Here is a 126,756-nt window from a genome sequence, read left to right on the forward strand (position 1 = left end):
GTCCATGTCCCGCTCCGAGGGGAGGGAATAGCTCAGACCCCCCCCCGGAAGGGTCCATGTCCCCGCTCCGAGGGGAGGGAATAGCTCAGACCCCCCCCCCCCGGAAGGGTCCATGTCCCCGCTCCGAGGGGAGGGAATAGCTCAGACCCCCCCCCCCCCCCCCGGAAGGGTCCATGTCCCCGCTCCGAGGGGAGGGAATAGCTCAGACCCCGCCCCCCCGGAAGGGTCCATGACCCCGGTTCCCGAGCGCGCACCTGCCCTCAGCAGCCCCTCGGCCCCGCCCACACGCCGCCTCAGCTTCCCTAACGCGTCTGCGCCAGGCAGCCGGCGGCGGCGGCACGTGAGCGTGTTGTGGGCACGTGACCCGCGCCACCGGAGGCCCCGCCCCCCGTGCGCGAGCAGGCTCTGAGCGGCCTCGCCTTGGCGCTCGGTGCTCGGCGTTTCGCCCGCTCCCCCCCGCAGCGCCCGCCGCCCGCCCCCCCCCGGCCATGGGGCCTGCCCGCCGTCGGCGCCCGAGCGCGGCCCTGTGGCGCGGCCACTGAGCAGCGCCCCCGCCGGGCGGGGACCCCTTCGCTCCGCTCCCCGCTTGCAGCCGCCGCCATGTTGGGCCGGGAGCCGCAGCGGGGCCGCCACTGAGCCCCGGAGCCAGGGACGAGGAGGAGCCGGGGCCTGGCCCGCGCCGCGCAGCTCGGCCGCCCGCCCGCCGCAGCCATGGCGGAGCAGACCTACTCCTGGTGAGCGGCGGGGCGGGCGGTGTCCTTGGGGCCGGGGCCGCGCGGCATCGCTCGGGGCGGGCCCAGCCCCTCCCCGCAGGCAGCGGGGTCTGCCGAGAGCTGTCACCGCCGGGCCGCGCGCTCCGCCCGCCGCGGGGGGGGTGGTGGCCGCGGGACCCCCCACCCCTCGATCGGCGGCACAGGTCTCTGCAGGTACCGAGTGCTGCTCCGGACCCCTTTCCGTAGCGGCCGGGGGCCCTCGTACCTCACCTGGGCACGTCCCTGCCTTGCCCACGAATCGCCTCCCAGACCTAAAGTCAGGAGCGAAATGGGGTTCCTGTCGTGCCTGTTAATCCTCCCTCACCTGAGCTCCAAACCCAGCTCCGGATCAGAATAACTCCCTTGATAAGAGAGGGGCAGTGTTTTGTTCTTTCTGTCTGTCTGTCTTTCCACCTACTGATCCTGCTGTATAAAGGAAATTAATAAAAAGAAAAGAAAACAGGATGAAGAGGCCAGTTCCTGTGTGAAGTGGTATGAGAGAGCCTATGAGAATGGGGGCAATCTTCTGTATGCCCTCCTCCGCTGTCAGGCTTAGCTGGCGTTCAGGATTCTACACTTGACACAGTCTGCTTTTGATTATTTCGAGGATTAACAAAGAAAATAGCGCAGAGAATGTAGTTGTGTGAAGATGCCAAAGGAACAGCTGAATTGCCAGAAAGAACGGCCTGGCGCTTCGCTCTTCTACATTTTAAGCTATTTTGTTGTTGTAGAGCTGAGAGTGGTTCTCATTTTTTCTGAAAGTTTTCTGAGGTTATTATTAAGAGACACATTAATCTGAGGTCTATAAAATCATGAGTGGTGTGGAAAAAGTGAAAAAGGAAAGGTTATTCACTTATTCCCACAATATAAGAACTAGGGGTCACCACATTAAATTAATAGGCATTAGGTTTAAAACACACAAAAGCAAGTTTTTCTTCACTCAGCACACAATCTGTGGAACTCTTTGCCAGAGGATGTGATGAAGGCTAGGACTTTAACAGGGTTCCGAAAACAACTAGATAGATTCATGGTGGTTAGGTTCATCAATGGCTGTTAGCCAGGATGGGTAGGAATGGTGTCCCTATCCTCTGTTTTTTTCTAGAGGTGAATGACAGGGGAGGAATTACTTGAGGATTACCTGTTGTGTTCCTTCCCTCTGGGGCATCTGGTTTTTGCCACTGTCGGCAAACAAGGATACCATTGGTCTAACCCAGTATGGCTGCTGTTATGTTCTTAAGGGGGAAAAACTTGAGCTTTTGACCTTAGAATGTACTATATGAAGAGGAGGCATTGCATTTATTCATTGAGCAAATGAATAACCTTTAAAGTGCTACATAGTTCTGTTTTTTGTTTCACTTAGACCAGACTAACACGGCTGCATCTCTGTCACGTTTCTATTAAGTGCTTCTGAGTATCTTTATCAGTGCCTTTGGTTCCCTTTCAGATAGGTTCAGTTGATATTTATATGTTCTATTTTTAGAATAATATTAAAGATAATCATCAAAATAACTTCAGTATTTAATCTGACGGAAATTAATTTTTCTATAGCCAAAGTACATTAAGCAAGTGAAGCTGAAGATGGGAGCGAGCTGGGATTTTAACCACATGCTAGATGAATAGAGCTATGGCTCCCTGTGCTATAGCAGAAAAACACACAAGTCTCTCAGCAGATTGAGTAATTTGGTTTTAACCTCTATCCATTAATATCCACAGTATCACGGTTTGCTTTCAGTTGATATTTGTGGCTTTTGTCAACATAATGTGAGAAGAATGACAGATGTGGTTTGGAATTGAACACTTGTATTTTATAGCTATTGTCACTTCTTTTCTTGCAAAGCAACTAATTACTGATCACTTCAATAAAAAAATCTCTGGATTTCTTTATTTTTGTATGGTAATATAGTTCTGTTCACAATTTTCTAACAGTATCAGAAGTATCTGTGGTGTTAAGTAGAAAACTAGTGTGTCTTTGGAAAGCCATTAAATAGGAGGTGCTGCTGTGCTCTTTCACAGTTGGTGGTTCATTTCCTCTCCATTTGCTGGATCTAAACTTCTTTTTGTGCTTTAATAGGCAACTTTATCCAGGCGAATGAATTTTCTGTCCCATAGGATAACATAATTTCTCTGACACGTTGGATATCTGCCTTTGACAGCAGCCAACATGATGCTTTATGGGATTTTTGGTCCCATTTTCCCATGTACCCTACTGGACAATTGTAGGTGTAAGGTGGGAGGTATGTGGCTTTTTTTTTTTAACACCAATGGATCTTATTTCCTGTCCTGAAGCATAATATTTGATCACCTCATCTTACCATGTCTAACTATCAATGTTGTTAATTATAGTCACTTAACTTTGTAAATCCAGATAATTCAGATTCCGTTCACACAGTCAGTTTCTAGATTTCAATGTGTTTATATGAAGTATATTTTAAAATCATGATTACAAAACTTGGTTACAGGCCACAAACATTGTCTAAAATGATTTATACGGAATGAGATAATATAATATAGCTCTAAGATTTCAGTTGGTAGAACAGTTAATTTGTAAGTGGTGGGAAAATTGTAATTTTGATACTTGAGTATTTTATTCCATTGTTATTAGATATAAAGCTGAAATTTTATTACAAGTTTTCTTTAATTTGTTTTAATTTTACCTGCATTTATGTTTTGCTGTGATTCCTTTTCTTAAAATTAGGGTCAATATGAAAAGGAAGGTTGACCCGCTTTTTATCATGCCTTTTAAATACAACAAGTGCTCTCTGATTTTTCTTCTTTAAACAAAGATTTTATAAAAATAGTCTCAATTCTACACAGAACAGTAACCAACTCTTATTTTTCTTAGAGCCTTTTCAGTCTGCTGAATTGTTTCTAAATGGCCAAATAGATGTTAGTATTTCAAAAGTGGTGTACGATTCTCAGGATGAGTAACAAGAATTTGTTTTCTGGTGTGACTATAAATAGTTTTTTCCTGATATGCAGTATTGAGCCAGTGGCAGAAGGAAATATTATTTTAAAAAGTGTTGTATGAAAATGCTTGCTAATGGTGAGTGGGGAGACTTTCTCTGCCAAGTGATTGCAAGAGTTGAATGTAGCTCACAGGGGATGTAGTTTGTTCCTGTGCTACTGCTTAAAAATTCTGAAAGGCATTGAAATTGAATTGATGCAATTTATCATTGAATTACTGTGGAAATTCATGAATGTCAGAATTATAAGTTTAATCCTGCTATGGTGAAGGTGACAGCAAAAGTATTTCATGGGAGTGAGTAGAAACAGAGTGGCAATTTCTCCAAACTGTCTTCCAAGCCAGGAAGTCGGTGTGTTTTCAGACTGTCTCATCAATCAGAAAGGAGTTTTACCTCTTTGAGAGCACCAGGGAAAAGGGAAAGCGGCTGTTCATCATAGTAACAGCTGGGGTGTCTGAGACAGACATTAATAGTTGAAGAAAATTCTAACTTCAGACATACATATAGTCAGTGTCAATGTAGAAGAAGGGAATGAAGGCAGCAGAATCTGTGGATGGTAACTTTGTGAAAATGTCCAGGCCTGCCTTGTTTCCCAGCAATTTGTGTTGTAAGGGGCACGCTGTTCTCTCTCTCCAGGGTACCTCCATTAGAGATGTTGACAGGCAGGTATTTAATTAATTGAGTAATCAATAAAAATTCTATTGGCTATTTGATTAGTCTATGGGCAGCTTGGTTCAGTCCCAGCTCGTGCCAGGTGCGGTACCAAACCTTCTGTGACTCTGCAATTTAAAACATAGTACAGGCTGGGGGACAGGTTGCTTGGCTCCAAATGCCTTTTAAATTGCAGAGCTATGGCAGGGTTTGATCCTGCACCCAGCATGAGCTGGGACTTGAGCTGGGCTGCTTGCCCAGCCAGCAGCAGTCCCTGTGAGCAGTGGTCCAAGCGGGGAGTTGGGACTCCTGCAGTCGGGCTGCTGCCGCAAAGCAGCCCCTGTCTGCAGGGGTCCCAACTCCCTGCTGGGACCCCCTTTGGACAGAGGCTGTTTTGTGGCAGCAGTGTCTCAAGGCTGCAAGGGGAGGGATATGTGAGTGGTCAACTACTCCCGTACATACCTAGTCTCCATTGGATCCTTCTTAGGAGGGAAAGTAGCATGCATTTCTTATTTATCTCTAGTAGAGGTATGAATGGTTAACCTGTGGGCAGGGACTGCTCCAGCCCTGCTGTGCTCGCTGTAGTGTTGGTGGGGAGTGTTTCCAGTCAGGTGGGAGCAGCCCCTGTCTGCAATGTGCCTTGCCTAGCCAGAGCAGTTCCTGTCTGTGATGGGGAGGCAGCACCAAACCTGCCACAGCAACCCCCTACTCTCCCTGTTTAACCTGTTAACTGGTTAAACATAATGTTTAACTGGTTAACTGAATAACTAGGATTTTAATCCCTAATCTCTAGTTGGTAGGTCTTTTAATTTTCAAGTCCTGATGTAATTTCCCCCTTTTCCTTACTCACTCTGGAAATAGTCAGTTTTATTTCTTTCTCTTTGAGACTGTAAAAGGTTCTCCTACATTTGGTTTATATGGAAGACGAGGAGCATAAGGGACCAAAAATGGTCTTTCACCATTAGCCTGATTAAAAACAGAAGTATATTTCCTATAACTTTAGCCTCGTCCTCTCCCAGTACTATGGCTAAGTGTAATATAGAGCATTCTAAAAAGTCTCAAATGAATAGCCTTGTTAGTTTGTAACTTTAAAAATGAGTAGTCCTGTGGCACTTAGAGACTAACAAAAATATGTAGATCATGAGCTTTTGAGAGTAAAATCCACTTCATCAGATGAGTTGGAGTTGAAATAGCAGAATCCAGGTTTTTTCTTTCGCTCACACTCACAGCAAAAACAGTTACCTGTCAATTGTAGGACCTGTGTTAATGAAGCTAATTAAGTGGGCTAGATGTGTCACATTCATAGCTTTAGATGTGAAAATGTGAATGTCAAAGGCAGGGGAAATTGGCTTTGTAATATGTTAACCTATTAATGTCTTTATTCAAGTCCAGGTTAACAGTGTCAGATTCGTAAAGGAATTCCAGTTCAGCAGTCTCTTTCTGTTATTGGGTAGTGAAATTCCTTTGTAGAAAAACGGTAACTTTTAAATTCATGATTGTTAGTTCAGATAGGTTAAAACAGTGGTTCCCAATCTTTATTATGCCTAGGACTAGCAAACGCATTCAGAAATCTTTGGCAGGCTGGCAGCATTTTTATTTGCATATTTATTATGCTCATAATGACTCTGCAAATACTGTGTTGCATGACCACCTAGCCTCAACCCAGCCCTTTGCTTCCCTTTGAGTCCCACCCCTACACCTCATGCCCTTTAATTGTTTAAAAAAATCTAATCTTCATTTAAAAATAGCAATGGAGAATCTATCAAAATGCCAGATATGTTGTTTTAGTAGTTAATTACTCTCACTGTTAAAAATTGATCTTATTTCCTGTCTGAATTCAACTTCCAGACTTTGAACTGTTATGTATTATAATCTCTGTGCTTTGGGTGTCCCTAATTCGGGCACACCTGTGGTACAGATACTAGCAGGCAGAGGTGGAACGGCTGTGTGTGCTACTGCTCAACCGCACCCACACCCTGCAGCTGTGGGAACTGACAGTGAAGTGACACACTTTGCTGGAGGCTGTGGAGCAGTGGAGGATGTAGAGTGCCAGGTAAGCACTCCATCCCCCTCACTCGCTCCTTGGCCTGGCAAAATCTTTAATCCGTCAAACCCTGTTTTCCAGGGTTGCTGGATTAAAAGAGGTTGAAGTATACTTTACTAGATTAAAAAGACTAGACTGCTGCCTCTGATACAGAGGTAGAGGTAGGGGACAGGTTGGAGCCAGTGCTGGTGGGGACCCGGCTTGTAATTGCTGAATTTTTCAAGTGGTTATACATATACTCAGTGCTTTTTTTGTGTTTACCAAAAAAAAAAAAAAGGTGCTGGTACTCCAGGGGAAAAGTTGAGCCTTGACTGGAGGTTCCAGTACTGAGTACCAGGCCCTATCGTGACAAAAAAATAGCATTGCATATACTTAAATGCTTTTAAACATTCCTAGTATCTGCTAGTCACAGGTCAGAAAAATCCTGTCAAACTTCAAAAGTGGAAAACGGCATCTGACCAAGCACACGCATCTCCAACACAAGTGATACCTTTGATTAGTTACTGAATTTTTACCTATAATAGTCATAGCCCTTATACTTTTATTCTGAATCCAGATATAGGAAACTGCTGCATTGTGTTTTCAAACTTCTTCAGGCCAATTAAAATTAATCTTCAGGTTTTGCTGACGCTTATGATAGCAAACTTTTTTAGATGTGAATACTCTGCATGAATTGGTTTCATATTGAGTAAGGCTTTGGGCTTGATTGTTAAGATTTGTATCATGAACAGCCTTTCTTTTCCTTTCACAATGAGGAAGCAGAAGCCTTTTGGCACTGTAGTTGACTAGCCTAAGATGAAGCTTGAGATCAAGACTTAACATGTTCTCTGAAAAAAGCTGAATAGTGTTCCATCTAATTTTTTCCACCCACATGCTGAATACATTTTATGTGTACCGAGGCATGTACTGATGTGCACCACTAGTGAACACATGCTGCCGGCTGTGGGCACTCTGCTGATCATCTGGATAGTACCTGAATCTCTCCTGGGTGGCTTTCCAAGCACACAGCTTACAGCAGGGTTAGGCAATAATTTTTGATGGGGGCCATTACAAGATTTTGGAAAGTGGTCAAGGGCCACACACTTCCATGATATTAATGAGGAGATCTGGGGTTTGAGATGGAGGTTGGGTGCAGAAGGGAGTTGGAGGCAAGGGTTTGAGGTGCAGGAGGGAGACTGGAGTCTGAGAGGGTGTTTGAGTGAAGGAGGCAGTTGTGACCTACAGCAGGGGACTGGAGTGCAGGACTGTGGGATGTGACCTAGGGTAAAAAGGGATTGTGATCTGGGTCAGGAGATTGAGGTGCCAGATCTGGGAGCGAGTATGGGTGAAAGAGGAGGGCAGAGGGTTGAGTATGTTGATTGGAGGGGCAGTGGTTTGGAGATGGGAGAGGCTTGGGTGCCAGAGATAGGCTCTGGCCAAGAGATTTACCAGCTAGCAGCCAAACCTGCCTGCCTTCCTGTAGAGCTAAGGCTTATAGAGGTTAAAATGTTTCACAGCCTGCCAGCCTGGTCATGTGCTTGTGTGAATAACTAAGCTGAAGAGAGGGGGCATAATTCTTCTTGGCTGCCTGTTATTTAAATAGGCAGCTCCTGTTGGCCCGTTTCTGGCCAGAATCCATCCTATGGGATTATGTTGGGGTTGGGGACAGTTCCTGAAGCTTTCCCCTTCCCCTCCAGTTTTGAAACAGAAATGGGGCCTGGCAGCTGCATTTGAGTGGGGTGCAGGGCTGCAGGGCAAGCAGGGGAACCTGCCTTGAGGCTTCCCACTGCCTCTGTAGGCCGGATCCGGCCTGCAGGCTGTATTTTGCCCAGGCCTGGGTTACAGGGAACACTGATGCTGAACTTGGGAACAAAGAAGCGGAGAAGATAATAATGAGCAGAACAAAACAAAACTGTCTTCAAATATGTCTCAAAGACTAGACATTACTTTTTATCTTTCCTGCAATAACTTGTGAGAAAGTATTTAACTTTCTAAAATGGTAAACTAGACTTCCAAGAACCTGGAAGAAGGACAGGTCAGATTCTGATGTCATTGGTGTGAAACTAAATTACTTTTTTAGTGCTTAAGTTGTATTTGATAGATAACTGAGAGAATAATATCTTTGCTATGATGTTTAATTGGCCAACCAAACTTTTATTTCTAGTCATCTCTCATTTGCTTTTGGTGCCTATTATTGAAATACCCCATGAAAACCTAATTGATGATTATGGTGGAGTCTCATCTGTTTGAGGTCAGATCAATACAGGAACAAATAATAATTACATATGGGTACGGTGACCATATTTTCTGAACCAAAATTAGGGACATGTTAGCTCCAGCTGTGCTCCATGTGGTTCCTGCTGGTGCTCCAAGGCAGCCCGGAGGTGGAGGAGGTGGTGCCACCAGACCAGGATCCTGTGTGGCAGAGGTAGTCCTGTGGGGAGAGAGTAATAGGGAGGGGCTGTAAGCCACTGGAAATTGGCCCAGCCGGCCACAGGCAAAGCTCAAACGGAGCTGCCTACGCACCCCTGCTGCGGGCAGGGGGAAGAGGCAGGGAGAAGAGGAGGAGGTTGCTGTGCTGTGCGAGGAGCAATGGCATGTTTCGGCACCATTTCTTGGTTGCTTCTTCCCACAACTGGTATCCCCATCAAGTAGTGAAATGTCCAACAGGGCTTTCTGGGACATTTCACTACTTGATGGGGCACTGGGACTGAGTATTTAAATTTGAGCCTGTCCTAGAAAAATCAGGACGTATGGTCAGCATACATATGGGACAGACAAGGTTGTCCATCACCACTGCAAGCTGTTAGTCTTGCTTTGAGCTGTTTGTATTTGCCACATAAAGTGTTAATGTGCCCTGCTTCAAAGTAATTACTAACTTGTCAAATCTGCTGATCTGTTGTTCTGTGCTCAGCTGTTGCTTCTCAGTTGCTAGGATCCACCTGAAGATCTTTTATATTTGACTTCATTGTAATCGAGTGAGCCAAGGGGTTGCATCCCTGGCCGTATTGGCAAATTACTATTGATGGACCTATCCTCCATGAACATATATAATTATTTTTTAAACCCAATTGTACTTTGAGCCATCACAATGTCTCCCAGCAATGAGTTCACCATGTTGATTTGTGCATCGTGTGCAGGACTTATTTGTTTTAAACTTTCTGCATGTTAATTTCATGGTGTGACCTTTGGTTTTTGTATTAGGGAAGAGTTGTTAACCCCTTCACATGTTCCTCTTGCCATTTTCCACTACTCTGGCTATCATGAATGTACCAAAGGACAGAAATACACTTTTCAGGATGAATAAAAGTGTCTAGTCCCTCATGACTTAGTCAAAAGCTTTAGTGAAGTTAACAAACACTATATATAAAGACCAAGTTTAGTATCTAATACTGTTCCTGAAGTATACAGACAGTGAAGAGCATGTATACAGTGCTCTACCCTGACCAAAATCCACATAGAAACTTTCCGCAAGATAGGGGGTAGATATTTAAATGTGACCTGTGCAAGAGCTTTCCCAGCAACAGAGTAAGGAAATGTCCTGTGATTATCACGTGTTGTACTTCACCCATATGTTTATGGAGTATGGATGTTAAATTGTAGTTATCTGACTAATTGTGTAGTCGATACAATTTGTATCGATTATACAATTAGTTGATAGGACCATTTTGCAGAGCCACAGTTGGGGGTAGCTCCAGGAACCGGTTTGAGCTGGGACTGAGTAGTCTGGGCTTGTGCTGACTATAGGAGCCACTTGCACTCGGGCTCTGCATTTTAAATGTAGTAAGAACTGCTGGGCTCTTACTACATTTGAATGTAGAGGCACAGAGCCCCGGACCAGTGCGAGCTGGGACTGCTCAACCCAGCACCTAATGAGTCCAGCAGCCCTTGTTCTCAGTGACCAGCCCCTGCTTGGCAGCTGCTACCCCTGTCCATGGGGGTGGGGCCAGCTCCCTGCTGGGACTCCTGTGGACAGGGATTACTGCCAGAGCAGCCTCTGTCCACAATGAGCCTTGGCCCACTGTGGCCAGAGGATGCTTCGCAACAGTCTCCCCTAATTCCCTCCCCCAGGAAAGGTCACAATGAAGCCAGTGCTGGGGGAATGGCTTTTAAGCTGGTTCGTCCCAGCACCAGCTCCTGTTCCTGCTGTGGGGGCGGAGTGAGTAGTTGATACTCCAGTTAACTACTCGATAGCATCGCTATTATGAAGATGGACCATGTTGGCATCCTTGAAAAGCTGTAGCACTTCATTTTTGCTGTTAAATAATGTTGAAGAGCATTTGTATTGCACTGCAGAGTTGTAGCAACCTTGCTTAGATCTCTCCTGGAATGCCATCTTATCCAGGTGTGTTCCCTTGTGGTAGCTACTTTATTGCTGTTACAGTCTCTCATAAGGTATGGGCTAGTGCTAATTCTTTTTATTGAGCAATGTGAAAGGGTATTAACTGCTTCCTTGGAAATGTTGGAAGGGTGATTTGCAAAACAAACTGAAATGTTCCATCAATTGATCAAGTATTTTTGAGGTCTGTTTGAGTTGTTTGCCATCCATTGTACGTAAGGGGGTTGCACCTGGGGTCATATACACCATAAAGCAGAGAAAAAAAATCTTTGCTCTCAGTTGTTACTGTGCCACTTTCTTTTCTCGTCACTGGTTTTTAATTTTGTCTGTTCTAAAGAGTGTTTTACTCTGTTAAACAGCATTCCTAACTGCTGAATTTTTGTCTACTGTATAGGCTTGATGGGAAGCATGTAATGATTTAAGGAGCTTACATACTTTTGGGATCATTCTCATCAAACATGTTCTGATGTTTTCACTGAACAAATAATACAAGAACTTCAGCATCCATTTTATGTCCCAAAATATTTCTAGATTGTCAGAACATTTGAGACTTCTGTAATTCAGAGAGTTCTGACTGCCACATTTTTGCAGGCTTGAAATACTGATTTTCCTTCACTGGCAGAGTTGCTGCCTCTTCCTTGAGACCATTGACACTTGACTTTTGAATGAATATCTGTCGTCTTGTAAGTGAGCCTGACATTGTAAAGATCTCTTCAGTGTACAGGGGCGGCCCATGAGCCTAGTCAAATAGGCAGTTGCCTAGGGCACCGCCAGCCCGGGCACTCGATGATGACGTCACAGGACGCCGGGGTGCCCCATGATGACGGCATGGCCATGCAGGCGGGGGTGCCGATCACGCCTTCCGCCTAGGGTGTCAGCTGCTGCAGCCGGCCTCAGGCCGCTCCTGTCAGTATACAATAATATAAACAATCCTGAGCTACTGTTTTGAATGAGGATGCCTCCAGATTGTCTTATAAATGTTGGCTTGTTCACATACTCTGTTTATGAAGACTAGGTCATACGTGAAACATTTGGAAAGCCATTAGAGTTTGTGTTACTGGCACCATGACAACCTATCATATAGTCACAAGCAACATTGGCTTTGAAATTTATTAAAATAATCAGCTTATTACATGGGACCAACTTGATACTCAGGATGTAGAAGTCCTCCTATTCTCTGGATAGATCATGAGAATATAATTTCAACAATTTTTTCCTACTACAGTAAAACTCCAGTAGTCTGGCATCCAATTGTAGGGCACTTCCAATAGTCCAGCATCAAAATGGCAAGAGCCTAGTATGTGAGCTTCAGCAAAAAACGAGTCACAAGTCATCAGTGCATCAACTGAACCGAGCAAAACAGGACGGGACCGAGTCAGTCTGCCACAAGCATTGTCTGATGCTGGTCAGTGCGTGTGCTACAATAAAAAGGGTTAAAAACACTTTATATACAGTATATACTGTATGTGTGTGTATAATATATAAAAAACCAGCTTATAGTACCTCCTGATAGTCTGGCATATCCAATAATCCAGCACTACCTAGGTCCCAAAGGTTCCGAATTATTGGAAGCCTACTGTATATTGTAAGGAAATTACCATTTTCCTGTAGACCAAACTAAAATCTAAAGGAAAATCAGTGACAAAATGTGTTTTGGCAGCAGTTATATTGTGCTTGTACATAACTGATTAACAATAAAAATTTTGAAACAAATTAGTCATTTATGTGGGTAGGGAGAAACAGTGTGGAACTCAAAATAGTATAATGAACAAAAGTTGGGTCAGGGCTATGTAATGTACTTTGAAAAGATCAATTTTAATAGTTTTAATAAGATTAATGAAACATAAATACTGCAACACTCCTTTTATTCTGCCAGTGATGCTAGCATTGATGATCCTTTTCTTCCACAACTTCTCATGAAGCCTTTATGTGTGGAATGCTCTTCCTGTGCTGGTGGTGTGCTGAGCTGCTACACTCTTCATTCATATTTCTTCAGGAACTCTGTGTACCCTGTGAAACAGGAATTGGTCTTTCTGTCCAATGGAACCACCATGATGTGTACATTCCTAAACAGACTAACTCTGTAATTGTAGTATTGTAATTATGTTCTGTGGTTGGTCATCCTCACTCAGTCATGTTTAAAATTTGTAAGCTCCTTAGAAGGAAACGTGCTTCTGTTATGGCAATTAGAAAAAAAATCATCATCGTTTTAAAAATCAAAGTAATATTTTATGAACCATAACAAAATGAAATAGTCCTCCAATGCCATGCCACCACAAACATTCAAAACAGACAAATATAGCAAGAAAAGTACAAAGAAAGTCTCTTTTTTGGGTATGGGCTGAGGGTGGAGTGGCTTTTTAAAAGGACATATTTAACTTTGGAATATTACAGGAACCATTATCCTGTGACTTTAAAAAAAAAATCACAACTTTATTTTTCTGTAAGGGCAAACGTTAACAAAACAATTCCTTGATGTGCAGTCTCATAAATAAAATGTATCCTTAATGCCCAGTTTACCTATGCAGACATCATGTGCAATATTATGTGCACACCTATTTTATGGCATAGAAATACTACCAGTACATAATCTAACATTATAATAGAAACTAAAAGAGGGATATGATTTTTTGGAGCATTATTGACCTCTCCATCTTTTGTTGTATTAAGTTATTTTCATTTCTAGATCTCTGTCTGGGCTCAGTGAGCTTCCTTTGCTCTCTGGCTGGTTTGGAGACTCTTGTTTCTAGAAGATGATTTCCTGTATGTCAACTGTTGCAGTTGGTTGTAAACAACAAGAATAGCTCCTCTCAGGCCCCCCTATCCCAATGTTATTTAAATACATGTTGGATCTCCTTCATGCAACATCCTCAGCACGACAGGTACCAAATGAGGGGTTTTGCTAGACCAGGGGAGGTCCTTCCCCTCCTGACCTGTGCTAAACCACTGCCCCCTTCCCCCGGCTTGGGGCTGCAGTGCACCCCATTGATGCTTGGCCAGCCATCGCTCCTTGGGTTGGAGGTCCCCAGCTCCCGTGGGCCCCACTGCTGCTGGGGCTGGAGTTCTATGGCTGGGGCTGGAGCTCCCTGTCTGCCACTGGAACTGGAGCTCCACAGCTGGGGCAGAGTTTCCTGGCTGCCATAGGGCAGGAGCTCTGTGGCCAGTGCTTCCTGGCTGCTATAGGGCTGGAGCTCTGTGGCCACGGCTGGTGCTGTGCAGCTGGGGCCAGAGCTGTGTAGATGCTGCTGGCCTCCTGCTGCTATCCAGCTCCTGAGGCCAAATCTCCCCACTGCACCGCCCATTGTCTCCCGTACCACATGGGCTCCCAGCTGAGTCGCCACTCCTGCCCTGCGGCCTGGATTCGGAGTTCAGTGAAGATAAACCCTTACAGGTAAAGTGAGTACAGGTTGTACCTCCCTTAACCAGGACCATAGATGTTGCCCAACCAGAGTCCTGGTTAAGGGAGGTACAATGTGTACTCACTTTACCTGAAAGGGTTTATCATCACTAAAATTTAGTCCAGACTATCCTAGTACTGATGTCCCCATCTGAGGTCTGAATAACTGCCCTCTACAATGATGCTGTACTGACCCATGTGGTGGGTTGGATTTTTGATGGATGAATTTTCTATGGTTCTCAGTAGTACACTAAATTAGACTGCTCTACAAATTCCTTTGTGGAGTGCTCTCTTCCACCTAATATGAAGCTGATGTCTAGGGTGGTGACATGGGAAGAATATTTCATTTGAACAGTTTGTAAATGGAGTTATCGTTTGTTAATGCAGTCAGTTCTGAAAGTAAAAGCAAACAGCTTTTGGTAGTGAGAACTTTTAAGGAGAATGCCATTAAGGAATTCAGTGGGCAAATCAGTGATTTGTACTGCACCCAGTTGACCTTTCTGCCTGTTTATGCAGCAGAAATGGCTCAGTCAAATATGGAGTTAAAATGCTCAACCAGTGCAGGTAACTTGAATATAGAAGAAGGGAGGAAGTAGACAAGTGGGGAATTGTGGGATAGTATTGAGGTCTAATAGCACCCAGACTCGATTTGCCAAGTAACCTCGTCGCTAGCTTGGGGTGAAACAAAATCGGAACTCCTGCCTGCTAGGTTCAGTTGTGTGGACAGAAGGTGTATGAGGAGAAACATTCAAAGTTATACTTCATAGAATTAGTACACTCGAATTACCTTGCTTCAACTAGTCTAGCTAGCTACACAGAATGATTGAATTAGCAGTTACTTAATGGATATAACTCAAGATGCTCATTGCATTACTAGTTGAAATGTCAGCAGCATATCAGCATCAACTCTTCTCCCCCCCCCCCCCACTTAGACTAGCTAGCTTGAGTCCAAAACTCCACTTAACTCCAGCTAGAGACTTTTGTGAACATACAGGAGTCTGATTAGGGACAAAATTTGAGTTACACCTCAAGCTAACAATGCAGTGAATGCAGCTAATTAATTTCTTCACGCTCTCTGGGCTCAGGAGCCAAAATCTCTCTTCATACTGGGTCACTCTTGAAGCCTGCAAAGATGCAGTTCAGTCTCTTTCATCTGAAGAGTGAAAAAGTGTATCTCTAACTGGCACCAACAATATGTTTCTAATATTTTAGAGTTTTAGGCAGCATTTAAACAGCTTCTGAACTTGTCTACTCTTGCTGAACTTTCTGTTCAATTCCTTCAGTTTTTATGTGTGTATTGTTTGGTCTAGTAGACTAAATAAAACATTATTTTCAAGGCTGTTAGGACATACTGCAGTTGGCTCTGAGCATGTGATATATTTTCCATACTTGCGTTTGGTTAGCAGGGACAAAAATCAAACTTTTCACAGTAATAGAGATGTAGCTGTGTTAGTCTAGTGTAGCTGAAACAAAAAACAGGACTATGTAGCACTTTAAAGACTGACAGGACTACATCTTGTTAATCTTTAAAGTGCTACATAGTCCTGTTTTTGGTTCAAACTTTTCACAGTGAATGACACCAGATTTTATTCTAATTTTACTCCAGCTATAGCACTCATCAGCTTCAAACATCAGAGAGCTGGCCTACGGTAGAAGGATAGGTCAGCTTAATTACACAGCTCAGGACGGTGAAAAATTTGACACCCTGTGTGATGTGCTTAAGCCAATTTAAGCCATGCTGTAGACATTGCACATTTTATTGGTCAGGGTCAACCAAAATAAATGTGGTGGCTCCACCATGGCAATGGGGAACACAGGCCACTAGCCTCATTGATGTGGGAGGTCACTTTGCAGTCTTCCCTTTCCCTGGGACATGGTGGTGAGGCTGAACCTCATCGTGTAAGGTCTAAGGTTGCCCCAGAAATACCCTGGGGCCCTGCTTTTCCTCACCAGGCACAATAGGGGTGGGCAGGAAGGTTCAGCCCTACAGGATATACATGTGGAGGAGCTTAGTATGTGTGGGGGATAATGATGTGGGGTAAAGAGGTTTTTTGTGGAACCATCTGGCTATGGGTGGCTTGGTGGGGGGAGTAGGGGACGAGAGTCCAGATGCGGTAGGTTTCTGGATGTACAGTGGCTTATTGGGGATGCCAGATAAGGGATGTAAAATCCTGTTAAATTGGGACTGCTTTGGCCGGCTGGAGTTGCCCTGCCTGCAATGGGCTGGGAGCTGCTTCAACACCGCCCTTCCACCAATGGCTAATCCATTAAGAGAGAGTCTTATGGGTTAACCATTCATATCCCTAATCCAGATGAGATTAGGGAGAGTGAGATTCTGCAAAGGGATCCAGGTGAAGGGGATAGGTGCTCATTGAGAGAGTGCCTGGGTGTAGGGGAATGAGGCTTTTCTAAAATTTGACAACATCTGGGTAACAAAGCCAGAACTTAGCTACCTCGTTGTTTAGCAGTGCCATCACAGGGTGACAATGAGACCACCCTTCACAGAGTACTTTGGAGCCTATAGCAAAGTGCTCTGGATTGGGAGCCAGCATACCTTGGGTTGTATCTTGATTTTTAACAGAGCTGATTCTACATCTCTATTATGTCAGTACAAAGTCGTCTTCATTTAACCATATTGAAACTAGGCCAAATCTAGGATTAAGGATGTTAAAATGCGGTTAATTGACTATTTGACTAGTCAAAAGACTATATTTCATAGAGGCAGCAAGAGGGTGCGGATATTGACTAGTCAAAAGACTGCCCTACAAGCTAATGCTTATCAGGTAGTCGACTAGTCTTTAACATCCCTATCTAGGTTGTTTTTTAAAAAGTGTGTGTGGGGGGGTGGAGGAACATGCCCACAGAGAGATGTGGAAAATTAGTTTGTTTTTTCCTAAAACAAGGACCTCTGCATGTGTTTTGATTTTCTCTGGTGAGGATGTGTTATTGGGGATCCAGGAGTAAATCAGTAACAATGTGGTGTTTCTAGGGAGCAAGGACCCTCCAGGGAAGAGAGAGGCCCACAGTGAGGGCAAACAGTCTGGGTGTCTAATAAATACCACATTCCACAGCCACAGCAAAAAAAGCTCTTCAAGAAGACCTGCAAAATTTTAACTAACGTGGCATTTTAGACATCAGATCTTGGGGGGAAGAATGCTGTCAGGAAATTCTTAAGTATTTGGAAAAATTACAGACATTAATTTTACATCATAGTAAAGCTTGTGAATTGTATCAAATGCCTATTAGTCAAGCATGGTGCAGGACACATGAATATATTCGTAAATAGCAAAAATGGTGAAACCTAGCCCCTCATTGCTGGAATGGAGGAACAGGCTGGGCCTTGCTGTGGAATTTCATTAACCTTGTACTTTTAAACTTGAACACTCTTCCTAACTGTTGCAGGAGTAGGAGACTTACGATAGAATCTTCCTTATTTCCATCTCTTTCCTGTGGCTGTGAAGGACTGGATCATACCCTTCCTCTAGCCATCTTTTTGGATTTACACATTACCTAACTGCTACTGGTCTAGCTTTCCTAAACAATAGGAGCATATCTCCATTTTCATCACTTTTTCTGTTATAATAGGGGTACTGAATAAGTGAACATGAAAAGTCTTATCAGTTTTCCTAGCAGTGAAATCTCTGAACAGCAGCAAAAGGCGGTGAAGTGATTTTTAGATTTCTGAGGAAAATATTGCATACATTTACATTAGCTTCATTTTCACTAGGTAGATTTTGCAACCATATGTCTACAAACATTTTAAAATAAAATTAAAATTTTGTGGGGAAATTGTGTAGATTGCATGTTCTCCCTCCATCCCCTGGTTGCCCAGACACTAGTTCCTACTTGCCAGTGAGTATTTTAGGCTTTTCTGTAGTGCTTGTTGACAAAATACTCAAGCACTTCACAGATAAACTAAATCTTTATACTCATGTTCCAAATGCCTGTCTGACCTCTCAGATCTAAGTAGATGTCTTGCAGCATACTCAGAAATCAGATTTTGGCTCTGCCTAATCTTCTCTAGCAGTTTTTCCATAAAAGAGCCACGAGAACAGAACTCATATTTCTTGTCTAATTCTGGGCTTTGTTAGCCACATTGTTCCAGAAGGCTTCAGCAGTCTTGGGTTATGGAGAAGTGATCAGTGATGCAGCTAGATTCAGATAGGTTGATAGCAATGAAGATCAGGATCAGGCTGTGGAACTGGTACTGGGAGCCAGAGCAGGGGGTATAGAGCAATGTTTCCCAATTTTATTTGGCCGTAGAACCCATTTAAACTCGAAAGAATTTTGTGGAAACCCTAATAACAGTCTTATATATGGAGCTGAAAAAGCAGACCACAAACAAGTATTATTGTTATGTACTGTAGATATGTAGATTAATCTGTCATAGTCAATTTATATTTGTCACAGTTACATTTTTAAATACAAGAAATCACATGACTATACTGAAGTAAAGTATTCACGAGAGCACTGCCTGCACACTCCCATACAAGCAATTGTTTTGACAGCTGAAGCTTCGACTTTGTCCGATGTGGCACAAGTGTATTCATATTTAGTCACCCACGTGATCCACGCTCCCTGAGCATTAGTACAGGGATTTACAGTGGTATATAACAGGCAATCGCACCACTGACTGACTGTGCACGCAGCGCTGAGTAGTGACTCTCTGGCTAAGCTGGCATTGCACAGAAACACTTATTGTGGCAAACACAAATGAAAATTGTTTTCAGTAAAATTCATAAATGCTTAAATATTATTTTTTTAATCATAAAATGTTATTGTAATGGAATTTTCTCACGGATCCCTTGTTTTCTCTTCGCGGAACCCCAGGGTTCCTCAGAACACCATTTGGGAAACACTGGTATAGAGCATTGCCATTGTGCTTTTAGGTGTTGTCTTGACCAGGATATGAAAGTATGTTGGAGTGTCAGCTGAGGCACTGAAAGATTAAATTGCTTGACCAAAGTTGTTATGATAGATGTGGAAATAGAACTCAGTCTTAACTAGCTGAGACTTAGGTTCTGTTTCTAGCTCTGCCACTGGTTAAATCACATACCAGTAAGAGAACTGAAGTATTGAGAATTTATTTATAAAATAGAAATACTGTCTCTCCTGGTGCTTTAGAAATCCAAGGATACAAAATGCATTACATGCTAAGTATTAATTTGTATTAGTTCTATGATAGTTATATATAGGAAAATAATTGAACTAATGAAGTTCTTATTTTTCAAGCTTGGTTCCACCATTGTGTTATGTTTTGACTTGTCAGTAGTCCCATTCCATACAATATTTAGGGCTCAGTGCAAAAAAGATGAATCATTGGAGTTTTCAGATTCATAACTAATAGATTGTCATGTAATATTACAAACTCAGAATTTCTCTAAGGTTCTGTATCTACTGATTGTGCAGCATTCAGTATCAGTATGTTTTCAGAGTGTAAAATCATATGATCATATAATGTAGGAATGGAAGGACTTCTAACAGTCATCTAGTTGTGTCATTCCCCACCCTCCCCCCTGTGGTGAGACAGAACGAAGTTTACCTTTTTAAGCACAAGATGACTTTTTGAATTTGTCAATCCAGGATCTACCTCAAACCCCAAAATCATTGCCCTGCCTCTTTCCCTGTGGCTCTGCACCTACACCATCCCTTCTCCGAGGCCCCATCCTGCTCGCTCACTCTGTGGAGATGGGAGACATGGAAAGTGGGGGGACACCCTGACATCAGCAACCCCTCCTTCCACTTCTTCCACCCTGCACAGTAAGCAAGGAGGTTCCTGGGGGCAGCTCCAAGACATGGCAGGAGCAGCACAGCAGTGGGTGGAGAGGCAGTTGAAGGCAGCCTCCCAGCCAGATCAGTCAAGATCACCTGTCAGAAGCTCCAGGATCTATCAGTAGATCCTGATCTACTGGTTGGTGACCACTGGTGTAAGGGCTTTTCTATATGGTTATTTAGTTCAAGGAAAGCTGCTGGGTTGTAAATCTAATTTGTGCTAGTGTGCTGCATGCTTAGAATGTGATTACACTTGCACTATTAGTTCTCTGGTGTTCTTGTTGAAAGCAGAGTTGACAAACCCTAACTTTTTCTTAAACTTCCAATGATAGGATTCCACAGTTTCCCTCAATAACCTATCTCCGTGTTAATTATCCTTATGTTTAGAAAGGTTTTTTTTTTCTGATATCTATGATCTAAAGCTTCCTTTCTTCAGGTAAAAGTTATTACTATTTACAGGTGGATTTGGAAAACAATTGATTAACATCCTTTTTTAACAGCCGTTAAGAAATGTGAAGACTGTTATCAAGTCACCCTTTAGCAGGGTGAACTGATTTAAATCTGAGCGATTTAAGTTTCCAAAAGAAAGGGCAAATCAGAGTTATGCAGTGCTGCTGTTTACCAGGATGATCTCCTTTCTGCTGATGCAGGAATGGAAGGAAACAATATTGATAGGGGCTGCCTTAGGAGAGCTGAATTGCCTTTCAGTATGTGTTGCCAAAATAGAGCAGTCTTTCTCTTGAGTTCTTGTCTTTGATACCCATGGATCATCATAAAACACATTATAAAATGCATATAATTCTGCAGAATTTTTTTGAACCCAAAGTAAAGCTATGAATGCCTTATAATGGTCTGAGAGCCACTTGACTGTCTGCATAGCCTGATTTGGGCAGTTTACTGTGTAAAACTCAAGTTTGCTAAAAACGGGGTATTAATGACTGTGTCAAAGTATTTTTTCCTACTACCATTTTTTTTCAGTATCTCTTTCAACAGTAAACATGCCTATCATGCAGTGTTTATTTTTCTTTAAATCCTTCAGGTGCAAAATATCTTGAGCAGGGGTACATTGGACTGGGAAAGGGCAAGAAAGGAGGGAGAGTGAGTAGTAAGCTTGGGACATGGCACAAGGGATTGCCAGTACCCAGAGAACAGTCGCTTAAATCCCCTTATGAAGGTGTATTGTAGTACAGTGCATAATACTTCATGACACAGCTCCACTCTGTAGTATTTTGTGGGTGGCTATCTGTATAGCAATCCACATGGGTTTCTTGTGCAATCTCTGAATCTTCCATGTTGTACAGTTCTTGGCTACCCATGAGGATCTCCTGGTCAGATCCCTTGGTAAATATGGTGTCAAGGCAAGGGCAAGTTCTTACTTTTGTGTAGAGTGTTTTGTTGAGAGCTGTCCATCCCATCTTAGGCGTGGTGATGGCATAGTTTATTATCAGTGCTGTCCAGTTCCTCATAGTATGGGCAGGTGTTTGGAACATTACTGGAAGTCCTTTTCTTGTCCCTTGCATTCCAATACTTTTACTGGAGCTCCTGTGCATTCACTTGACACTGGAATGCCTTTTTTTCTTCTTCATTTTCTCTAATGTCTTGTATATGACTATATTCTGACAACACTTTTCCAGATGGGATTGGACATGCAGGTCTCCAAAGAGAAGAATCAAATCCAGGAGCTCTCTAACATTGCTATTGTAATTGATATGCAGTTTTGGGGGTGTGCACACCTCACTACCTAGATTCAGTGGAGCACAATCTGGCTCAGGTCCAGCATTTAATTGGAGGGATGATGGAGTCAAGATGATTGAGGCAGTGGAGGGAAAACAGGTACACATAGTCTGAGCCATATGTGAGGCAGTGCAGTGGGAGGGCTGCCAGAAGCAGAGTTTCTAAAAATATGGCCATGTGAACCTTAAAGTAAGTAAGCTCACTGTACAGTGGAGCTATTTATGTTACAAGGAGGATTGATTACTGTGCTCAGAAACGTCACATGATGAATTTGAAAAATGTTGAGAGCGTGCAAGACATTTTAAGGTGAACAAATTAAAGTTAATCCAGTGTAACATGTTTGGGGTACTCAAGACTCTTTTGAGGTCAGCTCCTATTATTGGAAGTAGTATAATTAACTATTAACATTTCTGTCTCAGTGTGATGGGAGGGGAGAAACAAGTACTTTAGGCTAGTGTAGGGGGGATTTATGAGGCAGATTAACAAATAGGAAACAGTCCTGGAAGTGACAGCTCAGTTTCTTCTTCCTAGTCTCTCTATATGGCTTTACACCTTAAGCAAGTTAGTTGCTGAGTAAATATTTCAGAATTTTCTGTATATTGTAAATCTTCTTAATATCCATATGTTTAAAAGTGGTGTGACATTTGGGGATTTAACTAATTTTGGAGGATTTCAGTCAAAATGTTCTCAGATTAAACTCATATAGTTGCTGAGTATTTTGATTCTGTGAGAATATTCTTCAGGCTAGCTAGGTTGGTGCAAAGGGAGTCCAAATTTCTTATTCAAGGAGTGTGAGCTCTCCAAGTCTCTCCCCTGTGTTTACACTTAATCAGAAATTTGCTTTTTCCAGAGTGGGGATTCATAGTGCTTAAATTGCAATTCCGTCTGCTTTTTCAACAGCAAAAGTCATTTTATGTCTCTCTTCTGTTCACTGTTTTACTATACCTATCACCATGGTTCCAGAATGCCTTCCACAGTTAAAAATAAGCAGGGACTAACCTCTGTTAAGTGGGGATTTTGTCTTCTTCCCTAAGGGAAAGATTGCCTGATCATGGATTATAAAATCTTTAATTTTGTGTACTAGGTGGTGGTGTTGGGATGGAGAGGGATGAGTTTTGTGGTTCATAGTCCCTGTGTGATTGAGTTCTAATGTCTTGGGTCAGCCCCAGAAAAACTTAACTCCTACACATGCAGATTTCACTTTTGTAATAGGAGGAGATTTACTGATGGCAATGGAAGCCTGAGTGTCATGAGTCCAGTTGATTTAGTGCTATGAGACTTCATACATTTTGTTGACTGTTGCCCACTGATAGAGTTGCCAGATTCTGCTGGTTTCCCTCTGCATAGATTTTCCCCTCCTCAGTATTACTAAATGACACCCATGTAAGGCAAGGGCACATGAAGTAAGGTGCATGACAATGACTGTAAGAGTCATAAACTTAAAAAACAACAAATGGTCTGGTAGGACTTTATAGACTAACAAAACATGTAGATGGGATCATGAGCTTTCGTGGGCACAGCCCACTTCTTGTTTGTTTGTTTAGTTTTTAAAGTCCTACCAGACCATTGGTTGTTTAAGTTTATCCTGTACAGACCAACTTGGCTACCCCCTGAAGCTTCTGTAAGAGTCAAATGTTCCTTCTGCACTCAATGAAAGCCGTGCTGCAGTTCAGTTGGCACACGCTGCAAATTCTAGATAAGCAACCAGTTAGTTACCTTATCCTGTGAGATCATCTTGGTTATGCCGTCAGACAGTTCGGAGCAACTGCTCAGGCACTTTGGAAGGGCTGCGTGGGGGGGCCCATAGTGGCCTGGTGCTAAGCATGTTAAATTTAGATTAATCAACCAATCGAATAGTGGATGCAGTTTGCATCAACTATTGGATTAATCCAGCTTTTCTCAAACTGTGGGTCACTACCCCTACAGGGGTCGTGAGCAACTTACAGGGGGGTTGCAGCTGGATCCGGTATTTTTTATGCAAAAATTTCTTTCTCCCTGGCATCTCAGTTGCCAGGTGTCCGGTTTTCACCCAGACTCCTGCTGTGTCGGGCGGGGGAGTGAGGAGCGCCACAGTGTCTAGTGAAGGGGGGGCATGAGGATGCAGTTGCGAGGCGCCGGGCTGGGTGGGAGCGGAGCATGCACTGTTCTGGCCCATGAGACTGGCAGCTGGCCATGTGGTGCTTCTCCTATGAGCTGCGGCAGCTGGGCCAGGCAGCAGGAGCTGCCACTTTACAAGTAAGATTGTTCCTCCGTGCCTGGCTTTGCGGGGGGGGGGGGGGGGGGGGATTTGATTGGAGCAGGGCTCCCGACACTGAGGATGCCTGCCTCGGGGAAGAAGGGAGTACACTGGGATGGGGGGAGCGCCATGGGGGCCTGGGTCTGAGGCAGGGGGGAGTGCATTTTTTTTTTTTTTTTTGCTTAACAACTTTGTAGCAGTGAGGGTGGGGAGTCCACAAGTTCATTTAGCATTTTAGGGGGTTGCAGTATCACAAAGTTTGAGAACCCCTGGATTAATCGATAAGGGCACCTCTGCCTTTGAAATGTAGCAAGAGCTCTGAAGTGCTGCAGTGAGTACGGAGCTAGTGTGGGGACCCAAGAAGTCCCCATGCTCCTTGTGAGTGCTTTGTGCTCCCTGGGCTCCTGTACATTTCAAAAGCAGAGAGCACGGGGTTCTTGTACATTTCAGAAGTAGGGAGTGCAGGACCAGCAGGGGATTGCTTGAGTCTCCCACTCGCCCCCTGCCCCCACAGCGATTCTGCTTTTGAAATGGAGCAAGAACTCTGCTCTTGCTACGTTTCAGAGTTGGAAGGGCCACTAGTTGCCCGCTGCATCCCTTCCCCCACCCTCAGAGATGGTGCTGAGGGGAGCCGGCTTTTAAGCTGTCTTTCCCCAGCACTGGCTCCTGCTCCCCATCACTTGCTGTCTCTGTCTGACAGAGGCAGCAAAGGGGGAAGAGCGACTTGTCAAGTGGACTATCTGATCAATGCCCTCTGCAGTACAAACAACCCCCAACTTCCAACAACCTTACTTGCGACCTCCTGCATTTATGGCTACCCTGCTTCAGGAGCCGCGGGGCTACCTACCTCCTGATCTAGCCCTGGATGGCCGATTCATAGTGCAGTTTGTGCCATGAGGCCGCCAACTGCTGGGCCCAGCCCCCAGCTGGCCAGTTCATGGCACCGTTTGCGTCACTCCGCAGGGCTGCCTACCCGCCAACATAGATCCCAGCTAGCTCAGGGCACTGTTCATGTTGCACCACGGGGCCACCAACTGCCGGGCCCAGCCCCTGGCCAGCCGGTTCATGGCACCGTTTGCGTCGCTCTGCGGGGCTGCCTACTGGCCAACACAGCTCCCAGCTAGCTCAGGGTGCTGTTCTTGCTGCACCCCAGGGCCGCCTACTCCAACTCCCAGGAGGCAAAGTGTGCCAGGAACGGAACCCCTGTTCATAATATTGCCCCAATGGGCAATAAGGGTTCAAGTTACAACGGCCCGACTTACGACGCTTCTCCAGGAACCAATTAAGTCATAAGTGTGGGGGTCACTTGTATTATTTTACTAGATTTATTACATCTTTTCCATTTCTAAGATGGCAATTTTTGTGGTGTCTGTATATGTTTTGTTCTTTACTCATGCTGAAACAAGATCTGATGAAGAAAAGCTGTTTAGCCGGTTAACTGGTTAAATGTTACATTTAATCAGTTAACTGCTTAAAAGGGAGCAGGTGGGAGACAAGGGTTGTTCTGACTAAGCCGGGCCACCTGTTTCCTGGTTAGCCATTCACATTCCTAGCCCTCACACTATAGTATTTTAATCTACACTGTATTTATCTAGTTGGCTTATGAGAATATCACGTGGGTTGTTAAAATGTGTTTATTTGTGTAAACATGTATCTACTGTGTTTAACCAAGAGGTTTAACTGATGAACCCAGGCTCATCAGTTAACTGTGCCCTCAGGATGTTAAGTAACAGTTAATTGACTAGTTGAGTAGTTGACGAATTTCCAGCTGTCCCTGGGCTCCATGTGTGTCAGTGCTGCCACTTTGAAATACTTCCTCTTCCCCCCTCTTTGCTGCCTCTATCTGATAGAGGCAGCAAGTGGGAAGGAATCAACTAGTCGACTAACTAACGAGTAAGTCCTTAGCATCCCTCCAGTGCACTCAATTATACGTTCACCATGCCAAAAGTGATACTAAAATAAAGAGATCACATCTACAGCTTTCCCTTAACCCCTACGCTAATAACCCTGTCAGAGAAGAAAATTAGGTTCATTTGGCATGACTTGTTTCTGACAAATCCATGTCAGTTGAACCTTTCAAACCTGTTATCCTTTAGGTCAGGGGTGGGCAAAAGGGCCTCTGTGGGCTGGATCTGGCCCACCATGCCAGTTGATCCCTCAGGCCATTCAGGGCCTGGGGGCGAGGGAAGCACTCGAAGTCCCATCCTGTCCTGCAAGGGGCTCAGTACTTAGTCAACCACCAGCTGCTGCTCAGTTGGCGATTGACTCTAAGCATGGTGCTCCCTTGCAGGGCGGGGACAGGTAGCGTGAGACTTCACATGCTCACCCTCCGTAGACCCTGATTGACCTGTGGGCAGCAGGAGGGAGCACATGAAGTCTCCTCCCACCACCAGGGGCATGGGTACCTGAGAGAACTGCAAGCTGTTCAAAACAGCAGGCAGTTCTCTCTATGGGGGGCAGAGGGCAAAGACTTTGCGTGCTCCCCCCACCTCCAAACCAATCAGGGTCTGTGGATGGGAAAACATGGCAGTGTCCTGGCCCCGCCCCTTCTGCCTGAGGCCCTGCCCCTTCTGGGCAGCCTGGGATCACTTCAAAAATTTCTGAAGTGGCCCCGGTCAAAAATTATTGCCCACACATGCTCTGGATGCTTACAAATTGATTGTTACATTTATTCCAATATTTTCCCAGATATTAGTTTATAATTCACCAAATCCTCTTTGCTTCCCTTTTTAAAGATATCTTCTGGGACCTCACCCAGACCAATTATTGTACCACCTAATTTTTAACTGTGTAAGTTTTTTTTTTTTTTTTTTTTTTTTTTTTTTTTTTTTTTTTTTTTGAGAGAGCCCTTAACCCAACTCTTTCTTAATCATCGCAGCACATGCCCTCCACAGGAGAGACCTTAGTGCTCATGTAATTGGTATAATTTTTCTACTGGCCTTACCCAGACAGAATCAATTAAGAATTTTGAAAGAGGAAAGAATTATGAAGATTGCATAACTAAAACCACAATAAGCAAAACTAGTCCATAACTAATATTTCTTACCTATAAAATAAGTTGTCAGTTCTTCAGTCAGTTATTGAGCCAAGTTAGTCTGGGTTAATCAGACTGGCTGCCTATTTTAGAAACTCTGTGGCCACACTTCATAAAGAATCTGATGGAGCTGAGTGTGTCAGTCTGTAACTTTTTCTTAAAAAAAGACTAGTCCTGTTGTATCTTAGAGTCTAACAAAAATATATACATATTATCATGAGACATTCCACTCATCTGAAGAAGTGGTTTTGCCCATGAAAGTTCATCTGAAAGAGTGGGTTTTGCCCATGAAAGCTCATGATACTATTATACATATTTTTGTTAGTCTCTAAGATGCTACAAGGCTACTCATTGACTTCATAAAGACACGGTTGTGTGAGTCATTAAATCCATTAGGGTGAAAGTGTCTTCGGATTTTTTTAATTAATGTGACAGTTGAAGAAAGCTAAATGGGCAAAAGACTTGGCTCTAAGTGTTTGCAAGTAGTTCTTTATCATTGAAAATGTAGGTGACTTATTTGCACAAGCATGTTCCATAGTGCCAAAGCAGGACATAAATGTTAACCACAAAAGGCACCATGAATGTGTCATGTGTCCCTCCAGCAATAAAACTTAATTTACCTCATCTTTTTTTGAAGTAATTGTAGGGATGAAAACAGTTAATCTGTTCTTTGAGTATTGAACTGTTTAAGTAATATCACATGAGAAATCCTGAGGCTACAAATGAACAAATCGGTGTGCAATTCCCACATGATTGTGTTCAGTTTTCTCTGAAGTTTTTGGTTTAGAACTCAAACCTGTCTGTGCATATGTATGTGTCTGTCCTTCACAAGCCTGTCAGGTTTGTTTTGTTCTTGCAGCTGTAGTACAGGACCTGCCTGCTGAAGATTGTATCTAAAACTCATAAATCCAAACCTAGATTACTTTTTATTTGTGTGTTTGATTTTAAATTCGCTGTTCTGTGCTAAACCATTCAGCTGTTTTTTTTTTTTTTTTTTTGGGGAGGATGATGGTGGTGGTGTTGGTGTGAGCAGCTTAATTCTTTGTAGTATCTTGTAAGTCTCTGCTTGATCCCAGCCCATAAGACAAACAAGAGAAGACTGGAAAGGAAAACATGCTTCACATGCACTTCTTCCCAGCATCAGATCACAGGATCGTGGGCTGTGCTGGTTTTGTGTTGCAGAGGAAACCTCACCTTTGGTACACTTCAGTCCAGCCCTCAATGGGGTAGATCAGCCCACCCTCCCCTGGGTCAGGAAAGGGCTGTGCTCAAAAGACAAGTGCACCCTTCCATTTTCTTTGTGGGGATCTGGGTAAATTATTGTATAATGGAGATAAATGTGTGAAAACTCCTTCCTGTTTCTGAGTCTAAGATACTTGTTATTTTAGTACTGCAGCAGTAATGTTGTAGTTACGGTTGAGTGAGTAATTATGTAGTGTGTATTTTCCAAAACTGGAACAGACTTTCCAGAGCCTTCTGTTCTATCTTAAGAGAAGACAGGGCCGAGGCACAGTTGACTTTATGAATAATTTCACAGACACTTGGCATCATTTGCCCAACCTATGTGCTACTTGTAAACTTCAAATGATAAAATTAGTCTTTGATCAGGACCTGGAAGAAACCATGTGGTTCTACCTTCACTTTCTGGATTTTCCTGTAGACCTATCATATATCAATGATTCAGAAGTATGGCATCTACTTCAAGTATTACTATCAAAAAAGGTGGTTTCTCTGTTATGTATCATAAAGCTATTAAAGATCAAAGCTGGTGACTTAAACATGGACAATGCTTTAATTCTCTTCTGTAAATTACAGTTGTCTGTTACTTTTAAACTATCAACAAATATTATGTTCTTGTGTATAAAATCAAATATATTTTAAGGTACTTTTAACCCTCAACAAATAATATTCAAAACTTTGAGATGTTTTAAATGTTTTCTTCCCAATAGATTTTCTCCTTTTATTACTTTCCATGCAACAGATTTGGTATAAAAAATAAATGGTGTTTTCACATTGTGTTTGGATGGTTTGTCTGAAATTCTCTTGTGGACAAATTGATTTTCCTCATTACTTTGTACATCTAAAATTACATGCATTTATATTAAAACAGTGTTCTAGCCAAGCCTGAATACTGCTGCAAAATGAAAGAGCATCTGTTTATTATTATGGACTCAAAATGCTCTCTGAAAATTGTCACAGTTACAGGAACCAAAGCAAAATTATAACGTATCAGGCTGCAGGCAAAGCAATAAAAAGATTGTCCTGGATTTAGTATGTAATCTGTATATCATGTTTGAAATCAATAAGTAACAAAAAGTTCACAGAAAATATTTCATGTTTTTTTTTATTCAGTTTTACATTGTGATGTGCTCAAAGTATAATATATGTTGGGGTGGTGTGTGTGAATGTACATTCCTATGGCTTTCTTGATTTATCAACAGATCCATTCTTAGAGAAATTTGTAGAACTTGTTTTACAATTAAAATAGAGATTAATTTAGCATTATATATAAGTTGGCCTATGAAGTTCCTAAAGCTATATGGATGAGACTTGCTACCAGTAATTTTCTTCAGTTTTGTGGTATAGTTCTCAGTTGTGGTTGGTGCTTTTGTGCTATTTGTATTCTTCTGTCTTGCCTATTGGTGGTAGTGGTTGGTGATCTTTATATTTTGATCCAGACAGCTGCTTGCTTTTTTTAAACAGTAAGGGCATCTAGTAAAATGGGCTATGCTCTATCAAAATGCAATGCAATATTAAGCTTTTCTCCTTTTCCTTCTGTTTTTCTTATAAAAAAATAAGTTTTTTATAACTTAATTTTTAAAGGGGCTTCTCCCTTGCTTAGTATTCATAGAAAGTTCTTTATCAAGTTCAGTGGTGGGAAGTGACCCTCTTCCAGCAAACTCCAGAATGTTCCTCCAGATTTCTAAGTAGTGTTTTTCCTTCTGTTGTTCAGAACTCTGACTTGATGAGTTAATTTTGCTAGTAGCAGTTTACTCCCACTTTTTCATAGCAGGCAGTAGTTTTAGGGGAGTCACACACCTTCCACTCCCCTGCTATGCTAATTCTAGTAGCAACTAAGAATAAGTAGTGAGTTCTTCATGGCTTTCTTGAGATTGAATTTTCAGGAAAAAACAACAGTTATGACACCTGACACTGTTACCGCATTTTGGAAAGCCACTGGAGATTCCATAAAGGTCTTACATTTTGGTCGTGTTCACCATGCATGAAGAAATTCTTTCATTACATTCTTTTCAGTACTTCCTCTTCTTTGCACCATAATAATTTCATTTTGGAGAGTTAGGTGCCACTAATGCAGAATTTTATCATAATTTTCTTTTATTAACATGTTCTTTGGAGGAGTGGGGATCTTGCCTATCCTCTCATTCCTCAGTTTCACTTTTCTGTAGTTCTGGTGTTAATGCTGTTGCAAATGAAGTTGCCTGTGGGGGTGTATTTTGAAACAGGGCAAATCCATTCCATAGAATACATTTATTTTTGTGAAGGCTAAACTTCTGTTTCTTTACTTTCCTTGAAATAATTTTTAGTAGCAGTTTATTCCTGAGCTAGACAGGTTAGCAGAAATTAAGGATGTCACTGTGCAGACAATTACACGATTAACCGATAGACCAAGGCTTATCAATTAATCCTGTCTACAACACACATTCCCCCCTTGCCTTTGTGGCAGGCAGCAAGGAGGTGGGTGCTGGTACCTGTGGGGAGCAGATCCCCATGAGCCCTGGATCTGCCTGCCCCCCACCCCTACACAGCTGCCTCTGATAGAGAGGCAGCAGCACAGAGGGTGAAGGGGATAGGCTGGAGCCAGTATGTGTGGGAAGCCCACTCCATGGACCTGCCTTCCTCCCCTTTGCTGCCTCCCACAGAGGCGGGGGAGGGGAGGCTGGTGCTGGAGGGAGCCAGCTTTAAAATATGGCAGGTGGGTAGGGCTGTAAAGCAGCCTTTTTTTTAGCGGGCCTGAGGCTGGGCCCACCACGGACAGAAGCTGCTCCTCTGTCCTTGGGGTCTGAGCTCCCCACAGACAGAGGCTGATCCATGGGATGTGGAGCAGTCTCTGCCCTATGGAGCTCAAATCCCCGCAGACGGGCTGCTGCCAGACCCGTGCTGCTGCCTCTGTATCAGAGGTGGCACCCTGAGGTGGCAGGGGACTCACCAGAAGTGGGGTGGAGAGCACACCGGCTACCAGCCCTCCCCCCGGGGACTATTGAATAGTTGTGTAATTGCTAAGATTTCATGCCGTTACACCACTATTCAGTTACACAGTATCTAACTTTCCTAGCAGAAATATAAGCTATATACAAATGCATCAGCACGTACTCTCAGACTTCCCAAGGGATTATGGTATTTTCAGGACAAGATGTTGCTTAAAGTATCCGTGAGGATTATTGAATGCTCTTGGAAGGATTCAGCCTTATATTAGTGGGTCATTCCCAGCGGGTATGTGATGTAACACTGCAAAAAGTCATGAAATAAGCACACTAGGCTCGAGCATCACATTACTGACCTTGCTTATTATGTATCCACCCTTCCCCAACCCAGACTTGTTCCCAGATTCCTATTCACTCCATGACTGTTAAACTTGGGACTCAAACTTACTTTCATGCATTCTCTTAATAAACGTTGTCTTTCTGCTTGGATTGCTTACCAAGTAGTGTTCTCAAAACAGGGAAGAAACTGATCAGAGTTATAAGATTCTCCTTTGGAACACGGCAGCAATGGTGGAAAGGTATTAGAAGTTAGTAATTTCTTCTTTTAGTAGTTAGGATTTTCAGTTACTGTTTGAGAATAGCACATTTTTCTTAAGGTAGGTCAGGTAGTGAAAAAATTGCCCAGTAAATACCTAAATTGGGGGAAAAAATCTTTGGGGTCTCAGAAAGGGACTCCAGCTTACTCAGGGACTGACTATGGGCAGAAAAATGAGTCACCACAGAAAGGCCTTAAGACTAAACCTCCACCGTGTGATTACTGTTAATTGGAGAGGGAGTGTATCCAGTGTTCCTTATGACTTTTAAAACCTACCGCCCAAGACTATTTGTCAGTTCTCAGCTGTTTAAAGGTTGAACAGAATTATGATCTTGCTCCTTTGTGATTTCCCAGTATTTTCAGATGTATAACTTTTTGGTTTTTTTAAAATCCTTTCCTGTTTTAATCCTTCATAATTTCTCAATCTTTTCCAAAGAAACAAGGCAGGATAGTCTTTAGTTTAGATCAGGGGTCTCCAAACTTTTCAGCCCGAGGGCCGCATTAACTATCAAACAGCAGTTCGGAGGCCGACTACACACTTGAGGTCCAAATAAAAAACAATCAAAACATGGATGTTGTTTTTAATTATTTATTTAATATTATTTTATTCAGTTATTATTTAATAACACATTGATACACTACACATGAACACCTGTATTAGTGTGAATGGTGAAATTGTTTCCTGGATGCCAAAATAGCAGACATTTGTGGCTTTAGATTTGTTGTCCCTAACATCAACAGTGACCTGAGATTATCATCGGACAAGTTTGTTCTCAAATTGTTCTTCACGTATTTCATTCTTGAAAATGTTTGTTCACACAGGTATGTTGTTCCAAAGATTGAAAGGTACCTTGATGCAAAAGTTTTGACATTAGGAAAGTCTTCCTTGGGCAAAAACTGGTAAAAACCCACCAGTCCTATTTTGAACTTGTCCCTAAGGAGGTCATTTGCTTGCAACTCAATGACTTCCAGCTGCAGTTCATCTGGGCAACTGACTGTGAACGGAAGTAGAAAAAGTAAGCAGCGAATAAGGTTTTGCAATGTAATGATCGGTTGGAAAACATAACGCACTACTGCGTGCCTCTATTTTAATTCGGTAAAAACATAACGTCCACGTAAGCAGCGGCTGATCTTGGCAGGATACACGTAAATTTCCGTAATTTTTTTTCCGTAGACAAAAAGGTCTCCACGGGCCGGATGAGAGGGCCTCGCGGGCCGCATCCGGCCCGCGGGCCATAGTTTGGAGACCACTGGTTTAGATGAACATGGAATAACCATTTCTGTAAAGGGATTTCCTGAGTTGTCTTCCTTGTGTACAATCTGCTTTAATTGGATCCACTTCTGTTGATGTAAAGGCTTATTAAAAATTTCATCTCCCTGTGAGAATAATGTAGCTGTTGCTAAAATAAAAACTCTTTGGCCATATGAATCTGTCATTCTGTGGAATCTAAGTAGATTTATGTGATTCAAAAATTGATGATTATAGGAAAAACATTACTTCTGTAGAATAATACATTAGTAATCGGGGACATAAAATATCTTTTAAAATACCAGTTTACCAGATTTTGATACAAATGATGCATTGCTCCTCTTACAAAATGGAGATTAAGTGTAACAAATTTACCTCAGGAACAGGGAACCTTTTGTGGGTTGGGTGCCACAGGCCCACAGAAAAATCAGTCAGGCAACCCCACCCCCCCAAAAAAAAACCCCAAACAAAAACCATACAAGAGAGGAAAAAACCCACACAAAAACAAAAACCACACAGACATGTCCCCAAACTGAGAAGGAGAAAGACATTCCCCACATTCCCTTCCCACACCAAAGCCCAGCCTCCTAGATTTTGTGTGCTCCAGTCCCTGGGCCTGAGGTTCCCCACCCAGGTTTACTTGAAAAATCTCAAGCTAATTTCAGAATGCTAAGTTAATCAAATAGAGATGACTGAAATTTAAAATATTTATTGCAGCTTATATTAAACAGAAATTCCCCTCTCTTTTTTTATATTCTACAGAATAAAACATACCACTGTTTGCCTTGTATGTTACACCAGTTTATAAAACTTAATTATTTTTGTCTGTTTTGGCAGAATATTTTCAGACAACTTGAAAATGTAAATACAAAAGACCATATATTCCCTATTTTGCTAAATCAGCAGATTCATGGTATGAAAGCACTAATACATTTCAAAACTTTAATTTCTTGTGGGACTTTTCTCACTGAAGGCGGACTAAATCTTTTTCTACATATCAGTCAAAACAGTTACGTTCTCTAATTTTTTTGATAATTCTCTAAGCAATGCTTGTACACTATGTGTATAAATGAATAACTGAATAATTCTTGTAGTATGAATACCTTTCACTTTCCTTAAATTGATGTCTTTTGTATTGAAACATAACATTAAACTTTGCTGAAATTGTGTAGCTGTTTAATAGATTGTTTAAAACAAGCTTTCCTTTCAAATATTGTTTGTAATCCTCCAAATCTGTAATTTAATCAATATTTTAGTTGATAAGGTAATGTAAATAAAATAAAAATATGCAAGGCTAAAGATTTCTCTAGTAGTGCTACCTAGAAAATCAGCATTTGGATTCCTAGCACCCAAGACTGTAGTAGAGACCGATATCTTCTAAACAGCATCAGCTGCAAATTTTCAGAATCATTGCAAGACTCAATATTTGAGGCCCCATTGAGAGTGTAGTGGCTCTAGAGGCACTGTATTTAAAGAACGTAGTCTCAAGGAGGTAAAATGTGCTTTTCCATAATTTCTGGAATGATGCACAGATGGACATTTGTTAACGAGGCAAAGTGGGGTGAAGAGTGGGGGCAACTGGAACTCTGCACATGGTCCTCTTTGCACAGCCATTAACTGATGCCTTTTTCCATCCCTCTCCCTCACTCTTCTGAAACATCTACTTGGCATGGAACAAAGTGAAGGAGAACACAAATCTGGGGGGAAAATCAGGAAAGAGTCTTAGGCTACGTCTACACTGGCCCCTTCTTCGGAAGGGGCATGCTAATTTTGAACTTGGGAATAGGGAAATCCGCGGGGGATTTAAATAAACATGGCCGCCGCTTTTTTTCCGGCTTGGGGAAAAGCCGGAAAAAAGCGCCTAGACTGGCGCGATCCTCCGGAATAAAGCCCTTTTCCGGAGGATCTCTTATTCCTACTTTGAAGTGTCAGAAGCTTTCTTTCAAAACAACAAGTACTGCTGTGGCACCTTGGATACAGGCAGTCCCCGGGTTACATACAAGATAGGGACTGTAGGTTTGTTCTTAAGTTGAATTTTATGTAAGTCAGAACTGGTGTCCAGATTCAGCCGCTGCTGAAACTGACCAGCGGCTGACTACAGGAAGCCCGAGGCAGAGTTGCTGCAGACGGGGGCTGCTCCTGACTCCTGGAGTAGCCTCTGTCTGTGGCAGGTCCCATGGGGCAGGGGCAGCCCCTTACCTATGGCAGGCCAGTGCTGCTCCATTCCCCACTGGTGAACTGGAACTGGTAAGCATCACCTGTTTAGGGCACAAGACCCTGCACTGGCAGGCAGCTCCCCTGTGTGCTCTTCATTAAAAACTTGGACTGGTAGGCTGGGAATGAGCCAGCCTGCTGGTCTGAGTTTTATATGTAGAGCATGCGAAGAGCGAGGGAGAGATGTTGGGATTAACCATGACTAGCTGAACTGCTGAACAGTTGCTTATTGGTTAAATGGTTAGCTGACTAGCCACTAACATCCCTAGAGTACTCTGTGTTAAGGCTGGTCATGTCTTCACATGAATCTTTTTTTGTAGCTTTCTGGAAGAAAATTTTACTTTTAATCCTATGATGAGGCCATGTACTTTTTAAAATATATTTTTTAAATTTAAAGGGGGATATATAATGCTCAAAATATTTGTGAATTTGCTATTAATAAGCAGAACAACATGTAAAAACTTTGCTTAAAGCTTATTATCTGATTCACCATATCAGCTAGTACTCTGATGGTTCAGAATAATGAATGCAAGAAAATGTTCACCACAAATCAGACATTGTTCTGGTTGCCTAAGAGTTATTGGTAATAGCTGCTAGCTTCAGAAGAGCACAACTTCCTGACATCTCATTTCTGCTAGGCTTGAAAGAATTTTCTGGAATAATGTAGTCTAAATCTTCAACAAATTGAAGCATTCATTCTTAAAGGAATGAAAAGGATATTCAGGGGTGAAGGTACCTTCAGAATTCTGACCAGTTCTGTATCCTTTGAACCAAACAATCATTTGGTTTTAATGATTCCAGGCCTACTTGATTCCCAAATCTATAAACCTTCACAGTGTAAGCAGGAAATACTGTTAGATATGTTTTCAATTTATAGTTGGTGATTTCATGTACTAAACTTCAAACAGTTTGCCTGTTTCCACCACCCATAAAATATGCCATCAGAGTGGATCAGGAGGGAGTTCATTTTGGCAAATATAAAGATGCACCTTTAGATCATAAATACCATGTGTTTGTGCATGCTTTGCAATCTGTTAGTGGCTCTTTAAATAATCTGGCCTTCATTTCTGGGACATCCTGCTATTTCTATAATTCTGGTGGCAGCCGTTAGAGTTGCTCTTTTTTATTTTTTATTTAACTTGATCACATCTTAGATCCCGCTACTGGTATGTTGCTGGAGAAGCCTCTGATAGTTTCTCAGTGCATACAGCTTCGTTTTGAAGAGTAGCTAAAAAAGATGTGAAGTTGAGGGGGTAAGGCAGGAAGAAAAGGTCTGCAGCAGTCAAATGGAGGAAGAAAAGCATTCCTTCAGAATAGCTGGAGTAGCAGGGTAACCCAGTAATTGAGGGCAAGAATTGTAGAACAGTCTCACCCTGGCAAAAGGGAAGTGCAGACGACAACATTGATTTTACGTTATTTTGCACTGAAGTCAAATACAATGTAACAAACTCATTGCGTTCGATCCTTTTGTTCATGTGCCTTTCACGCCATTCTGACAATCTGAGCTAAGGTTCATATTATTTCCTTCCATTTGCCTTACACTGCATTAAATCAACAAGCTTTGGGCGTAGACAGCTTGAAGCATAGTGTATTGTGTATACATATACCTTTGCATTGTATCCTCATGATGCTTTCTATCTGGAGAAATAAGCTTATAATTTTTCCATGAGGAATATTTATAATTTGAATATTGTGCCTGATGGTGACTCTTTTCTGGTGTGCCCTGTCCATTTTTTTCATCAGAGATTTTCAGTAGCAGTGTCCATTTAGCCTGTGCGTAGTGCTATACATTTCTTTGCACAGAGCTTTGTAGGCAAACTGACAGTACTGGAAATCTTTATAATTTGAGTGTCTCTGTCTGTCTTGCTCTTATGCTTTCAACATTGTTGAATAGCTAATTCTGTTGACAGTGAAATTGATACTGAAATGTAACAACTTCTTGATTGATTTATTTTTTTTTAAAGTTGAAAAGTGTCTACACTTTTCAGTTATTTCAGAATGTCTGCAGTCTTTGGGAGACAAGCTTTCATTTGTATATATTATAGCTTTGCCAATGGAAAGTGAGTGTAAGGCCTTGATGGCTTTAAAGGCAGGGCATTTACAACTCCCTTTAACTTCATTGGGAGCTACAGTTGGTCAGCACTTTTGAACTATTGTAATAATGTCTATTCTTCAGTATAAGATGGCAAATATAAAATTTTTAAAAAGTACAAACTACGGGATGTAAGAGTTTCTCAGTTATTCAAATTGTTACACAGCTACAACAAGACTTCCGATCTGGTTCCCAGGGAGCTGCCTGCCACCCTATGCTGCTGTCTTTCTTTCAGAGGCAGCAGTGCAGGGAAGCAGGCGGGGAGCTGGTACGTGAAGGGAGCCAACTTAAAAGCTAGCTCGTGTGTTCACTGACTGTCGCCCTGCATGTAACCATGTAATTGCTGAAATTTTCAGTGGTTTCTTCGTTAATCAGTTACACTCATTTTAATATCTCTAGTACAAGCTACAGATTGAACCTCTGTAAACCGGGATTCTCTTGTTCGGCAACATCTGTGATCCGTAAGGACCACGGATGTTCCAGGACCAAAGAGTCCCAGTGGAGAGCTGGTGGCTGGGCTCCCTGCAGCTGGTTTGCCAGGCACAACTCAGTTGGGCTGCTTGGTAGGGTTGTAGCCTGGCATCTGTTAGCTGGGTTGGCTGGTGTGACCAGGAGTCTAGCTTGCCCAAGTGGGGCTGCCTCATGGGGTTGGGGGCTGGAGTTGAGCGCAGGGCAGCTCAGTGCAGCATGGTTCGTGGCAGAGAGGAGAGCTAGCTGGGTGGCCAGTCCAGGGCTGGGGGGACGATTAGCAGGAGGGCCAGAAATGACCTCCCTTGGTCTGTCAAAATCCCTCATATGGGACCAGTGAAGTCCAACCTGTAGTCTTAAAGCTGTTGTGAGCAGACCTAATTCAACTCCAGATTATTACTGGATCTCTCGGTTATCTGCAGAAAAGAGTAAGGAAGTAGCTGTGAAAGTAACCTGCCAAGTACTTTACAGCTTTTAGACTACATCAGGTGAAGAGGGGAAAAAAATGAATGAAAATATCAATGTCAGTCTGTCAGGAAACCTAATCACTTACTCATACCCAAAAGATTTGACCTGTGAGGCAAGGAGATAATTACTTCCTCGTAGCTGATTCTGGAGATTAGATCCTGCTCTTTTTAGATGAGGTTGCATGTGTATGCAACCACACTTTAAGTTGTGGCTTTTGGCATGTGCTGTATCATTGTGGTCCCCGGGCTTCTGAAGTTGAGTAGTCCTGCTATATAGGTAAGGGAACTGATCTGATAGTCAATTACTTGGATTCTGTTCTAAGCTTTGCCACTTAATTGCTTTGAGACCAAGAGTAAGTCATTTAACTTTGCACCCTTTTTGTCCACCTTTGGTAAGAGCATAGAGAGCCAATGATAAAAAGTGCTCTTATCTTTCAGCCATTTACAGGATTTCTGGGCGACAGGTTCCCTGTTAAGCAAAGGCCGGTGGGCTGGATGCAGTCCCCTGCCTGCCTGGATCCAGCCCTTGAGGCTTGGGCCTCACCCCCATTGGGGGAAACTGCTGGTGTCCCAGGCCCTCGCCAACTCCCTGTGGGGCTAGAGTATACAAAATCTACTAGGCTGGCCCCCTCTAGGCTCTAGTACATGGGTTCCCAAACTGGGGTGTGTGAAGAAATTCCAGGGGGAGCATGAGGCGACACAGACCCCTCCCCTCTCCGCTCCCCCCCGTTAACCCCCACCAAGCTGCTATTTTGTTTTTTGGCCTGGGTCAGTTCCCTTTGGGGGAAGGGGGCTCAAGTTTTGCTGCTATGGGAGGGGCGGGGGCGTGAGGGTCTCTCAAAAATCAAAAAGGGGGCGTGATGCCGAAAAGTTTAGGAACCACTGCTTTAGTACATGGGTTCCCAAACTGGGGTGTGTGCCCCTCTGGGGGGGTGTGAAGAAATTCCAGGGGGGGTATGAGGTGACCCAACCATACATTCCCCCTCCCCCACCCCGTCAATCCCACCCCAAGTTTTGCTGCTTTTTTTGGGAGGTGAGGCATGAGAGTTTCTCAAAAATCAAAAAGGGGGTGTGATGCCAAAAAGTTTGCGAACCATTGCTCTAGTATGTGAGGGGAATGCAGGGAGTGTGCTTGTGTGGCCCCTGACTGATTCCAAAAAAGGTTCCCTACTCCTGGCTTAACCTACTGTTTCCTTATATGAGCAAAGTGCCCAGTACATATCCTCTGACCTAAAGAGGCTTTAGGAGAGTATATAGGGTCACTTATCTCCCTCTTTCCCAACTCTTCTTTCCAATAGATGCTGGGAACCTTGAGAGCTATCTTGCAATCTGACGTTAATTGGAGACAGCTAGAAAGCGTATTGCAGATGCTAAAATTAAATGTGTAGACAAAGGGTAGAGGAATAAATTAAACACTCTTTTATGACAAAATAAAATGTATGTAAAAGTTAAATGGTAGAAAGGGTAAGAAAGATTAAATACTGAATTAGCTGACCTTGCCAGGGTATCCTTTTAAATGGTTATTTTCTTTTCTTTGTTTATGAAGACTTCTAGACATAGTTTGTTTATAGATGTTGCAAGAATGCTGCTTTTGGTATCATGGTGCTATCTGATTTTAAAGTTTGCTGGCAAAGGAAAGAAAACAATTGTGCCCCTTCTCCTTGGCTTTCTTCATGATGAAATTTCAAGACCGCTTTTAAATGTTTTTTGGGGTGCGTTTCCAGAAGTTTTGTATGTTTGGTATAGGCCTTTGCAGTGGTCTAGACTCTAGAGAACAAGTTAGACTATACTCACATAAGATACTGAACTGCTGAGCAGGGATTTTAGTCTTCTAAAATTTAGGTTTTTTATAAACCCATTCCCATATTTTGCTAGGCTATAGGCATACTAAAGAACTTATAGCACGAGAGATCCACTAGTGCTGCTGTGTTGGTATAAGCTCTCTAGTGTAGCTGCTCTAAGCCTTATTTAATCTATTCCCCCAATGAGTGGTAGTAGCTATGTTGGCAGGAGAAACCCTCCCGCCGACATAGTGGCATCCATCCCGGCACTTAGGTTGGTGTAACTAACTGTGGAGTGTGCCTTTTTTTGCAATTGTTTTGATAATTTATTTATACTGCAATGCAGAAAAAAGTCACAATAACTAATCAGCATTTCCTAACCACATGAAAATTCAATTCCAAACATTTGGTAACTAACACCCTGCATTTAATTTATAATCCCGGATTTTCATTTGAATTACATTACAGAACACGAAGCGGAAAATAGAGTGTCATTTTAAATTGCTCAGTATTGCTAATCATTGTTTTGGACCTGGCTGAATACCTCACTTGGTTCTGATTATCCTGACATATTATTGACTGCTTGGTATATGTTTTATTTGCTCTCAAAGGTGGTGTGTTTTTTTTTTTTAAATTGGCAAGTAAAATATATCCTGAGCTTTAATCTAACCCCACTGTGACACATTGACAAAGGAAAACAAAGTGAGAAAGCATATGCACCTTCCTAGCTGAGAATTTCCTAATTGGAGGGGCAGGCAAAATAGAGACTGTGGGCTCATTCCAGCCCTACAAACTTCTGGATCTACCCTGCCACCGTCACACAGTCCAGTGGGGACCCCCAGACAGGACCCCCTCAAAGCAACCAGTTGCAGCAGCCATGATTGTAGTGGCCAGTGCGAGGTGTCCCAAAGAGAGTGAAACAGAACAGATAATCACATAATGCATCCCCTGTTGCCCAGTGCAACAATTCACAGCTGTTGTGTATGTAGTGGCTGGTGTCCCAGAACAGGACTGTGAATGAGGACTGTGACTATTTGCATAATCTTTTTGTATAGCTTCTTGGACTCTGTTTAATATTATGAAATTACTGTGGAAATTGCTGTGTCTTGAAACACCTCTGTGAATCGAGCATTGATGACAGAACCTGTAGTAGATACACACCAGATTCAGGATAATGAAGAGTACTTCATTTTAATGGTTGTACTTGGGCCGGTTAATAAATATGATGAGGGTAGATTAAACCTAGAAGAAGCTACTTGTCTGCAGGGCTTGGGGTATAAAGAGTGTAAAATTCCTGAACAAAATTGACATAGGTGATAAAGCAGGAATATTTAAAAAGGACTCCTGGGGTGAGTCTGAGAGCCACACAGGGAGCATGTAGGACAGGGGTTCCCAACCTGGGGTACGTGTTCCCTCAGGGGGTATGAGAAGCTTGTCAAGGGGGTATGGGGAATATTTGGTAAATAACTAGATTATCCTAATGGAAATATTCCAAAAGTAGCAGTGTTAGTGAAAAAAGTTGTGGATTCTAGAGTCTAGAATTTATTTCCTTTCATATTGAATAGGGGCTACAGGAAGGTTTACTAAAAGCCAAGGTGGTCCAGATTTAGGTGCCATGGGGGCTGCCAACTGCCGGGCCCAGCCACGGGCTGGCTGGATCTAAGCACCATGCAGCCACCAATGGCCAGGCCCAGCCACCAGCTGGCCGGATCTAAGCACAGCAATCCCCCGGGAAGACGCCTGGGACCCTCTTGGAGGTCACAACCCATGGGTTGCACACCACTGCTCTAGAGTACAACTATATTAGTGACCCCGTTATATTTACTATGGGAGAAAGAGAACTGGAGAATGGGACTGTTACAACAGGGCTTGTTTAGCCATGCTTTGATAACTAGAGATGTGAATAGTTAACCACTAAGCATTATCCTTAACCAGGGCTCAACAATTAATGTAATCTACTCGCCTGTGGCGAGTAGATGACAAGCCGACACAGCCACGCAGCGCAGTCAGCGCATGCGCAGCATGCCAAACTGTGCAGCTGGTGAGTGGGGCTCGCTGCCGCTTGGCAAGCCCTGCCCTTAATGGTTCTGGTTAACTGGTGGGGGTTGGGGCCAGCACCCTCTTGGCCTTCATATTTAACCAATGAACCAATTAAATGGGATTTTACATCCCTATTGACAACACTTATCATTTTAACTATAAAAGGGACATCTGTGTAGTCCCTGAGCTTCTAACAGGTTATGAATGCAGTATTGTTGACCTGGTTATTGGGATGTTTACTGTGCAGCTGTGTTGGATTAGAAATAGAAGTGTTTCCTGTGTGAACGTCAGGCCAGTTTAATATCAGGCTGTTAAAAAAGCAAGCAGAAAAAAGTACAATAGCTTGACCTAGCCAGCCAGTCACCAGCCCTTAAGGGACAATGCAAGAGCCATTTGCTTTGATGTTTTACGTATGATGCCCTGCTGAGCTCACCTGGATAGTTTGTCAAAGGTGTGTGTCTGTTCAGACCTTGGAAACAGAACAAAGGGCCTGACTAGATTCAAAAGACATACTCCTTCAAGTGGGAAGAGGCAATTAAGGGAAACAGACTTACATTGAGACCCAGGGGTTAGACTTAAAGGTCCTCACACTTTCAGTTACTCTGTTTTCTCAAGGAGATGGTAAGCTTTTAGTTAACAGAAGAGGGCATTACTGTCTGCCTCAAATATGTATAAGATAATGGACTACACTCAAGTAAAAACTCCTGATACATTACCATACTCATCTCTTTCATCCTCCCCTATTCATCCTCACCATAAAATGAACAATTTTATGTTCAATAAACACTTTGCCCAAATCATGGGAGAACTGCTTTATACTAGGATGGCTCCTCAATATGCCAGCTTCTTTATGGGTCACCCTGAGGAAGAATTTTTTGACAAATGCACCACAGAATAGATTATGGATCTTTACAGACAATTGTACACTAGAAATCCATAGATCACTTTACTTTCAGAGATTTAGCAACCACCCTAAACACAGCAAGAAATCTACTATTTATAGTTAAGTACTAAGGTTGCCAACCCACCATGATTCATTTGGAGTCTCCTGGAATCAACATAGATCTCCCAATGACTATTGAAAATATTCCAGGAGGTCAAACTAGGATATTTTAAGAAAATGACATTGCATCATATTCAGAGAAAAATATCTCCTGGAGTAGCTTCTGTCAGAGTTGCCAAACCTGGGAAGTATTGAGATGACACAGAACATACTCTGAGGGAAAAGGCTGGGGTATGCTTCTTAGCACATTTAAACCTGCATTCACCAAACAAAGACACTTCATCTGAGAAGTAGATTGAGTGCCCTTTTCCATGATGCAATTGGAGGCCTACTTCAATTCCCGAGGGGAGGTGAATGAGGGGAAATACTAACTGTACCACTTCTAGTTAGGGATGTAAGCGACTAATCAACTATCTGATAAGCAAAAGCTTATCGGATAGTCGACACACTAGTTGATTAGTCGCTTCCTCCCTCCTCCTTGCTGCCTCTGTCAGAAAGAAGCAGCAAGGAGGGGGAAGAGGACGGGGTGCTGGGGAGAGCCAACTTAAAAATCGGTTCCCCCCCAGCTCTGTGGGAGGGGGCAGGAGCACAGCAACAGCATTTCAACTTTGAAATGTACAAGAGTCCCTGCTGGGGTTCTTGTACATTTCAAAGATTGAAATGCTACATGGAGCCCAGAGTCAGTGGGGGACTCCCAACTGGCCCCAGGCTTCAGGTGGTGTTTCAGTCTTTGAAATGCACAAGAGTCTCTGCTGGAGCTCTTGTACATTTCAAAGCAGAATGCTGTGTTAGTCCTTATCAACTAATCAAATAGTCAATGGAAATCCCATTGCCTTTTCGATTAATCAGAATTTAACATCCCTACTCCCTAGTTCTCACTTACCACACACAGTGAAACCCATGTGGTGTATCATAAATCAGATACAATACAAACTTAATAGGGTCCACAAACTAAAACAAGTCTTTCTTGAATCCCCTTTGGGCTTCAAATAATTTCCTAACCTTGCCAAGCTCCCCAAAGATCAAGGTGCAATAGACTGTGCCATAACATGCAAAACGTGTAGACCTACTTCCACTGGGATGATGGTCAGTAACCCCCCCCATAACTACCTTTCGAGATAGTGGAATCTGCATACATCCATCACAACATGTGCACAAATGCCCCATAACAATGTGAGTGAAACCAGACAATCACTACACTAGTGAATGAATCCACACAACAAAAAGTACAAGACTAGAGCATTAAATCACCAATGGGCCAACACTTTTCACAAAATGATCACTCCATACATCTTTATGATTCTGTATTTTTTTGGTTAGTCTCTAAAGTGACACAGGACTACTTGTTTTTAAAGTTATAGTCTAACATGGCTACCTTTCTGAGATTTAATAAAGAGACTTGATTAATGGTTTATTACAACAATCTGTAACCCATTAAAAACCCCATCCACCTTTTTTGTCCTTTGGCTACATAAATGTTCACAGGCCACTTCACTTTGAATGATCTCTTGGAATATGATTACTTAAAATGCTTATGCTAAACAATCTGTTCCGGCATGTGTTGAGTTGTGACACTTTCATTAAGTTGCTCAGATCTGAAAAAGAACTTTATGTAGCTCAAAAGCTTGTTGCTCTTTCACAAACAGAAGCTGGTCCAATAAAAACTGTAGATTTAAAACAGTGGTCCCCAACCTTTTAGGACTGCTAGGTGTCCAGGCGGGGGGCTGTGCATGAGGGGTGGGGCAGTGCATGGGCTGCGCATGCACCGTGCATCCGGGGGCGGGGCTGCAGAGGCACCGCGCGTCTGGGGGCGGGGCCACGCATGTGCTGCATGTGCACTGAGTGCCTGGGGCCCAGGGCGTAACTTGGTGGGCGTACATAAGTGCCCTAGGTGACCAATGATTTAAAAAGTCTGAGAGGTAGCAGTGTTAGTCTAATTTTAAAAAAAGGTGGTGTTTCTGAAGATTGAGTTGTAGTTGATAATTAAGAAGGCTGCCTGATCAGTACAGGCAGTCCCCGGGTTACGTACAAGATAGGGACTGTAGGTTTGTTCTTAAGTTGAATTTGTATGTAAGTCGGAACTGGTACATATTGTAGCGGAAACTCTAGCCAAACATTTCTCCAGAGCTCAGTTTTATTCTCCCACACCTCACTTCCCTCAGTCCTTTATTCTCAAGCTGAGGTGTCTGCTGAGAAAAGCTGCTCCGCGTCTCCCTGGTCTGCTGGGGGGGGGGGGGGGCGCTAGCTTCGCGTCTGCCTGGTCTGCTGGTGGGGCGGGGGGCGCTAGCTTCGCGTCTCCCTGGTCTGCTGGGGGGAAGCAGCTAGTGCGGGGTTGCTTCACCCCGTTTGTAAGTAGGGATCTGATGTAAGTCGGATCCATGTAACCCGGGGACTGCCTGTACATTCACCACTGGTCACAAACTCCCAAAGGAAAGAACTGCAAATAGTGAATGCATTTGGACCCGTTGAGTAAGCGTGGTTGATGTAGCCCCAGCTTGTGTGGGAGAACTGCATATCCATCCTGGGAAAAGTAAAGGCTTGAGACTTATCACTTGGTAGGATGCATTTATAGATACTAGGGAGGGATCAGAAGCGCAGCCTTGTAACTATGATTGTCACATCATCCTGCCCACCTTCCCAGAAAGAGGATGATGTGGTTTCAATGTGAGGTAGTTTTTATTGAACAAGTAACATCTGCTGTAGCTTCAGATTGCTGCAGCAATTGGGGTAAGCACTTCAAACTGCTAAGCTGACTTCTTAATTTATTTTGCTATCAATAGCAAATAAAGAACAGCTGTTTGTCTAATGCGTAGATTTTATAGTGGCTTTATTTCTGAAATGTTAACAAATCTGGAGGAGAGCTGAAACATTTTGCTTGCTGAAAGGCTAGTTTGTTCTGAGCCAGCCAGAAAAAAACATGGCATGTCAAGGTCACGTGTTAGGTGTTTAGCCATTGCAGTTGTTACTCAGATAGAATGGAGTGTTTCAACTCCCTAGCCTTGTAGCTGTACAAGATATCTTTGTAGTGTGACACAGAGTTCTGAAACTGTTGATTTGATTCAGTGAATGTCTCTGAATTTTTTTGATTGTTTTTCATTTATATGTCTTCCCTCTTCTCTTCAGCACCCTGATAGCAAAAACAAAACTTTTAGGAACTGTTTTTTAGATAGATGGTTTGTCTTTGAGATTACAGGCAGTCCCCGACTTACAAATGTGTTACGTTCCAAATACCTGATCGTAACTCAGTTTGGTCATAAGTTGGAAATACCCTTAAACGCGCTGTCTGTGCTGCTTGAAAAACTTGACGTATATGGTTCTCAACGTGAAAATATTATAATGGGGTTAATGGGAGGTTGGTCATAAGTATGGATGGTCGTAAGTCGGTGTGTTTGTAAGTCGGGGAGTGGCTGTATTAATAGACAAAGTCACAAGTTGCCATTTGCTTGGTGTTTGTATTGGATTTTAGTTTTACTGTATAAGATGACCTTCAGAGGTTTTTTTTTATTGTTTTCTGATAGCCCTTAAATGCTACTATGTATGTTAAGTCCACCAAATTATTATCATGTGCAGCTTCTGCACAAGTGCAGACTATACTTTCTGGGGACCCATGCCCAACACTCCTTCTACCCCCCCCACCTTTAACTTCCCCCTTTAAAACTCAGCATGATCAGAGGCTCTGGAATGATCTGTGTTTACTTCTTAGGTAACAAGAAAATGACACAAGTTTCAGGGGGTAGCTGCGTAAGTTTGTAACTGGAAAAACTTAAAAAAAACAACGAATAGTCTAGCTCCTTAAAGTTAGCACCTTAAAGACTAACAAAACATGTAGATGATTATCTGTTCATTGTGTTAAGTTTTTTTTCAAGAAAATGACAATTTAGCAGTCAATTTAGTGGGTCTTCACTAAACCTGCTAAATCAACTCCTAGGGGGATTTATCACCATAGTGTTGATCCCACCGGTAATAAAGATACACCCTTGGCGTGCACATCACTAAGGGAAAAAGGGCTCTAGTTTTGACTAGGACTTTTGGGCATTGGTGTATACTTAAAAAAAATTATGCCCTTCTCTCCCCTCCCCCTGCAAAAGAACAACTTTTCCCCCATTTGGTATACTAGTCCTCACACTAAAACTGGTGTCTGTGTTAAGTGTTAGCAATTCATTAAAAAAATTCCACCAAAATGTACAGCATCACGCTCCTAATGTCTCAGAGAGATAGCCACATTAGCCTGTAACTTTAAAAACAATGACTTGTGGCGCCGTAGTATCATGAGCTTTTGTGGGTAAAGCCCACTTCTGTAGATGAGAGGATCTGAAGTTCTCATGTGAAACTTTAACTTTGTAACTTCCTAAGATGAAGTGATAGACTGCTGATTATTGAGAAATGGGGAAGGGAATTTGGAAAAACTCATACTTATGAAAACACATCTCTGGTGAAAACCTCACCCTTTTATGTGGACACATTATGCTTATGGTTCAGGCCAACTATGATGATAAAAATGGTGGGTAAGCGTTGAATTCAGCATAGTGCATGGTAATTGTGAAAAACATTTAAAATTCTGATCTGCAGTGCAAGATCCTTGTTTGAATATCCAAGGCAGGAAGAAGTACACCAAGATTTCTGTATCTCGTGTTTGCTGTCTTTTAACCTTGAGAGAAGATGATCGTTAATATGGTCTACAAAATAAAACGGTTTTTCAGTCTTAAACTCTAAAAGTAAAAAGGAGTTTTCCACTATTGGTGCATCTCAGTATCAAGTTCTAGACTCCAGAAAAGGATTTTTTTGACTGAATTGCACACTTGCTGAGATGCAACCCATAATAAGCTGTATGCTTGGTCAGGTTTTGTAGTTTCAAAGAAAATGCTGTGGCAGTGCAATGCGTCAGCTCCAGCAGTGCTTGCAAATACTCACATCAACTTTTAATCAAAAAGGAGGAGAGCAAGGGAAGAGAGATTGAAGGGAGGGCTAACTAAATTTCTCCCTTCCAGCTCTCTATTCACTTATGAATGTAGCATAAATCTTCCTCTTGTAATTACCGGATGACTTGGGGTCAATAACTTTGCCAATAGGTAAGATGAAACGGATAAGGTAATAAAAGTGGTGTCTCATAAGTGTGGCTACAGAATACCATTTTTGTTGAATGAAGTATAAGGCCTTTAGTGTGCATTAAAGGGTATGTGAAGCTTTGTGAAGCTGCTTCACACATGGCCATTTCAGAAGTTGTAATGGGCCAATGAGCTGAACTGAAGAGAACTATTTATACTGCTCATGGTTGAGAACTACTTAGCACCAGAGGGCTCTAGAAACTGACCCAATGAAAAGTGAAATGATTTCAGGAATATAAACTCTTGTTAAATCCAACCTAAACAATGTCCACACATTTAGTAACAGATACAAAGTCTCAGAACAAATCAGTTGTCAAACAATTAAATGTTGTCATGTTCATTTTGAGAACTCACTGGATACATCATTGTCTGAAATAAAGACTGGAGTGGAATAAATTTTGTTTGCATCCTTTGTAAAGCTATTGAAACAAATAGCAGAGAAACTCTGCCACTGATTTTTCACCTCTGTGCATGCCAGATGGTAAAGTATTTTTTCAATATCCTAGAAGAATTTTAAATGAAATTATCATTCTTTGTTTTCAACACTGAACAGTTGAAATATTAAATTGTCTAATATGAAGCACTTGTGCCAAACCTCATTTGTGTACTTATACAGAAGGCTGATGTTTTTAAAGCCAATCAAGGGACTGGTATGCTAGAAAAGCAGTGGAAACTATATAGGAAACTAAATATTGCAAGTTGATATAGATGTAAGCTGTAATAAACAAGACTAAAAAAATTGTACAACTATTCCTCTAAACAAAATGAATGGCTTGTGGGCTTCATTGTAATGAACGTAGACTAGCCTGTTAAGTTGGCTTTATATTTTAACAATTGTTTGATTGCCTTTATCTGAAAGCTATCAAATACTATGAATGATAAAGAAATTTCTATTAAAATAAATTACCATTTCTGTCTTTACACATATTTTGATAAACTGTAACTGGCCTCTGCTTCTGAAGGGATCCCATTTAAGATAAAGTTTTCTTTCCATTGTTGCCCTCTTTGTTCTGTTTAATTACACAAACTGTAAATTCAGTAAAGGGGAGAACAGAATGGTGACATGGCATTTTCTGTTGCTGGATGTAAGGGATCTTGTGAGAGGGCAGTTGATATCTAAAGGCACTGGCATTCAGTATGCATTTTTCTTTCATTAACTTTCTCTCAAAATCCTGTTTGCCACTGGAGGTGTAAAATAAGAGTAGTGATGTTTACTGCTGGTATCACTGCTTTATGGGTTGAGATTTTTCATTGGGTTTAATTACACCGCCCCAGTTTCTGAGACGTGAGGCTGCCTAGTAGCTAGTTGTCTGCACTGTTTGATTCAAGAAACCTTAGTTTTGATTCATGGTCCTGATGATGGGAGGAGGGCGAATGAGAACAGCCACGCTGGAGCAGCCACTGCCTGCAGTGGGGGCCACTCTAGCACAAATCCAGTAGACAAGAAGTCCCCTCACCAACCCTTCTTTAATCAGTTAAATATAATTTCAGCACTGTGTTTTGCTGTTTAATGCAGGGGTGGGGACCTCAGGCCCTCAGGTTGCCTGGATCCAGCCCCTTAGGCTCAGGCCCTCCTCCCCCATCCCCAGCATTGGGGATCCTGCACTTATTGCGGGACTGAAGCACACAAAATCTACTAGCCTGGGCCCCTCTAGGCTCTGGTGTGAGAATGGAATGTGGAGAGTGGCTTTCTCCTTCTCAGTTGTGAGCCATGTCAGTGAGAGTTGTGGGATTTTTTTTGGCTTCTCACTTGTGTGGGGCCCCCAAATGATTTTTCTATGGGTCAGCGACCTCCGACCCAAAAAAGCTTCCCCATCCTTGGTTTAATCAGTTGAACGGGATTTTACATCCCTAGTAAGCGATCTCTGCAGTCTCACCATGTTAGGTTTGCTAATGAGATTCTTTACTAACGGGTCAACATATTATCTGGCTGAGCACAAAGTAGGTCTATGTACTACTGGGGATATAAAGGCTGTTCACTTTCCCCCAGAAGGAGGGAAAGAATTGCTTGGACTGCCTGTTGTGGCTTGTATTATGGGACATGCTTTCCACACGTTGTGTTTGCGGAGTGTGGAAATGGTTGCATAGCTGAATAGTGTGGTATTCCTGGAATTGTTCTGTAAGTAAATATCTATGGAGCTGTCTGTGCCAGTCTAAAGGTCTGGATGTTTGGATTGTTGTGTAGACAAGAATGTGCTCATTGTAAAGCAGACACATAGAATGTTATAGAACAGTGCTTGCTGTGTCTCTGTTTTGGCATGCTATAGCAGCCTCTGTTGTAAGCACTTGCCCTTAAATCAGCTAGAAAGGGATATCTGATTGCAGAGCAGTTATTAAAATCAGCAATGGTCCTTCAAAACTGGATGTTCAGAGTATGGTCTTCAGTCATAGAGAAAATGTTTGGGTTGTTCTTTGCTAATGGTAGAGAAGAGTTTAGAGGAGTATTACATTTATTTGTGGATTTGGTAGTGACCTCATAACATTAGCTATTGAGTATAAATGCTTTATCCACTGTTTCCTGATACAATCAGTGAGTTTGAGAGAATTTTCAGGGCATCTGCTAGCCTAGTGAAGAATCCTTTAAAATCCTACCTTCCAGAATGCATGTTAAATTGCAGATGGTAGCAAAAGAATCTCACTAAGCATTGAACTTCACCAGAAAAGCTTGTGGTGGTTTCCAGAGCAGTGTTTGTACACATAAATTTAGCACTGGAAATGAGCAGGACAATGATGATTTTAATTTGGTATGCAGCTGAACAATCAGCTATAACAGCCACTTGCCATTGTTCAGCAGCTAGTTTTTGAATGAAAGCAGGAACCAGGAAAGAACTAGCTTTTCCACTCTGATCTGCACTGTGACTAATCCAACAGTGATTTTTTTAATGGGCATTTTAAGTCAAGGAATAACTTATATTTTGAGACCAAACTTCTGTTCCATGTGAGTTGCATGTATAACCCTCCATTGCTGTCCTGCCTGCTAAGCGTTTAGTTACTGTGACTGACATTCTTGATAAATGTTCGTTGACCATTCTGGGATGAACTTCACTGCATTAAGTAGACTATTTCTCTTAAGCTTCCTTTTCCTTTTCCTGGTTGTATCCTTTTTGAAAAAAAATGTGTAACACAACTTTGTTCGTCATTTTAGTGATATGGCAACAGCTGTCATCTGGTTAATATTTACATATAGATGCACAGTAATCTGTCTCCTGCCCTTGCTAAATTGGTTCTTCTTCGAGTGATTGTTCATGTTCATTCCAATTAGGTGTGTGCGTGCCGCGTGCACATATCTCGGAGCTTTTTTCCCCTCAGCAATACCCATAGGGCCAGCAGGGAGCCCCCTGGAGTGGCGCCAGTATAATAGCGCATATAAACTCCTGCTGGCCCCTCCACTTCCTCAGTTCCTTCTTCCTGCCCGTGCAGCAGTTGGAGCATTAGACTCTTAGTCTTCCCTTAGCTTATTGTTCTTCGTAATCGTGTTTAGTTTAGTGTTAGTCTGTAAATAGTTAGCCTAAAGAAGGGCTTTGCCTCTTCTCGCTCCTCTCCCCGGCTTGGGAGGGGATGCCAGGACTGCAGGGCTTCAAACCCTGCGAGTCTTGCCTCAAGCCTATGCCCTGTGGAGACCCTCACATCTCTTGCTTACAGTGTTTAGGCGAGGCACATTGCACCCAGACCTGCAGGATCTGCAGAGCCTTTAAGCCACGGCAGAGGCGAGACAGACTCATGTCTAAAGAGGGTACTAATGGAGTCCTCTCTCCACCCCTGGCACCGGAGGGCAGCCACTCCGTGCACAGTGCCCCCCAGTTGGCACAGGAGACTTCCTCGGCACCGGTGAAGGCTAAAGTTAAGTCTTCCCGCCATCGCTCGCAATCCCCCTCTCACAGGGTAGCTATCTGGTTAATATTTACATACAGATGCACAGTAATCTGTCTCCTGCCCTGGCTAAATTGGATTTTCATTTAGATGGCTGTTCCAAATATAAATGGGTTTGCAGATGTCTGGAATTTTGAATCCTGGCCTATAAGATATGTAGATTATAAAATGACTTGCAGTACAATTGCCCCATTTGCTGCAGATCTTTATTCTGGGCTAGATTACATTATCAGAAACTGCGGTTTGAAGGAGTCAAGGCTTTTAATCCATTAGCAAACTGAACAACGTTTGGGATGTCACATTTTAGGAAGCTTTTGTCTACTCAGGCATGAATAATATTCTTGGACATTCCATGTCTCCAGGCTATATGAAAAAGAGAAATGCTAGTATCGCACCTTATTAAGCTGTTTAGTCCTAGTAGAACACTTATAGACTGTAATATGATGTTCTGTAATATAATGGGGCAATTTCTTACTAGACTTTGGCCTGGTATGTATTTAAAACGAGTACACATACCTGGCATTGCTTGGGTCCTTAACTGTGGTAAGATTTTTTTTTTTAATAAGAAAAATTTATAAAATGTATTTAATGATTGTATAGGACAGTAGTTCCCAAATAGTGCTCTGCAGAACCCCGGGGTTCCATGAAGTGAAAGTAAGGGTTCTGCAAGAGCCCCGTCACTCTGAGCTGGTCTTAGGGGTTGGCCATTTTTTTTGTAGAGGGTTCAGTGGTCAAATAAAATGGGAAACACTGGTAAAGGACAAAGGGTAGGGTTGTGTGGTCAGGGAGTTGGGAGGGAGTGCAGAAGTCAGATCAGGGATTTTTATAATAAACAGTAAATCCAGTCCATAATTTTTGGAGTCTAGTAGAATAATGAATTTATGCTCCTAGGCTAAAATTTTAAAAGTGTTTCCTTTGAGAAGACAATTGAAAGTTCAAGTACAAAATGATTGCTTTGTGAAAAGTGTTAACTGTGTACATGGTTAACTGATGAGCCTGGACCTGTCTGTTAACGTGCTGGGTTATATGCAGAACTCTCTTCCTTCCCCCAGCCTCTCTATCAGAGGCTGCAGTGAGGAGAGGAAGCAGGCAGGAGCCAGTGCTTGAAAGGAGCCATCTTTTAAACTGGATTCTGCATGTACCAGCTCCCATGGAGCCGCCTGCTCCTCCCGAGGGTAGACGGGAGCCAGTGCTTAAGAACTGGCTCCCTGCATACACTGGCTGCAGCTCCTGGGGAGCCTCCTCTCTTCCCACTGCACGTAATTGTGTAACTGCTGAAATTGAATAAACACATTTTTAACATACCTAACTGCCAGTTGCTTTTCTGCCACCAGTATGGTTCCTATTCTTTTTTTTTGGTGGCTGCAGTAATGGGGTAAGCATGGCGCACAGATCTAGGAATGTGGCCGTGTACAGCCAGTCCCCGGGTTACGTGCAAGATAGGGACCGTAGGTTTGTTCTTCAGTTGAATTTGTATGTAAGTTGGAACTGGCGTCCAGATTCAGCCGCTGTTGAAACTGACTAGCAGCGGCTGAATCGGACACACCTGGGGCAGAGCAGCTGGGTTGGTCCCGCAGCGCCGCTCCTCGGCGCTACTGGACCAACCCGGCAGCCCCCCAGCTGCTCTACCCCAGGCGTCGGCGAGAAAAACCTGGTCTGCTGGGGGGGGGGGGGGGGGGGTGCACTAGCTGCGCCTCCCCCCCCCCCCCCCCCCCAGCAGACCAGGGAGACACGGAGCGGCTTTTCTCGCCACGGAGGACTTGGGCGGCGGGACCGCCGAGATGCGCCGCGGTCCAGCCATCTGCGTCCTCCGCGGCGAGAAAAGCCGCTCCGTGTCTCCCTGGTCTGCTGGGGGGGGGGGGGGGCGCTAGCTCCGCATCTCCCTGGTCTTCTGTGGGGAAGCGCCCCCCCGCACTGCCGGAGGCAGCGACAGTGGGGAAGGCACCCCACACTAGCAGGGGCCCCCTCCCTGTTCGTATCTAGGGGTCCGACTTAACTGACGTAACCCGGGGACTGCCTGTACATCCAAAAGTTCTGCAGCGATTGCTCATTATCTGAAGCCTGCATTACAGTGAAGTCCCACCAATCAGTGTTTTGTTTCTAAGATCCAGAAGCAGTGCTCCACTGTCTGCAGTTGTTACATGAACACCTCCAGTAATCTTGAATTGATTCTTGCTGTGTTCCATGGCCATCTGTCATACGAGAAATGGTCATGTACCCCGTTGATTCAGTTCTCCTTACAGCTCTGCAGATGGAAAATCAGGTGTTCTGTGCTTGTGATGCTTATCACAGTAATGCAGAGATGTATAGGCTACATGATTCTGTTAGAGATGGCAAACAATGAGGAAGGACATGCAGTTTCACGAGATTTTTACAGAATGAACAAATATCACAGGATATAGATTACAACAATGTTCCTTCTAATGTTTTCCCTCTGTGTGTGAAATAAATTTTGCTACATGCACTGAGGCATATGCAGATGTGCACCACCAATAGCAATATGCTGTTGGCTGTGGTGTTCTGGTAATCAGTGGGACATCCTTTGAATCTCTTCTTGGTGGCTGCCTAAGTGCACAGCTTGCAGGGAGAACACTGGATGACACTAGGGATGTTACACTACATTTAATCAGCTAATTGAGTAGTCGATGGAATTTCTGGTGATTACTCGATTAGTTGATAAGGGGGGAAACTGCAGCTCTGCAGTGGGGTAAGCTCACAGCCTTGAAGCAACCAGGCTCTTAATACATTTAAAAAGCACAGGTGCAGCATCTGAGACTGGGTGCAAGCCGGGACAGCTGATTCCCAGCTCGTGCTCATTCTCACCCATTGCTCCTCTGTTCTTTAAATGTATAAAGAGCCTGGCTTTTTTATAAAAAGCAGAGGCACAGTGTCTGGGAGTGCTGCCACAGTTCTTGTTGTCTTCAGAAGCCTTTATAGTTAGTCTAATATATATCTACTACATATTTGAGCGAGTTTGTTTGTTGAAGAACTTGGTAAGAGCTAGAACCAGCAACTTCGGTATAGAGCTGCTTCTTACCATAACTTAAAGCAAGATAAGCCCAGAAAATCGGCTGTGCCTAGAATGGGATTGCGTCTGTCTGTCTGTCTATCATCTAAAAAAATTTCCTGCAGAATGACATCATCACGTTGGTGTCATCATACTGGGGTGGAGGGTAGGTGACAGTGAGAGAGAATTCCCTCAATAATGCTGCAATCCTGGGGAAAGAGGAGGTGGCAAGGCAGACCCCTGGCTTAGTTCGGGATGGCCCGCTACAGTGAGCTGGAGTGCGGGGTGCCCCGCTCCTGGGGGAGAAGAAGGAGCTTGAAGTGCTGCAGAGAGTAGGGGAAAGCCCGCCTGGTTGCAGCCCACAATATCAGCAGGCACAGTGTGGAAAAGCCCTGGGCATGGGGCAGCAGCCACACCACAAAGGACTCTGTGCGCCACCCGCCTCCCTCCTAGGTGAAGCTGCAGTTCAGGGAGCCCCAAAGGTAGCATGGTCAGCGGCGGTGGGATGTGGCGAGCTCCCCACTTGCCCTGCTGGTGGCTTCCTTTTTCATGCCCCTTGACTCAGCCCCACTTCCCCCCTTCCCACCTCCCGCAGCAGGGAGTCCATATTAGCTCTCTAGTTTTGCCCCCCAAGCCAAGACCCCACACTCCCATTCCCTTCACTCACCACCCTTCTAAGCAGCAGGAAAAGCCTCCTTGAAGCGCATCCTTGCTCAGTTGTTCCCCTAGCTAGGGGAGGGGAAACAGAAGCGGCAGCTTATGGGGAGTCTTGCAGGTTGGGGGAGGTGAGGCTGGGGCACCAGCACTGGCTTTCTGCAGGGGAGGGGAGAAAGCCCCGAGGCTCCCTTTACACTGCTGCGTCCCTTCCCCCTCTCCAGACTGAGGGAACAGCAGTGCACGGATGTGCTTCAAGGAGGCTTTTCCCTTTGCTTGGCAGGGCAGTGTGTGTGGAGGGTGGGGGTGCAGAGACTTGGTTGGGTGGGAACTAGGCTGGAGGATTGGTGCAGCCCAGCCCCCTCAGTCACTGCTCTGCTGAGACCCCACACTCCTGGGCTTCTCTCATAAGCCTTCCTCTGAGACCCTGCACCTCCAACTCACATGCTCACCACGTTGCCAAGAGCTTGCACCACCAGCCCCCTCGTGCACTCCTCCTACCAAGGCCACCAAGACTCCCAGCCTGCACCCGTCTCCTTGGCCAGACACCTACCCCCAGAGAGAGGGGGTTGGTGAGTGTAGTGAGCAGCAGACGCAGCCCCCTAGTCTAACCCAACATAAGAGACAGAATCACCTTGCAGGTGAAAGAGGCTGGTGGAGGGGGGCTATCCTCCCCCACCCATTGGGACTGCCTCAGCCCTGAGCCTCCTGCCTCCCCAATACCTGTTAGGAGGATATGGGGCTCTGGTTCATATGGGAACATTGCTGGCTGTTCCCCTTCATCAGGAGTGAGGGGGAGATACACAAGTGGCTGTGTTATTCACTCTGGCTGGGGAGCCAGGGGGCATATCCACCCCAGATCAGTAATTCAAATAAAACATGTAAGTTTTTCATTTTATCTTCCAAATAACAAACATTGAGTTAAAGACTCAAGTAATGCTAGGAAAATTTTGTCTTTGGCTGGCATGTCGTTCCCAAGAGAATGAACCAAAGACCCCAGGCAAAAAAGGAACTTCTGTGGCTTGGAGGGTTAGCTGGAATAAGAACAGTTTTAGGGTAAATTTGTAATAGGTGTTAGAATTAGCTATATGTATTTTTTTTTTGTTACTTTAAATTGTTAATTTGCTTTGCTCTGCTTGTTTTCACTTGCAACCATCTAAATCCTACTGTTTGTACTTAAGAAAATCGTTTTTATTTACTATCAAGCCCAATGTAAATAATTATTACCTGGAGGAGCAATCAGTGTGTACATCCTCCTTTCATTGTTAAAGGGGGCTTTCCTGAAGGGTTTATTTGGATTTCTGATCTCATCTGGGGAGTGGTTTTCCTGGAAGCTGGGCCCAAAACTGTTTTTTCCTGGGACCTGGCGGGAGTGGGGGCAGCAGTGATCTAAACTCGGAGCCTTGGCTGGGGGAGACCAACTGGGTTGGCCCAGCAGGACAGGGTGTGAGAAGCCCCAGAGAGCAAGGACGTGAGTATCAGTGGCTTGTCAGCTCTCTGGGAAGTACCCCCAAGGAGTCATCTGTGACTGCACGCTATCACAGTTTCATCTCACATGCCTGGTTCCAATAGATAAAGCTAAAGAATTTCCTGCTTTCAAGCTTTGGCAGAAGATTGTGTGGATGTGTGGGTTGAGTTTGGCACAAGTTTTAAAAAGTGATATTTGATCACTATTTGAATGCTCCAGATAATTTGAGAGTCTGTCATTGAATATCATAAGCTAATTAGTCAGCCTTTTTAAGTGTTTTCTTATTTGTCAGTGACATTCTGGGGATCTGCTGACTTGTCATTCAGTGCCATATTTGTTTTAACATAAGGCAAAGAGTTATCAAATGACAGCCAAGAGGTGATGCTCTGTGGTAACACATTTTGTCTTTCTCTCCCCCATTTTAGGGCGTATTCCCTTGTGGATTCCAGTCAAGTGTCTACGTTCCTGATTTCCATTCTTCTTATAGTCTATGGCAGCTTCAGGTAAGAATATTTTCTAAAGCCTCTATTTATATTTCAGATGAAAACTGCATCACGAAGAGTGTTGCATTCAGCACATTAGTCATCTTAGTACATGCTTGCTTCAAGGTAGAAACAACGCTTATCACTTAGTGTTAGACCTGTCTACAAGAGGCAACAAAGAACTAATTAATACTTAATGGTCTGACATGTACATGTGTTCATTGTTTCTCTTTCTCAGACTAATACTTGTAAATGGATTTTAAACTTTTGTTTCTGAGACTGCTATAAAGAAAAGGAAAAAAATGAAAGGACCTAGCATATTTGGAAGATCAATTTCTAAAATATGTAACTATGTGAAGGTAGATCAAGGTTCAAGGAAGTATACCAAAGTAGTTTTTTACACTTATATATGGAGTAAATTGGCCAGGGACACACTTTCCCAATGGATGTGAAACTATGTGGAGGATACAAATGGATTCTATCAAGTATTTTTGATACATGGTCCGTATAGCAGTCATACAGGACTGTATAACTGCTTGTTGGTGTTTTCCATATCATGGAATTGGTGCTTGCTGAATCTTAAACCTGTAAGGTATATTTGAGTGTCTTCGAAAATTAGATTACTTGACCCTTGCATCGCAAGAAAGTTGTAAAAGTAATTACCAATAATCTTAAGGGCCTCCAGTTGGAATAACCAGTTAAACTATGGAAGTTCAGGGAGGAAGGGAAACGAGTACCCAATGTTGCATCAAGCAAGAAATGTTTAACTGGTTTGAAAATGCCCTAGAGATAAGTTGTACCAGATAAACAAAATCTGTAAAATCTGGTTAGTTGCACCTTTAACATTTTAAAAATTATGAAAAACACTTGCTTTATTTAGCAAGCTTGGAAAACATTAGTTCAGTACTTGTCTCTCTCTAAAAATTTTTTCCTATGGGATAACAGAGTGAGGTCACTCTACGTTCCGTCTGCCTCCTACCTCTCTCCCTCCTTCTCCCTCTCAAACCTGACCTCGCTGTTTCCCTATACCACTTAGAATTATTTTAAACCAAGCCCCTATTTCCCTTCCTCCACTCTCACCCCACAGGGCTTTCAATGTCAAGAAACATGGCACAGTAGCCAGCAGACCATACATTGTAGCCTTAACAACCCAGGGGCAAGGGAGAAGGGTATGGTGCTCGGGATAGCTGCCCAGGGACAGGCACTAAGAGCAGGGCTCTCTGCTGGGCTTATGTGCCAGCAGTGGACTCTTGGGGGCTCCCTTGCTTACAGACTCTTGGGGAACCAGAGTGCGGTGCCCAACCACCTGGAGTCTGGCTGCCTCCACGGAGATTCACGCCCTCCCCAGTGGCTGCACTTAATGCAGCTGCCAGAGCACCCCCGAGCTGTCCGGGGTAGCCACCACACTGACCTGTCTGCTCCTTCCCTTCTGCTCTTGGTGGGCAGACGGGTGGCCCTGGGCTCTGCCGGTGGGACCTCATGAAGGAGAGGTCAGGACCGCTACCCCCATGCTGCTGCTTTCCCCACCTCAGCAGGCTGCAGTACCTGGAGGGCTGTGTGCACAGTACCTGTGCCCCATGTGGGGTGAGCAGGCATCCCCTGTGTCTCTTCAGCTGCCTGGGTTACAGCCGGGCCTGGTGCATGCCACGACCAGGGTTAGGAGGTTTAGGGATTGGGAGGGAGAGAGAAAGGGCCTGGGCTGGAGTGGGGGGGAGGGAGGGAGGGAGGGAGGGAGAGAGGACCCTTGCTCTCAGATGGGTGTGGGGAGGGGAGAAGGGCCTGGGCTGGCACAGCTGCAGCCCAGCCCTCCCTGGTGACCGGGGAGAGAGCCACGGTTGCCAATCCCAGATGAGAGGGGGTTGGGTGAGTGCAGCAAGCAGGGGGCACAGCCCCCTAGTTTTTACTAATAGGAATATGATAAACAGCCAGAAATTCACAGTGAGCAATGCAGCACAAAATCACTTCTCTCAATATTCCAAAATGAGGTGTGAAAATCTTGAACAGTCCGGTGGCAGCCCTCAAGGATATATTTGAGTAAAGTTGTACAATGCAAACAGTAATTTTTGGTGAGAATTGCCTGTCTCTAATATTAAGGTTAGGCAGGTATTCCTGGATATTCATAGGGCTAATATTTTACTTTGGTAGTGTTAGAGCTGAGAAACCTTTCGTCAAAGGAAAAGTTACAGAAGATATATAAGTGGAAAAGAAAAATAGCCAAGTATATTAAGATTATTAATGAATATTTAAATAAATATTCTAGGTGCAAGAGAGTTTTGGACCCATCTAGTTTATGGCCAAAAGGGTAATGAAAGTGAATATTTGTGAAGAAGTTATGGGTAAACTTGATATGTTTTTTTTCTATTTTTGGATGTTCGAGTTTATATAATAAAAAGGGTAACTATTCATATGTTCTAGGAGATGTTAAAATTACCATTTTAAGATAACACAGAATATAAAGTACAGCAGCACAGTCAGTATAAATCACCAGGAACTCTTAAACTAAAATCCTCCTCCTCTTCCAGTAGACTTCTATCTTCAAAATTCCCTCCTTCATCACCTTATTCTTTTTTAGGTATTCCTCAGAAGTTTTGCAGTGCGTCCTGATGGTCTCCAGCTTTGGGCCTTTACAGTCAAACTGGGGAGTAAATTCTAAAGCTGAGGGGCCCACTCTTCTTTTCTACTATTAGGCCTTCATCTCTGCTAAGGTGGTGGGGAGAACTTTCCATCTTCTTTGCTTTGGTGTTCAGGCTAATGTCATGATTTATGTAGGATATGGTTGTGTGGTGTTAACAGACACATTTAAGAAATAATTCAGCTATTTAGAAATTCAGTGGTTATTTTTACCAAAAGTGGTATTCATTTGTGAGTTCATAAAGCAATAAAATACTAAAATAAGTGAACTTTTGCTGAAATAAGTAGTATTTCCTAAAACAGCGCCCGTCCTTGAACAAAGAAAGATTACAAATACTGCACCTATCTTCAAAAAGAAAATAGTGATCTTTGATACTATAGATCTATGACTCGTACCTCAATACCAGCATAATACAGCACTTGGATAAATGATGACCAAGTCATTTCCACTGCAAGTAAGGTTATACTTCTTTGAACTATTATTTTCTAGAAAAATAGTGAAATAATGGAAAAAGGAGAGCTGCTCAATGCACTTTAGCTAACAATGACTTGGAACATAATTGTTAAATTGGCTTCTGAAAAAATTCTTTGTAAAAAGCTATTAAAATATCTACATTTCTGCTTTGTAAAATGACTATAAAAATGGTACTATGGGGTTTCCATGTTGATGTAGTGATTTCATAGTCTAATTGCCCTGTAAAACAGCTTGTCTGTCTCCTTGTGAAATCAGTTTGGGATATAATACTTAAGCTGGGTTCTTCTCTTGTCAATAATATTTATCAATAATATTGCAAGTGAGACTATTTTCTTTTACTTTGAATAGTGTGTTTCATTTATGCCCTAGACAACCAATGTGCAGAAAGCAAGTGCATGAGAAATGTTGAATGGTTGATACTTAGGACATTATTTGGTCTTCAGGATCTTTAGTACTAATAGCAATGTACAGGCAGTCCCCGAGTTACGCGGATCTGACTTATGTCAGATCCGCAGTTCCGAACGGGGATTTTCTCGCCCCGGAGGACTGGAGCGGCGGGATGCCTGGTCCCGCTGCCCGCCTCCTCCGGGGCGAGAAAAGCTGCTCCCCGTCTCCCTGGTCTGCTGGGGGAGCCAGCAGACCAGGGAGACGCAGAGCAAAGCGGCGGAGGACCCGGGCTGGATCCGCGGCGCTGATCTGGAAGTGCCGCGGGTCCGGCCCGGGTCCTCCGCGGCTTTGCTCAGTGTCTCCCTGGTCTGCTGTTGGGGGACGCAGCTGGTGCGCTCCCCCCCCCCCCCCAGCAGACCAGGGAGATGTGGAGCAAAGCCCAGGGCCTGTGGTAGAGCAGGTGGGGCGCTGCCGGTTGGTCCCGCAGCACCGCTCCTTGGTGCTACTGGACCAACCCGGCAGCACCCCAGCTGCTCTGCCCCAGGAGTCCTGATTCAGCCGCTGCTGATCAGTTTCAGCAGCGGCTGAATCAGGACGCCTGGGGCAGAGCAGCTGGGGTGCTGCTGGGTTGGTCCAGTAGCACTGTGGAGCGACCGCGCTACTGGATCAACCCAGCAGCTCCCGAGCTGCTCTGCCCCAGGCGTCCCCAAGTCAGCCGCTGCTGAAACTGACCAGCGGCTGACTACAGGAAGCCCGAGGCAGAGTTGCTCTGCCCAAGGCTTCCTGGAATCAGCTGCTGATCAGTTTCAGCAGCAGCTGACTTGGGGACGCCTGGGGTTCTTAAGTTGAATCTGTATGTAAGTCGGAAATGGCGTCCAAATTCAGCCGCTGTTGAAACTGATCAGTTTCAGCAGCGGCTGAATCTGGATGCCAGTTCCGACTTACATACAGATTCAACTTAAGAACAAACCTACAGTCCCTATCTTGTACATAACCCGGGGACTGCCTGTATTCCACAATACCGTTTTAATCACTTTTCAGCATAGAACAGCACTTTAAGGAATAAAGTTCTGTTATTGATCAATCCATATAAATAAGGAACAGTTATATAACATGGCAACTCAGAATGGACAGAAGTTGATAATGAGTTGTCCCTATGATCAACATTGGAATCAGGATCATTAAGGAGAATTATGGAAAACTATAGAAGAATCTAACTTACCTAGTAGCAATCAGGTAAGTTGCTGGCATGATGTTAGATGACAGTGGTAAATAAAGGTAAATGAAACTGAGGAAATGACGTATTCCAGCTCAGAAATCTTTTTCCTACCCATCATGAATACTTTTTTTGATGCTAGTGGTGGCAACTAGCTTTTTATTTTGAGTACATGGAAACACCTTTCTTTTGGCTGGTTTGGGCAGTCTTTCTGCTGAGAGATTTGTGCTTAAATTCCTTACCCCACTTTCCATTTTTTGTTGGACTACAGCTCCTTAATTTAGGTGATAGTGACCTGATTTCTACTTAGCCCTTTTCCTTTCCTTTAATGATGCACAAGGGCGAAGTGCATATTTTGGAAGAGCAGGATGCAGAGCGAACTTGTGCAAAAACTCAGGTGCCAGTCTCAGTCCGTTGGCTTTTATGACAATGCAGAAAAGGCAGGCTTTCTGTGAGAGAATTAGCAAGCTGCACAGAAGTAGAAGACCTTTGATGAACAGGTTTAAGATTATAACAATCTGCAGTCTGTTTCAGCATCTTTTGAGCAGCAGAATATATATTAGACCAGTGCAACTTACCCAGTGTCTTCTGATAGTTGTGAGGAAGGATTAGGTTTCTTTAATTTGGACTAGCTTCTAAATTTTATATTACATTGTTGTGTTCATAATACAGCATATTCCACTTGATATAGTATATTTGTATATTAACAAGAACTAATGTGTCCTTAGTCTTCTTGTACTCCATTGTTAATTAATCATAAGATACAATTCAGAGTATAAAGAGCAGGTGCCAAATACTGCATAGAAGCCTGACTTCAAACATTCTGATATCTAATTTGAGAATATTTTGTGTACATGCTGCCATATCAGATCAAATTACTGACCCTATCTAGTCCCGTATCATTAAGTTGGAAAATATTGCAAATTTAGAAACAAGGTCTGAAACTTAATAAACACATAACTCTGCAACCTTATGTAATTGGGAGAATGCTTTTGACCTCAGCTATTGGCAACCATCTGGCCTAAATCATGAGAATTGCAAATCATGTAATTTATTCTTACTAGGAGAATTTCACATTATATTCTTATTCATGTATTACTTTCACAGCTGTATTTGCTCCAATAATATCTTCTGGACTGAGTTATACCAGTCAATGCATTTCAATAAAGTATTAAAATATAGAATGAGGACTTATCTTACCATCAAACACATTTTTTGTAATTTTGTGCCCATGTTAAACTAACAAGGTTTATCAAAACCAGAAATGTAATATTTTTCTTATTTCCTTATCTTTGCAGGCAGGATGGTTGAAGGATATGGAAAGATGTGTTAGCCACCAATATAAATCTGCCCAAAATTAATAATTTTTTACTAGTTTAAAGGCACCTGTCTTCAAAAGACCTTCCTAAAATTATGCCTGTATTGTTGTGTTAGTGATTTTGAGACCACTTATATCTAATAGCAAAATGCCCAAATTAGAGCATGAATTGCCTACTGTCTGTGGTTAATAATGTTCACATTTTGTTCCTCTGGTTCCCCTTTTATTGATGGCACAATAGTAGTTCCTGTGTCCCAGGAAGTGTTTAACTAGAGCGTAGGGCACAGTATTACAGGATTAATGTTGTCATCCATGGTGGCCTTTGCACACTGGCTATTTCTGTCTGCAAAGCAGGGATTATGTTTGAGAAATACTGCAGTTTAAACTCTATATAGCACCCCCCCCCCAAAAAAAAAAACAATCTTAAGCAATTTGCTATAAGATACAGAATTGTCCTTTTAAAAAGTTGGGGGAAATAATGGATTTAGTTTAGTCAGAATACGTCCTAGAAATCATTAGCAATCACAAGGATAACCTTTTGGAACCCACCCTGTCCACCAAATAATATTCAGTGAGACGATAGATTTGTTCTGGAGAATAGTGTAAGGCATGACATTTCCTTTTGTCTCTAAGGGTTATTGGGGCTGGGAGAGAGGTGTTATGTTGGGAAAAGGTGAGGTTATACACTTGATAGGAAGAAAGGAAAATCTGTACCAATTTACCCATATTTTATAGGAAGTAGACTTGGAATTTAAATTCCCAGTCTAGAATAAAGACAATAGTTATGTTGATGGATTGCTTGACTGGTGACTTCAACAGAAGTGCGGTAATAGAATCAGAAAGAATTGGGTGGTTGAGTAATTGGCATAAAAATCCATGCCTCTGTTAGATTGATTGAAGAGGTTCCAAGGGAAGAAGGTAAATCCAGTCAGAAGCTTAATTTACAGTTAATCAAAATTTGCCATAGAACAAGTGCCAGGAAAACATTTGCATGACACGAATGATGGCCCAGGCACTGAAATAATCTGTTTGTCATGGTGTGATCAGAAGGCAGTTTCCTGTCATCTGGTCAGTCCTGGTGGCTACAAAAAAGTTGAAAAAACTAACAGAAAGGAGGTATATTAGCTCCAGGGTAAACAAGTCCCTGTTTCCCTGGTAGCCAAACAAGACCTACCCCAGGTTAAGATACCAGGAGGCATTCTAGAATGTGCCAGTTGAGACAGGGTTGATTGGAACATCTGGAGCCAATCATGGGCTGGCTGGAACTGTTGCAAAGCCTCTCCTTTGGTCGATTTAACGGCATGAGAAGGACATGCTGCAGGAGAGCAGGAACTGTAAAGGTGCAACATGTTAGGGACCAAGAGGGAACGCTTCGGGTACAGAGTGAGAGGCAGGGAAAGCCCCTTTGAGCCCCAGAAATCCAAGGAAGATAAATCTCTCCTAGAGGGAGGAGAGACTGAGTTAAGAAATATAATCTGTTGTCTGTACCTCTAGAGAGGCCCATCTCTTTGCCTCCTGTGATGAGAGTGGCTAAATCAGACTATGGCTAGCCCCTGAAGTAAAGGGATTAGACTGAAAGCTGTACTGAGCCACAGAGGCAAGCAGTTAGACAGGAGTGATGTGCAGCTGAGGGCGGGGTGTCTAGTTTGTTAGAGAAGGGAGTGATTTCAGAGCAACAGACTAACCTGGGCATGCTTGTCCTCCCTGAGAGCTGGCCAGGCCTCACTCCTCCCCATGCATCAGTTCAGGGCTTGTGGTCTGTCTGTGTCCTGCTTCCTGGCCAGGGTCAAGCTGTGGGCAGTCCCTGGGGTCTGCTGCTTGCACAGCCTTGCCTGTGGGGAGGGGTCCTATGATCTCTGAGCCTAACCCCATCGCTCCCCAGTCCCCAATTCCCCCATTACTACTTTACCCTGCCACTCCCCTCCCGTCCCATACCCCTCCCATGGGGGGTCCTGGCTCTGAACAAGGTCCCTGTGCCACTCATGATGGGTGTGGAGAACTGGGGTGACTCTCAGGGCCGCTGAGGGTAGACTCACCCCCACCCCATGGCTTCCTTCTCACACAGCTGCCGCCTCTTTCTCATCACCCCCAGACCTTGACACCCCAGATATACCCCACCAATCTCACAGCTCAGGGACTGTCCTGGCCAGGACCCAGGGACAGGGCAGCCTGTTTTAAACCCCCTACCTGTAGGTCCCCACATGCCAGCAGGGCTGTGGTGGGCAGAACCTCAATTCTGCAAATCTGCGTGGGATCTCTGTGTCACCTGGTGGAAGCAAGTTGAGAGCCAGGTGGCTCTCAGGGTCCCTGGGGATGTACTCCCCCACTCTATTGCTTGCTTCTTCTCCAGTCCCCGTGCATTCTGTGTGGGCGGAGCAGCGGGGGTGGGACTTCAGTTCAGCGGGCGGGGGGACTGTCCCAGCTTTGTGCAAGGGAGGGGGGACTGTCCCTGTGCCACTTGGTGGAGGTGGGTGGGGATCTGGGGCAGCTCTTGAGGATGCCAGGGATGGACATGAGTAGGGAGATTTGTCGTTGGGCTTTCTTCACCCAACCCTCCCCCCCTTGTGTCCAGAAGCCAGAGCTAGTGTTCCAAGCCTCGCATCTGTGCAGGCTGCCCACTGTGTGGGGGAGGAGATGGGGCTGAGCTCCCGTCAGACTGTGCATGCCACTCAAAATTGCCTCACCTATATGTTGCCAACTGCAGTCTAAAGCCACAGTGAATGTCCTGACCTTTGTTTCAATGTTAATGTCTCTCATTAGCAGCACTACTTATGGCAAACATTTGTTTTGTTACTGACAACAGCATAATTTCTCTACAGTTGATACATCATTATCACCCTTTTTGTATGGAGGCAGAATAACACCCTTCTCCAGTTGTCAGGGATGATTTTAATGTACCAGATGGATTGGAAGAGTGCATGCCCAATCATTTTGTCTAGTAGTAGTATGACCCATTTCTTGGTTAGTAGAAGGTGTCTTTATCAGGACTTCCTGTCTCACTTCAGGCAGAAGAGGGACACCAGCTGACAAGTGAGCATCTTGATATAATCTTCCCATTAATACAACTATATTTGCATACTGGGTCATGCTGCCATCTCAATTCTTTCCTGGACCAACTGGTGACAGTTTTCTCCATTTTATGGATGAGAGTAACTATGTAACCCAAGAATGTGGATCTGTTTATCACTTTATCTTCACTTTTTTTATTTTGAGGGATAATATAATGTGCACAAAGTCTTAATCTTATGCACACACTTTAAAATATGAAAATTAAAAAACTAACAATTGAATTCTTTAATATATTAAAATATACATTTTGTCGTGATCAACATATTGCAGCTTTTTCTAACTTGATATAAGTAATTAATGTTTTGGGGAAGGGATTTCAGTTGAATTAAATGAAGTTGCTTTAACTCTTCAGTATTTCTTAATTCTGATTATATACTTCAGCAGGGACTGGCATTGTTTAATTTTTCCACGCAGTATTTTGAATTTGCTTCAGGAACTTATTTCTTTGAACCACAAGGAGTTGGGATTGGGAAAAGAGATCTTGTTTAGCCAATAAATAAAATATTCTCAAACACATTATCATTTCAAAATGACATAGGGATTTGTCTCTGATGCTAATTGGAGTTTGTGTGGCAAAATTTTGTGCATACTGCTTTGAAACTTACCTGTACAAAACACTGCTGAGAGCAAGGGCCTATCTTCTCTACATGGTGGATTGATGCAGTAAAAGTTAATCCACCAACCAGGGATTTATCTTATCTCAGAGATGTGATAAATCAATCTCTGAGTGCTCTCCCATTGAGTTCAGTACTCCATCAGGATGAGAATAGTAGCCAGAGTCTGAGAGAACAGCCCCCACCTTACTGCACAGAAGATGCTGTGATGAATATCTTGACTTCAGCTATGCTATTTGCAATGCGGGTTATAGTAAACAAGGCCTAAGTAATATGAGATTTAAATACCTCCTAGTTTTTGTAGTAGAAGATTTAAATTTACCTTATGGATACAGGAGGCTATATGGGAAGAAATCAGTGTCTTGTGTGACTTCGCTTTGGGTAACTTTATTGCATTTGTGGAATCAAAATGGCTCACGTGACATGTGGTTTATACTTGGCTTTACAGCTTGACATTTACAGTGAAGCAAGATACATATTGTACAGTGAAGTTGCCTTAGGGAAAGGACATGCTCTCAGTTCATTAGAATGCATATTAATAGTACTAAGAGAATGAAGCAGAGGGTTCCAGAAAGACCTCTCTCATCATTTAAATTAACAAACCCAAAGATCACCTTTGTCTTCTACATTTAAAAAAGCAATTAAACTTATCTGCTACACATGAGATGTTCTATCCCATGAGTCAGAATTAAGGCTTAATTTTCATTTAGAAACAAATATTTTTAGCAGACAGACTCTTGTCGTCATCTTTCTTTTATCCCCACGTGAGATTCTGCACTGGAACATTCCCTCTGTCAAGGCTAGATGAATGCATTTCCAGTAGTAGTCAGTTGGTTTACTACCACCCTTTCACTCAAAGGGTTACAATGGTGTGTCCTACCCTTGTTCTCAGCCCACTGCCTCTGACTGATTCTTGTCTTCCCCTGTTAGTGAAGCTGAGGACCCAAAGACTGCACAATGCCTAAGCTAGCTGAGAAGACTCTTTTAAGAGAAGAAGTTGCTGTGAATTGTAGCTATATTGCAGTCATATATTACCATGTAAAGTGCTGGATACTGTGTTAAGTCTTACATAACACTAAATACAGGCAGTCCCCGAGTTACGCGGATCCGACTTATGTCAGATCCGCAGTTACGAACAGGGCCATCTCCCTAGTCTCCAGCAGACCAGGGAGAGAAAGCAAAGCGGCGGAGCACGTGGGCAGCAGACAGCCCAGACGCGTCTGGGCTGTCCGCTGCCCACGTGCTCCGCCGCTTTGCTCCGGACGCCTGTGGTACAGCAGCTGGGGCGCTGCTGGTTGTTCCCGTAGTGCCGCTCTGGGCGCTACTGGACCAACCTAGCAGCACCCCAGCTGCTCTGCCCCAGGCATCTTGATTCAGCCACTGCTGGTCAGTTTCAGCAGCGGCTGAATCAGGACGCCTGGGGCAGAGCAGCTGGGGTGCTGCTGGGTTGGTCCAGTAGTGCCAAGGAGCGGCGGCGCTACTGGACCAACCCAGCAGCACCCCAGCTGCTCTGCCCCAGGCGTCCTGATTCAGCCGCTGCTGAAACGGACCAGCGGCTGACTACAGGAAGTCCCTGCCCCGGGCTTCCTGGAATCAGCCCCTGATCAGTTTCAGCAGCAGCTGACTTGGGGATGCCTGGGGTTCTTAAGTTGAATCTGTATGTAAGTCAGAACTGGCGTCCAGATTCAGCCGCTGTTGAAACTGATCAGTTTCAGCAGCGGCTGAATCTGGACGCCAGTTCCGACTTACATACAGATTCAACTTAAGAACAAACCTACGGTCCCTATCTTGTACGTAACCCGGGGACTGCCTGTAGTCTAAAATTGTAAATTTTCAGTAGTGAAAATAATTAAGCACCATTTTTTTGCACCCTTACTTTCCCCTATCCTCAAATCCCCAACCATCAAAATCACTGTTCAAAAATTGGATCGGCAAGTATCTTAGCAAAATATCATACTTTGACCCCATTGATTTTAGTAAGGGTTTGTTTGCAGTCAGACTTGTGTGACTTGGATTAGCACTACTGTTGTACTATTTTAGTCTCAGTAGGCTGCTCATTAGTTTAGTAAGCTTTATATGAGTGCCCAAATCCCTTCAGTTAAGTATTCTTTAAGTTGGAGCTTACAGAATTAGTTTGTGACAAGATTGGGTTTGTTACCCATTATGTGACAGTTAACTTTTAAAAAGTGTTTAAATAGTATATACCTCCTAGGAGGGGGACCTAATTGGATCCCATAGGATATGTCTGCATGGCATAGCTACTGTATAGTTCAGAGAGTTTCTGTCTCTCTGTCCGTGTGTGTTTGCTTGTCTGTCTTAAGAGCTTCTAAACAATAAGAGGTAGGACTACCACATTCATTATACAGTTTTCTCTTATCATAAATTAAAGCAAGGTCAGGGTTTGGTTGTGCCATGAAAATTAACTGTCCCTGGAATGGATTCCTTCTCATAAAACCATACAAAAAAAGAGACAGTCACCAGACGGGTGAAAGAGGCTAGCTGTGGCTGTGCCCCCTTTATGGGACTGCCCCAGCCCTGAGCCTCCCACACCCCAGGCACTGTGGCTGCCATGGCTCTATTGCCAAGACACCATCGGGACTCTCAGAAACTAGAACTGCCATGGCACTGAGGCTCTGGGAATGCTGTGACTCAGCTCCTCAGAGCTGCAGTGCCTGCTAGGCTCCATTGCCTTGGGGCAGCTGGGGCTTCCCAGCTCCAGGGCCACTGGGGCTCTGCTCCATGAGGCGTCAGGGAAGCCATGGCTCTGCTCCCTGGTGCCACCAGGCCTGCTGTGACTTCACTCTCCCAGGGCCGCACCATCTGCCATGCTGCTGCTGCCACTAGGGCTCCACTCCCCAGGGCTGCTGGGGCAACTGCGGCTCTGTGCCCCCTGCCATGGTTCTTGTGGCTCCACTGCCTCGGGGCTCCGGCGCCCTGCGGCTGCGAGGACTGCTGCAGCTTCGCTGCCCCAAGGCTGCTGTGACCAGCCACATCGCAGCCCAGCTCTCTGGTCCAGCAATATTCATGGTCCTACTGGTCCATGACTGTTACTGGCTCAGAGTCCTGGATGAGATAGGTTCAACCAGTATCTGTGAAGATAAAAACATTGGTCTCCATCATTTGTCCTTTGGCAAGTTTAGCAACTGCTGTGTCACTTGCAGTCTTTTTCCACAAAACACAAAGGGTCTAAACGCATGAAACTAAATGAGAAGACCTCTATTACTGCCTATGTGTTTTGCTTTTGCTAGGGAAGATATCCTCTCAATTTTCTGGTATGCTGTGGAGACCTTCAGTACCATATCCTTTTTGGTTGCAGGAAAGCAAGTCCTTCTGTATATTGTATTTCCTTATAGTCTAAAACTTGATATACAGGCAGTCCCCGGGTTACGTACAAGATAGGGACTGTAGGTTTGTTCTTAAGTTGAATCTGTATGTAAGTCGGAACTGGCATCAGCCGCTGCTGAAACTGATCAGTTTCAACAGCCGCTGAATCTGGACACCAGTTCCACTTACATACAGATTCAAGATAAGAACACCAGGCGTCCCCAAGTCAGCTGCTGCTGAAACTGATCAGCAGCTGATTCCAGGAAGCCCAGGGCAGAGCAACTCTGCCTCGGGCTTCCTGTAGTCAGCCGCTGGTCAGTTTCAGCAGCGGCTGACTTTGGGACGCTTGGGCAGAGCAGCTCGGGTGCTGCTGGCTTGGTCTAGTAGTGCGGCTGCTCCTCGGAGCTACTGGACCAACCCAGCAGCACCCCAGCTGCTCTGCCCCAGGCATCCTGATTCAGCCACTGCTGAAACTGATCAGCAGCTGAATCAGGACTCCTGGGGCAGAGCAGCTGGGGTGCTGCCGGGTTGGTCCAGTAGCGCCAAGAAGCGGTGCTGCGGGACCAACCAGCAGTGCCCCACCTGTTCTACCACAGGCCCCCGGCTTTGCTCCACGTCTCCCTGGTCTGCTGGGGGGGCACTAGCTGCGTCCCCCCCCCAGCAGACCAGGGAGACGCTGAGCAAAGCCACAGAGGACCCGGGCGGACCCGCGGCTTCCAGATCAGCTGAAAGCGCTGCCGGTCCGGCCCGGGTCCTCTGCCGCTCTGCTCAGTGTCTCCCTGGTCTGCAGACCAGGGAGACACTGAACAGAGTGGCGGAGCACTCGGGGCTGGACCCGCGCCGCTTCCAGCTGATCTGGAAGCGGCGCGGGTCCAGCCGGGTGCTCCGCCGCTCTATTCAGCGTCTCCCTGGTCTGCAGACCAGGGAGACGCTGAACAGAGCGGCGGAGCACCCGGCAGGACCCGCGCCGCTTCCAGCTGATGTGGAAGCGGCCGCGGGTCCGGCCCCCGGTGCTCCGCCGCTTCGCTCCCGTCTCCCTGGTCTGCTGGCTCCGCCAGCAGACCAGGGAGACGGGGAGCAGCTTTTCTCGCCTCGGAGAAGGCGGGCGGCGGGACCAGGCGTCCCGCTGCTCTAGTTCTCCGGGGCGAGAAATCCCCATTCGTAACTACAGATCCGTTGTAAGTCGGATCCGCGTAACTCGGGGACTGCCTGTACTACAAGTAGTTAAAGAACAATGAATGGTCCTGCTGCACTTTAGAGACTAATAAATGTGGAAAGTATCGTGAGCTTACGTGAGCACAACCCACTTCTTCAGATGAATGGAATATCTGAAGAAATGGGTTGTGCCCACAAAAGCTCATGATACTATCTACATTTTTTGCTAGTCTCTGAGGTGCTAACACAGCTATCCCCTAAGACTGCAAGTAATTAGTGGTTTTAGGTTGTTGTTTTTTTTTTTTGTTAAATTAAGCTGCTAATACTTCATTAACTTTGCCTTGTGCTGTAATTTTTAATTAATGTAGCATAATTGAATCCTGGCTATACTGTGCCAGGTTTACAGTTCTTTTTTTCCCAGAGCCTTACTGTGTGGGTGAGTAAATTGTTCTCTGAGAATAAAAAGGATGAATTTTTTGTACTTGTTTGCAAGAATCTCTTTAGCTGCATGTAAAATAAATATTTTTTAAAAATGGAACTAATACGAAGAATAGTTTTTCTGAAAATATTCTGAGGCCGTGTGACAGTGGAAATGGTCTGTGGTTGAAAATGAATTTTGGTAGCTTTGAAGTGCCAGCGGCTTAGTCACTACTTTGGCCTTACTGTAAACCTACAGAACGTTTCACTAGAAAGCTAAGCTGTGGCTTAAGAAGCTGGCATTAATGCTGTTTTATCCAAATTGTGCTGAAAAGATATACAGGGCAAGCAACTACGTAGCTTATTTGCTGTTTTTAAGTTGGCAATTCTTGCTGACTTTTTGCCTTTGGAATCCTCCCAAAAGTTAAAATTACACAGAAAGCGAGTTTGCTGTTGCATTTTGCATTTAGTTTCTCGGTATATCTTGTTCCTTGATGAAAAACTGAATTTTTTTTTCAGAGGATGTTTATTAATAATGTCTCAGTTTTGTTTTTGTTGATAATTCTACAGCAGAGAATAAGGACAAATCATAAAATGGAATTAGGTGATTCTGCCTTTAAATGTGGTATTATCTTGTGATGCCTGTTCCTAAGCAAAATATATGTCATATTAGCTGAAAGCACCTACCTAGTTAATCTGTTGCCTATTCAAATCACAGGTGTATTCCATATAGGCTATAATTTTAATGTCTTAAAATATTTTCTCCAACTTTGTGTAGAAAAGAGCTTTGTGCCCACGTCTGCCCCCCTTACGTGCATCTCCACCTGTTTTCTTCCTCCATTTCATTGCCATCTTTTTTTCTTGGCAGTGAGCAGTGTTCCCTCTAAGCAGCATCACTGCTTCACAGGTGATTAATCAGCTCCGCCCAATAAGAAGCTCAGGGATCCTTGCAGGGATTTGACTGACTGGGCTCGCTGATTAATCATCTTTGAATCTGTGCTGCTGCACAGTTTAGAGCAAGGCTACTCAATTCGCGGGCCCACAAGTGTCCCGCAATGCAGTTTGGGGTTAAGTGGGGCTCAACATGTGGCCCGCGGGTGGGAGCCAAAACAGAAAAGGCATCATCAATATAATGGTCTTTTGTTGATACGCATTTTAGTAGTTAAATTCCTGGACTGTCATTGCTCATTAAAAGTGCAAAATCGGGTGGAAAATGGGGTAACTAGTGCATTTTATTAATATCAGCAGAATTGGCTTAAATGGGGCCTGCATGTGGTGTAGTCTTGCCTTAATCTTTGTTTTCATGCCTGTCAGTGTGAAAGAAGCTATTTGTATTTATTTGCATATATATTTCCATGTATATGCAACCACACTTAAACTGTGGCCTTTGGCATGTGCTGTGAGTATCATTGTGGTCTCTGGGGCTTCCAAAGTTAGCCCTGGCTTAGAAGGAACACTAGTGATGAGGTCTCTCTTTAAATTACAAAATGGTGCTTGTTGACTTCGTTATTAAAAGTCTTCAAGAGTGTCTCAGATAAGCTTTAGTGTTTTAAACAGAATTTTGACAAAATTATCATTTGAGTTTGTGGAGCTAATTCATCAAAGACAGTGATTCCTGGAAGCACTTAAATAGTAGGAATGTTGTGAGCTAGTTTTTGCAATATGCAGGAAAGAGTGGGGAAGCAAAAATGGGAGTGTAGAGAGGAGTAATAAAGAAAAGGGAGAGAGAGTCCGTAGGCAAGGAGGGCACTTCAAAAGAGAGGTGGAGGGAACATTAAAAAGGGTGAAAACATTGTTACAAATAAAAGACTATTCTTTTCTGTTTGAATTTTGAAAATGAAATATTTTTTGGAACAACAAGGTCCCAGGCGCACCAGCTTGAAGTCACTCAATTAGGGTGCACCAGAAGAAATGGGATGGCCATACCCAGAGCTTGTAGTTATTCCCAGGGATCAACAAATCACTGAATCTACTCACCCATGGCGAGTAGATTTCAGCCGGTCGCCCCACTTACCAGCAGGGCGCGAATGTGCAGTGCAGGTCGTGCACATGCGCAGTGCGGAGCTGGCGAGTAGATTTCGCTGCCGTTTGTCAAGCCCTGGTTATTCCAATATTTACATTTACCAAACCAGCACAAAACAGCATCTGTTTTACCTTATTAGTTAATTGGAAGTCTAAACAACACAGATCCCTTGAAGTACTCAGCTTCAGACTTCCACCCAGGCACACACATCAGATAAAGTTCTACCAAACCCAAAGGATTGGACACATTACCTTCCAGGTCAATAAATATTTCAGACCTTATCCCAAATGCACACTTATAGCCAGTTCTTATTAACCTAACAAAAGTTTATTTAAAAAAGGAGAATTAGTTACAAGATGAATATACAGAGAGACATGAGTTGAATTCTTGAGGTTCACATACATAGTAGAGATGATGATCTTGTAGTTACAAAAAGTCCTTTTAAATTTAGTTCATAGTTAGTTAGTCCAAATCCCAACATCATATTCAGGGTGGCTCCAGCCAATGATTGGGACCTCGGTCCTTATGGCTTAGGTCTCCTCTGAATGAAACCCTCCAGGAGATCTGAGACATAAAGGTAGTAGTGTACGTTAGAGGCACCAGGATATCATGGAATCTCATTTCTTATGGCTTGTTGCATTCCCCATAATCATCTAAGCTAGGGATGTTAGCATATAGACATTTATATGATTAGCCAATAAGCCTACGCTTACCAGTTAATCCAGATGACCACATGCAACCCCCCCCCCCCCCGATCCTACCTCTTGCTGCCTTTGTAACAACCTGTGCCCATGGGGAGTTGGCTTAAAGCTAGTTCTCTGCTGATTCTTGCAGAGCCATCTGCTTCCCCCTCTATCCCTGCCACTTCCTACAGCTCTGCCTGGAACTGCTCCCTTGATGTTAGAGACATCAGCTCACTGCTGGATTGTAGACTTGGGCATGCTCACTCTGAAAATGATGCAGGTGATGTGGGCTGAGTCCATCTGGATTTCAGGAATTGGATCCACTGCTGTGGTTGCAGTCACTGGTCTGGGGTCTGGCTCCTCCATCTCTATCTGGATCTCCAGTACTGGGATGTCTGGGAAGATAGACTGAAGCTTGAGAATGGGGTATGCATGGAGGCCTGCTCAGCCCTGCTGTGGGTGACCATTCCCACCTTCTTAGCTTGTCTTGCATGGTTGGCTAAGTCCTCTCCCACCAGCATAGGAATGGGATAATCATCATAGGCTGCAAAAGTTCCAATTCCTGACCAGCCCTGGTGTGTAAGAGGCAACTTAGTTGTAGGCAAGTCAAAAGAGTCTGCTTTGAGGGTTGAACCAGGGGTGTCTGGGTTCATGAATTCGGGGTTCACTAGGCGTTGGTGGAAGAGTATGATGGCTTAGTACATTTAAAAAGCAGAGGCTCCTTGTCCCCCCGCTATGCCTCTGCCTCCCCTGCTCTCCCCCAGAGTTGGTGCTGGGGGGAACCAGCTCTGCAGTTTCTCCCCTCATCAACTAATCAAGTAGTTAATAGAAATTCCATCGACTGCTTGATTAGCTGATAAAACGCAATTTTGACATCCCTATTGTGAGGTAGGCCTTTGGATTGCCCCTGGTGTTGGTATGCCATGTCTAGACCCCACTTCTGATACTCTCTCGAATAACTGTCAGTTTGATTTCCCTTCATCACCTCCCCACCTCTGTTATGGTTTTAGGATTCCCATCTCGGATGTATAGTTGGAGCTCTATAGGAAGGTCCCCTAGAAACTGTTGCATTTGCATCAGGAAAACTAGCTCTTCCATAGTCTTAATTATCTGTTCCTAAGATCCATGTTTCACAGTTTCTTTTAATCTCGTAGGCATATTCGAGCAATGCCATGTCCAGTTTCCACCTTATGGCTCTGAAATGGCAATGGGCATGTTCGGCGGTGAGCCCCATCTTAATTTTGGCTTTACGTTTAAAAAGTTAAGAGTCATTCATGTGTTCTCTGGGAATTTCAGTTGCCACTTCTGTTAGGGGGTCCACTAAGTTGGGATCTCAGCTCCACCATGAATTGGTCTTTAGGGATGTTGTACCCAAGACAGACCCTTTCAAAATTCTCTGACGGCCTCTACATCATCTCCTACCTGGTACATTGGATATTTCCTGGGTTGGAGCAGGGTGGTTAGTTGGTGTATTTGGAGTGTCCAGCTGCTTAGCTTTCTCCAGTTCATGCATACACACATTTTTGCTTCTCATCTTCTAAGCACTTCATCTCTATTTCTGCTTTTACACACTTTTGCTTCTCCTCTGCTTCTAAGCAGGAAGAACTCCATCTTGTTCTTAGAGGTCTGCCTGTCTTAAGGACACTCTCCTATCCTGAAGACAGTGGTGAGTGAGGGGCATGGCTGCCACCCTCTGCTCCTGTCCCCACAAGGTTGCTTCCCCCTGGCCTCACATGGACATTCTCCTGTTCCTCTGCTTTGTGGTATGAATCTTCTCTAGAGGTGGACATCTTGCGAGTAGGAATAAGAGATCCTCCGGAAAAGGGCTTTATTCCGGAGGATCGTGCCAGTCTAGACGCTCTTTTCCGGCTTTTCCCCAAGCCGGAAAAAAAGCGGCGGCCATGTTTATTTAAATCCCGCAGGGGATATTTAAATCCCCCGCGGATTTCCCTATTCTGACTTGCCTGCTTTGCATGCCTCTTCCGGAGAAGGGGCCAGTCTAGACGTAGCCTAAGTGCAGAAGGTGGGGGCCTGCAAAAGACCTGCAGATCCTGTCTGCTACCTAAAACTAAATCAAGAATTGCCTCTCCTCTTCTGGGGTGCAGGACTATCTGATCAAAAAAACAGTCATCAATGGGGTCTAAAAACATTCTCCCTGCATCTTGTCCTGAGGTGACTTGGTTAAAATCCCTCTTATTATTGCATTTTCTGTGTTTTATTATGAATCCTGTCTGATCTCCCTGAGTATTTCACTATCACTGTCATCTCCAGGTGAGATGGTTGATAGTCTGTTCCTACTTCTACACTCTTATTTATTCAAGCATGGAATTTCATTCAATAGGGATTGTAGTACTATTGGATTATAATATTTTAATTCTATTTTACTCCAATAGTGCAAACTATTCTCCCATTACTATGTGAGCTGGTATTACATATTCTATTTGATTATCTGTGAAATAACTGTGAATCAATCAATGAACCTCAATGGGAGTGTGAAACTTGAGTATTAAGAGATTGCTTTGTTTCTTGCAGGTCCCTTAACATGGACTTTGAGAATCAAGACAAGGAGAAAGACAGCAGCAGCTCACCTGGATCTTTCAATGGCAACAGCACCAATAACAGTAAGCACTCATAACTGCTCACATTAGTCCTCTTGTTTTCCCATAAGCTGAGCTAGTATGCTGCATTCAGGAATTTATCCATTTTATGTACTCTTGTGCTCTGCTGCTTGGATTTTTGCGATGTAGTGATGACATTTTATGTAGGCCAGTCTAACATGTAGACTTGATTTTAAAGTATGGTATAACTTTCAGGAAGGTACCTTTTGTGTGCTGGTAAGCAGTTCATTTTGAAGGAACTTGGTTGGCATGTATTCATGTACTTTTATGTGCCCAATCAATGCAGCCTCTGAAACAGAGTTGTTTTTTCTAAGTGATACTCACAGTACATATGCTCAGACATTTGTTCTGTTTTATTAATATAGTCTCATCCTCGTTACCAGTCTTTCTTTACCTGAGGAGCCTGTGCGTATTGTCAGTCTTCTAGTAACAGATTTAGAAGTGGAACAAATGTTTAAAGAGCCTATGAACATGGGGAGTCATTCTAGAATAGCTGCTCCTGATGAATTCACTATCTATGTGTATACTCTTCTGAAGCAAGAGTGCTGTATTCCAAATCAGTTTAATCCAGTTAAGCATCCATTGAAGATGCTTTTCTCCATAGCAGTTTGTTCTGCCAGAAGAGAAGAACAGGAAGCTTCACTGAATCATTTGGTTTTTTTCTCCCAGAATAATGGCTAAATGTCTGCCTAAATTTAGATCTTAACCATTCTGTGTTTTATGTGACTCATGATGTGGCCTTGCCTGCATTTCATTCTAATCCATTATAGCTCTGAGGAAGAAGTCTATACTATAGAGCTCTTGCTATCTAGGAGTTTGTGGGCAAAAGATCTTAGTGTCTCTCACAAGCTGCCTGATCTCTCCACTAATACATTATAGTTGATTAGAGTAGCTTAATAAACTCTGAGAAGGCTGTTTTGGATAGCTTGCAACTTCTGTATCTTCTAACAGTGGCCAGTGCTAGGTGCCCCAAAGGGAACGAACAGAACAGGTAATCCATCAAGTGGTCTATCCCCAGCTTCTGGTAAACAGAGGCTAAGGCAGATGTGGCCAACCACTTAGAAATGAACAGCCAAAATAGCTGTGGATAGAGTGCAAAGAGCCAGGTATTATATATTTATTTATATATATCTAGATATAGATATAGTACACAAAATGTAGTGATAAAAATAACATTACAGGACATTTTAGACAAAAACCAATAAAAAGTCCCAATAAACCAATTAAAAATAAAAAGTCTTTAGTCACTTAAATATTTCACGGCCAGTCCATAGATATTCAGCGAACTTGACAAGGAACAAATATCAAATTAAAGAAAACCCTCACACTTAAAAAAAAGCATCCCCACCATGTATTTTAAATTTAACACTACTGTCCTGTGAGTTTTTTAAAATTAAATTGAATTGAGAAGTAAATTAACCCAAGCTGGAGTGAAACAGGCACTTCAGGTTGTTGATCTCTGGTATGGTTTCCTCATTTTTTTTTAAACGTATGAAAATTATGGCTTTTTTATAGTTCTAAAAATTCAGGTCTGTCCCAGACTTCAAATATGACTGGTTCAAAAACAATAAGGGAGAGACTCATGTCTCAGAAGAATTGCTTCAGCCTGGCAAACAATAGCCTTTGAATTTTCTTTAAAGAAACTCTGTGTAGACCAGGCACATGCTGATTCTTTTTTTGCCCTTGAATTTAAATATGACATCTGTGTTGGCTGCCTTATTCTGCATCCGTGAAGACTTTGAGTTTAAGATGTTTCATCCCCCTTTCTGCCCCTCCCCCCCCACTCTAACCCAGTGCCTCACCCTTCCCCCAGATCCAGGCACCTTTAGCCCCCTGCCCTAACCCAATCCCTCACCCCTCGTCCAGAGCCAGGCACCCTCAGTCTCCCGCTCTAACCCAATCCCTCACCCAGAGCCAGGCACCCCCAGCCACCCTCCAACCTAATGCCTGTGTCTCACTGGAGCCGCCGCCATGCACTTCTCCCTCCAGGTGCTGGGGCACGTGTGCAGAATGACTGGACGTGAGCAGTTTGGGTGCGCAGCTCAGAACTAGCAAGAGCCACATTTCTTGGAGCAAAGAGCCACATGCCACTCTAGAGCAGTGGGTTGGCCACCCCTGGGCTTAGGACATCATTCTTGCCCATCCTGGCTAATGGCCATTGATTGGCCTATCTTCCATACATTTATCTAATTCTTTTTTTTTTAATTCTGTTGGTGTCTTGGCCTCCATAATATCAAAGACATCTTTCTGCACATAATTACAAATGCTTAGTGCTTGGAGAAACGGTTTTCATCTTCAGGGCTTTTTTAAAACATTAATTACGATAATGACCCTGTGAGGTGGGTTAGTGTCAGTGTTCCCTCTAAAGTGTGTAGCAGCACAGCTTCACAGGTGATTAATCAGCCATGCCCAGTAAGAGGCTCAGGGCTCCATGCATGGAGCTATCTGACTAGGTGGGGCTGATTAATCACCTGTGAAGTTGTGCTGCCACCCAGCTTGGAAAATTGAAATGTACACGTTATTTTCTCTTGCCTTCAGCAAGGCAATTATTAGAACCAGATTAGAATTTGGGGATTCATAGGTCCCCATCCCTCAAATCATCACAATGTCTATTTTTAGTATAACTCTGCTGCCTTTTAATATACAGGCAGTCCCCGAGTTACGCGGATCCGACTTATGTCGGATCCGCAGTTACAAACGGGGCCCTTCCTCTCCCTGGTCTCCAGCAGACCAGGGAGAGGAAGCAAAGCGGCGGAACACGCGGCCAGCTGACAGCCCAGACGCGTCTGGACTGTCAGCTGGCCGCGTGTTCCGCCGCTCTGCTCTGCTCTGCTCCTCCTCCCCCTCCCCCTGGTCTGCAGACCAGGGGGACGGGGAGCAGAGCGGAGCACGCAGCCAGCTGACAGCCCAGATGCGTCTGGGCTGTCAGCTGGCCGCGTGTTCCTCTGCTCTGCTCTGCTCTGCTCTGCTCTGCTCCCCCTCTCCTTCCCCCTCCCCCTGGTCTGCAGACCAGGGGGACGGAGAGCAGAGCAGAGCAAAGCCGTGGAGCCCGAGGGCAGCAGGATAGCCACGGCGCGTCTGGGCTGTCCCGCTGCCCGCGTGTTCCGCCGCTTTGCTCCGTACGGCTGTGGTATAGCAGCTGGGGCGCTGCCGGTTGGTCCCGTAACGCCGCTCTGGGCGCCACTGGACCAACCCAGCAGCACCCCAGCTGCTCTGCCCCAGGTGTCCCCAAGTCAGCAGCTGCTGAAAATGACCAGTGGCTGACTACAGGAAGCCCCTGCCCCGGGCTTCCTGGAATCAGCCGCTGATCAGTTTCAGCAGCAGCTGACTTGGGGATGCCTGGGGTTCTTAAGTTGAATCTGTATGTAAGTCAGAACTGGCGTCCAGATTCAGCCACTGTTGAAACTGATCAGTTTCAGCAGTGGCTGAATCTGGACGCCAGTTCCGACTTACATACAGATTCAACTTAAGAACAAACCTACAGTCCCTATCTTGTACGTAACCCAGGGACTGCCTGTAATCTATTCTAAGGTAACTCAAGATTAAGAGCAACTGGATTCTTAATTTTGTCTCTTTGACTATGCCAGCTGTTTTGAAATTACAAATTTTTGTGGTTTACAGTAAAGAGTAATGTGTAATGTGAATGACATGGCTGATATGGATATTATTGGTAGGCCTTAGTTTCACTTGCTTTTTTGGTAAGGACATTGAAATATTGGTGATTGAAAACTAAGTTGTTGGTTTAAGTTTTCAATTGACTTAATTCCATATTGGCATGGAAATCTTGACTAGCTATACCAATATATATGAATGAATAACCTATTCAAAAGTAACTTCCAAAATGTAAGTGATCTTTAAAACCTCACTTTCAAAAGTTTGTATTTCTACCTAATTCTACACATAATGATGTTTGTAACTATTTTGAGGACACAGCTATAACATTAGACTGCACCCATTATCTTCTGTTTTCTCAATATTGCATTGAAGGCCAGTTTTTCAACAAAAATGTGTTGCCTTTATTTAGGATAGCTCTTCTTTGGGTGATGGTCCGTATTGTGTTACAGTGAGGGTTTTGTGTATGGGTCTGTATTGGGGTTAGGGTTACCAGGTGTCCGGTATTGACCCAAACAGTCTGGTATTTTTGCTTCCTGTCCAGTAAAAAGAATTCAGAAAGTACCGGACACCTGGCAACCCTACATACACTCAGCAACTGGGCCCTGTCCCTCCCTTCCTCCCCCTTCCAGACTCCTTCTGGCCTTCCCCCCGCCCCCTTACCTGGTTCCGAAGGGAAGCTGTATTCTGGCTTGGAGGAGAAAAACAAGATGGTTGCTGGCAAAAAGCCTGAAAGACCTTTCTTCAAGGGCCATGATGGGTTTTATTTATTTATTTCTTTTGCTTAACTGTCGGGTCCTTTTTTTTTCTCCCCCTCAACAAATTTGGTCTCCCCCTTTTTTTAAACAGAATTTTTTTTCCCTCGGTATTTTTTTGGGAGGGTGTAGGGGCGAGGGTTCAGTATTTTTGGTTAAACCATCTGGCGACCTTGATTGGGGTGGATCACAGAGATCCCTCGAGATTGTCGCCCAAAGTGCTGATCATACCACTGAGCCCAGCTGTGTGCCCTCTGGGATACACCATATCCTGTTCTGGTGGGTCAGAAGCTCTGATGTTCCCTAGCAAAGGCACTGAGTTGGGGTAACAATGTCCCAGCAGAGTAACAGACACAGCTTAGCTCTGGGGAAGGCTTAGTTACAGGGACTTAGGAGCACCCAGGTGCACAGCCCATCAAAGGGGGGAGGGAGCAGAGGAGATGAGGTGTGTCCTGTGGGGAGACGCATCCCATCCTGCTAGCCCCAGCAGGGAGCTGCCAGAACTGGCATGGCAGAGAGGGGGAGAGGAGACAGGGGAGGCGCCCTTTCCATATCCCCAGCTCTGACATCCGTCCTGGGACCAGCGGGGGGAGCTGCTTTTGTTTGGGCTGTGATAACTCAGTACTGTGGCTGGCGGGCAGAGGCAGCGCTCTGAGCCAGGTGGCCTTTCACATTAGAGGGAACTTAAGTATACGATCAAGTTCACAACACTACACCCCCATGCCTCCCCTTCCCCATTAACTTCTTGAAGCATTCTGTTCAGAAGTGTGCATTACACGCTTAAGATAAACGAATATCTCTGGTGGGAACATTCTAGAAAGCTGTGTTTGTTTGGGACACAGGTACCACTGGTGGAGCTGAACTTATAAAATATCTGGGTTGGTTACATCTCCAGCTGCCTCCCATTTTTTCCCCATAAGTAGCCTTTGCTCTTGCACGTACAACTTAGTTTAGTTTTTCATCCAACACTTTTTTTGTCGTTTTAATGTTTTAGGAGTGTTGTAGTGTCCTGTTTGTGTCCTGTTGTGAAGCTTTTATTCTGATTTGGAATTTGAATTGCTTTACCTTACACACAGTTGTTGCTCAGGATAAGAAGTTTGGCTTAAAGTGGTGTGTCCTGCCTTTCAAGATGATGACATTGAACTCCACGAAGATTGCCTCATCTGCCTATAGGAGAACTATTTCTAGGCTTACTGTTTTGTGTGCCAACATGCAGTGCTTTGAGGAAGGCTCCTAAGTCATTGGTGCTGGAATTGCAGAGACCATACATGCCAAGTTACAGTTAGGCAGGCAGCCTCTTTCTATTCCTGTTTTATCATCTTCAGAATACCAGAATGAGGCCATGACAGAGAGCTTTAGGAGTTCTCAGACTTGGGCTTGTGAGGCTCTTATGGGAATGCCTGGAATCCAGCAGACAACCTAAGCCTTCGGAGCTTGGTGTCTGGAGTGCAGGGTTTGCAGGCCAGGAGCTCAGCTGTGAAGGCAGCACCTCTCTCAGCAGCAGTGCAGAAGTAAGCACGGCAGAGTATGAGTTAGGAGAGGAGGGAAATTTGTCAGTTTGTTGGAAAAGGTTGTTAAAGCCCAAACTATTTTCCAAAGGGGGTTCCAGCAAAAAAGTTTGAGACTCCCTGAAATATTGTTTTTAGTTTTACCAAAGCCCATTTTCAGCATTTCTTATTCTCTCATGTCCCAGAAGTCTAATTCTTAGACTCTAGTTAATTCAGGATATTGCCATGTATCTTTTCACTAGCATCAAACTATTTCAACATATCACTTCTGTTTTTAAAATTTCTTATATGGGTCCCTATACAATTCTGTATTTTTTAAAGTTAGTAATGGTTAAGCTTAATAGATCCCAGCAAACCTTTCACCTATATTAGTGGTGGGCAATTTGGAGGCCTGCACTTCGAATGCCTCCTGCCTCCCTTACAGTGCTTTTAGAGGTCCCCGCTTGTCCCCCTTCCTCCCAGAGCTGTTTGCTGCATTCTAGCTGAGAGACAGAGGGGGAGGAGCAGGGAGAGAGCACAAATCAGGCAGTTTGTGCGTTCCGAAATTGGGGGGCGGGAGCAGTTAAGTGCAGGGATCTGGTGCTTCAGTGTGCAAGAGGTGTGTGGGGGAGAGGCAGATAGAGAGGCCACAGGTGGTACCTAGTGGTCCGTGGGCTGCTGCAGCCTACTGAGGAAAAGGAGTACCACTCATGAGACCTCCTTCATGATTGTCCATCCCTGACTTATATATTACCATATGATCTTAGTGGATGGATCAGTCTTAAACCTTTAGTATTTATGTTCAAGTTTATATCAAAATAGTATTGTAGTATGTACTCATTTGGAGTAATATTTTAAAGCTATTTTAGGATAGGTCTGCACTTCAAGTAAAAACCCACAGCTGGTCCTTGCCAACTGACTTGGGTTTGCAGGGCTAGGGCTAAGGTATAGACATTTGCACTCAGATTGCAGCCGGAGTTCTGGGGCCCCCCACTTCATGGGAGCCTCTGCTCCAGCTTGTGCCCGAATTCTACATCACAGTTCAGCAGCCACTTAGCCTGAATCGGTTGGCAAGGGCCAGCAACAGGTTTTAAGTTGCAGCGTAGACATAATCTTAGTGATGTATATGCTTATGAAAATTTGATTATTTTTTTATTCTGTACATTACCATGTAGCTGTAGAAACAGTGCTAAATATTGAACCTCTTTCATCCAGGACGCTTATCTGGCAACATCTGTGGTCTGGCAAGACCACAGATGTTGCTTGATCAGAGAATCCCAGCCGCAGAGGTTGAGAGCGGCTGGGAGTAGAGCTTGTGTAATTTTTGTCTAGGCTAAGATAAATAGTATAGTAAATGTGAGATGGGATTGGGAATTAAACTTCTGCAGTTCATGCTATACCTGCTGTCATTTCTTGGCAATCACAAATTACATCTTGAACACAGACTGCCATTATTCCTCACCCATCTCTCTCCTGGGGCTCCACAGAGCAGGATAAATTTGCTGCTGTGCCTTACCCATTCCCAATCAAAGAGTGGTTAAGTCTTAGTTGAAAAACTAGCTTTGTATTCAGTATTCTAGCTGGGCCCTAATATATTTCCTTGAAAGTAAATAGGTATCTCAGAATTCACTATAGAGTCCTTGGCTATGTATGGGAAATGGACTACAAAACAGACCAGGAGAGGATCTAAATAAGATACTATGTTATGTTTGCTGAGAAATTCTATAAATGAAGCCTCTTATGTTCTTTTTTTCTGCAGGTATCCAGACCATCGATTCTACCCAAGCACTGTTCCTTCCCATTGGAGCATCTGTTTCTCTCCTAGTCATGTTCTTCTTCTTTGACTCTGTTCAAGTAGTCTTTACGATATGCACAGCAGGTGATTATTTTCTTCTATTTATGTTCGTCAGTCTCAAACAGGAAATGTTAATCATTTTGAGTCTTGTCGCTAAGTACTGAAATGCTTTTATGGGTATGGGTAGTGTGATGCAAGGAAATGAAAAACATGACTGATCATCCTGAAAGGTTGCATTTCCATACTTTTTTACAGAATAGATATATTTAAGAGTGAATGGAATTGACCAATTTTCTGAGTCGTGTGAAATGCGCTTTAGAAATAAAATGTATATGTGAGTTATAAAGTAATGCCTATAATCGTGTGTAGAAGTGCTTCAAAATCCAGACATTTTTATCTTTTTCTTCAGTACTTTTAATTTCAGGTCATTCTTTTGGTCTGTTCCCTGTTGTTTTTGTTCTTACCCTGGTTTTAATGTTCAAGGCCCAACAGCCTAATATCTGGATGCAAAGGAAAGATGGGGAAAATAGTAAGAAGCTAGTACGGCTCCATCGGAAACTCTAAACACCTGAAAACCAAAAAGTGTAAACATGGGATATGTTGCTTGCTAAAAATGAGGACAAAAGAAAAGTATAAACTTGTAGGTTCAAAACTGGAAAGGCTAAGGCACAAAATGAGTGTCATCAAGCAAGGGCAGTAAAACAATAAGAAGAGATTCTATAGATACTTTCATCTTCTTGCTCCTAATGTATGAGTAGGTCTTCCATATAGTGGGGAAGGAGGAAAGGTGATTACCGGCAGTATTGAGAGTTGATAATGCATGATATCAAAAAGCTAAATTGTGACCAGATACTTAACACAATATTATCAACACAGGAAGAAGGAATGCAAGCCAAAATAGGGAAAGAACAGGTAAAGAGAATATTTAATTAAGTTAGACATGTTTCACGTTGGCAGAACCTGAGAAAATTCACCATAAAATGGAACTACCTGAAATAGCCTCACTAGGCATTATCTTAGGCCACATCTTCACTTGCTGGAAGATCGATGCTGTGGTCGTGAAGACCTGCTAAATCAAACGTTAAGGGTGCCCCTTGTTGACATGACAAGGAGTGAGGGAAGTCGATGGGAGCATTTGCTCCCATTGACCTCCCACTTGGGAGACCGTGCCAGAGTTCAAATTAAGGTATGTTGTCTCCAGCTAAGCAGTTATTGTAGCTGGAATTGTGTCTCTTTGACCTTCTGTATATGTATACATGTGGCCTTGGAGAACTCACGGAGGGTGGGTAAGGTCCCAGAGGACTGGAGAACCATAAACATAGTATCGGCCTTTAAAAGGGGGAATAAAGAGGATCCAGGGAACTCTAGACCAGTCATCTTAACTTTGATATCTGGAAAGATACTGAAACAAGTGATTAAACATCAGTGTGTAATTATCTAAAGACCAATAGGATTATAAGAATACCCAGCCAGTATGGATTTATTAAGAACAAATCACGCCACACTAACCTAATTTCCTTATTTGGCAAGGTTACTGGCTAGTAGATGGGGACAGGAAGCAGTAGACTTAATAGATAAGACGTGTGTGTATATATAATGTAGTATTGATTTTTTTGAGGCTTTTTGACAGTCTCATGAGCAAACTAGGGTAGAGTGGTTTAAATAGTGTTACTATAAGAAGGGTGCAAAAGTGATTGAAACACTACTCAGAGTAGTTATGAATGATTAGTTTTTAAACTGAGGGGACATGACATCAATTGTTTGCAGTATTCAAGCTCAGGGAAAGAAGGAGGGTGGAGGCATGATGACAGGGGTAGGGAGGTGTCAGAGAACAAGGCAGAGCAACTGCAAAGCCCCATAGCCGGGGGCCAGAAGGGCAGCCCTACCGCTGGGGCCTGGGAGCACAGCCTGGCAGGGCTGTGCTCCTGACTGTGGGGCTCTGAGGCCACGTTGCTTCTTTTCCCAAGTGCCCCATATCCCCTCCATCAGTGCCAGCCGCTGCGCTGTGGCCAGAGCGGAGCCCTCAGCAAGAAGCAAAAGAGGGGCTGTTATTGACCTCCACCTCTGTGGCAAACTCTCTTGTTCAAGACCACTCGGGTCCCAAGGGTGCTGGACTAGGGAAATTCATCCTGTACTTAGGTAGGAAAAGTGAAACATGCAAGTAAAAAATGAGAGATAACTGGCTAGGATGTAGTACTGTTGTGGAAAAATGGGCGGGGGGGGGGAAAGAGGGAGAGTTACAGTGGACCACAAATTGAATGAGTCAGCAGTGTAATGCAATTAAAATAAAGGTTACAATCAGACGTGTTAACATCAGTGTCATGTAAGGTATGGATACTAATTGACATATTCTGTTGGGATTTGGTGAGACCTCATTTGGAGTGTGAGTCTGGTTCTGAATCTTTCCATCTTGTCTGCATTTTTCCTAGAAGAAAGTAACAAACATGAAAGATTTAAAAAACCTGCCCTGTGAGGAGAAACTAAAACAATAGGGCATGTTTAATCTGAAGATGGTGACTGGGGTGTGGGTGGAGAGGAACCCAATTATTCTTTAGATACGTTTAGTACTATTATAAAAAGGACAGTGATAATTTGTTGTCCACGTTCATTGAAGGTAGAACAAGGAGTAATGGAATTAATCTGCAGCAGGGGAGATTGAGGTTATATATTGGGAATACCTTCTAATTATAAGGATAGTTAAGCTCTTTAGTAGGCTACCAAGAAAGGTTGTAGAATCCCCATCATTGGAGATTTTTAAGAACAGATGAGGCAAATGCCTGCCAGGTATATTTGTTTAGGTATATTTGGTCCTGCCTCAGCACTTGGGACTGAACTAGAAGACCTGTCCAAATCCCTTCTGATGACACATTTCTATGAATTTGATTTTTGTACAATTTGAAAAAATGTGTATAAAAATTTTACTTGGTAATCATAGAAAATAAAATTTAAAAATTGTAAGTACTGTAGCGGTGCCACCTCTTCACATTTTCACCCTTTAGTCTGCTCTTGCTTTAGCTTAAATTTTTGCATGCAGCAATTGTCAACACTCTGACTGCAGGAAGAAATTCATAATGGCCTTTTGGTCCTACTTGTGAAGTTCTTTCAGTATATTGTTTGCTGATCATGATATCACTAAGAAGGTGCTTCATGTTGCTCCCATGTGGTAGAGCCATGAATATTCTACACACCATAAAAGTTATTCTCTTCTACCTGATTCTCTAGAGAGGGAAGTTGGAAAAAAAATCCTTCTGTGACCTGATCAGTTAAAACTGTTTTTACAGTATTAGGTAACTTTTTAAATGGCACTTGATCATAAACCCTTTTTCTTAGTTGTCAGTTCTTGTTAGCTCTACTTGTAGTAAGTTACTGCTCTCTTTTTTTGTGTAATTTTATTGCAGCATGTTAATCCTTTTTCAACTTCCGATTTTTTTTGACATTTGTCACTTTATTTGCAGAATTTGTCATCATCTTTAATGTATAGGTAGGCTTTATCATGTTTAGGAGTGCAAGGCAAGGCTGGTGACAGATCCTTCTGTTTTCTTCTTGCTAAATCAACCTAGTGGTATTGGGATAATTTCTCTGAAGCCATTTACTTTTGTGATGGGGTTATTGTCCTATTAATTGGTCTTGCCATATGGAGGATGCTGTTCCTTATGTTGCAGAGTTTGCTACTAAGACTGTGTATCAACATGGAGATCTTGATTAGGGTGGAGAAATTTAGATCTTTCTTTCCCCAAAACTGCTTTCTGTGAGCCCACTGCTACAAATTAGCGCTTTTTGATGGGTATTATTAAGTAGTCTCCACTCTAAATAATTTTACAATTGTAATATTACATTGAATTATATGGCAATAGCTGCAAAATTAAGTGAAACTTAACATGTAGGAAGTTGCAACAGGACCTCCTTTAGTTGTTTTTTTCAAACATTACTGTATTGATTTGATGTGTGCGTGAGAGAATCTTTTTGTTAATTTTCTTCTTCCAATTAAGATGTGTATGTCCCAAAAGGTGCTTAAAGAAGGGAAATATAGGACATACCCATCACTTTAATGGATAGCAGACTTATGCTGTAAGGTGAAGAGATTCTTCCCATTGCTGTTGCAATCCTCTTTTGACACAGCAGTTTTAAAATCTGCATAAGTGGTATTTGACGCATCATTCTTTACGCATCCTATTCCCTCATTTATTAAAACATCATAATGTAATTGTGTGTGACTTTGTAGCTATAGAATCATATTTTTATTTGAGATATTTGATCCTGAATTAGATTTTGTTGTGCTAAAAGAGAGTGTTATGTTGGGAGAAAAATGAATGTATTACAAATATAGACATATCAATAGCTAAACTTTGGTAGCTCTGCTGATAAAATAGAAAATGTGGGTTTGTTGGAAACATACATAAACATGTGGATTATATATGGTAAATTACAAAACATATGGATTAAAATACAATTACAGATTACTATAACATTTGATATATGTTTTTGAATTCTAATTCTTGTTTTAAATTGTACAGGTTGGACCTCCCGGTCTGGCACCCTCAGGATCTAACTGTTTCTGGATGAGGGATTTTGCCGGACTAGGGAAGGTCATGTGTTTCCATGTTAGGAGGATGGGGGCTTTAGAGTAGTTCCTCTTGATATGATGCAGTATTTTGGAAATGTTTCATAACCAGATTGTGATGTATCTTTTTTTCTTTTGATTGACTGCCTGGAGTAATTGGACACAATATTTTGTCTCTTTGATCAAACCCACAAGTTATATGAAGATTGTTGAAAAAAATTCAATCTGTATATTTTTCTCTGAAATTCTTTTTAATTGTATAATTTTAGTTGACAATAAATGTAAGTGTAAATTTATTTACATTTTATTTATAGAAGTCCTGCAAAAAAATCTTAGCTTTAATCTGTTTTCCCTTTTAATAATGCTATATTATGTTATACTAAGATATTGTCACAAAGCTTCCTCAAACTGGGAGCTGTGTGCACACAGTAGAAAATGGATCTGAATGTACTAATGTTACATTTTCTCTTTTTCTAGTCCTTGCAACAATAGCCTTTGCTTTCCTTCTGCTCCCAATGTGCCAGTATTTAACACGACCTTGTTCTCCTCAAAACAAGTAAGGACTTGATAAATCTTTTGTATGTTGCATTTATTTCTCCTCAATGAGATTTTTTTTTTTAATCTGGAGTTTCTGCTACTGCTACTAACCCCCAGGGCTTCAGTGCTAATTGTTTGCATAGTTCTGGTGCTCTTTGCCAAAACTGTGTTCCCACTTTAAATCTAGGAAGCACAATTTCTGCTTGTCATACACGCTTGCCAGCGTAGGGAATGTGATACCATTGCAAGAGATTAGTGTTCTTCAGTGTCTTTTCGAAGTTTGGCTTGCTTTGGATGAGATTTCACTTTGTTTTTAGGAGCTGGTGTTAGACTTTCATATAAAGCTAGTACGGTTGCGTAATGGTAATTAAGTCTAGGTGTTTCAGAGACTTTGGTGACCATGTAATAGGTACTTCAGCGTGAGTGACAGCTGTTTATTGTCCTGTTTAAAATGAGTTGCAGGCCATGTGGACAGTATCCACACTGCAAAACCACCATATTGAGCATCATATTGAGTTGACGGTCAGATCTCCTGTGAGTCTCGTGAAAGAGCGAATAATTAAATGGACATAGACCAGGATGGATATGAATTGCTGACTTTTATTATTTAAATCAGTTTATTTTTTAAAAATAGGCCTCTCTTGAAATTGACAACCTATGTTAAGGCCCGGTTTTAAAATATTTTAATTTAGTATCGTAAATTTGTTTTTTAAAATAAACAGTAAGTTAGATGCCTGACTTGGTGGTAGTCACTGGACAAGCAACTGGAGCAAGCATTGGTTGGAGGTGCTAAGCCTGCTTTTGACACTGAAAATAAATCTTCTTTTGTTCTGCATGTGCAGAGAGAATATTTTCTTCATGTATTTTAAGTAAATTCTAATTTCTGTCCAAGTAGATACTAATAAGTAATAAGTAAAAAGTAAATCTAGTAAATATAAAATGTATTGTTACCAATTTCTAACACACAAAAAGTAAAATTTATCATCTGAATAAATGTACATTAAATGTTATAATTGCTTACACTGTCCACACACATTTATCTATCTACTTGAAAATGAAGCACCAAATTCAGTGTAAAGGTTATATTTAGTTGCAGATCAACATGTTTTAATATTTACTAACCAATGAGAATAAACTTTCTTTGAGAAAATACTATATGCAAATGTAAAACATGATTAAAACGATTATTTAAATCAAGGTTTCCTGATTGCTTATTTAAATCATAATTTAAATAGGTGATTTAAACTGCTTTAAATTAAATAAACTTTTACTGACATAGAATAACACTTTCATCTCTCCACTTCATCATTTAGCTATTTAAATGTGCCTTTATTGTTGCTGCCTTTGGTACCTTTTTATGGCAAAGAGAACTTACTTTTTAATTCTGGTATCTTTCATGAGTATTATACTACACATGAGCCTTGTCCAAACAGAGCCAGAGGTTTTTCTGGGCTTTAAATGCAAAGCATTAAATCTTTCAACTAACATGGTGTGTTGTTTGCAGGATTTCCTTTGGCTGTTGTGGACGTTTCACTGCTGCTGAGCTGCTCTCATTCTCCCTGTCTGTTATGCTTGTCCTTATCTGGGTCCTAACTGGCCACTGGCTCCTCATGGATGGTAAGAATATGAACTATGGGTCAAGTTCCAGCTGATATACTTACTGCCAAAGCCAGGATCCTGGTGAAATTTGCTAGCAGTTTGATTCATTCCTGAGTCATACAAGTAAAATGTTAGACAGCACTTGGCAAACCTTTGTAAAATATGTGGCAAGCTAATGGAGAGTCTGTACAGATGCTGGAGTTGTTCACTTACATTGTAATAATGTTGTGGGTTTTTTTTTGTCTGTTTACAAAACAGGATTTTTATAACTAACAGGTCTAACCAAGAGCACCTTTATACTCCTGGATACCAAGTAATAACTATCCCAGTAGGCAGTGGCACAAGCCACTTTAAATCCTTGTGAGCTAGTGGAGATGACTAGTTTCTAACAGTGATGGAAAGAGTCTACTGTGTGAGGAAGTGGGATGTATTGAGTTGTTTCCCTGTCTTGCACCAGCAGATGGTGTTTGTGCTGGTCTGGCCAGAAATGGTGAAGTGGTAGCCTCAGTGTTAATAGTTAAAGTGAGATTTCTGCTTAAATAAACAAGTGACACAATTCTTTCCTCCTACATTCTTGGAGGATCTTTTTTCAGTGCCTCTGATTTTGAGTAAATTATACAGATTTTCATGATAGTCCATGAATGGGAACTTTTTAATGAACCTTTCCTGCTCCTGGAGATGTCTTTCAAGTAAAGGGTCAGAAGGTCTTCAGGCTGGTAGACCTGATTTCGTTGTTCATAGTTTTAAAATGAATACTCAAACTTTTTTGTGGCATGGATCACATCTCAATAGACATCTCTCTTCCCATTTGTGATTCTCTGGTGAAAACCCCTCCACATCCATGACAGAATAATATCCTGGTGGAAACTGCAGCAATTGGTTACATGGAAAAATAATGCTAGAAAGGTGGCTATAAATATCAATAGACACATTAAATGCAGTTTAGCAGTTGAAAATTAAGGCAGCTCTTTATGTCCAGATAGCTTTCTGCAGATCAGAGTTCTTCTTGCACCGTCTACTTTAGATCATGGTGAATTGTTGTTAAAAAAACAATTTAATCTCTGTAAGTATATGTTGTAAAACAGTAAGAAGATATGCTTATAACAACAGTTTATCTGGTAGAGAGATATTAAATACCTTGACAAACAAAAGATTAAACTCTCATTTCTGCCTCTTTGATTACATCCCCTAAATCTCATCTGATGGAGTGGTTTCTCGATCAGAAAGCAGCTGAAGAGCACTTGGATTTCTAACATCTCTCGATATTAGTTCTGATTCCTAACTGATTTCTTCAGTTTATTTTGATTATTTTAGAACTGAGGTATGTAGAATATGGGACTTACAGGTCAAGACACTTAAACCCTTCCATCCTCAAATGCAAAATGAATACAGCCTCTCTCTGACTTACGAACCAGTTACGGACCAAGCAATTGGTCATAACTTGGTTGGTTCGTAAGTCGGACCCCCACAGAGTTACATGCGACCATGCTGTTTGTAAGAGCGGATCACATTCATAACTCGGGGTCCGCCGTTTACTACAGTTACAGTTGTAACTGCGAACGGTTGTAAGTCAACCATTGCAACTCGGGGACCAGCTGTATTAGGATGCTGTCCTTCTGTCGTACTGCTGGCAAAAGATAAAACCTCATCCACAGACTTTTAATGAGAAAGCATGAGGTGATTGAAGTTGTATTCAGGTTTGTTCACTGAAATCACTGATATAACTTGTTTCATACTTCAAGGCAAAAGTTGCTAAACTATACTTGGTCATCTGAGAAGTAATCTGAAGAACGAAGCTATCTGAAATTGGAACTGTAGAAGGTGATATGATAAGAAAGGGGACAGACATTAAATAGCTTATTTTATCCATTTTAACTGCTCTAAATGTTCTTGTATTTGTCTCATAAGGACTTGCCTTTTTAGATTACCTGATTCTATTGGTTCATAATTATGATGACTGGCTAATGCAGGGCTTTTCAACTTTGGAAGCCCCAAGGGCCACAATGATACTTTCAGCCAAGCGTTGCAATTTAGCAGTGGTTGCATATACATGCAAATGTATATGCAAATATCTTTCACACAATGTCTTCGTGCTCCCAACGCCTCCTTGCTGGGGACTAGAAATGCACGCTTACTGTACCCATCTGTTCCAGCCAGCCCGCCCACTTGTGTCTTTCACTGCTCTCCCTGCCTGGGAGACACCTCACCATTGTGGAGCATGTTCCCAGTGGAGGCCATGTTCAAAGGATCTCACCCACCCATAGGCTGCGTGTTGAGCCCACTGTAAACCCAAACCACGCCATGGGCCGCACACAAACAGGCCGCGTGCTAATTGAACATGCTAATTGAACAATCTGTTGCTGCCTAGCCAGTTGGTGGAAGCAGAAAGAACTCTTGTTTCTTTAGTGAATTAGACTGTAGATTCTCTCTGCTGCATTCGCTCTAGAACAAGTTGGTGCTGATTGAGCAGAAGTATTTATATCCAAGTCCCCATTGTGTTATATGCTGTCAATAAAGTTACAGTTCCTTATTAAGGAGAGAAGCTTCCAGTTTTGCACATATTGGGGAGATGTGATCCTTTTCTGGCTAAGTTCTCAATACAGCAGAAAGCAAAGAAAGATTACTGGGGCAATACTAGCATCCAGCATGAATTGTTGATGCCCCACCTCAGCACTGGATTAGTTTCTTAATCTTATACGTAAGTTTTAGGATGGAGTCAGGCCCGCTGATGGATAGTGGGGATGCAGAGGGGCAATTGGCATGGCTCCGAGGGTTTGAGAGGGGAGGGGGTGCCGTGGTCTGGCTAGGCCAGTGGTCACCAACCAGTAGATCATGATCTACCGGTAGATCCTGGAGCCTCTGACAGGGGATCCTGACTGGTTTGGCCAGGAAGCTATTAAGCGCTGGCACTTCAGTTGCTTTTTTACCCACTGTCATGCTGTTCCTGCCCTTGCAGCTGCCCCTCTGGGAGCCTCCTGCTTGCTGTGCAGGCTATGGGAGGGAAAAGGGGGGGAGGGTGCTGATGTCAGGGTGTCCTTCCTCCCCCCACTCCTGTACCCGATCTCCACACATAGTGAAGGGGATAGAGGGAGCTTGGCAATGCAAATCTCTGTCACTTTCACACCCTGTGTGTGTGTGTGTCTGTCATCCTCACAAACACACACTGTCCTTCCCTCATCTCACGACCCAACACACATGTGGGATGGTTGTTACTTCTGCTGCTTGCAAAGTGGGTCAGTTTTGGTTTTTGAGTGGTCTGTGCATTTCATAACTTTCGTTTCTCTCTTATGCCTACATTTCATTTGTTGAGGAATGAGTTCTAACATGCCTAACCTGTCATGGCTGGAGTAATCATTCCTGTGGTAACTGTTGCTCCTGGAAGTGGCTGGCATGTCCCTGTAGCCCCGGAGAGGGGCAGAGCAGGGGGTCTCCACATGCTGTCCTTGCTTTCAGGTACCACTCCTGCAGCTCCCATTGATCAGTGGCCAGTAGAAGCTGTGGGTTCAGTGCCTGTAGATGAGGGGCAGCACATGTGGCCATGGAGCCATTGCTATACACACCAGCTGCTTTCCAGAGTGGTGCCGGGCCAGGGCAGCAGTAAGCTGCCTTAACCCCACCCAGATCTGATCTCAATTAAACAGTGCCCATCCAGAGCTTGCTTCCTGAACCCCGGTCCCAGCCCTGAGCCTCCCCCTGCCCCAGACATGAGTCCCACTGCACCCAAACTCCTTCCCATAGCTTGTACCCTGAAACCCCTCATGGACCCCAGTCCCCCACCCAAGACTCAGCCAGAGACCCTTCCACACCCCAAACTCCTTGGCTCAAAACCAGAGCCTGCATCCCAACCCTCAACCCCCACCTGGTGCAAGGAGTGAGGAAGGAGAATGGAGTGAGCAGGGTGAGGCCTTGGAGGAGTGGTGGAGGAGGGGCAGGGCCTCAAAGAAGGGGAGGGAAGGAAGCCGGGCAAGGGTATTTGGGTTTGAGGTAGATCTTACATTGCACTTCAGTTGAAAAAGTGATCTTGTGGTTAAAAAGGTTGGAGACCCCTGGGCTAGGCTAAGGGATGACTGCCCTCAGCCCTGCCCCTTCTACCCTTAGCCCTGCGCCCACCGTCACATCTGGCCCACGATGGCTATTGATCCCACTGTATGGAGTGAAAGCCAGGACTGGTCTGACTGTCCTGGTCACCAGTTGCATTGAGTTTGCTTATTGCTGAGGCTGACAGCGCTCAGTGACAAGGAGAGTTGTGTGGATAGGATCTCTTATGAAACAAGTTGGGGATTTATGGGACCAATGGAGGAATTTCAAGAAGGATAAGCTTGGGTAAGCTGAGCTTTTCCTGCTGAGCTGCTTATTCAAGAGAAATTCCTGTAGAGACGAATTTTCTTACTTACAGATAAAATGACTTAAACTCAGTGGGAATCTTGGCAGCGGGGTATCTTCCCAATTTTGTCAGGTGTCACATTCTAAGGTACCTGAGCTGTTGACAGTACTTTGTGCTACGATTTGTGTTTGGGTCAGCTGTACTTCCTAGCTGGTACAGTCGGGATGGTATTGGGCTGTATTGTTGGAGATCATTAACACATCCTTGGAGGAATACAGACAGCTTAGTTCAGCTAAAAAAAAACACATGCAGCAGCTGCTGAAGAAACCATCGCTTGATACTGACAGTCTGACAATTGCTTTGTCCCATCTTCAGTTATTGAAAAGGCTGTGATGACAGTTCTCAGTGTCTAGTCACCTTGTATATCCTGGATCTTTGTTAGTCTGATTGCTCATGAGGATGGGGCTCATTGAGAATTAATTGATGCTCAATCCAGAAAAGATGATGTGATGAGTGTATTTGGGGGGAAAATATGTTTGCAGGTGAGGGGAGTTTCCCAATAGAAGATCAGGTAGCAGCAACAGCTTTTTAATCAGATGTATGGCCACAAAGTTATAATAATTCCTTTGACTATAGACTTGATGTATCATCTTTGCCTTTTGTCATCTCAGATTAGAGAAACTCACTTTTCTTTGGACTATACCTTAAAATGACCTGAAACGTAAGATGGCAAAGTGTGTTGGGGTTCTAGAGAAGCTCACCTTGAATGTGCAATACAGTATTACCTTGTGATCTGCAATGGCCAGCTAAACATTCCTGGGTAGATTTCAAGGTGGTATGTTTGCCTTATAAAGCCCCAAAAGTCTTGTCTATGCAGGAAATTGACCAGTGTAATGTATCAGAATTATGTCAAGAGTGCTTCAAATTTATGCAGAGGTGCCTTTTTTAGGATGTTTAAATCCAAATAAATATTTGTGAGTAATATTGAGCAGGGAAGGGTCTGACAAGTAAGGTGGCAGAAATAATGCTGAGTAAAGCATGCAAAAAGAGCAGTTACTATTATTTTCTAATGAAATGGGGTTGTATCCATGAAAATTCATGAGAGACTATATTTATTGGTCTCTAAGATGCTTCAGGACTCTTTCTGTTGCTTTTATGCTCTGTTTACCAGTGGCTTTTTCTCTGTGTATTTTGGTTTTGCCCCTCCCATCCGGACAGTTGATCTTTTGTTTCTCTGCCAGAAGAAAGTAAGTCTGTTCTCTCCTCAGTCTGCCAGGCCATTGGTCTTGGTTTGACAGAGAAAAGGGGAGAAAACATCCAATTTGTCTTGTGGTGTTTTGAACTCCAATAATATCTCCCTATGCATCTGCCATAGAGCCTTTTGCGTTCATAACCAGTTTATAGTACCTACAAAGTATAGGTTGTAGTAGTTCCTGCCAGCACATACCAGCACTGTATGAATACTGGCATCTTTTTCCATGGGCAGCTGGCTGAGCTGTTCACAAAGTTCAGGGGTACTTTATATAATAGAAAGTGAAGTTGTTCTACCCAGGATGATTGTTTTGACACATGGTATGCCTTTGTGGTTTTTAAAATGCTTATTTCTCATCATGGGATGTTGGGAATGTTTTGGTTCTGTTTTTACTTGAATGGCAAAATGCACTGAGGATTTAATCAATATAACATGGTAAGTGCCTGAGTATATACTTCTTTACGTATGGAAATAACCGTCCCATTCTTTTGCTCAATTGGAGGTGGATAATGTGAACACAGTGGATTATAGACAGTAATGTTTTTCATCATGAGTGTAAAGGATTTGAACATGAGGAACTATTTTGGAACTTTGCTATGCTGAGGGAATTCAGTAGAAGGTAATTTAAAGGCATTCTGCTCCAGGTTAACTCAAATTCTCTGCAGAATAGACTTAATATTTTGTTTGGAAACTTCTGCTAATGTTCCCAGAAACATAAGATTTACCTCACTAAGAGCAAACTTCAGTCACGCTCAGTATCTTGTTTCTTTCAGTGACCACCAGTTGTTCCTTCATGGGAAGGTAGAGGGGAAATTGCATCTGCCACTTTATGTAATATTCTGTGGCTTCTGCTTTCCAGCCTTCAAACCACAGCAGTTTGATGAACTAGTGATTGAAAGATTGCTGTGTTGTAACAAAGCTTAAACTGTCTCCCTTCTAATTGCGGAAATAGGGATCTTAGGAACTTTGCCATATTTATGAAATTTAACAATCTATACAAAAATTACTAAATGAAGTGCACACCAAGTTCTTAAGGATCCTTGAATCATATTCACTGTCTAACAAATCCCCATGTCTAAGAATAATTAAAATCGGTCCCTGCATTGACCTGGCACCCACCTCTTGCAAGTCTCTCTCTCCTCCACCTCCCCAGTTTGATGCATCTGCACTCTTTAAAGTGGCACTAGCCCTAGTTTTGGGCTATATCCGCAGGTTTCCTTCCTGGAGACAATGGTTTTGCTCTTTTAGTCTATTCTGTCCCAACCCTAGCTGTCCAGTTGGATCTATGGACAGTACAGTTCCTTTCTGGGAGTTTTCTGCTGTACAGTTATAGTACCTTCCTCACAAGCCGGTGGGGGAGAATTGGACCCCTCACGTAATACAGATCCTAACCTAGGGACCTTAAGAATAGCAGCTGTGTCCCCTTAGCAAAAATGCCTTCAGTTCCCTAGACAACTTCCCCACAGCCCAAGTGTTCACAAATGCTTTACCCTTAGCTCAAGGCTTCTCTAAGTTCAGGCCCAGCAGCTGCCAGGAACTCTTCCTTGGTTCCCTAGTCCTTCCTAGCACTGAGTGTTGTACTGCAGTTCCCTTTGACCATTCAGGAGCACCCTCTGCTCTTCTCTACTTCCAGCAGGGGTGGACCTTTTTCTGGCATGGCAGCTCCCTTTTGTAGGGCCCTCCTGGGCTGCTTCATCTTTAGTCACTGCCTGGAGGACGGAAAAGTGGTAGGACTTCAAGGCTTCCAATAGGAGGCTTTGTCTGCGCTACCAGGTTTTGTCGCCAAAAATCACCTTCTGGAGACACAACAGTGAGAGCATTTTTAACATCTTAACAATGTTTCCCAAATAGCTGCATAATTTACTAACATGTTGTCTGGTCTTAATCTATGAAGATCTATTTCAGCCTTAATTCAGGAACCGGGTTTTGTTTCCTTTCCTAGCTTCTGCATTTTTAATCATGGCGTCATACATGAATGCCTGCATTTTGGCCACACTAGGGGAGATAAAGATGAATAACAAACATTAAGAATAAATTCTGGCATTATTTCCATTTCAGGCTAATCATAAGCTGAAATCCTTTCTTCAAAATAGACAGCCTAATATGAACCTGGGCTTTAGGTAAATCTCTTAACTGACTTAAGACAGGATGTTCTTTTGTATTTACTGTCATGTCAGTTACTGAATCCATGATGTTTCTTTGATGCTTAAATGTGTCAAATTGTTTAGCCCTCAGAAATTTGCTTGTTTTTAGTTGCAGTTTATGCCACAATAGTTCAGATATATTTTATCTGGTTAATTTAATTATTAAAGCCTTCAGCAATACCACGTTGTGCTATTTAGACCCGGTCAGCTTTCACAAGCTAAATAGGTCATTACTTAGCTAAAAGATACCTCAACCCCTGAGTGTTGTGGGAAATCATGTTGGCAATGCATTGGTTGCTGTATTTCTTGTGAGTTAGTACTGAGCCATTGTTCCAGCATCTTGTTAGAAAGATTGTGCTTTCAGATTAAATGTGATTCCAAGATGCTTACCACTTGTACTGAAAACTTGCAGCTTTGTGTGCAAGAACAATGATATTAATTCATGTATCTTAACTTAGTCAAGTTCTCACTTTAATTATAGTCCTCCTGTGTAAATTTCTCCTGTATTTTAATTTGGTCAGCAGTATTTACTTCCTTTTCTAAATAGCTTTGGATGTTTGTGTCCTATTAACTGCTAGTCCATATCTGTAGTGGTTGCTTTTCAGTGAAACTGTCTAATGTCTTGTGTACCTCATGAGGCTCAATTACAGCTGTTAGAATTTAATGCTTTGAGATCCCAGAATGAACGTTGATTAAAGTGCTTATTAATTGTACAAGTTTTGGACTTTCCATACATGAGGTTGAAATTGAACCTGCTCAGAGAAGTGAAAGCAATGCTTGGATAACAGAAGGGCAGAAAGATGTGATGATCCTTAGTTTTTCCTCCATTCAAATATTTTGCAGGAGATCGAATGCCTCCTCTCCATTTCTTTGCGATTGCCAACCCACCAACCACAGAACACATGCACATTTTTTCTCTTACTTTGAGAAAACATTTGCTTTCCGGTTTGAGAGAGAGTAGTTTTTGTAGCTTTCTGCTTCTCGACTATATTGCCTTCTTGGATTGGATAACAAGATGAAGACACTGAACAAAGCCAGTAGCTGGTTACTTCATCACTTTCCAGTGCTTCATCCTGAACAGTCTGTATGTTACAGTTCTCTAAATGTCCCCCTTCCATCTCCCCCCTTTTTTTTGCAATCAAGATGAAGGTGGAGTAACCCTGCCTTAGTTTTTAATTTCCCTGAAGTTTAAGTTTAGATTTACATTTTCAGTTATTCAGCCCAGTGCATTTCTTAAAGAAAAGCCCAAACTTTTAAAAAAACAAACACTCTTATGTCCAGTTTGGGAAGTATGTATGTATGATGTATCAGATGGTAGCATGTAAACTATTAGGAGTCAAAGGGAATGCCATTGACATCATTCTTGTTATGAGGTCTCCAATTTTAACTCATGACTGTAATGTCACAATAATTTGTCTAATTTTAGAAAATCAGGCATTATGGGGAGAAGTTGAATAAGTTTAAATAACCAAGATTTCATATGATGATAAATCATTAATGCTCCGGACATTGTGCGGTATGTCTACACTGCAATTGAAGTGGAGATTTCAGCTTGTATAGGCATAGCTGTATTAGTTTCAGTCAAGCTAACGTAGCTAAAAATAGAGAAGGCAAAGTGCCATGGGCTCCGTTGAAGGTTGTATATGTCCCCCTAGTAACACAGGTACGTTTTCATATCGCTGGCTGTGTCTTGATCTGGGCCACAGCCCACTAAACCTTCCCTGCTATTTTTAGATGTGCTAGCTACATTAAAACTTGCATGGGAATGCCTGCCTGAGCTGCAGTCATACTTTTGATTGCAGTAGGGCATACCCTGTGGGTCCACGACCCTGTTGTAGATAACTGAAGTTTAGTTATGTGAGATGGCTCTGAATACCCTATGCCTGTTACTATGAGTATTTGTAGTCTGTCAAGCATAAATACTGAATATTTGATTTTCTACCTATCATCTCAGCTCTGGGAGAAGAGACCATGGGATCTTAGTGTTGTATGTGCTAAGGATGTGAAAGTGTAAATGCGTACATGGTTAACCCACAAGCCTAGGCTCATCGGTTAAAGTGCATAGTTACACATGTGCTCTCCACTCTCCCATGCTGCTACCTCTGTATTAAATGCGGGAGCCAGTGCTTGCACGGATCTGGCTTTTAAGCGAGCCCTGATACAGAGGCAGCAGTGCAGGGAGAGGGAGAGCAGGTGGCTCCATTTTAAGTGGTTACAAATGTAGGTGAATAAATGGATTTTAACATCGCTACTATGCACTAGATGACTATCTAGCTGCATATATTAGCTTTCTTTACCTGGTTTTGAAGTTCTGAATACTAAACGAATTATGTACTTTATCGTTTTGTAGCTCTGGCAATGGGCCTGTGTGTTGCAATGATTGCCTTTGTTCGGCTGCCGAGCCTCAAGGTTTCCTGTTTGCTGCTTTCGGGGTTACTAATTTATGATGTCTTTTGGGTAAGTCGCCATTCCTTTTTAAAACTCCTTTTTTCATATTATAATTGGCCCTTTCATTCTTGTCAACTAAAACAAAACTGAACATAGAAAATTTTGAGCTCTGTCAAAGCCAGAAGATTAACTCAGTTTGGCTAGTTCTGAATCTTATTTAAAAAGTGTGCAGTAGGATGCAGAAAACTTGTTACATGCTTCAATCATGGCATATTATGGGGAGTGGGAGGGAGAGAACAGACTGGAAAATAAAAACAGTGTTGCTGCTGCAGACCAGATTGAACATATCTAAACAACAGTGAAGCCTCGTGTACACTAGGAAGCCAGTCTCTTACTGAATGTGGTTACCTACATTGGGATCCTTAAGCAATTTTCAAAACTGGTTTATCTGCTGGTATACATGGGGAAAAGATCATTTTCAGATTAGTTACACCGGCTCTGTTACCATTTTTTTAACACACGTTTGTAACAGTGCTGAAAATGTTGGTGTCCAATCCGCATTAATAGCTAACTGTTTTAATTACTGGCTCAGGGTAACTATTTGCCAACAAGTGCTGGGGTTTAGTATTATAAGATGCTATTTGTTCCTGAATGGAAAACTGCAAACTCTGAGTGCCTCTGTTCAAAGAGAAGACATCCCAAATCTTTCTAGCTTTCTACAGCCTCAGTGCCCAACCAGTGATTTAACATTAATATTCTAGTATGCTAGTGTCATGTTCAGTCTTCTTGAGAACATCTGCAACCAAAATTTTGTTTATTTAAACCCTTGCAACTCTTGCTTTTATTTCCCCATCCTACAGGCAGTTCCCATATATGTATTTCCTTTTCCCTTGGACAGAGCAGAAGCCAGAGGAGTGACCAGGGAGAATGACATATTTGAGTTGCTTTCTAGTTGAAGTTTGCTTGGTCTGTAATTATTTTTCTACTCCTTAGGTGTTTTTTTCTGCCTACATCTTTAATAGCAATGTTATGGTGAAAGTGGCCACACAACCAGCTGATAATCCCCTTGATGTTTTATCGCGGAAGTTACATCTGGGACCAAATGTAGGTAGAGATGTTCCCCGCCTGTCACTGCCCGGCAAACTTGTATTTCCAAGGTAAGAGTGGCAACTTTTATACTGTACTACAGAACAAAAGATAGCAGTGAGGCTGCAAAAGTTTATAGACATAAGCTCCTGTTCCTGGTCACTTTCTCTTCAATTGTTACTTGTAGAAATCCTGCAACACAGGACAATGCAGAGTTTAATAATGGGCATGCAGAATTTCCTTTTTTGCCCACAGAAACTGACAGCAGAGATGTTGTCCACCAGAGTCCACCTTGCAAATTGAAGACAAGTCTGGGGGAAGGGAAGGGAGGTGGAGGGGTTCCCAGCAGCTGCAGCTCCCAGCATGTTCTGCAGTAGAGATGTAATAGTGTAGTTGATTAACCAATTAACCCATAAGCAAAAGCTTATCAGTTTATGCTGTAAACTACATGCATTTCCACACATCCCACGCCTCCCGACAGCGCATTTTTAGCCAGCTGGCCAGCAGCGCAGCTCAGTCCTAGCTTGTGCCAGGTCCGGGACCTACCCCTGCTACAGCCCTCCATTTGAAGTGTATTAGGAGCCAGGTGGGCAGGCAGCCTGGCTCAGTTCCAGCTCATTCCAGCCCTGGGAACGCAGATCCTTTCTCCCCCGGTCAGGGATTGCCACTACCCCATGCTGCTGCTGTCTCTGTATCAGAGGCAGCAGCACAGAACGATAGGCAGCTGGTCCACAAGGGGAGCTGATTTTTAAAATGGCTCTCCTCGCGGCCAGGTCCCCTTGCCACTGCATGCTGCAGTATCTGATGCAGAGGCAGCAGTGTGAAGTGGCAGTGGCTCCTCAGGTGTGGGGTTGGGAGCACACTGGCTGCTGGCCCCACCCCCGGAGACTATAATAGTCGAGTAACCAATAAGAATTCATGAGGCTAATTGACTATTCAGCTAACCGATATTGAACATCCCTGCTCTGAAGGAGGAAGGCAGCATGCAGAAAACCGCACCCCGGTACCTAGCATCAGGCTTTCTCTCCCTACAGATTCCTGGGCTCTGGGATGATAGAAACAAGTGCATGCATGTCAGGACCGAGGGGCCACTGAGGGTTAGGGTCAGATGTGAGGGTCTGAGACGGGGGAGTGGCCCCCAGCTGGGCATCAGGAGCGAAGAATGTGCTGGTGTCTAGGGTGGGCAGAGCAGTACAGCGAGGCTGTGTTGGAAAGGGGTGTGAATGTCTAGGGTGAAACATGGACGAAAAAGGCAACTCTGTAGCTGTTAAAAATCTTAGCGGTTACACACAGTGAGGTCTCTGCAGCGTAAAGCTTATTTAAGTTTAAATAAGCTTTATTCTGCAGAGCATGCAATGAAACTGTCTCCCTGGGAGCTGGGCCATCAGGGGCTGCCATCCCCACTCCTGGGGAGGAGGCTGTGCTGTGATCTCTGCAGCCAGTTCCCTGGGAGGCAGCAGCACTGGGTGCCAGATGGGAGCCAGTCTGTGAGGGGAGCCAGTTGAAAACAGACAGCTCCCCATGCAGGCTGGCTACCTGCTGCCCTGCACTGCTGTTTCTGATACAGAGGCAGCAGTCCCTGTGTGGTGGGGGGAGGTCTGAGCTGAGGCTGGTTCGTGGCAGCCTCCCCTAACTCCCTTCCCCCACTCTGATGCCTTTGATAGGCAGCAATATGGGAAGCCAGCAGCCCCTGTCTGTGGGGGTCCAAGCTCCCTGTGGTCTGAGGCTGCTCAAAATGATCTGGACAAACCGGAGAAATGGTCTGAGGCAAATAGGATGAAGTTTAATAAGGACAAATGCAAAGTGCTCCACTTAGGAAGGAACAATCCATTTTACACATACAGAATGGGAAGTGACTGTCTAGGAAGCAGAACTGCAGAAAGGGATCTAGGGGTTATAGTGGACCACAAGCTAAATGAGTCAACAGTGTGATGCTGTTGCCAAAAAAGCAAATATGATTCTGGGATGCATTAAGGGGAGTGTTGTGAGCAAGACACGAGAAGTCATTCTTCCGCTCTAATCTGTGCTGATTAGGCCTCATTTGGAGTATTGTGTCCAGTCCTGGACACCACATTTCAAGAAAGATGTGGAAAAATTGGAGGCGGTCCAGAGAAGAGCAACAAGAATGATTAAAGGCCTAAAAAACATGAGCTATGAGGGAAGATTGAAATAATTGGACTTCTTTATTTTAGAAAAAGAGAAGACTGAGAGGAGACATAATAGCAGTCTTCAGGTATTTAAAAGGGTGTCACAAGCAAGAATAAGAATTGTTCTCTGTGGCCTCTGAGGATAGGACAAGAAGCCTTCGGCTTAAACTGTAGCAAGGAAGTTTAGGTTGGACATTAGGAAAAAGTTCCTAACTGCCAGGGTGGTTAAACACTGGAATAAATTGCCTAGGGAGGTTGTGCACACCCCATCGCTGGAGATATTTAAGAGCAGTTTGGATAGACATCTGTCTGGGAGGATCTAGTCTAGATGGTGCTTTGTCCTGCCATGGGTGCAGGGGACTGGACTTGATGAAGATCTCAAGGTCCTTCCAGTTTCAGTGTTCTATGATTTTATGCTTTGGTTTGTTCTGTTTCATTCTGTAAATGTCACATTTTGTTTTCATTTTCATCTGCCAATATGGTGCTCATTCACCTTGTTTTTGTTAGGTCCCTTCCGAAGAGCCTCAGTTTTCCCTAGTTTTGACTAATCTAAATTATTATCACCAATAAATCTCCTGCTTTAACTTTTTGACTCATTAGCCAGGTCTTCAGCATAATACATAATTATGCATTTAATGTGTTAAAATACTGAATTAATCTATATTACATTTATATTTAAATAAACTACATCTGGTGAGAAAATATGTGATATGAGGAATTGGCAGCACCACTGCTAATGTTTTTCCATGTTGAAAATAGACCATTTATTCCCATTATTTATTTATTTCCTCCTGGTTCCATGGCGTCCAACATGCTAGCCACAAACTACCATATACTTATTTGGCCGGTTGAGTATGGCTAGTTGGCTTTGAACAATGTGGCTGGTTGGACACTACAGTCCTGGCTGGTTTCTAATCATCACAGTACCCAGCTCTGTTCCTCCCATGCTTGTTACCTTTTTGTACAATATTTTTTCAGACTCCTTTTGAAAGTTCCAGTATCAATCAGCTCCTACCCTTTTTTCCATTATGTTTCTTGACCTACTCAAACAGTTTTTCTAAACTATAGACATTCTGTTTTTGCAATAGTCAGGTTGCTTTACCCGTATATGATCATCTAGGGGGGTTAATTCTTTTCTTAATTACTGTTTTTAGCAGTTCACTAAGTTTTGAAGTAAAGGCGCATTAGCCTGTCAAGCTCACAGTCTTTCCATATGGCTCCTTCAAATTATATTTGCTGCCCTCTGGTCCTTTGGTGTAGTAGTCAAGAGAGTGCCTGTTTCTGGGATTTCAGCTACTTCATTTCTTGACAACTTTCAGAATTCTTGGTCCTGGTCTTCAAAATTTTTCATAACCTCTCCAATTTTTATTTTAAAATTGTAATCTGCAATAATATATCATCTGGATTCCCCCCCCCCCTTTTTTTTTAGGATGTTTTGTGTAACTTGAATAACATCTTGCATCTAACCGTTTAATCATATTTTTCTTGTCTTATCCATTTTTTCTTTAGGCTTCTGCCTACTTTCTGAAACTGCTACATCTGTTTTTCTTGCAGTAGGGTTAGAACTGAGTTGTGTAGCTTGTTTTCTTTGGTATAATACTTCCTCCAAAGTATTGAGCTTAATTAATTGTGGTCTATATATTTTAATGGCTCAGTTGTTTACTTCCTAATCCAACTTCTGTGTGTAATTTAGAACCACGACTTAAGTAGATTCTCTTCCCGTGTTCTAGGATTTGCTGTTTTTAGAAGTAGATATTGAAGGTGTTCTGAAATTGCTGTTCTAAACCTTGTCCTAAAATGATGCTTGAACGAGACCTGGGTATCAGTATAGACAACTCATTGAAGACCGTGGCTCGTTGCAAGCTGTGGTCAAAAAAGTGAGCAAGGTTTTAGGATTCATAAAGAAAGAAATCATGAAAAATACAAAAAAAAAAAATGTCTTTACATAAATCAGTGGTGCACCCTTATTTGAAAACTGTATTCAAAACCAATAAAAGGAAATACATTTATACATGTGATTAAATTGTGAACCTGCGTCAGGAAGTTAAGATCAAGATTTTATCATGATTTTAAAAGGGATTAGCTATTTATATGGATATAAAAAATATGTAGAGTTGCTATAATTAATTAATTAACAAGAATTTAGGAAAAGCTGTTAAACCTCATGTTCCAGGACTTAACAAATCTATTAACTACTAGAGATAAGAATGTATTCCTCATCTACCTACTGCAACATAGATCCTGGGTCTGATCCAATAAGACAGTTCCTTTGAACAGCGTGTATATTGTAATTGAAGGCATAGACAACCAGTCCCTACCCCCAAGAAGAGGAAACTAAAAAATTGTTCAGCTTGCTGTCCTTTTCTCTGACTTACTTAAACTGTACTTCACTTTTCTTGGTTAGTGGCTCGTATTTGGGAAGTAGCTGAAATCCATTAGTATCAGACGAATATTTAGTGGTCTCTATAAAATGAGATCAGGGGTTTGACTACACCATAAATTGAATTGTTGTCTTATGCTCGAGTTGTTCTCCACAGCATGGATTGGGATGTATTGGCGGGGCAGCATGAGGAAGATTTTGCTGTTGCTGACAATGAGTACTGTAATTTAAGCTGACAACACTGTCCAACACCTCCCACAAACATTAGATTAATTCCAAATAGAAATAAGAGAAAAAGTTGAGTGAAGCATCTGAAATTCACTCACTGGTTGGATGCCACAAAAAATATTGATATGCATTTCTTCTAAGTACTATCAGGGTTTCTCACAACTGGAAAGGCTGAAATGCTACAAATTAGGATGTTCTGATATGAAGCAATAGATTCTTATTGTCAGGAAATCTGACCCTCCAGAACCAAAAGAGTAAACAGAACTCAGAGTGCCTTATACTGCAGTAAAATGATGGGATCACATAGGATCACAAGGTCTCTTTGCCAGCTGGCAATTTTCTTCTGCCAGTCAGATCAGTCATGCCAGGTGGCATATAGAGAAGCACAGAAGAAATTAAGGAGTCGAGATTTGGTCATCCAATGTCTTGGACATGCACACTATTTAAATTGTTATGTAGTTCCACAGGCAGCCACTTCTCTATGTTGGGGATTGGAGACATTGTGATGCCAGGTCTTCTGCTCTGCTTTGTCCTACGTTATGACAACTACAAAAAACAAGCCAGCAGTGATTCCTGTGGTACTCCAGGACCTGGGAACATCTCTGGACGTATGCAGAAGGTCTCCTATTTTCACTGCACGCTCATTGGATACTTTGTAGGTAAGAAAATGAATAGCAGGTGCATTTCTTACAGGAGTTGGCTGGTCGTATTAGGTTACAAGATAATGAAACTAGTTATGAAGGACTTCCTATTTTTTCCCCTTGATAAGTTCCTTGGACGTTGGGATGTGGACCTGAGGGAAAATCTCCTTTTCTCTGTAAATAACTGCTTGAATTAGAGTAGGAGGAGTTTGTGACCGTTTACGTCAGTCGTGGGAAGATATTGGATTTGAGGCCAGGGCTATGGAGAGAATGCAAGTGTTTCCAGATGAATTGCATTGCATATGGGATCTGGAAAAGAATCTCTGATTGGTCAGAGTGCAGCTGTATAATTTTTATTTCTGTATGAGCCCTTCTATCTCAACTTTCTACATCTGTTACACTTTTTAGTATTTGACTCGTGATCCTGTAACACTTCTAGAAAAAGTAGGAACTTCAAAATAGTAAAACTACGGAGTTATTTTTGTAATGTAGCAGGTTTCCCTCCCCCCCCTTGAAAAATTCTTCCATAAAGCTCAAGGCGCATGCACCTAATTTAACTCCTCCAGTTCTTTCAAAATGGATAGGAATGACCATTCCCTACCAAAAAACAAAACAACAAAACAAAAGCCACTCCCTTCCACCCGAGCTCCCTCAGACAAATTCCTGAGAGATGGTTCCTGACATGAGAACTCTTTACCCTCAAACTACTTCTGTTTCAGTCTAGAGGCTTCCAGGTTAAAAACCTCGACTAATATCCTGGAAAGTGCAACAGCCCATTCCAGCTATTTTGTTAATGACTATAGCTATAGTTAGGTTAACCTGTGGACTGTTAAATCTTGAAATTGTGGTTACAACCAAGTCTCATCTTAAAATAATTTTAAATAAAATAATTATTTTATGTAATTTTTTCATATCTATGTTGGGAAATATAGGCACACACAACATAGTTCGCAGCTAAACACAGTCCACAGAAAAGATAGAAATATACCCTAGGTCTTTTGGCTCCTAATTAATGCTTCTCCTGTAACAGAACTGTGAAGGAGGAATCCAGATGTGGCTAAAAAAGTAAAAACATCATATGTTACCAGTAGACACTTACCATATTTTTTTTGTTAAACTCTTTGTAGGTCTATTAACTGCAACAGTGGCTTCTCGAATTCACCGGGCTGCACAGCCTGCCCTGCTGTATTTGGTACCATTCACTTTATTGCCACTCCTCACCATGGCTTATTTAAAGGTGAGATTAGCACGAATAGTCTGCAGGAAGTTTTAGTTCAGTTGTGGATCCTGCACAGGAAGCTGCAGCAATGTTAATGTGGAAGCAGGTTCTATTGCATTGATTCCTCTAAGGCCGTGTTTCTCAAACTCTGCGTCCCGACCCCCCGGGGGGTCGCGAGCAATTTAGAGGGGGGTTGCAGCAACTTAGAGGGGGGTCACGAGCAACTTAATGGGGGAACGTGGTATCACAAAGTTTGAGAACCCCTGCTCTAAGGATATGATATGATGTGCTATGCTGTTTGTATCACTGATGTTAATGATCAAGAGTTGGGTTCTCACTGCTGTAGCTATGCAGCATAATGGTAATAAACTGTTTTGTGAAGAGTAGATTTCCTATCTAGGACATAGGATTAATCATATTTTTAAACTTCCATCATGTGATCTGATTCCAAAGTAGTAAGGGCCATTCTATCTAAACAAGACCTGGCTTAGTGAGTTTGTCTGTATTCTGTTCATCATGAGAGAATTAATACAAGTTCTAAATGTGGAGGAAGAGCACATTCTTCCTGCTTCAATTTCCTTCCAGAAACTAGTCTTGGAATTTAAATTGAAAATGGAAGTTTTGAGTTTTAGAGAGACTGTTGAAATGCAAATCTGTTTCTCCAAGCAGTCTGGCACAACAAAAGCAGAATTCCCTATATCACTCTCCATTGAATTTTCTCGGCAGAAATATCTATCAGGTGGAATAGCTTTAAAAATACACAAGTCTTTGTTCTGAATAGAAAGGATTTTCTTCCTTATTGTGTCAGAGTATAGACTTTCCTAACAGCGAGAGAGCAAATATTCTTTAAGACTGTAGTGTTCAACTAGTTTTGAAGCAGTAGCCAAATTGGCCACACTCAACCAGCCAGATAGCCACATGTGGCTCATGACTAGCATGTTGACACCCCAGCTTTAAGATGACACCTAAAACAGAGGACTTAAACAGTTGCTGAAATTTCTGGACTGTTTCTGAAGAGCTTTCTTTGTTTCTTAACATTGTCTAGGGTGATCTGCGTCGCATGTGGTCTGAACCTTTCCACTCCAAGTCCAGCAGTTCCCGTTTCCTGGAAGTATGATGGAATACATGGAAAGTGACTGGAACTTCTGCCTTGGTCCTTTTCTCTTAACTTGTGGTTTTGTCTCCTAAAGCTGGACTGGTACTCGGGAAGATACCAGTTTATGGACTTTGATTTTTTTTTTCTTTTTAATACAAAGGTTCTGGAGTTCCATTGGATTCCTTTTCTCCCTGCAGATGTGGAACTGGGGACACTTTGTGCAACTGCAGCCACCTTCCACTGCTCCTCCCCCTCTTTTATGGATTAGTACCAGACTGTTACTTTTTGTGAGAGAGGAGGAGACAGACTTTAAACTGAAAACGGCATAAAGTCGTTCAGAAACTTGTGAACACTAAAAGAAAAAACAATTAAGCAAACTGGAGTTTCTTCAGAGAGCCCCCAAATACTTTGGGACCAGTTTCCTGCTGGACTTCAGTTTTGGAGAGAATGGAGACAAACTCTATCGCTATATTCTTTTTTGATTTATTAAATATTTCCTGTGGTGTGAGGTGACCTATTAAATCCACAGACATTGAGTGACTTATTGCAGTATACATATAAGAATTTGTTGTAGCGCGTTACATTTCCACCCAGATGTCATGTTGCAGTGAGCAAGGGCACACGATTTTTATACATATATATACATACACATGCGTATAGATATATATATGAATAAATAAAAAAGAAAACCTGCTAAGATCATGCTATGTAGCAGTCAGGGGCTTGCTGTAATTTTTAGCATGTAGAGCAGTTTACTATGGCTTTCTTGTATATGACTCTACGATAAGCTGCTGTCTTTTTCCCCCTCCACAGCTGAACCCACAGTTAAAAACCAGTGTAGTATTTGTACTGATTGTACTCATGGACTTTAGGGGAGTATTTGATTTTTGATCAATGTAGCAAACTAGGGAAGAAAAAAGTTTAAACCCTTACCCTTTTCTTTTTTAATGAACTTCTCTTACAGGTTTTTTAGTAGTTCCTTCTTGACCCAATGCATGTATTATAGCAGCAGTTGTCTTTGTGCGTTCTGATCATAGTAATGTACCACTTGTAAATACATTTTTTCTATTTTTTTGTATTTTTTTGCATTTTGTTTCATTAGTGTACTGTATTTTTTCCAGACCCCTGCCCTTTAAAAAAAGAAAAAAAGAAAGAAAGAATTGTCCTTTTGTTGCTGTGATTAGTCAAAGTTTGTGTGTTGACTGCTTTGTACATGGGAGTCTGTTAAAATGTGGATTTTTCTAACCAAACAGTTGCAGGCATGTTATTTAACTGACCGAGAGAGACTTCTGAGGGCCCTAGGATTTTCCTCTCCTGCCAAGATTAAAATGTTTCATCACACTGGTTTTGGGGCATTCACCTGTGAGCGAATGACTCCTGATGGATTTTGGTGTCTGCTGTTGCCTCGTTTGGGAGAAACAGGAGTATTTAAGAGCAAAGTCTTAACCTCCTTCTAGACTCTCAGAATCAGTGATGTCATCCTGCTTGGTGGTAGGAGCTCATTATGAAGAGTAAAGGAAAACTCTGCAGGATTCTTGGTAATTCAGTGAACCTCCACTCATTACATATTGTGTCTGTCTTACTTTCTTGAAGTGGTCTCTCATCTGACTGGTGTCTCTCTCTCACTACAAACAGAGAAACCCTGGGTACACAACTGGATGCAAGATTTAGTCAATTCTTCCTTTTGTATCTCGGTTGCTTTCAGCTTACTTGTGTCTTGGTGCAAGGGGTGGGAGATCTAGATTGTCTACCTTTAGTATAAAGGTTTACTATGGCTTTGTCGATGGACAATTTCCTCCATTCTGGCTCAGGTCCATGAAGTGATGGGCAAATCTGTGCAGTTTGCCATGAGCAATAGGATATTATATAAATGAAGATAATGGTGTGGGGAGGGTATTCAAAGGGGGGGGGAATCTTTTTTCTTCTGCAGGTCTTGAGCCATAACAAGAAACACTCTATCTTCTGCCCTGCAGATAGCAAAAATGGTAGGCAGATAACATGGAAGATGTCTGTGCTCATCCATTTTTTAGGATGGGGGAATATTGAAGTTCCTTGTGGAAGAATTGTGCTGAATTTGCTTCAGGCGGCTTTATCCTTCATCACTGAAGATGTGACCTGAGATCTGAATCAGTCCATTGTGGAGAAGTCACAGAACGCGATCACCACCAGGGATCAGCCATGCATTTCCTATGCTCCCACATTGTAGTTTGTCAGTGTCCTAGATAAAAAGGGAGACCAGAATCAGACACGCCTCCAAAGATGTAAAGGCTAATTTTGGGGCATAGTCTCAGAATGCACTCTACAAGCCCACTATTCATGTTAGAACCACTTCTATTTCTCTTGATGAGGCCAAATGTCTAAAGGGGTTTCGTTGACTGCAAACTGAATTAGGTACAACTACAACATTGCTAAACGTTGCACTGAAACTTTGGTCTTATTCCTAGTTAGTAGGCATGGTTTAAAAAAAAGAAAAAAAGTAAGGTTTAAGTCCTCCTACAACACTAGCAGATACAAGAGTAATATTGACTGAAGAGTCATCAGTCTGTCCTGTTTGAAGAAAAAATGTACCCTTTCAACAGCTTGGGAATGGGGCAGTGGTTCTGAATTGAGTCAGGGGAGTTGAACTCCTAAGCAAAGTAGAGGCTGCCCTTTACGAGGCAATATCTCTGGGACATATTGGACAAAGCTTTTCAAGACCTAGCAAAACAATGGAAGACCTCTCTCCCAGATGACCTCTTTCTAAGGTACTGTCCTTCACAATAATAGGAATCCAATGTCAGGTAGGAAAATGCAACTGTTATTTCTGCAAGATCTTTCCCTTGGTCTAGAAAGGCCCATAGTTCTTGTGTGATGAAAACTCTGTGCAGCATATAGAGCAACTGTGGAGATTGCTTGTACATATGAATTGCTAAGGGAGAAAGGACTTCGGCTCCAAAACTTTGCATGTTGATTTCTCTAACAGAACAATTCCTTCCAGCCAGAGCGTGCCTCTATCAGAAAACTCATTACCAAGTAGCAACATTGAACTTCTTTACTTTCTTCTTTTCCTTGCTCTAAGTCTTTGGTTTCGCAGTCCTTGGGAGATAGAGGAGAAAACCTATTCTAAGGGCCATAGAGAGAAGTAGCCAACACCCACTTCCTAAGTCATTGGCCCTTTGGGAATTTTTATTGCTTCTGCTGTAAATAAACTGGTTCTTAAATATTGAAGGATTTCATTGTACCTTTAGCCCTATTTAGGCTGTAAAATATGAGCTTGTTAAGATTTGCTTGACTGAATTAAGCTGACAGCGAAGAACAGAAAAGATCTGTGGCTAGTAAGAGCTTTTAAAATATTAAGAGGATTGAAAGATTGGGAGGCAGGTTTCTTTAAGGTTTGCGGCTGCACAGTGTGGTGACCCCACTGCTGATGGAAACCTTTCCTGCAATTTCACTGCCTTACGCCACAGCTTTGTAAAACAATCTTGTCCTATATTGGACACACCCACTTCATAGCTAACAGTGATGCTTGCTTTGTATTGGAAACAAGTAATCTCTGAGGTAGGATTGTTACTGAAAATTTAAATTGGAACAAACATGCAAGGCAGTTTAGTTAAAAAACCCATTGGGTAACATGGCCCCCAGTTTGTTTGTTTTTAACCAACATAAAATAATGCTTAGGAAGTGTTTGTTCAGTAAACTAACTGCAAAAATAGCATGCTTCAAAGCTTGCTTACTACTTATACTCAAATTTCAGTTTTACTAAGAAAATTTCTTTATGGTCCAAAACCTTGGCTTGTGTGTGAATTTCACAGAAATAAAGACACTTCATGTACTGTATTAAGAGGTAAGCTTCTTTAACTACATGCACTGAATACTGCTCTGGTAATGAACAGTTTACTTTGATGACAGTGAATTATTTTCTCTACTCCAGGTAAATATTCCAGTTCAGAATATTCCAGTTCTGCATACCTCAGTTGCTGCTAATCCAGTGGTTTACACCCATTCTACATCACCTGTGGCTGACTGATGATCAGCAATGAGTCCTGCTGAATTGGTGCTAATAAATTCATCTGCTAATATAGATGGGAGGGAACCATTTTACAGCACCTTTACAGACATTTTTCACCAGTGGTGCTGAATATAGTAGCTGAGGGGAGGAGATGGTGTTCTGGTCAGAGTGTGCTTTTATGGAGTGGGGATTATAGAAGGGATAAATATCTGGGAGGGGTAGCTGGAAAGAACAAGTGTTAGATCCAAGTTCTTCACTCTAGTCCAGTACCTGACTTGCCGAAGAATAAATTATCCTTCTCCTATAAGTTAGGACCTGATGCCAAACCCGTTGAAGTAAATGGAAAGACACCTACTGATTTCCATGTGTTCTGGATCAGGCCAATAACATTTAAGTCATCAAAAATCTTGAGTCATTACATAGCTGTGGTACATTACACTATTGCACGCATCTCTTTGCATGCAAAGAGCCTTTGAAATGTCTGCCTGTAGAACAAATACATAAAATAGGAGGACTTAATGGAAGTTACAGTAAAACTACACCTGTACACAGTTAACTGATAAACAAGGGCTTGTCATTTAACCTTTACAGCTGTAGGGTTGCCAGGTGTCCGGTATTGTACCGGACAGTCTGGTATTTGAGCGCTCTGGTAAAAAAAAAAATCAGAAAATATCGGACATATGCAATGTCTGTTTTTTTTCTGGCTGTGCACCGGATGGAAGCCTGGCGTGGGCAGAGGGAGCGGATGGGAGTTCCAGCTGGGGAGTGGGGCCACGATTGCTGCTGGGAGCTCTCAGCTGAGTGTGAGGAGGGGAAGCCACGGGTGGGTGCCGCGAGCCCAAGACACACACGGGTGGAATGACCCTGCGCCTCTAGGCCCTCCTTCCCCACCCGTTCCTGGGAAGGAACTCTCGAGACACCAGAAACGTGCACCCACCTCTGTCACCTGTGCCACAGACACGGCCAATTCTGTGCGTGTGTCGGGGTCTCTTCCCAGATGTGGAAGAGCAGTTTGCTGTGCGGCAGGAGGGCCATGCAGAGCCTGGCATGGCAGTCTTAGAGCAGCCATGACCCAGGCAGCAGCATTTAGCTGGTGGCAGCACAGGGCTAGGTATGGGGGGGGCTGTAAGAGGCAGGGGGCTGGCACTGGGGAGTTCTGGGGGTGGGGCTAGTAGTTGGGAGGTATGAGGGCAGGGCTGGCACTGAGGACTCTGGTGATGGGGTTAATATGGGGGCTGGCTTTGGGGGGAGTCTGGGAGGAGTTGGGTTCAGTGGGGTTCTGAAAACAGGAGGCTGGTAGGGGGGCTGGCACTGGGGAGGCTTTGAGGAGTGGCTGGCACTGGGGGGGTTGGTGCAGGGGACTCAGTTCAGTGGCTGGTAGTGGAGGGGTGCGGGGCTCTAGGGATTAGGGTTGGCACTGGAGGGCTTTGGAGACCAGGACTCTTGACGGACAGGCAACATTTTATTTGCATACTTGTATATTCATTATTTGTGTAATGAATATGCAAATGTGCAAATAAAATTATGCCGGTTTGTGAATAGATTTGCCAGTCTCTGGTATAAAAAAAAGGTTGGGAACCACTGCAGTAGGGGACTGGCTCCAGTACCCCCGGGGTGGTGTGCTTGTACCGCCCAGTTTCTTCTTGCCACCAGTGATGGTGCTTGGAACTGCGAGCTCCAGCTTCTGCTGTCATTTTATCTTAATGATCCTTACTCAGCTGTAAACGGCTTCTCTCTGTTTACGAAATTGTAAATAGTTGTAGATTAGCAATGAGACCTCAGCCTGGTCCTATCCAGGCTGACAGGCCCCGAAGCATCAACCTGAAGCTAAATGACCACAATAGCGTTTAGCCCACAGAGTATGTCTACACTTGCACCCTCTTTCGAGAGAGGGATGCAAATGAAGACATTCAAAATTGCAAATGAAGCTGGGATTTAAATATCCTGTGCTTCATTTGCATATTTGCGTTATGGTGCTATTTTGAAATAGCAAATGCTATTAAGACGCGGTTATTTCAAGAGAAAACCTTTCTCTCGAAATAACTGGTAAACCTCATTGTATGAGGAATAAGGGTTATTTCGAGAGAAGGGTTTTCTCTTTAAATAACCTTGTCTCTTAGCCTCTTGAAAGAGGGTGCAAGTGTAGACATACCCACAGCCCAAGTCCCGCAAGCCCAAGTCACTTGACCCGAGCTTTGAAGCTCAGTGCAGTGTCTTTGTACCCTGAGATTACTTAACATGTCGCTGAACTCTGAGACAGATTCACTAAAGCATAATTTCTCTTACTACAAGATGGTTATACTTGCCCATATGAGATCATCCTTTCTAGGCTTTTTACTTTATTTTAAGCCCTTTGTCAGGGCTGTTCCCTACCCTGACACTCTGAGTGCAGAACATGGGGGCCCTCAAGACCTTAAAAATCCCTTGCCTCTATAGGCTTCTGCTTAAAAGCTCCCCAAGGACACAGATCCCTTGGCCTTGGGAGGTAGCAGCCACCACCAAGTGAACCAAAAGAGACTCCTTTCTACTTGAACCCGGAAAGGAAGTGGTTGGACTTCTTCCAGTAGAGTATCCCCAAACTCCTTTGCCACAAGAGAGCTTGGAAAAAAGAGAAATGGAACTACAGTCTGGTAGTTGACCTCTCAAGTCTTTCATCTGAAGAAGTGGGTTGTACCCACAAAAGCTCATGACACCATCTACATGTTTTGTTGGTCTTTAAGGTGCTGCAGCTACCCCTCTGAAGTGCTCTGTCTTAGGCATGCACACATGGACACAGACCTCCTGTTTCCTTCCAGGGTACAAGAATCAAATCATCACCTTTAAAAAGGGGATTTTATTAACGAAACAAAAAGATATACTTGATAAAACATACTTGGTTGCTCAGTGTTACATAGCAACTAAGAAAAGAGCAGATGAAAACACGGAGGAAAAAAAAAAGATGTGTCTAGGCACAGCGTGAATGGATTTTATAAAAAGTTTTACCAAACAGAAAAATAACCTGATAACGACTAAATATACATTTTCCCTCTACTCACAGTCCGTGCTGATGGGTACTTCAAGGCCCAGTTCACTCCTATATCCAGTATTTTTTATAGTCATGGTAATTCTGATTATTGCATCTTCTCCCTCCAGCCCTTAACTTATAATTTTTCCCCCCAAGAAAGCAGGCAAAGTATCTATGTGCAATTCAGATTGCAGGAGTGTATTCCATTGGTTCTTCCGGCCCCCCTGCCAACACCCTTGCTAGCTAAGTTTAACCCGTTAGTCACAGGGTGCTGGCCAGCACTCCTCCCGTCCATCATAGCCTTAAAAGTATTTTTCTCCTGTGTAAAATCAAACAAAACTCTTAACAGTTGAAAGTAAAAATAGCCCTTTTGTTTCACTTTATGCTATCAGGCCTTCTCTGAGCAGAATACTGTCAGTCCTTGGCTTTTTATCTGTCAGACTCTATTGGCATCTCTCACGTTGATTGTTAGGCCAGTCTACAAGCTTCTTTGCATTTCTGAAGTTCATAAGCTACCCATGTTGCATGGTCACAACTAGGGCCCATGTGGCAATTGTGGTGTTCCTACCTTTGGGGTTTTTATTGGTTCAATCTGTCCAGTGTATGTTTGACACCTATCTCTTCAGTGCCATCTAGAACTGACTGCAATGTCCAGCAGCTCATTTGGTTCATATGACAGTTGATTGCATCTAAGCAGAGCGATTTTTTAAAAAATGTGCAGCTTAGGATATTTAAAAACTTTGCTTAATTAAAAAACATGAGCAAAAATCTTTGCTAAGTACAATCTCCTATATATTTGAGAGAGTTTCTCTGTCTGTTCAAGAACTCCTAAATGGTAAGAGATAGGACCCCTGAATTCGGTAGGCAGCCTCCTCTTATAACTGAAAACAAGGTCAGGGCTTGGCTGTGCTATGACAATGGACTGTGCCCGGAATGGGATTACTTCTCATAAAACCACACAGAAAAGAGACAATCACAGGGTAGGTGAAAGGTGCACGCCTGCCCCCCGCCAGGACTGCCCCAAAACTGAGCCTTGCACATCCCAGGCGTCTTTTGGGGTGACTGTTCCCCTTTGTCAAGGAGCGAGGGGAAAGTGCCTAGTTTGCTGCATTCCTCACTCTGCCACAGGCGGCAGACGAACCTGAACCTGCCTCAGTCACAAGGCATGCACCCCGCCTCCAGCTGTGTCCACAGGAGAGACATTTCTCACCTCGCCCAAAGCTGTTACAGTGAGAGAGGGCTGGGGCAGGCTGAACCCCACCTCTCCAGCAGTGCCCCCCCCCCCGGAACAATCATTCAAATGAAGCACAGACATTTTCATTTTATCCCCACCCCCTGCCCCCGCACAGTGGGGAGCCAGTGTTGTGGCTCAAGCTGCAGCTGCAGGCTGGGGCACCGGCACCAGCTTCCTGCTGTGGGGAGGGCAGGGGAGAGGGAGAGGGATGCGTGTCCCTAGGGCTGCCTCCTGCTTCGGGAGGGGGTGTGGCTGGGTGGCCGGTTGGGAGCCCCTTCTCCAGTACCCCACTGCACCCAGCCAGGCGGGAGCCAGCCCTTGTTCTGCCTGCCCCGGCCACAGTCTGCAGGCAAAGGGCTCAGCTAGGTAGGGACGAGACTGTCTCTCTCCCCTCCCACACCCCCATTTGGCGCTGCTCCTGGGGGCTGCAAGTCCCAGCACTGCTAGCCTGCTGGTGACTGTGCTGGGGGCACAGGGACATGGGGATAGGAGGGGGAGAAGGAGGATGTGGGGGCAGGAGTTGCACTGAGGGCCATGGAGTAATGCAGGGGATCAGGCTGGGGAGATCATGAGGCCAAAGGAAGCGAGGCTGGAGCAGAGGGAAGATGTGGGGGGTGGGGGCAGGTTTCCAATTTTACTTTGCAGAAGCTTCACTTTCCTTTCCACTTCTTGGCCTCCCTCCCCAGCTAGCTATTTGGCTGCATTCTCACCGGCTCATCTTTTCCGTGTTACTTCCTCAACCCCATCCTGCGCCCAAACGTCCTCGTGTACCCCCACCCCTCACCCTCTCCTGCTGCAAAACTCCCTTCCAGACCTTGCCCTCCTCATACCATCCTGGACCCCACCTCCCACCCAGATCCTGCACCTCCATCTCTGTCCCACCCATTGTACCACTCATTTTTGTTCCCACCACAGAACCTAAGGGGGTCCATAAAATCCACTAACTCTGGAACCCCAGAAAAGTAAATCTGGTCTATGGGAAGCCCTGAACCTCAGTCCTCCCTGTCCCTTCCCTCACACCGAGGGCACTGGAGTGCCAGAAGAGTGAGGTGTGTCGGAGATCACATCAGTGAGGGTGAGGAGGTTTGGGAGGAGATTTTTGCTTCTCACTTGTGTGGTCCCCAAGTGATTTTTTTCTGTGGATCAGTGACCCACGACCCAAAAAAGGTTCCTCGCCCCTGTCATAAATAAAGAAAACATTGAAACCTTTTGTTGGACATATTTTACTTCAATTAAAATGAAGGTTGATAAACTAACATGAGACAGTTAAAATGCTTGATCTGTTTAATAATTTAAATTAAACCATTCTCCCTAGCAGCAGCACTAGCAGAATGGCTCAGGCATAATTATGAGTTTCCATTAGCAACTGGTAGTCCACAAAAAGGTTTGCATTGACCCAGGTGGTCCATGGGGTGTGCAGTGGAGAGCAACCACCTACCCTGGGAGACTGGCACTTTGGAAAGGTTGCTGATCCCTGACTTAGATAAAGCTATCAGAGCCTGTTGGCAGAAGTGCTATCTGGGACATCATTAGAATGTGATGTGACTCACATCTCTCAAGTAAAATACAGGACTATGTAGCACTTTAAAGACTAACAAGATGGTTGATTAGATGATGAGCTTTCGTGGGCCAGACCCACTTCCTCAGATCCTGGATCTGAGGAAGTGGGTCTGGCCCACGAAAGCTCATCATCTAATCAACCATCTTGTTAGTCTTTAAAGTGCTACATAGTCCTGTATTTTACTTCAGCTACACCAGACTAACACGGCTACATTTCTATTATCTCTGAAGTAGGATGGCTGGAGTTCATAACTCATCAGCGTGAAATTTGCTGTGTGATAAATGCTTTACAGTGCTTGTTTCAGGGTATTCAGCACCCGACTATAGTTTCTTATCATGTGGGTCACCTGGAAGGTCACATTCCTTCTGATGTTTGTTGCATGAGAGAATTTTTTATATTGAGAAAACACCTGCAACTTACTATCCACTGCACTTGTCTGAAATGTAACCTCAGCACAGTTCCAACCTCTCTGCTTTCTTGCTCATACAGTGTCTTAATTTTCTTCCTATTTTTTATTTTCTTTAATTAGGGTGTATAAAGACTTTAAGTTAATCGCAGTTAAGAATCTGTGTTTAAATTCCATCAAAACAGAGGTCTGGTTAAATCTGTTTCAGATTCTTTGACCAGCCAGTGTGTAGCAATACAAGCTGATCACATTATGGCCGATACTGTCCAAGCAGTGTTAGAAAACAGCTCTGTTGGCTCCCTGCTTATGCACTGTTTCCAAACTCTATTACTAGTCTCACTAAGAGAAGCCAAGAGTGCAAAAGTTGCAGAGAATAACGTGGTGCTCTGTGCTACAACTACACGGACAGAGTTGTGCACAATGCAAAGTTAAAGAAGAACATAAAAATGGCCAGACTGGGTTACACATCTAGCACAGAATCCTGTCTTCTAGGCTAGGGCCAATGCCAGCTGCCCTAGATGGAATGAACAAATAGGAGAACAGAACAGATCAAATGATCCCTCCTTTGTTGCCCATTCCCAGCTTCTGACAAATAGAGATTAGGGACATTATGATTAATACCCATTGATGGATCTATCTTCCATGAATTTATTGAGTTATTTTTTGAACCGTTAAAGTCTTGGTTTTCACAACATCCTCTGACAAGGAGTTCCACAGGTAAACTGTGTATTGTGTGAAGAAATATTTCCTTTTGTTTTAAATCAACTACCTATTAATTTCATATGGTGACCCCCTAGGTTTTCTGTTATGGGAACAAGTAAATAACTTTTCCTTATTTACTTCTCCACACCAGTCATGATTTTAGAGACCTCTATCATATCCCTCCTTATTAGTCTCCTCTTTTCTAAGCTGAAACATCTAAGTTTTATTAATCTCTTGTCCTAAAAAGCCATTCCAAACTCCTAATCATTTTTGTTGCCCTTTTCTGAACTTTTTCCGCTACCAATATATCTTTTTTGAGATGAGGTGACCACAACTACAAACAGTATTCAAAATGTGGGCATACCATGGATTTCTAGAGGCAATAATATATTACTGACTTATTCTGTATCCTTTTTTAAATGATCCCAACATTGTTTGCGTTTTTGACAGCTGCTGCACACCACTGTGTGGATGTTTTCAGAGAACTATCCACAATGATTCCAAGATCTCTCTCTTGAATAGTTATGGCTAAATTAGTCCCCATCATTTTATACAAATCAATGGGATTATGTTTTCCAATTGCATTACTTTGCATTTATCAACATTAAAATTAGGGCTGTCAATTTATCTGTGTTAAAGCCTGCAATTAACGCAGTGCAGGATTAACTCCTTAAAAAAAATGTGTTAATAGCAGCTGTTAATGCTTCTCTGCCTCTTTGAAGTGCCACTCTGGCACTTCAAAGGGACAGTGCATTAGGAGCCTGGGATCAGCTGGAGTCCCCAGCTGATCCCCAGCTCTGTGCAGCGCTGCCCCTTTGAAGTGCCAGAGTGGCACTTCAAAGGGGCAGCAACCCGGAGCCAGGGATCATCTGGACACTCCAGCTGATCCCCAGCTCTGTGTTGCGCTGCCCCTTTGAGACACCAGAGCGGTACTTCAAAGGGGCATATCCACAGAACTGGGGATCAGCTGGATTGCCCAGCTGCACTCAACATTCCACTGCCCCTTTGAAGTGCTGCTCTGGTGCTTCAAAGGGGCAGCGCTGCATGGAGCCCAGGGTCAGCTGGGGACTCCAGCTGATCCAGAGCTCCCACGGCTGCCCCTTGGAAACACCACCACATCATTTCAAAGGGGCAGCACATGCAATTAATCACAATTAATTTTTTTAATCACTTGTCAGACCTAATTAAAATTCATCTGCCATTTTGTTGCCCCATCACCTAGTTTTGTGAGATCCTTTTGAAGCTCTTCACAGTCTGCTTTAGACTTCATCTTGAGCAGTTTAGTGTCGTCTGCAAATTTTGCCACTCACTGTTCACCCCTTTCTCTAGAACAGTGGTTCCCAAACTTTTCAGCATCACACACCCTTTTTGATTTTTGAGAAACCCTCACTCTCTCCCCCCCCCCCCAATAGCAGCAAAACTTAAGCAAAACAAAAAAAGGAATTGACCGGAGCTGAAAAACAAATAGCAGCAAAACTTTGGGGGGGGGAGGGAGATTGTGCCCCCACTGGAATTTCTTCATCCCCCCCCAGGGGGGCACGCCCCCCAGTTTGGGAATCCATGCCTAGATAATTTATAAATAAGTTGAATAGGATGGGTCCCAGGATAGACCCTTGGGGGACACCACTAGTTACCTCTCTCCACTTGAAAAACTGACCATTTATTCCTACCCTTATTTTCTTATCTTTTAGCCAGTAATTAATCCATGAAAGGACCTTCCCTTTTACCTTATCAGAGCTTATTTTGCTAAGAGCCTTTGGCGAGGGACCCTGTCAGAGGCTTTCTGGAAATCTCAATACACTGTGTCCACTGGATCCCCTCATCCACATGCTTTTTGACCCTTTCAGAGAATTCTACAGGTTGGACCTCCCTTATCTAGCACATTTGGGGCTCGATCGGTCCCGAATAAAAGAATTTGCCAGACAGGGGGAGATCTGCATCAAGCTCATGCTGCCAGCAGGCTGCCCCAGCAAGCACCTTGCCTCCCTCTCCCCCGCAACTGGCTGCACTGCTTGGACAGTTGTTCCTGCATGCTCCAGTCCAACCCTGCGCTCCCAGAGGGCTGCTGCATGGGCTCTGATATGGTGCTCCTGGGGATTGCCAGGAGACTCTGGCCCCACGCGCTGCTGCTTTCGCCCCAGTCCTGCAGCTGAGACACAACCCTGTTTTCCCTAGACTTGGCTGTCTCTCCTGCCCTTAGGCTCCTGGGCTCTCTGGTCCAGGAGCATCTGTGATCCGCTGGACCAGAGAGTGCTGGTTTTTAGAGGTACATCCTGTAGTGATTGCTGAGGCACGATTTCCCTTTACAGCCGGAGTGGGGAACCTTTTTTGGGTCGGGAGCTGCTGGCCAGTGTTCCAAGATTTTTCCATCCATGAGTGGAGTGAGTTTTGCCTTGTGCACCAATATTGAGGTCGTGTGCGCTGGTTCAGATGTGTGCCACTGCGGCACCCAAGCTATAAACCTCTCCCTTTCCCCCTCCGCTGCCGTGTCTCCCACCCTCCCCTCGCCCCACCTGCTCCCCTGGTACCTGCTGCCCCTCACTCTTCTGCTGTCCCGGCTCCTGCCCTTCTCACTCCCCTCAGCCCTCCTGCAACCTCTAGAGCCCTTTTTAAATATTGGCATCACATTAGCTACCTTCCAGTCAGTAGGAACAGAAGATGATTTAAAGGGTAAATTACAAAGCACAGTTAATAGTTTCACGATTTCCCATTGGAGTTCTTTCAGAACTCTTGGCTGAATGCCATCTGGTCCCGGTGACTTGTTACTGTTTAGTTTATCAATTTGTTCCAAAACCTTTTCTGAGACCTCAGTCTGAGAGAGATCCTCAGATTTATGATCTAAAAAGAATGACTAAGGTTTGGGAATCTCTGTTACATCCTCAGCCATGAAGACCGATGCAAAGAATTCATTTAGATTCTCCGCAATGACCTTTTCATCCTCGAGTGCTCCTTTAGCAGCTCAATTGTCCAGTGGTCCCACTGGTTGTTTAGCCAGCTTCTGATGTGGTTTAAAAACAGTTTTGCTTTTACTTTTTGAAGTTTTGGCTAGCTGTTCTTCAAATTCTGTTTTGGCCTTCCTCATTCTATTTTTATACTTCATTTAACAGTTTGTTTCTTTCTTTCTGTTTTCCTCACTAGGATTTAACTTCCACTTTTTAAATGATGCCTCGTTGCCTTTTTATCTCTCTCTGCTTCTTTTACTTGGTTAAGCCACTGTGGCACTTTTTTGTTCTCTTAATGTGTTTTTTCATTTGGGGTAAGGAAAAAAAACACTTCCCATAAGTGATGCATAACTAACCTATTAAATGCCAGAAGTACTTTGTTAAAGCTTTGCCTTCCTTGTGCCCACTGATAAGCAACCTTGAAAATACCTGTCAAGTATGGCCACGGTATATGTGGCTCCCAATGTAGCAGGCTGGACTAGATGACCTCCTTTCAGCCTTGCATTTCTGTCATTAAGAAATACAGATGTATGTAGATCACATAATCACCTAAATATTGACATCTTTTGGTGGAAAAACTTAAAAAACAACAAATGGTCTGGTAGCACTTTACAGCCTAACAAAACATATAGATGGCATCATGAACTTTTGGGGGCACAGCCCACTTTCGGTGGGACAGGGAAGGCATCTGCTGCATATGATGATGTCTCCTATCAAGTTTGATGGATGAACAACAGTCACTTATTGGGGAGGAGGGTCTGAGATAAGATCAAAGACTGATTTTTGGGCCTGCAGCTTCTTCTGCAAGTGCCACAGATAAAGACAATTGCAGATTAACTTGTGCTGTTGCAGCTTATGACACCGCCAACATTTTTTCCTTGCTCACTAGCTTGCAGTTTGAGGTGGCAGGGTAGCTGTGGTGAGATCTTGTCATGGGATAAGAGCTCCCAGGTGCTGAGATCAACAATGCTAAACTGGAGGTTGGTTTTCAGTGTTGTTTTTCTCTAACATTATTCTTAGTGCTCCCCTAAAAAGTTCCAGTCCGCAGTTCTCCATAGAAATGGAATGTCTAACGAACCATGGAAGTTAGACATCTATTGGGATATCTAGTCAAATTTACCTTCCACTGCAGAATTGTTTCCTGTTGTCTATTTGCTTGAGTCCAGGCTATTTAGAAATGTTCCAAAGGGTAGCATTGCTGTCATTTCCCTTAGAGAATATTTCTTAGCAGGCCTGGCTTTTGGGCAAGGCAAGCAAGGTGGTTGCCTTAGGCCCTGTGCATTCAGGACCCTGTGCTGCCCATCTCCAGCCCACCCGGCTGCTCACTTGCTGCCTTAACTGGGAGCTGCTCGGCAGTGCTGCTCAGCAAACCACACACAGAGTGCTGCCGTGGGGCCCCGCAAGCTCTTTGGCTGGGTGTGTTTCATAGCCTGATAGCTCTGACTGTCGAGAAGTTTTTCCTGACATTCAACCGAAAATAGTGGTGGCATTTTTTGGGGGAAAACTTTTATGCTGGTATTCCTTAGTTATTCCCTTAGTCGTCCTCCCTTGAGTATAGAGGTCTGGGTAAAATGACTTATTAAGGTCCCTTCTAAACCTACAATTTTATGATTCCCCCATATATTGTCTTACAAGCAGCTAAGAAGTGAAAGCAATGTCTTTACATGTTTTGACTTGTTCTATCCTCCACACAGCTGTTACTTAGTTAAGACTTATGACACAATTAGTTACTGAATATTGCATTGTAAGTCAAAACTTCGTAACTGGGACCTAGAATTCACTTCATTGTGGGACTGAGCGTCATAACTCAAATCAGACAGTCAATTCAGAAATGTCATAAGAGCCACTTATCTCAGGTCAAACATTGGACAGCCAAGGACTGCCTGTTTTGAATATATTGGATTAGTTTTACCCAAATGACAGTAACTTTTTCCAACTAGCATCTCATTTTTTTCCTAATGTCTGGGTCTAGGTTCATGTTTGTTTCTTACTCTCATGGATTTTTGCCATCTCTCCAAATTTACCATCCTTTGCAAATTTAACTTCTTCACATTGCCACTCTAAATCATTGATGAAAATATTAAGTAAGAGTGGACCTACCATCAACCCCTCTATGTCCTAATGGAGATCTCTGTTAGAAAGTTCAGTTACTGGAGGAAAAATAGCAACACTCCTTTTT

At 43.3% G+C, this 126,756-nt stretch overlaps 1 protein-coding gene across 2 annotated transcripts; it reads left to right on the top strand.

Moving 5' to 3' along the window:
* The first annotated feature begins 377 nt into the window (after positions 1 to 377).
* On the top strand, positions 378 to 111,990 carry SPPL3 (signal peptide peptidase like 3). Of its 2 annotated transcripts, XM_075898071.1 has the most exons (11): positions 378 to 734; positions 57,503 to 57,580; positions 77,404 to 77,492; positions 85,103 to 85,222; positions 90,177 to 90,255; positions 91,741 to 91,853; positions 101,906 to 102,012; positions 102,937 to 103,100; positions 108,244 to 108,443; positions 109,553 to 109,662; positions 110,690 to 111,990. In XM_075898071.1, the coding sequence occupies exons 1-11, from the start codon at positions 712 to 714 to the stop codon at positions 110,759 to 110,761; spliced, it is 1,155 nt and encodes a 384-aa protein (XP_075754186.1). In that variant the 5' UTR covers positions 378 to 711; the 3' UTR covers positions 110,762 to 111,990. The 2 variants fall into 2 exon arrangements, with proteins under 2 accessions (XP_075754186.1, XP_006114813.1); XM_006114751.4 differs by lacking the exon at positions 378 to 734 and having other exon boundaries at positions 57,444 to 57,580.
* The last annotated feature ends 14,766 nt before the right edge of the window (positions 111,991 to 126,756 follow it).

This window comes from Pelodiscus sinensis, chromosome 15 (genome assembly GCF_049634645.1).
Source record: "Pelodiscus sinensis isolate JC-2024 chromosome 15, ASM4963464v1, whole genome shotgun sequence".
In the NCBI taxonomy this organism is placed as follows: Eukaryota; Metazoa; Chordata; order Testudines; family Trionychidae; genus Pelodiscus; species Pelodiscus sinensis.

Coding starts and splice junctions, on each gene's coding strand:
- SPPL3 (XM_006114751.4), top strand. CDS start 57,459: ATGCTCTGTGGTAACACATTTTGTCTTTCTCTCCCCCATTTTAGGGCG. Junction 57,581..77,403: donor ATAGTCTATGGCAGCTTCAG/GTAAGAATATTT, acceptor TGTTTCTTGCAG/GTCCCTTAACATGGACTTTG. Junction 103,101..108,243: donor GGCAAACTTGTATTTCCAAG/GTAAGAGTGGCA, acceptor ATTGTTATGTAG/TTCCACAGGCAGCCACTTCT.